This window comes from Diadema setosum, chromosome 3 (genome assembly GCF_964275005.1).
Source record: "Diadema setosum chromosome 3, eeDiaSeto1, whole genome shotgun sequence".
Taxonomy (NCBI): domain Eukaryota; kingdom Metazoa; phylum Echinodermata; class Echinoidea; order Diadematoida; family Diadematidae; genus Diadema; species Diadema setosum.
Window position 1 is genome coordinate 3,357,609 of NC_092687.1, and position 125,463 is coordinate 3,483,071.

Here is a 125,463-nt window from a genome sequence, read left to right on the forward strand (position 1 = left end):
TTGTTTTTGTTTTTGTTTTTGTTTTTTTTTTTGGCTTGAATGGTTTTGGCTGTGGATAGGGTAAGAAGGCCGGGCTCAGATTTAAATGGTTACCCCAAATGGTAACAACTGTGGCAATGGCTTCTCTTCTTTCCTTTTCGAGCTTCTTGTGGCAAGATTGTTTGTTTGTTTGTTTGTTTTTGTACAATTTTAGCCTTCAACTGCTGTCTTCCCAACAGCTGTGAACGCTCAATGTCACGCTTTTGGAGGGGGACATCACGCACGTTATTCACATGGTATTCGGTGTCCTCGTTGACAGGTTCCTAAACCCCAGTAACTCAGGCTACCTTTCCCCGAGAATTGTTCTTGTTCGTTAATCTTAATGCTTCGAAGGTATGAGTGTTGATTGTAGATAATCGTTAATGTTAGGTGCTCGAAAATTTTCGACTTGTCAGCTATTGTGGTTTTCATTTCAATCAACTCCATTTCCTTCTGTCATTGCGATTGACTATCAAAATTTGCTAATTCCTTTTGTTCGCCATCACAAGCGGAATTACTAACAGAGAATTGAGAAATTTATCGCTTTGATAAATGCGCTGAGCATAGTTAACCTAGCAGCTATGTTGACCCGTCTGGGCTGTCTCGAAGTAATGCAACGAAACGGCAGAGGCAGGATGATGCACCTTTCTTAAAATAGAAGAAATGCAGCACATACATATACGCATACACATGTACATGGTGTAAGACCTATTGCTGGGCTAGTAACAATCATAGCTGGTCCGAAGAGTCTGAAGTCTCAGAACAACCTTTGGTTCTTCAAATTCATGAAATTCTTCCGTCGAGATACTTTCATTGCAACCGATTGACAATTTGCCCTACATCGACGTAAATAAGCACTGAATTGATCAGTGTTTTAGTAGTAGCCATGCTAAAAAAATCATGGGCGTACATACTCGAGCAAGATTCGAACCTACGACCTCCTGATCACCGGACACTGATCAATTCAGTGCCTATTTACGTCGATGTAGGGCAATTCGTCAATCAGTTGCAAACTTTGGTTCCTATGAAAAAAAGACAACGTGTCACACATGTGCACGAATGTCTAGGTTTATTGCAAGTGCTTAATACATTTTTGAAGGAATGGTAGCTCCTGGAGTTAAAGCGTGCCTAACGTTGGTGTATTGGATAGCAATAAGTTACACCCATACAACGCGTATGCGTAACCAAATTTCTATGGGAAATTTCTTCAAGCTCACCTCATTCCTAACATGTCGTACAGTACAGGAACTCAGACAGCGTAGATGTAAACTGGATTGAAGAATACTTGCTGATGGAGCTTCGCGCACTTTAAGAAGCGGGATCTGGAGTTCGTAATGAGAAATAATTGTTGCATCTCGTAAAATTACAAAAATATCTTTTTTTTTCATGCTAATTCATTGACATAAAGCAAATATATACACTCAGTAAGAAAAAAGTAAGTTCCCCCTAACATTTTTTAATATATCTTAAAAAGTGTTTTACGGATTTTCATAATTCAAACGGGAATGGATAGGAAATTTAATTACTCATAACATGAATTGCATATCATTGGCACCAGATATCATTATTGGTGTTAAACAACGCATTTTATGTCAAAATGCATTGGGGAAAAAGTTGCACTTTAGGCTATATGAAGCATATTGTATACATTTCCTATGTAAGTTAGAAAATGACCTTTTTAAATTGTGTAATTCTCAGGAATTTCTTCAGGTACAATGTGCTTCCTATTTAACAGATGTTATGCATACTTTTTAAACAATAGCCTTTTCAATATGAAAATGTTGGGAGAAGTCATGTGATTTGTAATTCTAATTTGGGTTGATCACATTAATGTGCCTATGGCCATTTTGCATCCTGCGCTCAAGTTGTAGATCAGTTTGTTGAGGGAAATGGCATAGAACGTATGGAGTAGCCTACAAGATTCCCTGACTGTGATCCAGTAGAGAATCTTTGGAATATCATTAAGCGGAAAGCAAGCAGGGATGTGAAATGACACTTTACTGCAATAATTTCAGCGCATCTTGCAGAGAGCATGGGCCAACATCGAGCAGCGCCAAGTACAAACTTCAGTTAACAGTATGAGGACGAGATGCCGGCTGGTCATTGAAGCGAATGGTGGACATATCAATCATCACATACTTGACTGTATGCTCATGAAAAGAAAGAGATAGAAAAATATGCAATAAACCATGCTTAAATGTTCAGAATCATGATTGTTTGATTATTTGTGTAAAAGTCACTGCAAATCACTAAAATGCAACTTTTGTTTCCATGCATTTTGACATAAAATGCATTTTTTTCACACCAATAATATCTGGTTGCAATGATTTGCCACTTATGTTATGAGTAATAAAATTCATATTATAATAAATCCTTATATTACGTTGACATGATAATTCTCAAACAACTTCAGAATTTGTCTTCATACCATTTTAGAGACAACAATAAATAAAACACATGACACTTCATTTGTGTTTCAATGAAGCGCGGAGAGCTTTACCACCGACTGACAACTGACGTTAAACCCTCGCGGCGCGTAAGTTTCAAGTTTTAAGTTTCAAGTTTATTTCATATTTCCACTTTGTCAGTGATGGGATTACAAAATGATCGACAACAAAACAAAAGTACAAAATATATACAACCATATCTTATGTTTGAAAAAAACAACAACAAACAAACATTAAACACAAATATAAATGGTCATTATCATCTGAGGATATCACAAATCAATGTCAGAAATATGATGGGGCCTACATAAAAACAATGAGTAAGAAGGATTTTCCAATAATGTTGCTATTCCTTAAGAATGATGTAAATTTTGGGCTGAAACCTGATAATTATATAAATATGTGACCGTGCACCTCAAAACGAACAGAAAGTCGCACACACTGATTTTGCGTGAGGACTGAAAATAAGGGAAATGGGTCAACCTAGCCGAACTTGACTTTTTCATATTTTCTGAAAGAGCGGGTCTTCTTTTACATTATGCTAAAAATTGGTATCATAAAACGGACAGGAAAGTGTGTTTTTTTAGCAGTTTATCTCGAATATTTTTGGTAGAATAGTGGGATTAGGTGTGTCTTTAGAATCCCTTTTTCATTTTTGAAAAACCTTGTCCCTACTCTTCACTTTCAACTCTAATAACTATTGAAAGGATAGTGCTACTGCTTTGAAAGTTGGCATAGTGGGGGGCGCAAGGGATTTTTGGTTCAAATTTTTCCAAAAGCACCAAAATTTGGCACACATGTAGCCCAAACCATACTATTTCGATTTTTGATGGGCGCCAAGAAGGGTGCCCTCTGGAGCGGCCATATTGGCAAAATCCAATATGGCCGCCATATCGGTTTAAAGGTCACTTGCATTTGAAAACATAGAAGGGTTACAATCATTTGAAAAGTTAGGTTAAGAGGTTTTCTGGGTCAAGGAATTCGAATCTGAAGTTGTTTTCATGGTCTGAAGTGAATATTTCCTTATAAGGTCACCTTAAGGTCATATAGGGGTCAAGCCATTGTATTCATAAGTTTATAAAAAAAAAAAATGGCTTGCCCGTGGTCAATATTCCAGGAATGCCAGCCTTAGTAATAGAATTGCAGTTGTCGACGGCTGAAAAAAGGCATATTTCTTGTGAAGGGCGCCCTCCAGGGCGGCATATTTGCAAAATCCAATATGGCTGCCACCTACGTTTAAAGGCTAGTATAACAATTAAAAACCTTTAAAGTGTAACAATAATTTGAAAAAGTCAGCTCTAGAGATTTTATAGGTGAAGGAATTCGATTCTGAAGTTATTTTTATGGTCTAATGTCAACTTTTCCTTACAAGGTCTCCCTAAAGGTCATTTGGGGTCAAACCATGGCTTGCCTGTAGTTAATATAGGATGAATGCCAGCCCTGCTAATAGAATTGCAGTTGTTGAGGGCTGTGAGAAAGGGAGAGGTGGGCTTTCTCACGAGTAACATCATATCTGCTTTCGTGTTAAGATTTCAATCACGAGGTATGCACACATGAATTATAATAAGAACCCCTGTCTGAGAGTAATTAGGTTTAAGGGATGTGACTCAGATTCTTATTTCACAATTAAATTTGAAGACTTAGTAACCCTTCAATTTCATTTTTAATGATTACTTACGGTATTTGTTTTTTCTGTATCATTTCAATTGTGGCCTGTTATAATATGGCTACACAAGCTTTATAGTAAGGTTCTGTCCAAAGCTATGAAATATCATAGTTCATGTCACAATCATTCCATTAATCCTTTTTACATTACAGGCGCTAAGAAGAAATGTCCTCACCGACTGGTCATATTTGGGGAATTCAATACATTTGCATTTGCTTTAATGACAGCCAAAAGAGCTAGTTTGAATTATGGGTAATGCCCTTTCAAAGAGTTTTCAAGATTTGATAAGTGGGTTATTATTTTCATCTTCATCTGCAAGGAATGCAATAAAAACATACATATATAAGAAATAGGATCCTATTGCTACCTAATATATTAATAGTTTAGCAATAAGGGGGGCGGGGCCTACTCTCTATTACCAGCGTCCTTGACGTTGCCACTAAAAATAAAAGTGTTTTTATTTCTCTCTTGCAGTTCAGGGATCCTCAATCACAATGGATATTTATAATTCAGATTTAAATTCAATGGAGTAATAATTATGAAGATCACTCCTAATCTGGATGAAAAAAGAAAAAAAAATCTGTCGTGTTTAAGAGAGATTTTAGTACATCAGGTTGGCATCAATTTGCTATTTTCGATCTTGTGTAAGAAAGTTCGACTCTAACGTCCTTATAGGAAATTTTATGTGCCTCCACAGCTAAATATGCCGTTCAGAGAACATGACGGTCCTGGTAACGCCATTTAGGGAACAAGCATACTTCACAGGTGCTACAGTGACACCATTAACAGGGTACCCATTAGATATGCTATAGTTCAACTTTCATGACACCTTCTAGATCCTATTAAGATTCTATCCAAAGTGCTTGGACGCAAATTAGTATGATATCACAAGACTTTATAAGTTGGTATCTCGTTGGTCTGAAGACTATAGGTTGCAACTCTACTCTCCTCAACATCTCTACGACGCATCTATAGAGACGAGCCCAATCTCCGGGATTCGCAGGAGAATCGAAAATTTTCGATTTTTGCAGAAACTATTTCCGTCTTCCAGCTTGTCTCCGAGACGTCTATGTGAAGTCTCCATCACTGTGGCTGTGTCGTGGGGACTAAATTTATCTGCAACATCTTCGAGATGTCCCGCATCTTGTGGAGACCGTAATAACATCATGGCGACGAAAGGGGGAAGTCGCTGAGAAAAGACGTCTCTGATAGTCCCTGCGACTGCAAAAGCCGTGCCAACATCCCCGTGACTTCCAAGCAAATAAGTTGTCCCTTTGTTTGAAGACGTCTTGGACGTCGCCCTGGAAATCGCGTTAATTGTGACAGCGAAAATAATTTCTTCGAGACGCTGGCATTGCGACAATGTCTCCTCCCGTCAGATAGGCCCTCAATCCCCTCCCTCCCCCCACTTTCAGTTTGCAGCAATATCAAACTGCTGACCATGGCTCGTCTGACAACTGCTCTACATTGTGCATTTTCACCTTCATTCATTCATTCATTCATTTCATTTTTTTTTCCATTTTCATGTTTTCCACCTCCAAATGCATGCCTTGAAACAGCTGTGGTGCAGAAGAATGAAATTTGGTACTGAAGCATTGCGGAGAGTGGCTGATAGTACTAGTAATTGCCAAGTACCTGTGCCATCTTTCGTCCAGCTCCACTCCCTGAAGTCAGGGATCACATCATGACCCATGCTGTCATGATTCCAGTAGAAACTCACTTGCAGCAGCACTCATCTTCAAAATGGTGATACAGCGCCGCTTGAGCAGATAGGGTGGTTTCTGATGATCTGCTCCCACGTTATGACGAGATGATGCCTACCCTCGTTGACGCTGGCTGCCCCATAAACCTTGTTGCTCATCAGTCCTTGCTGGACATGAGCACGAATCAGTAGTTCATGTGTCAGTGAGCATTGGTTTGCTGACCCATACTACTTAGGCATTTTGCATGCCACATCAAAGCAAGTCTGAAGTAATGTCGCACCCTGTCAGTGCCTGATGTTGTGCTCTGGAAGAGAGGTATGCTGTACAGGAAAGAGCTGAAAAGGTCTTTATCTTTTCAATACCACGACCATGACGACCCACCGGTAACTCAGATCAAAGGGATTAAAAAAAAAAAAAAAGCACTCTACCGAAAATGTGATGGTATGCTCATCCGTGCGATTGTATACTGTTTTCAGAAAATGCTTTCAGAACACATTATGTCATCCTTTGTGAGGATATCTTTGCGTAGATCGCATCTAAGTTGTTGGAAAGCTGAAAGATTGTGAGATCACAATTCCTGTTGGATATTTCCGTCTCGAATCAGGTGCTCAGGACGAGTTGTCCGTCCCATTTATTCTTGGATATCTGTGCGCTGATAAATGAGGGCAGTTCTTTATTTTTCGATCTTAATTTTCAGGAAGACACTACGCTCTTCCAATCATAACTTGAGATTTGAGTGGTGCCATCACCATCTCTTGTCAGAGGACTGCACAGTGTTGCTGGGCAAAAATGTAAAGATTATTTTCTTCAGGATCAGTATCCCATACAACATTAATAGATGTTCAGTTTCCCTAGTCTTTTGCGCTTTCAGTAAAGAAACGGTTCCGTTTGATAAAAAGAGAATAACCTTCAGCTGAATTGTCATCACCTACTCTGATGAGATACTGCCATTAAAGGACTTTAATGATCGAATTTAGTTAACTGCCACTAGAATGCTGGTCTGACCTGGATTGAGGAGCTCGATTCCTTGGAAGCTTCGGCCATTGCTTCCTTCACTGAAGAAGCAGACGCTGTCTTGTCAAGGGAGAGCAGGCGTAAACCAATTTCAGCAGGAGGAAAATCATATCGCTTGCCAGCTGGAAAGTTATGTAATTGACCATGAAAGGTGACGAGGTGGGTCAGTCGGTAGCGTATGGCTTGCGGTCCAAATAAGACCTGTGTTCCGGCGCGGGTTTGAATCCCACTTATCTCAAGTCTAGCTGAGCAATGGTGTGTGTAGTAGAGGAACAACACTTTGCACCTCATCACTTGGATATATAAAGTGGAAGTCCCTTGTGTGAAAGAATCACAAACCCAGACACATGAATAGATCCCGAATCGGCATTTCGTTATCGGAAAACTCAAGGTGCATAAATCGGTAAAGTGGTCCACCCCAAGTACATACAACTGACCAGCTAGTTGTATACGGGCTATCCAGCTATCTCGTCAGAAGGAAAAACGAAGACAAAATAAGATTAGGCGTGTTATTACCCCGGTTACCATTGCACCCTGATTCGGCACCTTGGAATAGGGTGGCGGCCGTATTTAAGCATGTATATATATATATATATATATATATATATATATATATATATATATAAACAACGAAAGGAAAAACTGACCAGAAACAATTGATGAATAGTAAAAACTTTGACCAAAGAAAATGAGAAAAGAAAACGAAACCAATGGAAGCCCGTTTTCTGTGCTCAAAGATCTCAATATATATATATATATATATATAGTTGAAAGAAATTGGACTGAGGCGGGACGTTGCTCTCGATCTTAGTCTCCCTTTTATTTGTCAAGCTTTCGGTCCGTCATTGGGCCTTCGTCAGGACCTACCAACAGAACGATTATTATATGAATAACCTGATGTGTCATATAATATATAATGCAATTTCACATATTACCAATCTTCTCAATCCTTTCCTTTATATACACAAATCAATCATTCAATTCAATACAAATATCCACTCTAACCTCCAGTCATCATCAGAATAACATCATATGTCCAAAAAATATATAAATATTTGCATTATATATTATATGACACATCAGGTTATTCATATAATAATCGTTCTGTTGGTAGGTCCTGACGAAGGCCCAATGACGGGCCGAAAGCTTGACAAATAAAAGGGAGACTAAGATCGAGAGCAACGTCCCGCCTCAGTCCAATTTCTTTCAACTATATGCATCCAACAATGCGGCACCGCTTACGTTCGGGACCCAGGGAACTATTTCTCACATTATATATATATATATATATATATATATATATATATATATATTTCATTTATTTGTCACAATCATAATTGATATGTATGGGAATGGAATCACTCTTGGCCCTAACTGGCCATTAAAGGAGTATGGAAGAGGTGACAAATGGGACAAAATATGGGTACCAGTGAATTGCAGTTTAATGCTCACAGACACCATTTGGAAAAATGTACAAAATGCCTGATTTGACCCTTATTTGACCTTGACAGTGACCTTGAGAGGTGAGAGTGACCTTGAATTGCTGAAATGATATTTAGAATCACATTCTCTTACCCCGTAAAATCTTTCACATGGGATTCATAACATTAATCAACTTTTTCAATTTGTAACTGCAGTTGACCTTTAACCCGGATGACGGCCACATTGGATTTCAACAATATGGCGGCCCCAAGGGTTTTTAGTCTTGGCGCCCATCAAATATCGAAAGAGTATGGTACAAGGGACCTATGAGCCAAATTTGGTGCTTTTGGAAGAATTTGAACCAAACAGCCCATTTTGAGCCCTTAGGCCCCCAACTAGCATTAATTATGGACAGAATGTGTTGATGAGGCATGCTTAATTTCAGTTTAATCTGATAATCTCTTCATTGTTGTTACTCTGGTGGTTTACTTCCTGTTTTTTTTTGTCCCATTCATCGCACAGCCAGCACGGTTTGGTAAAGATTAAGCGCTTGAATAGACACTGTATTTCAGAGCCTCTTTTCTCAGTTCACACTTTTCCTGAGTTTGTGCTTTCTTTCCAATATTTAGATAGGTTAGCAGAGTCCATTTGATTTGAGTTATACATCATTTTAAAGCTTAAAGTCTGCTCTTTCAGAATATGGTCTTAACTAAAAATTCATGTCTGTCGACTTTTTGTTTGTTTTGAGGTGCAGGGTCACATATATATATATATGTATATAATGACGGAGGGATGACTCGCAGACGTTGCACTAATGCTGACTATGGCCTTTTTATTCTCCAAGCTTTCGACTGTGTAACCAGCCTTTTTCAACGGCTTTTAAGGCGTTGGGATATGCTTGCTGTGTGTGGTGTTGTGTTTGAGGGATGTCTTATATATATATATATATATATATATATATATATATATATAATATTGATGATGAGATGAGGTTAGATTTGAATGAATTGAATGACTGACTTGTGTATTGTATTATAAAGGTCATAATTCAGAAGATTGGTATTACATGAAATTGCATTCATATCATGACACATCAGGTTATTCATATAATAACTATTCTGTTGGTATATTCTGAGGAAGGCCTGATGACTGGCCGAAAGATTGATTGAAAAGGGACACTCAAGATCGAGAGCAACGTCCGCCTCAGTCTAATTTCTTTCAGTATGGTACTCACAATAAGGCACCGCGCACGTTTGGGAAGGGAACTCGCACTCTATATACATAATAATTAGAAAATGTTCTTTTAGCTACATTTAGAATATACTATTGAAACCATGATGTTGTCTAATCTCATCAATTTGTGGAAAAACTTACACCACGACCTTTTTGCACTATTTCCATGCACTTTCACTCCTTGGTTAGATCACTATGTTATGATTTTTTTTTTTCGGGGTTGGAAGGGCATTGAAGTTTTCATTTTAATCACAATTAGAAACTGCCAAAAAAGGAAAAGAAGAAAGGAAAAACTGCTGTTTATAATAATGCTGAGGGTTACAAAATAATATCCTCTGCCATAATACCAAAGTGTAGGTTAAGATTCCAAAGGTGTGGCATAGGTAGAGAATTATTCTCGGAATAGGCCAATGACGCAGCAGCAGAAATGCCGGATCTAACTGGGTGTTGTATTGATTCATACGTGGCAGAAACATAGGAGGATAAAGAATTTTTCTAGATATTTTGACAAGAATAACCGAGAATTGAGAAGAATAATTCATCATTTTTATTCCAAAGAAAATTCGCTGATCATTGTGTAAGAATTGTATTTTGAAGCCATACAAGGTCTAGTGAACATACTTTTGTTTTGATTGATATGATTTATTTGAGTTTTGATACTTTTGAAAAGATGAGATTTCAATGGCAACGAAAAGTCCTCACATTCATCTCATTCGCATTATATGATCGACATCCATACTACATATCATTAAATATTATATATGAAAACATTACAAACTCACATTCTACCTTTTCAGTGTCCAACTTTGAAAGGATCGTTTGCTTGATCACTACACCGTTTGTGCGTTTGCTTTATTTTGCAGTCGTATATGGCATCCAGTGGATTTTTCTTTTCGTGGTAATGATATAAAGCAACAAACAAACAAACAAACAAAAAACGCACACACAAACCAGAGTAGAATATTCAACAACGACGCACATATAATAACCCACCCTTGCTCCTGATGCTGATGGGGTAAAGGTGATAACAAATTTGCCTGTTAAGCTGCCATCCGTCAATGTCCAAGTTTGACGGTTTGGAGTACAGAAACTCTCGGCGTAGGTCTGTACGGCAGCATCCGGAATGCCGGGTCCTTGAACCTGTCTCAGTGATGGGAGCTTGGGAGAAAAACAGACGGGTGAAAAATGTGAAATACTTTGGTGAGATTATTCTATAGAGTATGGAAAGAATAATATATTTTGATTAAAGAATAATATTTGCATGATATTAGAAATCTAAAGGGGTGGCATAAGAAATACGTAAATGTAAGTTTTAACTTTTAATGCACTTCTATCGAAATATAACTTTTTTGTACCATAAAGCTTTGATACCGTTGAGAGGCATGAGCTTTCATGCCAACAAAACAAAACAAAACAAAACGAAACGAAACATAAGGGAAAAACCAGGTTAAAAAAAGTTATCACTTCGTAATAATCAAATTATGTGATTATCATACCAGTCAAATTGAAAATGAAGAGGATATTCCCTTCATTGCAAAGGACATTAGCAAAAGCAATAAAACAAACAAACAAACAAACTAACAAACAGCCAAAACGAAAACAAAAAACACACACACACGCAGAACACACACAAAAACGATATACCATAACCCCTTGTGCTGCCGCAGAGAGGGCGGAAAGGAACTCGTCTGCCATGCTGACATCCTCTAGCTCTAGACTCTGAAGGTTGGGCATGGTGCAGATACTCTTGACATAGTCCCGTGATAAAGCAGCCGAGATGTCAGGTTTCCTAGTGTGATTAATATATTCCAGCTGTAATAGCAGAAACGCGAGATAGTTACGAGAAGTTCAATTTATTTGTTGTTGATAAATAGTTGTACAATGCATACACTGTAAGTGACTGTTGCATCTTACTATAAAATGAACAATGAAAAGGCATCTCTTCCACGAAAACAATAAACACTGTTGGTCAGAGAGATGGAATAAATATTTTGACAGTTTAAAGGTAAGCAATAGAGTGCTTGAACGACTACATAACGTTTCCCCTGTACAGAGGTGATGCCACAACTTAAAAAACATGTGTATTACGTAATGATTTATTTTGTTGCTGACTATAAGGGTCAAAGCAGGTGAGATTCTTTCCCTTTCCAGATGTAACGCTGTTTTTAAAGAGGCTGTTTTTTCTTAAATCTTTCACTTAATATTTGCAATAAAAATTGTGCTGAGTTCAGTAGTTCAGTGCTTCATCGGATCCTGTACTGCACTAGAGAGTGGTGGAACAAAATGGTGGCTACATCCAGAGTGATGTCGACGATGTCCTCGAGATCGACATCACAGACTACAGTTTGTAAGGTGCTGAAACGCCAAGGTCAGGCATGGAATGTGTGGCCATGGAAGCCCTGCGAGCATATAATCTTAATCACGTGACTAGATGGTTGTCAACAGTTGAATCTCTGCAGAAGAAATTGGAAAATGCCGTTGACATCATGGTCAACAGTCAATCGGAGATTGATCCAACATGGTTACCAAGCACGACGGTTGACTAAAAGAAGGTGCCTGGCTGTTCGCAACAGATTTGCTCGCTTTTGCTGAAAGAGGGAGCACAGATTGCTTCATCCTGGACACTGGCGACATGCTATCTTCAAGGACGAAAGCCACTGTACACCCTTGACCAAACAAGGCGTGATAGAACCTTAGGGGAGAAACTTCGTGGTGACGGCGTAAACGAGATGGCGGTTCACCGATGATATAGACCGGCATCCATTACGGTGGAAAATCGTCAATAGTGGCTTTGAACGGAAACGCCAACACCATCGTGTACTGTGCTATCTTGGAGTATCGCTGCCTTCTACATGCGAGACCAATGTATGGACACAATTTCTGACTGTAAGGGGGATGGTGTGGGATTGAGATACCGTCTCCAATACGAGGGTGATTTTTGCATTTTCGGACTTGAGATCAGGGGGGTGTTTCATCAATGTTTCTCGGCGCTGACAACTTGAATCACCTAGTAACAGTCAGCGACCAGAGCATCTCAGCCAATCAAAACCAAGGATTTTGCTGAAATTTGTCAGCGCCGAAAAGCGGTGAAAAGCGTTGATGAAACACCCCCCTGAGGACCGATTCATTAAACTTTTTGTCAGTGATTTACGCTGACAACTGTTAAAAGCTACTGAAATTCTTGCGTTTGATTGGCTGATAGCAAATTTGTCGGTGAAAACCTCCGACGAACTCGTTGATGAAACGCCCCGCTGGTGCACCCTTTTGTGGTTACACATTGTGTTTTCTGTTAAAACAAAAAGCTAGGAGAAATATATATTCAGGATAGTGTTGGTGGGGATGTGGGAGGGGAATACTCCCATACGATGGAGATTTTGTCAATTTCAAACTTGAAATTCAGAGATCTATAGTGTACTCTTTGATGAGATATTTGATATTTGTTTCTATCATGGACTGTAAAAAAAAAGAAGAAAAAATATTTATGGAAATATGCGGGGGAGGAGTGGGAGGTGAAACACCCTCCCACACAAAAGAGATTTTGTATTTTCAGGCCTGAAAATCTATGGTATGGATCACACTGTTGATGAAATATTAAATTTTCTTTTTCAAAGTGTAAGTAGAACAAGAGACCCGGGGGTCTCGCGCTCACCTGAGTATCGCAAGTTCACCTTAATTCCATGCATTCTGGCAGACTTTTACCCGAGAACATTGAAAGCTTGTGGTGGGGTAGCTTTGAGAGCTGGTGGTATGGTGTCAATTTGCCTTTTCCATAACACTGATAAAAATACCTGAAAGGTACACTGTACTTAATAGAATGTTGGCCCATGCAGTTTTGAAGAAAAAGACTTAAATGACCTATCACTTCCTTTTATAGAGAACAATATTATTAAATATTCCTTAATTTTTGAGACGCGTTTTTTTTTTTTTTTTTTTTTTTTTTTTGGGGGGGGGGCACTGCAATGAATAAACTTAGGCACAACAGAAAAACTGTGTTAGGGAGATATCTTCGTCGCGACGATATGAGACAAAAGATCGTCGCCAATCGTCCCCGACGATCCAAATTTTGGGCCTCATGTGCTCATTACTGCGCTCTTTTTGGCTCATTATAAATATCAACAAAAGATGGTTCCGACGAGTCGGAACGAAGTCGTCTCTTTTCATCGCGACTAATCAATTAAGGAGGTCTTTTGTCGATCGGCGAAGCGTTTCAGTGATTGTTCAAACGTCGCACATCGTCCCTGACGACTGCGTATTCAACTTGACTAACCGTTTTGTAAAGGTTTTGGTGATGGTTTCGCGTCGCTCATCGTCCCGACGATTGACCATTGAATTTAAATCACCGTTCCGTGGCGAGTTTGTTAATCCATAATTGTTCAAACGTCGCACTTATCGTCCCGACGATTGTCCATTCAACTTGAATCACTGGTCAGAGACGCGTTTAGTAATTGTTAAAGCGTCGCGCATCGTCCCTATTCTTGCCCATTGAACTTAAATCACCGTTTGGTATGAGTTTGAAACGTCGCACATCGTCCCGACGATTGCTCATTCAATAATAGAAACTGCTCGATGCTGAGGTGTTTAATTTTTTTTTCTAACATCGCGAGTGGTCCCGACGATTGCCCATTGAATTGAAATTGTCGTTCAATGATTGCCACCAGGGTAATTCATCTTCTATGAAGCCTTGTTCTTATGTTTGCCATACCTGTCTGTAAACAATACAAAAACATCGTAACGAGATCCGATGGCTGTCAGACTCCCGAAATTCTTGAATGAATCATGAAAAAAAAAGTGATGAACGTACATTATTATCTTTCCACAAGTCCAGAGCTTGAAAGAAAACATCCGGCATTTATTTTATCATCGTACGGAGTTGAATATCATTGTTATTTATTTCCGAACGTCAAAGCAAATTTCCGACACTTATATTAACATCTTTCAGAGCTGAATGTTATTGCTATTTACTTTCGAACGCATAAGCAAATATCCGGCATTTAGATCATCGTACGGAGTTGTATATCATTAGTAGTCATTTCCGAACGTCAAAGCAAAGATGCGATATTTATTTAATCACCGTACGGAGTCAAATATTACTGTTATTCATTTCAGAACGCAAAATCGAATTTTTGACATTAATTTTAGCACCGTACGGAGCTGAATCTTACCGTTATTCAAATCCAAAAGTATAAGCATCCTTGGTATAAGAAAACATCCGACATTTATTTTAGTACCGTACGGAGTCGAATATAACCGTTATTCATTTCCAAAAATAAAAACAACATCTGACATTTGTTTTAGCATCTTATACGGAGTCGACTGTTACCGCTGTCCATTTCCAAAAGTAAAGGCAAACATCCGACTTTTTTTGGTGGCCCGACGTGCGTTTTTGGTGGCCCCGGTCCACCGAGCCACCGTTAGTGTCGAGCCCTGGTGTATACCTCACTAACCTCAGCTTGTTGGGGAAACTTATACTGCCATACGAGGGGAGATGCTTTCATCTCTTCTAGAGAGCTTCCCTATATGAGCGAATGAAAATCTTTGTTTGGCATTTTCATTTCTATACTCCATAATCATTCGTTGTTTCCAAACATTTTCATGATGTCGGTATTTCAATATCATAATATTTTTCTGAATGTAATCCATTTTCATGCCTTGACCAAAGTCAGTAAGTCCACAAGTACGGTAATCGCTACGTTTCGCGCAGTGCTATATGTGCCGAAGTGCGAAACACGTGGTTATCAAGTTCAATGAAACGCGCCGTCGATGCGTGCTTCTTGTTTGGTTTCGTAGTAGCTCCATGGTTACGGCAAAGACAATAAACGGAGGAGGCACTCCGTATAGTGTTTTTCGTTTACAGTAAACAGTTTACATTCGATACAAATAAATTAATAGTCACGTCTTTTACTGTATGATGATCGCCAAGTCGGGAAGAAGTATCTAGAGGAACTTCTCAGTTGATATGTCCGTGATGTTCATTCTAATTTTCACACGCAGTGGTACGCAGATTTTATGAGTGTGATGCCCCAGTCACACAGTGCTTTACGATGGATTACGTCCGCCGCTTATAGATACGAATGAGTGGACGCAGGGGGACGCAGCGTGGACGCAGGCATCCGCAGGGACGTATGTAGACGTAACTGTCCGTAACTCATCCGTAAAGAAACGCAAAATGACGTCGCCGAACCTGCGAAATTTTGAAATGTTCAAAATTTCGCAGAGGGACGCCACGGACGCAAACTTACGCAAGTAACCGTAACCAATCGTAACTATCCGTAACTGAACGTAGCTACCCGTAGCTTGGACGCAGACCATCCGCAAAAAAATTTACCTTCCGTCCGTTTGCGTTCGCTTACGTCCACCGTAAGTATCCGAAATTAACCGCAAGTTAACGTATCACAACAGTTTCCTCCGCTTACGGATATTTACGGACAGCTACGGATGTTGCGGACAATTACGTCCTTCGACGTTTTCCGTTTTCCACTCGCATGGGAACACAGAGACTCGTGGGAAGGCACACTACTCCTGTTGCCAAGCTGCAGCGCCTTTACCTGAAGGAATACTACAACACAGTCGGAGCGGTGGAGAGGCAGAACTGCATGGTCAAATTATGAAATTTCTCCCACATACTGGTCATTTCAGTGGCACCCATGTACCATGTATACTCATGACATCGGTTGACTCTTGGTGCTGAACTTTTTTTCTTGTACTCTTCGAATGTATATTTTTCGAAAAAAGCAATATTTTGGGTAGGGGATGGGGTGATAGCATTTTATTCACTTTTCTGGCCGGGGAAGGTGTGGGACAGGGGCAACTATATAAAATGAGAACGAATTTAGTATTTCTCTGTAGTCTTACCCATGCACTTTACGCTCCATCGAATGTGTATTACATTTTTTTTTTGATAATAATAATAATAATAATAATAATAATAATAATAATAATAATAATAATAAAGGATATTTATATTGCGCAGCTACTATGATAATATACTTTACTGCGCATTACAAAATGACATGCATAAAAAAAAAACAGAAAATACATTACTTCAAGAGATGACTTGATATTGTATTTGGGTGTGGGAGGGGTGTTTGAAAGTTTTGATATCTTTTTTTTTCTGTAAATTTAATAGGCATTGCTTTATCATAAATATCTCCTTAACATAACCCAGTAAGTCATGAATATCGCTGAACAACGACAGCGTAACCACAGTTTGTCTATTCCATGACTGCAAGTAATATTTTCTCACTCTAATGTTTAACTTTTCGATCTATATTGTATTTTATTTGTGGTATAGTGAGGTTTTTATGTGACCCTGCACCACAAAACACACAAAAAGTCGCCACACATGAAATTTTAGTTGAGAGCATATTCTGAAAGAGCAGACTTTAAAGGACAAGTTCACCTTCATAAACATAAGGATTGAGAGAATGCAGCAATATTAGTAGAACACATCAGTGAAAGTTTGAGGAAAATTGGACAATCGATGCAAAAGTTATGAATTTTTAAAATTTTTGTGTTGCAGCCGCTGGGTGAGGAGACTACTACAGCTTGTAATGTCATATGCGTACAACCGTATAAAGAAAATGTAAAGAAAATTCAACATATTTTCACTTTTTTTTTGCATAATAAAAGAGCACTTGACTTGCCGCTTTCTAAAGGCAGGGGGAATAATACTACCCATAACATATGTCGGTAACGAGTCAAGGGAATGTGTACTTTTTTCAAAAGATGATATTTTTTGAAATTCTCTTTATATTGTCCTTATATTGTTGTACGCATGTGACATTACACACTGCAGTAGTCTTCTCATCCAGCGGTTACTGCACAAAAACTTCAAAAATTCATAACTTTTGAACGGATTGTCCGATTTTCCTCAAACTTTCAATGATGTGTTCTACTAATATTGCTACATTCTCTCAATCCTTGTGTTTATGAAGGTGAACTTGTCCTTTAAGCTTTAAAATGATGTATTACTCAAATCAAATGTGGAAAGAATGCACACACTCAGAAAAAGTGTAAATTGAGAAAAGAGGCTCTGAAGTACAGTGTCTATTCAAGCGCTTAATCTTTATCAAGCCGTGCTGGTTGTGCGATGAATGGGACAAAAAACAGGATGGAAACCACCGGAGTAACAACAATGAGGGGATTATCAGATTAAACTGAAATTAATAATAATAATAATAATAATAATAATAATAATAATAATAATAATAATGATAATAATGATAATAATAATGATGATAATGATAATAATAATAATAATGATAATATTAATAATAATAATAATAAAGCCTTATTTACCCATGGAAGCCAGGTCAAGATCGGCTCGGTTGACCCATTTCACTTATTTTCAATCCTCAAACAAAATCAGTGTGTGCGACTTTTTATTCGTTTTGTGATGCACGGTCACAATATATTCTTTACATTTATGACGTTTATTCATATTTGAGTTGCACAAAAGAATTCAAACTTCAAGTTCAAAATTTCATAAATCTTTTAATATTGTAAAGCAAATTAAAGGATTACGATTTTTTTTTTCACAACTTGTACGTAATAAAATTTCAGTTTTCCCCAGTGTATATTAAGACAGTCCAAAATGATTATTGTAGTCCGGTTTGGGCAAATTCCTCCAAATCTTACCTTTCGCAATTACAAATACTGCAAAACTAGATCACTTCGTATTGTTATGAATTTTGATTATATGCATCCTTCTGATAATTTGTATGATACATTTAAAATTAGATCGGCTACATGTAAGATGGGCTCAACAACTAGCATGAACAATGTACCGTTCATTACATGAATTATACCCTCCCTATTTAAATCAAATGTTTTGTTTTCGACAGACTGCTTATAGCACAAGGTCCGGCCCATCCAAATTGAAACTCATTCAACCGAAGACCAACTATAGTAGACGGTCCCTATCTTATCGAGGGGCCAAACTTTGGAATGAGCTTAATTATCCCTCTTCAACAATTGTATCAATTGAAGCATTCAAACGTTTCGTAAATCACAGCCCCGACATACCCATTTTTGCAGGATAATGAGTCAACGCAATTAGTAGATTATTTGAGATTGTACGAGAACGATTTTCTCACCCATTCCCCACCCCCATTCCCCGATTTTTGATGTTGATTATATCATATTGTTTCTAATTTCTTTGTATGTAGGGGTTTTTCCCCCTTAGTTAAATTGTATAGCTCATGCCATTCTGGCTTGTTATGTAATTTTAGTTGTATATGATTGATTGATTTGTTGTTTGTACTGATGGCATGTTTTGTATTTTGGTTGGACCCCTGTGAAAACCAGCTTTTAGCTGACCAGGGAATCCATCCCATGAGTGGAGAATGAATGAATAAAATAAATAAATGAATAAAATAAAATGTGATAACCTTGCTGTCATAATACACTAACTTAATAGCAGGAATCGTAACAGAAAACCAAATTGTCCATAATTATTATCTGTAACAATCTGTAACTATCCGTAACTATCAGAGAATATCCTCAACTCTCCGCAAGTGTTCAGAACTATTATGTGCCAATTCGTAAGAATATCCGCAAGTGGACGCATGTATTCGCATCTGGTCGTATCTGTCCGTATCGCCCGCATTTTTTGCCCGCATGAATTGTACAAATTTCTGGTGACGGCAAAGGATCCGCGGGGGTCCGCGGAAAAAATGACTTTTTTGGACGTAACGCCGGACGCAGAGCATTATGTGACTGGGGCTTGAGATCGAAAGAAGTTTCAATATACGTTGCCATGATATTATGTAGGCCTACTGTTGTGTAATTGGGTAGGTATAGCTCTTACACTATAAACTTCAGCTTGTTGCAGCGGCATCTAGGAAAGCGATATTTTCTTCGGCATTCGGGACCTATTTTATATTATCATTTTTTTTTGACACGTGATTCGATTGTAAGTATGAAGCGACGAATAACCCCTTTGTTTTGTTTTAGTGTTAACATTAATGTGTAATACACCAATACTGTTCAACGTGTGGTTTTTTCTACTGTTAAAGAAGCCAAGATAAGGCGACATTTTAATAGAATTATGCCGTTCGGTCGGTTTACAGACTGCTTATAACCTGAAATAGTTGCAGTGCGCGCATTTTTTTCGCAGAAATTTACACTAGAAAGGTTGTCAGTTTTTTTTTTCTTCTGCCATTATTTCCTCTGATATGATTTGTCGTGGCCATTAAGTTAGTTTCAACCTAAAAGATACGTGTCACGTAGGTCTATTGGTTGTCAGCACGCATTTATCTGACTTGTTGTGCGGTTAAGTCTGTTGTTGTTGTTGTTGTTGTTGTTTTCTATCATTCATGGGAGGGGGCAAACAAGAGTGAGAAATGAGGGAGAGGTGAAATCAGAACAAGGAAACATCTGTTCATTTAGCTGTCACTTATGCCAGCAGTAGTAATTGTCATCACCATTGCTATTCAGATCAGTTTTAGTCATATCCTATAACATTCAATACACGACTATCATCATCATGACATGGGAGAGAGAGAGAGAGAGAGAGAGAGGAAAAAAAAACCGCCACCCGTTCAAGGGCGTATACAAAGCAAACGAATCGCAAAGTAGATCAACCGGGGGGGGGGGGGGAGCGTTTCATCAACGAGTTCGTCGGAGGTTTTCACCGACAAATTTGCTATCAGCCAATCAGACGCAAGGATTTCAGTAGCTTTTAACAGTTGTCAGTGTAAATCACTGACAAAAAGTTTCATGAAACGGTCCCCAGGAAGGTGGATTCATGGTACAATATTCCGTATGGCATACCAGCAATACAAACAGACACGTTACTGCAAAATAAATGATAGAACACAGCAAGCGACCAGGCTAGAATCAAACCTCCTTTTGTAGGAAAGTCCAACAAAAGTCTTACAACATACCTGTAATAGGGGGTTCACACGTACACAAATTAGCATGTTACAGAACTCAATTTTTGTTACCCTTTAGCAAACTCCAGTCTTTTGCACATGTGGACACACACACACACACACACACACACACACAACAGAAAATTAGTGCGAACCAGTAGCGCGATGCATAACCTCAGAAATCTTGCTGATATTTCTGAATGAGCGCGGTATTTGCCCCGGCAGTACTTGAACGGTCGGGTTTAGAAACTTGATTGAGTTCTTTTATTCCCATCATTAACAACAGCGTGCTCTCCACCCCACTGTGAGGCACAAGAACAATAGTTTCATCGATTGGCAATTAGCGGGTTATTTTCTGTACGTGTGAACGGTTGCAAAAAAAAAAAAAAAAAAAAAAAACACTCAAGTTTCCGAGGGTGGCTGGAGCGTCTGAACCAAAAAGTGTACAATCCTCGCGTGTACGCTCTTTTGTCTGAGAAGTTGGAAAAAAAAAAAAAAAACTCGAGTATTGGAGCATGTTCAACAACGCGCTATTTTGCACATGTGAAGGCGGGTATTGATATATCAGACTCAGCATGGGGGGGGGGGGGCTGATGAAATTTCTCATTTATAAACCATTTTCATATACGGATTAATGAACCTATAGGTAGGCCTATATAAATTTTTGTGTTTCAGAATAAGGAACCTTCGTAAAATAAACATTTCATAAACATAGACATGCCTTAAAGACATGATATCAACAGATATAACTCCCCGCGGCATACCTAAAGGTAAGTTTATTCAGGGAAAAGAGAATGCGTGATGCAAACTTTCAAGAAAAAAAATACTGATGAGTATGTATATATTGACGATGTTCTCTTAGTTTTGAAATGACAAAACGAAATGAAACATGAAAAATACATACATTTCAAGTTCAAACAGCATAAAATTTTAGTATATAAATAATACCAAAGTTTTCCGAAATAGCGGTCAATTCAATGTGTACAACTAAGTCATCGGACATTTCTGAGTTCAAGTTACAGACAGGCTTCAATTTTCGTGAAACTTCAATTCTTTGAAATATTGGGGTTTTTTTTTTTTGTGTGTGTGTGTGCTGCTTTTTGACAGCGTCGGTCCATACCATATTCAATTCAACATAAATTCTGCGTGCCCGTAGAATGCCTGAAGGTTAGCTTATACAGCAACAACGATGGTAATAATGATAATAAAATTAATAATGATAATGATAGTAATGATATTGATAATGATTATAAATATACGGTTTCACGGCCAATTTCGCGCCTCTTTCAGTCCAATTCCTTATTGCTGCATTCAAGTTAGCAAAATCTAGCCAGATGACATGTTGGCTATTTCAATTGAATTAAATTTCATTCAAATCAATGTTGGAACATTCATATTACCGTAAAACTCATTCTTATTGACACTTTTTGAACTAAAATTCATACGAAAAACACAATTTCCCAAATCGTTTATTCAATTTAGAATGATATAGTTCATTGATAACGTATATGCTGCGCTAGTTCACTCGCATTTATTTTGGGCATTCAATTTAACAAGGTACTGCCGTCAATTTAGCAGACATGTTTATGCGTTTGTTTGTTTTTTTTTTTCATTCATGTTTATCATTGGGTATTCATTGAGTCGTGGTCGAGATAATTGGGAAACGATCGTACAGAGATCTAGTTTGGTCGGGTCGGATTTTCGTCAACCTATCAGTTCCCGTTCATCCCTATCCTTACTCGACTGCCGCAGCGACAGGACGGGTCCCCGATCAACTCGATCAAAGTTCGATCTGTTTATACGAACATCTCGACTACTGCATGCATGAACTATTGACGGCAGCCATGCGTTTCCAAATCATGCTGAGGCAAAATACGTCATACGCTCATTTGCACATAGGACAGCCCACTCTGCGTTGCACATATTCGAAAGCGCTTTCAAGGGACAACGGACTGATGGACGCGGACGTTCCAGGTTAAGTAATTGCGATTCCCCTTCCCCCTTTTGTCCTTCATGGCTTTGCTACAGATTATTTAATTTGTGTATAGGAACCTTATTTTTTTTTTCTTCTGGATGATCACTTACTTATTTTTTTGGATGAACAAACCTTTCCTAATTTTCGAATCAATGAACAAAAAAAAAAAAAATCAGACTGTGCACATTATCTCATAACGAAATCTGAAACCTTCGGAATAATGGCAAAAATATTTAGACTAACAAGCAATTTTTTTTTTTTTCATTTTCGAATTCACAGACTTCTAGCTATGAAGAATAAATGTGGTCAGTATTAACTATCCTCGGATTAATTATCTGCATTCCCTTTGATGAATTACGAACATTCATAATAACGAACATCTCCCAACCTTTACTCCTTGGTCTGAGGACTACTTTGTCTGACTACTACATTGGCTGCGTTTGTCCTTGCAGACAAACTGGAAAGGCACAGTATTCTTCGTTGAAAATGAGATGAAATTAAACACATACAACACTAGGTACCATTGCTCTTGGCGCTGATTCAGCGAGGGCGATAAAAAAATCTTCTGCCATCCCGACGTCCTTCAGCTCCAGAGTCTGAAGGCTTCGCATGGAACAGATACTCTTGGCGTAGGCCCGTGAAGCTGTAGCTGATATGGGAGGTCCTCCAGTGTGACTAATTGATGTCAGCTATGAAACACAGTAGGAGAGTGAAAGAAAATTCCGAACTGCAATTGTCAGACTATGAGCAGGGTTAGTATGACTTGTCATTCTTCTTAACACCCCCAAAGTCTCACAATATGCGATGAGAACTAAAGGTTGACAAATCATGAGCTTTCACCAACACTCTTCTTCCTGAACCATCTGTATAGCGTCATGGTCAGGTTTGAATGATTTTGGGAAATAAAAACAAAACAAGGGAAAACTTGATTCTGAGTCAATAATTAACATCTCTCACTTTTATTCATTCAAATCGAAGCAAATAATCAATGAATAAGCTTGTTAGTAAGACAAAATTAAATATACGAAAAATAGCTGAATACGTTAGTCATGCTAGTCTGAATAATTTCTCTATAAACTTATGGTCATGCATCATGCCCTTATTTCTTTCGCATATCGCATCATCACGGTTATTAGAGTGTCGTGCGAACGTGACCCCATCTGCCCAGACATATCCACCTTTCTGTCCTATTCTATATTACTCTTGATTATTTCTTTCTTTAATTTCGTCCTTGTCTGTTAATATTATAGATAAGTTGGAAGAATATTGTACTCGTCTTAAAAGAAAACAAGGCAAATTAAGACACCCTTGAACTTGACGTTGAATCGGCGAAGGCGACCCAAAAATCATCTGCTATGCTGACATTCTGTAGTTCCAGAGTCTGCAGATGTAGCATGTTACATATACTCTTGGCGTAGTCCTGTGATGCAGAAGATGAGATGTCAGGTCCTCGAGTGTGACTAAGCGATTCCAGCTATGGAGCACAGCAGGAGAGTGAAGGAAACACCCGAAATACTATCGTCAGACTATGAATATGGTTTCAATGACTTCTCATTCTTTTTAACCCCCACACAAAAAAGTAATAAAATAAACGGATACACATGCAGTAAGGAATCTGTCTATAAGCTATCTCTGATACTATTCTTCCTAAAACCATCCGTAACATCAAAGACAGGATTCAGTAATTAAAAAGGGAACGTTTGAAGTGAACTCATCACTCAACGTTTCAGTGTGTATTTCATTTAAATTGAAGAAGAAGAAATATGGTAATGGCATAAATAAGCTTGTTTTGATGAATGATACTAGAATACATGAAAGATCGAATAATACGACTATGACAGTCTGAATGATTTTACTAAAAATGAACTTTAAAGGCCGTGACATCACCCTCCTTTCGCTATCACTATAGTGGGTAGAGAAAAATGGTACCCCACAAATAATTTGAAACATACCTTTTTATCCTATTGGATTTAATTTCATTCATTCCTTTCTTGGATCACTGCCTTGCCTGTCTATTGCAGGCAAATTTTATATGCATACATTTTGTTCAAAGGAAGCGCGATTAAGCAAAGACAAAATAAGATACCCTTGCTTTTGATGCTGATGCGGCCAAGGCGAAAAAGAACATGTCGGTCACGCGGACATCTTGTAGATCCAGAGTCTGAAGGCTGCGCATGTCACAAATGCTCTCGGCGTAGGCGCGTGAAGCAGAATCTGAGATGCAGGATCCCCCAGTGTGACTAATTGATTGCAGCTATGAAGCACAGTAGAATGGTGAAATTGACACAAAATGCCATGGTCAGACTCCAATAAAGGATTGGAGAAATTCCTTCTTTTCATCACAGAACATTATTTAAATTGAATGAGAAAGTCAGGTCCATATTATTTAGATATCTTAGAACAGTGATGGCACGAAATGACCATGCAAGGCCGTGTTATCATTGCCACAATTGATCTGCGTTATTTGATCGTTAACTATATCAATGTGTCCTGAAACGCAAAGAAAAAAAAAATGTGCTGCTTAGATATATCTTCAGTTCCATTACTGCCTCGTTAATTTGTTTGTTCTGTTATTTTTCCGCAGTCAAATTGAACATGTATTTTTTTTATCAAATGGGAAAAATCAAATTTACAGAGTAACCCAGCAGAACAGTAACACCACTCTAAGCATTGTTCTGCCAGCACTTAAGGCCCAAAGGGGGTGATTCTTAAATCAGCTCATCAACGATATCAGTAAAGAAAGAAAGCAAAACTGGTACATTGTACCAAGATCCTGTTGAGGTGGAAGGAGAACGGTGAAAAAACAAAAAAAAAAAACGAAAAAAAAAAACCTGAATAACACTTAGACCTAGGCAAACTAATCGCTAACAACAAACGATGATATTCAAGCATCAGGTAGTGCTGTACTCAGATACCATCATTGCGATTCCTGTATAGAGTACTGATTAGATTTCTTTCAGCGGAGGGTTTATGACCTAACAAAGGCCTCTATATTGGGAAAGGGCAATTTTCAACATGCATACGTTTGGGTGGAAATCACTGATCTCTATGGAAGACCAAGATCATCGGTGGAAAGTACCTGCTTAGCGGAGGTTCACGCTCTCCGAGTGATTTTCTAGTATGACTATGATTTGAAGGCAAAACATATGAATGTGTGCAGAACAGATTCATACTATCATTTTGTCTTGAAGTGTACTGACTAAAGACTACTGTTCTTTTATTATAGGTAACGTTATCATACATTGTAGCTTCCGTTCTAGAGAAATCAAAAAAAAATATCCCACTATCAAAACAATATAACCCTTGAGGTAAATATTGTACAAGATACCTTTACTCTTGTTGCTGATGCTCTGAGGGTGGAAAAGAAAAAATCTGTCAGGCTGACATGGCGAAGTTCCAATACCCTAAGGTTTGGCATGGTGCAGGCCATCTCAACTAGGGCCATTGATGCAATGCCCCAACTTGCAGATCCCTCTGTTGTTGCTATGGATAGCTAGGCAGCAGTATAGCAGGGCGTAAAAACAAAGGAAAAGCTGAGTCATGAATATGGAATGAAAATAACATCACTTTTTATCACTGAATACTCCAAGCCCCAAGTTATCCCAAAATAGGAATGACAATTTCGTATATTGACTTCAAAGCTTTCCAAACAGACAATTTAACTTCATCACAGGAGCATCATCCTGCACTTTAGAAATGAAAATGGGACTTTTATATTCCATCAAATTTTGAGGAAACAGACATTTGAGGATAGCAAAGTCACCCGAGTTACATAACCTCGAATGGCGTTGTGTCAAGAGGGGTTACACTTACAAATGCATTAGCAAATGTATTTTTTTATTTTGTTAGACTTATTTAAATGCTTACGTAATAATTGGATCATCACGCCGACTGTCCTATCAGTCAAAACCTTCACCTTAATTTTTCAGGGATTTCAAGTGTTACCGTGGCAACGGACGTTTATGTCAACACGTGACCTTGAACGACTATGATTTCGACTGCAGTTGAATGGGTAACTCTAAATATATAAATTTAGTCATTTTTGTAAGATTTCATGCTAGTTAGGGAGAATTATGTGACCGTGCACCACAAAACGAACAAAAAGTCGCACCCCTTGATTTCACGTGAGGACTCAAGAAAGGTGAAACGGGTCAACCAATTTTAAGTTTTTCATCTTTTCTGAAAAAACTTTTCTTCTTTTACATTATTCTTGAGTTTGAGATCATGAAATGATTGGGAAAGTGCATTTTCAGTAGTTTTTCTACAACCCTTTTTTGTAGAGTAGTGAGATCAGGTATATCTTAGAGGCCCCTTTTCATTTCTTGATAACCCTTTGCTCTTCACTTTCAAGTGTGATAACTTTCGAAAGGATAACACTACTGCTTTGAAAGCTGGCATTAATCATGTACAGAGCAGGTGCGGCGCTAGGGTGCAATTAACTCGCCAAAAGCTTATGACCTCGAAGCCTCAGTTGCAAAAAGTAGACAGCTTGTGAGCGTAAAACCGCTGGGGAAGTGTTGCAGGACAATCGCAATATCTCACCTCAAAGCCATCAAATGATTAAATCTATACAGCAAACTGAAGAAGAAACTATTCTCTAACTCGTAATGTTAGTTATTTGGGGTTTTATTGAGGATAAACGTGTGAAAATAATGTCGAAACTTAGCTTCCAAAACAGAAAATTTGGTCTCAAAACAAGTGTTATTTTCTCACATTTTCCTTCATTGCACAAAAATGAAACTTCGGTATATGACTTATGGTAGTATATCCATGCTGCTCTCCAAATATCTTTTCTGTATCATTTGGCGCACAGCTATGTCTGGAAAAAATCGAGATCACTGTCACTTGTGACCCACGTAAAATCCATGGCGTAAGGAATACGCAGTCCGATGTATTGGATTTTGTGCTGCTTGAAACAGTTGAAGCACAAAGCAGGGTTCCTCTCTTGCTTACTCACCACCCTGCTGACCGAAAATCGACCTCTGTCGCATTGCGCCGAGCCTGACACCGCTGATTGGCTAAGCGTGCACTCACCAGTAGAAAACGCATGCGCAGGAGGATGATCTAGTTGTGCATGTCCAGTATCTTCTCTGAAAGTTGGTTGTCTTTTTGCTCTTATTTTCACCTAACTACTAATTGCACAAACACGAGACTTCGCAGGTAGTGAGTCTGGTGTATACAGACTAGTAATATGTTGATCAAATGCATATTCATGCAGGCGCAGACTTGTGTCGGGAAAAAATCGTAACCCTTTCCCACAGTCGACTCAAGCAGAAAAATACACATATCTCGAAAGATACATCAGCGTTTTCGCCCAAAAATCATATGAAGGATGATATATTCATATTTGATATATGTGTGAAGTTTCAAGGGATTTGGTGGTAAAATAAGGGAGATACGAGGAGGTGAACTTTCGAGATTTTTTGTCCTTCCCTCCGCACAGCGCTTCGATGACCGTTAAGAATTCAAAAGCTTTGGCCTCTTATCAGTGAGTTAATTGCACCGTAGCACCGGGGCTGAGAGTGTTTTAATAGAGCATGCCCAATTTCAATTCAATCTGATAATCCCTTCATTGATGTTGCTCCAGTGGTTTACATCCTGCTTTTTGTCCCATTCATCGCACAGCTAGCACGGTTTGGTAAAAGATTAAACGCTTGAATAGACAGATAGACCCTGTACATAGAGCCTCTTTTCTCGGTTTGCACTTTTCCAGAGTAAGCGCTTTATTTCCAATATTTAGATAGGTTAGGAGTGTCCATTTGAATTGAGTTATACATCAATTTAAAGCTTAGAGTCTGCCCTTTTAGAATCTGTCCTTAACTAAAAATCCATGTCTGTCGACTTTCTGTTTCTTTTGTGGTGCACCCTGCACCTCAAAACAAACAAAAAGTCGCCAGACATGAATTTTTAGTTAAGACCATATCTAACATATTACTACAGCAAATGGGGAAATCGCCACAGAAATCCTAGAAATTAAATTGAAAATAAATGAGCAATTCAATATATATTATATATATATATATATATATATATATATATATATATATAATACACATATGAAGAGTTTGTTTGCAAAACCGATAAGTCCATATTTGCCAAATGGATATATTTGCGATTAAAGGTCAAGAAAAATACAGAAAATAATAAGAACATTTTTGCTTCTTTTGACCATAACTTTAAAAATGTACCTTTTTATATAGTGACCAATATATCATTTGAAAGGTATAATTTTTTACTTTATGACAGAGATTATACTTCAAAATTTTCAAAAATGGACTTCTCGGTTTTTGCGAACAAACTCTTCATATGTATATTACCGTGCATCACAAAACGCACAAAAAGTCGCACACACTGATTTTGCTTGACCACTGAAAATAAGTGACATGGGTCAACCTAGCCGACCTTGACCTTTTCATATTTTCTCAAGAGCAAGTCTTCTTTTACATTATGCTATTAATCTGGGATCATAAAGCGGGCAGGAAAGTGTTTTTTTTTTTTTAGCAGTTTATCTCGCATGCCGTCAATCCCTCGTTTGAGGCGAGACCCCACTTCCACAAAGCTGATGGGGTGCTATACCTCGCTAAAGATTTTTCGTTTGGGAGTTGGGAGTCGAAGTATTTGTCTATTGCAAATTAACTTTCTGCTTAGGCGTGACAAACCTGGAGGCCAAGCCAGGGTTTAATGACTCCAGCAGCTGTCCTATTAGGTAAGAGCATGATAAGGATATCTGCCTGTGGCAGACCATTCAAAGTGAACTCAATTTTCTCTATCCTTTCTAAAGTTTTCAATTCTATATTCTATTGAGAAATTCTATGGTCATCCATTTTACATTTCGAACGAAAAAAATTGACCCGTAAATAACGAAAATGCAGGAATAAGAAGGAGAGCATTGCCAGTTTGCCGGTGCTGACAATGTGTAATGCACACGTACACACACGTACACACACACGCACCATGGAGCTATATAGCCCATTCCAAAACCAAAACAATCTCCTCCTCTCGCGGTGCCCCCCCCCCCCTGTGGCGCTGTGGCGATGACTGATGCTTAGATTAGGCCAGGGTCAAGAAACAGGTGTTTTATATCTTTGGTTTTTAAGTCATTGATTGCCAAGATATACAGAATGTGTTAATAAAGCATACTTAATTTCAGTTTAATCTGAGAATCTCTTCATTGTTGTTACTCGGGTGGTTTACTTCCTGTCTTTTGTCCCATTCATCGCACAGCCAGCACGGTTTGGTAAAGGTTAAGAGCTTGAGTAGACACTGTACTTCAGAGCCTCTTTTCTCAGTTCACACTTTCCCTGAGTTTGTGCTTTTTTCCAATATTTAGATAGGTTAGGAGAGTCCATTTGATTTGAGTTATACATCATTTTAAAGCTTAAAGTCTGCTCTTTCAGAATATGGTCTAAACTAATATTCATGTCTGGCGACTTTTTGCGTGCTTTGTGGTGCAGGGTCACATATATATACAACTTTAGTTAATTTCATTACATTTTGTTATATCATTGAAAATATTTGTATCTAAGAAAACAATTGCTATGGAAACGTCCGAAGACATGAGAAAAACAAAATAAACTTCTATTGCAATCAACCATTGATTCCAAATCCAAGCCATTGATCTTAAATCTTTTTATATGTCAGTTTTTCTTTCATTTCAGTTTGATATATTTGGAAATATGCATATTGTTCGTTTGTTTTTTACACACACAAAAAGGATGAATCCTTCCTTACACGCAACGGAATAAGGCATTCATGTTCTAAAGAGCTCAATATTCATTAATGTTTGTGTGTTTGTCTACATACACATATTTGGGGATAGCCTAACATAGAGCAAAATGAGAATTAAAGTCCAGCGGCAAAGTCAGATAATTGTTTAAGTTAGCATAAAAGCACTAAATCTGGCACCGGCCGCACACGTGAAGATTTTAAGCATATTTTACGCTAAAAGAAGTCCCAAACCTTTCCCCTCAAGAATTATTGTGCAGTAACGTACGTAATTTTTAAGTTCAATCAAGTGAACACATTCAAGAATTTCCAGAGCAGGGACAAAATGGTGTGATTTCAACACTGAATAGTCAATAATTTCAGCGTTTTCACTTGACTTTTTACTTTTGACCTCTGGCCCGTAACCTTAAACATTTTCAAGAGAATCATTGTCAGGAAGTACATGGATATGTTAAAGTTTCAAAAAGACATCCTGAGCCATTTCCGAGATATGGAGAAAAATTGAAGAGAACAATTATAATAATAATTATGTAACATAATCGATTCCAATCCACAGAACGCATTAATGCATTTTCACTTGACCTTTCAATATCGATGTCATGATATTTCAAGCAATTTCAGAGATATCGGAAAATAGTGAATTCTTTAGAATTTGACCTTTGAACTTGAGCGTGTGGGAAAAAAAAAACACTATGCTAGGCCGAAAACAATGAGTCTGGCGACACTTCGAGGCGGAGGCTTAAAAAACATACTATGACAATTGTCTCACTCGTCTGAAAGACATTATGGTGTGACATTGGGGAAATACAACTGTAAGAAAGAAAATGGAAATACCCTTTCTCTTCTTCCTGGCTCCAATGAAGACGAATAAGCACGAAACACTGAGGGTCCGATAGATACCTTCTCAAGAGTTCGAAAATGTGGCATTGTGTAGACGATCTTGATGTATGCCTGCAATGCATCGGCTGACATGACAGAGCCTCCATGGTGTTTTAAAGACTGAAGCTTTGCATTATCATAGAATGGGTAAAACATACGAAAACTATTATAGAACGAATAAGCATTGCCATTAAACAGTATAACATACTGTATATTTACATATTAACCCGTTCCTTACGGGAACCTGGTTCCCGTGGGAGCAACTGATATATGGGAACCTGGTTTACCAGGTTCCCAAAATGAAGACAAGGGTGCCTGCTTCAGTGGCCTAAATTCATGTTTCTTTGTGTTAAAATGCTCAGAAAAGTGGGTTTGATAAAAAAGAAAAGAGTTTATCCTATCAGGATTTGTTCTCCTGCTGTTTAAAAAAGGGGGGTTTTACAGTATTATGTACCTTTTCCTGATTTAGTTTTGTGCTTGTTGTGCTGTAAACTCGTACGAACATGTACATAATGATCAAGGCTGAGATCAGTTAGAAATGCGGGTTCGCTGACCCCAGTCACCTCATTCAGGTACCTGGTTTTGTGTAGAACAAAAGATTCTGAGAGCTCATCAGCACACGCTCTATTCATACCTCGCACCCGATCGATATTTCCATTACACGGGCACATGTAGTTGACCGTAGAAAGGGGGACACAATGAACCGCTTGACTGCCTTCACACAGCTGGATTACCAACCCTGTGTGCCTCTCTGTCGACGGGCGAATAGAATCTCGTTTGGGGGCATTAAAGGCACTCAGAGAATTGCGGAAGGAACGGGATAAGTGATGATAAATATTTTGCCGATGAATTTACATTAACAAAAATCGAAATACTCCGTCGAAATATAACTGGAACTACTATCGACAAAGGGCATATATGCATGCGACATCATGATATAATTTTCATGTTTGTGATATGAAATCTCAATACCAGATTATCATTTTCTTTTCTTTTTTACAGGCATAATGCCAAGAAATGAAGTAAAGGAAAAGTTAAGCTCTTTCATATTTTCATATTCTTTCAAATTAGACAAGCATTGGTGGTTCACAATCAGAAAACATATTTTGAAATGAAATACCCTTGCATCTGATGCTGATGAGGACAGGGCGAAAACGAAACTGTCTGTCATGATGACAGAGTTCAGCTCCAGAGACTGAAGGTTTGGCATGGCACAGATGCTCTTGCCATAGTCATATGACGCTGTATCCGAAAGGCCAGGTCCTCCATGGTGTATTATTGACTGGAGCTTTGCAGGACCGCAGGAAGATGAAAAATTATATGTTAAGCTTTGGTAAGACTAGGGCGTTTTGAGAGGAATAACTCATTGTCTTTACTGTTTTGCAAAGATTCGCAGTTGACGTTAGTAGCATCATTAAAGGACAGCATGTAAACCATTACTGCACAAAAAATACTGGAAAATACAGCAAATTTAAGAGAGTCCCTTAGTCACACAGTCACCCGAATATTTGCTTTAAGAATACAGGTTGTTTGTAATTGTAGCATACGTTTCAGAACTGTAATTCAGATGACAGGTTGCTATGTAACCTGGACTAGCAGAAATATCTGAAAACGTTTAACATATTTTTCTGTCGTATAAAATTGCAGCAAATCTGGCGACAGAGTTGCAAGAAAATTAGCTTTAAGAAAACAGACCGCATTGTATTCAACAAAAAAAGAAAGATATATATACAGAAAAAATATAATGTAATGGATACGTGGTTACTTAAATTAGATCACAAATACCTTGATTACGCAAATCAAACTGTGAAAATACATCTTTGTAAAACCCCTTCTTTGTAACACAATTTTGAAATTGTGAATAACTGCAGAAAATGTACATACAACTTTTAACACAGTCAGAAAATTTGAACCCAGCCCAGATATTTTAGATTTCTATGTGTTTAATCTGTTTTCACTGGTTTTCATGTTTTGGATTATCAGGATGTATGCTCTTATTGGTCATATGTGGGATATATTAAGTCCCAATCAGAATCAACTGGTGTCAACTTTTCCAGTTGATTAATGATACAGGACAACCAACTGTTTACATACACACATATACACACAGATACACACACACGCATACCCGCACCCATCCACACTAACCCCCCCCCCCCCACACGCAAACAAACACACAAGAACACATTAAAAATCACATACATTTAGTCTGTAAAAGTACATTTTTTTTAACAGTCTAATACCGTACGTTGACATGATTGATGCGCTCAAACTGATTGCGTCATGTCAACTTCATACCAAACTAACTATTTTGGCTCTTAATCCAACCAGTCTTTTTCAGAAATCCTTACGTTCGGCAGGATATAAGCCTAAAATATGTCTCTAATAGGCAAAACAAAAGAAATCTAAGAGATTCAATTAAGATGATATTTAAAAAACCGAAGTTGGGTAAAATAACGTCAGTTTCTGCATTAAAATTAAGTCCAGAGCGACGTTGGTAAACGAAAGTCTGTAAAAAAACCCTTCTTATTTAATATGTGCAATAATCAAGATTAAATGTAAACTTTTTTAAAATCAAATCGACATGCATGAACGGAAGTTTGGTGAAATAAAATATAGTCACGTTTTAGGAATTTTATATGTCATTGAATTTAAGATACCGTTGTAGAATGCAGGAATCTGTATGAATACACTAAGTTAAAAAATTTAAACTGTAAAATTACATTGAAACTATATAAAGTAATCCTTTTTTCCTTCAAATTACAAGTTTCTGATGTATCTCAGTTCACAACTAAAAATGAAGTATTTTATGCGCTTTGTGTAAAAAGCAAATCATAATTTTTGTATTTAGTTCAAGCAGATTAAATATGTATATATTTTTTCCTGTACAGTTTTTACAGGAAAAAAAAAATACATTGTATAAACGGAATTTTGTTAAGTTCCTTCTTAATAATCGTGTGCAATTTCCAATAAACGTAAATATTTACTTAATCAAGACGACGTACGGATATTGCAAATTTTACAGTGTTATAGAATATTCCTCCCATTAAAATCTATTCATCGTCTCCTCACTCAGGTGGTCATGCGCGTTAAAAGTTAGGGCTTGGTCAGAGGATTCACTTTGATATTGGACAAATCTGTAATACATCACTGCTTCTTCCCATACCAAGCATACGCTATGGTAGGTACAAAAATGATTACAACGTTTTTGTGCAGTTGACTGTATGTGGTCCATTAATTTATTTTGTTAATGAACTACGTACATGCATAGTTAGATTATGATTCAAACCTCTATGTTCTACGTAATATTGAAATTTGTCAGATATCTTTGAATTGTTACAATACTTATTTTTGTTTTTGTTTTTTCATTTTAAATAATATTATGACTTATTTCAGCACATTTTTTTTTCTATCAGACTTTTCCATCACTAGAATCCTAACATGGACCCTAAGAGAAGTAAAGTGCTGCAGGAAGTACGCCTTTTGTGGTATTTTCAGCATCAGAAAGTTGCTTAATATAGTCCTGTCCGTGCAGGTGCTGAAATTGCGGACATTCTTCACCACGGTTCCTCTTTCTTTATTTTATTTTATTATTATTATTTTTATTATTATTATTATTTTTGGGGGGAATTTCGCTAGCTTGCCTTCCAAAAACATGTCATACGGGAGCAATTTTGCTGGCCTTCCTTCCAAAACTCTAGATGGTGGGGGGGGGGGGGGGGTATTTTTGTGGCTTCCCTTCCACAAACCATTTCCATCCTTAAAGGACAAGTTCACCTTCATTAACATTATAAGGATTGAGAGAATGCAGCAATATTAGTAGAACACATCAGTGAAAGTTTGATGAAAATTGGACAATCGATGCAAAAGTTATGAATTGTTAAAACTTTTGTGTTGGAACCGCTGGATGAGGAGACTACTAAGGCTCGTGATGTCATATGAGTACAACAGTATAAAGAAAATGTAAAGAACATTCAACATATTTTAACTTTTTTCCGCATAATAAAAGAGCACTTGACTTGCCTCTTTCTAAAGGCAATGGGAATAATATTACCCATAACATATGTCAGTAACGAGTCAAGGGAATGTGTACTTTTTTTTTTTTAAAGATGAAATTTTGTGACATTCTCTTTATATTTTCCTTATATTGTTGTACGCATGTGACATCATACACTGCATTAGTCTTCTCATCCAGCGGTGACTGCAAAAAAAAAAAAAAAAAATTCAAAAATTCATACCTTTTGAACGGATTGTCTGATTTTCCTCAGATGTGTTCTACTAATATTGCTACATTCACTCAATCCTTATGTTAATGAAGGTGAACTTGTCCTTTAAAGGGAGTATCTCTAGGAATCTTGAACAAGCATTTGCGTATGGTTAGCCGCCTGGGGGAGGGGTTGTTTAGTATTATAAAAGAATAGAACCTCTTAGGTGGATGACTCCATTTGTGAAAATTAGATGAGATGAGCCTACGTACCCTTGCTCTTGACGCTGATTCGGCGAGATTGACAAAAAAATCTTCCTCTATCCCGACGTCCTTTAGCTCCAGAGTCTGAAGGCTTTTCATGGAACAGATACTCTTGGCGTAGTCCCGTGAAGCTCTAGCTGATACCATGGATATTGGAGGTCTTCCAATGTGACTAATTGATGCCAGCTACGCAGTACGGAAGGTTGGAAATTAACGAGAAAGTGCTCTAGATTGAGAAGAAAAAAATTACTCACTTTTCCCACCCCTCAAAAAAGAAAAGGAAATTAACATCGTTTTTTTTTTTTTCAGGTTGACAAAAAATCTCAATAATACTCGTATTCCTATAAGCATATGAGGAGTTTGTTCGCAAAAACCGATAAGTCCATTTTTGAAGATTTTGAAGTACGGTATCTTTCATAAAGTACAAAATAATTCCTTTTAAATGATATACATGTATTGGTCACTACATATAAAGGTAAATTTTTGAAGTTATGGTCAAAAGAAGCAAAATTGTTCTTATTATTCTCGTCATTTTTCTTGACCTTTAATCGCAAATATCTCCATTTGAAAAAAATGGACTTATCGGTTTTAGCGAACAAACTCTGCATTTTGAACATGATGGTTATGTATCTTTAATTAGGAGAAAAACGACTAGACTTAATAAATTCGACTATATTTTCAAATAAAGAAGTAAAATATCATAAAGGTAATACAATGGTAAAACGCATAGTCTCCTTTCCTCAATACCATTATCTGGATTGGTACCGATGTCACTAATTTTCGAAAAACATCAATAATAACAACTTTCACTTTTCAGATTGGAACAACATTTTTACTCCTTGGTATGACTCCTTGGATGCATTTTTTTTTTCGTAATCGCAGATGAAGCGGAAATGAATTTTCTACATTTTCTTAAAAAAAAAAGATGATTTGGATATCAATTGTACTCTGCTTTGAATGGAAACGATATTACGAAAATACGAAATAATATACCTTTGCTGTTGATGCTGATGCGGCGAGGGCGACATAAAACTCTTCCGCCATGCTCACACTTTGTAGCTCAAGAGTCTGAAGGTTTGGCATCATACAGATACTTTTGGCGTAGGCCTTTGAAGCTGAAGCTGAGAGGGGAGGTCCTCTAGTGTGACTGAGCGATTGCAGCTATGCCGTTGAGAAGAGTAGGAGGTTGAAAACGACATGAAATGCCATATTGAGACTATGTAGTGGGAAGAATAATAACCCCATTCTTCTCAACCTCCAAGAGCCCATTCCTCCACCCAAAACCAAACAAACAAACAAACCCAAAACCATGCACTACTGATAGGGATTCCGTCGGCTTGACATCTAAAGCTTCCTGTATTATGCTCCTTCCTCAACCCATTTGTAGCCTCATAATATGTTTCAATCATTTTGAAAGGAAATGAAAAATAAATTTGATGACAGGCTCCTTACATACCGTTACGTAGTATAAATAATAATATAGACTGAGAACAAATATGCAAATAAACGTGTTTCTCTGAAAGGTATAAGGATATGCGAAAATGGTTGAATACGATTTCTGATATTAGTCGGAATAATGATAATGAAACACCGAAAGGCCATGGCACCATTTCTTCAATTCATTCGCATGGTTATCATTCACTCTTTTATTGGATTACTTCCTCGTCTGTTTCATAAAGTAGACAAGGTGGGCGTGAAGTTTACTCTTTCGTTAAAAGGACGTGAAATTAATCATGGATAAAATAAGATACCCTGGCTCCTAAGGCTGAATCGGCGAGGACGATGAAAAAATCGCCTGTTATACTGACATCCACTAGTTCCAGAGTCTGAAGGTTTGGCATGGTACAGATACTCTTTGCGTAGGCGCGTGAAGCCGAAGCTGAGAGGGGAGGTCCTCCAGTGTGACTGATTGATTCCAGCTATGAAGCACAGTAGAATGGTAAAAATAATTCGAAATATCATAGTGAGACCTCGTAATATACGTGTAATCATTAATTAGTTTCATCCCAAAATATTTTGAATTGTAAAGATGTGAATGAGGAAGTCAGGCCCACCGCATCTATTTGCGCTTCTACGTCTTGGACTGGGACTTGAAACGTCAGTTTAAGGCAATACACATGGGCAGCAACCGTCCATTCGATCATTCCCAAAATCCAGAACGTCTTTTCCCTCTATTTTCACGTCGTCCTCAATCTGTGACGGCGGCTTTTTCACCACTCTTACTTTCCCGTTTTTTTTTTCCGCCTGGCTTCAGTCACTGGCTTCATCCACCCTTATTCTGGAAGAGTGCAGCGTGGGAAAGTTGAATATTTAGAGAAGTACACTAAATCCTAATCTTTAAACGTGAAAATAAAATTATTTTGTCCTCCTGCAGAATAATCCTAGAATGCCAGCACTTAGGTGACGCATCGCAAACAGGCGATGTTTGCAAAGTCCCAGGAACACAATTTCGTGCTGCAACAAGAACTTTTGGCATTTCTCCCTAGTCGCTACGACAAAAAAGTAGAATAAGTAGATAAGAATGCATTCATCATTATGTGCCACATGGAATATTGTCACCTTTATATCGTTTTGTCTTTCTTCCAAAATTCATTCAGTCTGCGAGGGGGGCGGGGGGGGGGGAAGTGCCTGCCAAATGTCTGTCTGCTTAACTGCAGGTTGACTTTATGTTCTTGTGACTGGCAGTTACATAGGCCTGCTGAATAACGTTCACACCGTGAACATGTTTACGGTAAATAGAAAAGTGTTCTAACTGGCCAGACGCAATGAGTGGACCGCAACCATTAGGCATCGCTCGAGAACGAGAACGGCTTCTTTGTCCATACAATCGGAATTTAATTCATTTTGGAACATTCACATTACCTCTAACCTCATTGTAAATAACATTTTTTCAACTGAAATTCATAAGACAAGCACCCTTTCACTATCCGTTCAATCATAAATTTATAACAATATAGCCACGTCTTCACGAATATGCTGCGCTCGTTCATTCAAATTGATTTTTGGGTATCCAATTTAACATGTTGTGCAGTCAATTTAGCATATATGTTTGTTTTTTAGGTCTTTCCTTATTTTCTTTTATCATGATTTTTGTTTTGTAAGCATCATAGCACTCCAAAATGTTCGTATTCGTTTCAGAGACTTTGGCAACCTTTTTTTTTTTTCAATGTGCTTACTGAGTCCGAGGAAGCACGTAGCCACATGTTATCTGGCCGTTATGAACGCTTTATTCCGAGTGGTTGACAAGTTCTAGGAAGTCCAGTTTATGAACCTCATTTTTTTATTTTTTTTCTCTGTCTTCTACAGATATACTTTTGTATCTATTGTGCTGTCATGACTATAAGAAGATAAGTTAATCTGCTGTACTGGTACAAGTAGGCCTACAATGACATGTACGAAAGAGAAGGGGCGTTTAATATATAACAACCAACTCGAGTTATACAATGTAGAAAGTATGATACTTTTACTGCTTAACAGTATATGGATGAAACAAAAAGTCACATAGAAAGACACGTTGAAATGTTCTCATCTTAAAAAAAAAAATATTGAGTACCAGTTTTACGAATACATTCGATAGCCACATGTACAAATTTGAACGCACAAGTTACAATTTTGAAAGACAGACTGTGCGATAGCAAGGGTTTTTCTGAAAATTGAATGAACCTTTCTATCAAACCAAAAAAAAAAAAATTAATCTTTTCATCTAAATGATATCATGATATGTTGGGGGAGGGGTACTTTATGGCTACTGTACCGGACCCAGTACAGGATAAAATGACTGGTTTTTGTGATTTGGTCATCTGTTTTGCGTACTATACAGAAATATGCTTCCTTTGCAAATCGCTTTGGTGTTAGGGTTAGGTTTGGTATCTCTGTCAAGTACTTTTCCCATTGCAAAATAAATTAGCACATTTGTATTTTCAGCTAAGTAGAGTCATATGGGAGGGGACTATTCTGGGCTACTGTGTAGGGTACTTGATAGATATTATGAAGTACAGTACAGGTCAAGTGTCACGCACTGACACGTCTTCAGTACATGCACGTGTCACGCACTGACACGTCTTCAGTACATGCTGCGCCTGCGCAGTACGAAATAAAGACAGCTTCGGAAAGGTACTTTTTGGTGTGCACATGTGTTATTTTGTACCTATCTCTTACCTCAGTATCAACGCGTGCATAACAGTACCTACTGTAGCGTAGCCTATATGTGACCGTGCACCTCAAAACGAACATAAAGTCGCACACACTGATTTTGCGTGAGAACTGAAAATAAGTGAAATGGGTCAACCTAGCCGAACTTGACTTTTTCATATTTTCTGAAAGAGCGGGTCTTCTTTTACATTATGCTAAAATTTGGTATCACAAAACGGGCAGGAAAGTGTTTTTTTAGCAGTTTATCTCGAACATTTTTGGTAGAATAGTGTGATTAGGTGTGTCTTTAGAATCCCTTTTTCATTTCTGAAAAACCTTGTCCACACTCTTCACTTTCAACTCTAATAACTTTTGAAAGGATAGTGCTACTGCTTTGAAAGTTGGCATTAATTATGGACAGAATGTGCTAATGAGGCATGCTTAATTTCATTTTAATCTGATAATCTCTTCATTGTTGTAACTCTGGTAGTTTACTTCCTGTTTTTTGTCCCATTCATCGCACAGCCAGCACGGTTTGGTGAAGATTAAGCGCTTGAATAGACACTGTACTTCAGAGCCTCTTTTCTCAGTTCACACTTTTCCTGAGTTTGTGCTTTCTTTCCAATATTTAGATAGGTTACGAGAGTCCATTTGATTTGAGTTATATATCACTTGAAAGCTTAAATTCTGCTCTTTCAGAATATGGTCTTAACTAAAAATTCATGTCTGGCGACTTTTTGTTTGTTTTGAGGCGCAGAGTCACATATGACGTGTATCTATTCTAAAATGTAACTTCCTATATATTCTTAAGACAGATACGAAAAAATGGCCTTTCATTTTGCGAAAAAAAAGTTAATTTACTTGCTATGCTTCCATAAAAAAACAGGCATTTGATATCCATATACTGTTAGCCGTCACACGCGAAATACTGCAATTAGAACTAAACTGAAAACATGAATTTAGAACTAGCTCATCAATGAAACCTTTTTTTAATTTAAATTTCTTTGAACACCAGATTGCATTAGATATTATGGCTGTTTAGCAGTATTCTATTGCTCTCTTCTTCTGGAATAAGCTAATAAAAAAAAAAGAGTATGTGGAAGCCATTTTGACAAAGAGCTGCCATAGCCCTTGGGGACGATGTTTAAATGGATGCTCAATATCTTCATTTCAAATTTAAATTCAAGCCTGAGTTCATTTGAATGTCTTTTGTCAATTTGCACAAGAAATTGAATTGTCTTCTTCTGGCATTATCATATTTTCAAGAAATAAATAGCAACTATAGTGGCCATTTGGAAAATTGTGGCCATGGTCGTGGATGGTGCCATTTGTAATGACCTCATATATTATTTTCTTTTGAATATGACTTTCAACAAATGTACAAATTTTATTGATTTTATCTCTGAAATTAGCAATTCTTTAAAAAAAAGAAGGAAAAAAAGAAGCGGACATCCATAGTGGTAAGCATGGCCCTTGAGGGCGCGTTCTAAGAAGACCTTATACTTAAATTTATTTGTGAGCATAATTTTCAACTTGTTTACAAAGTCTTATTGACCTTTCCTTCTGACATCAGCAAATTTTTGCAAAAGAAAAAAAAGGAGGGGGCATCCATGGCCGCTGTTTTGAAACTTGGCTGCTATGGCTGTTGAGGGTGCACTTTTGGATGACCTATTATCAAATTCAGTTTGAATGTAATTTTCCACCTTTGTGGAAATTCTGATTGATGTCTGCAACACTTTACAAAAAAAAAAAAAAAAACATTCATGGTGGCCATTTTGAAAAATCGCTGGAATGGCCATTGAGGGGGCAATTTGCAATGGCCCAATAAGTTTACTTTTGAATGTAATTTCCAAACTGTTTGCAAAATCTCGTTGGCTTTCCCTTTTGATTTTAGTAAATCTTTTCGAAAATACAGCATTTATGGCGGCCATTTTGAAAAAATGGCTGTCATGACCGTTAAGGGCGCAATTTCCGATAACCTTATATCGAGATTTATTTTAAATGTCATTTCCCATTTTTTTTTCCTTTTGAAATTAGCATTTTTTTTAAATGAAAAAGTGGCACTTATGGTGCCCATTAAAACAAATGGCTGCCTGCCAAAGACAACGAGAGCGCAATTTTCAATTGCCCAATATCTGGATTTATTTTGGATCTAATTTCCCGCTTGTTTGAAAAAAAAAATGGCTTTCCCTTCTGAAATTTGTAATTATTAACAAAAAACGCATTTAAGGCGGCCATTTTGCAAAAAATGGCTACCATGGCCGTTGAGGGCGCAATTTCCGATGGCCCAATATCTAGATTTATTTTGAATGTAATTAACATTTATTGGCAAAATCTTATTAATTTTTCCCTTCTGAAATTTGCAAAATCATCGAAAAAGTGGCACATTAGACAGCCATCTAGAAAAATGGGTGTCATGGACGTTGAGGGCGCAATTAACAATGGCCAAATATCTAAATTCATTTTGAATGTAATTTTCCACTTGCTTGCAAAATCTTACTGGCTTTCCCTTCTGAAACTAGCAAATTTTTCGAAAAAATGACATTTATGGTGGCCATTTTGAAAAAAAATGGCTGCCATGGCCGTTGAGGGCGCTATTTCCGATGGCCCGTTTTCTAGATTTAATTTGAATGTAATTTTCCATTTGTAATCAAAATCTTATTGACTTTTCTCTCCTAAAATTTGCAAATTTTACGAAAACATGGCATTTATTGCAACCATTTTGAAAAATGGCTGCCATGGACGTTGAGGGCGCTATTTACGATGGCCCAATATCTGAATTTAATCTGATTGTGATTGTCAACCTGTGTGCGAAATTTGGTGCTTTTATCACAAAATGCACAATTGTTCGGCTATGCCGCTCCACTAAACGGAAAAAAGCAGTAACTGACATTTTTACGAATTTTACTTTTTGCAAAAATGAATAGTTTACCCATTGCTCTTTAATGTGAATAGGTAAGTTTTGCACACAAAAAATTGAAAGTGACCAAATATGCAATTTTTCACTTTTGCAAAAAACAATAACTGTATCCAGTTGATTCAGCTTTGCTAGTTTCCCCACGGAAAAAAGCAGTAACTAACAAAACCTACGGAAGAAAGCAGTAACTAACAATTTAGTCTACTCATTCACACTCTGTAGTCCTTCCTGTATATTTTTTCCTAATACCTTAAAAAAAAAATTCTATCAATTTTTAAAGCAATATAAACAGCAGTTTCATGACTCTGCCCGCAGGGAATCATAATAATGACAAGTTGTAGAAAATGTTTCTTTCTGGAGACTAGCAAAGCTGGCAGACTGAGCGCGCTCAGAGTGCAGAATACTCGTGCTGCATGCGCATAAATTTTGCAGCACTACTGTACGCTTACATTCCTAGAAGTGACAAGACCTATTCTAGGTCTAACGTTAGGTCCTAGATCTTATAGATCTAGACTAACCAGAAAGTAGAAGAACTTTATAAGCTGGTGGTGGTAACAATTCTCCTCACTATGGTCATGTGACATGTGCAGTTACTGCTTTTTTTCCATGGGGAAAACAGCAGATAACATGTAAAAAATAACGGAAACATAATTTTTTCCCTAGGTATTGCTAGACAACTAGGTATAGTGCATAATAATACCACAAAATTATTTTTGCATGTTTCTGTGTTTTTAAAGAATCTGCAAAAAAACACAAAATAGCATTTATCTCAGCTCAGCAGATATGCAGTTACTACTTTCCCTCGTGGGGGCCAGGTATACAGACCTTGTGTTTATACCAAATCAAACTTGTGTACATTCCAATGAAGTCTCACCTAACTAATATTTTGCATGATTTTCGTTTTTATATACTTTATCATGATATATGTAAGAAATATGAAAATGAAATGAAAATAGCTGGCATTGCTGTTTTCATGATAGGTATACCCAAAGGAACGATATCCACCAACTTTTGTCCGTGACCTCCTTCGCCTGAATAAATACATTTTTTGGGGCCCGTTTTTGAGGCCCCTAAATTTCAGTACACGATGTGACTTGCCAGCAATTTATTTTATTGACTTTTGGCCACATCCTAATGCATAGAAATTTATTAATGCAATCATTAATTTATTTAAATAGGTGAACAAGGTAGTCATCTTTAAGTGAGTACTGTTACAAATATCAAATATTGCAAATAAAGTCACATATTACGACAAAAAAAATGTGAATGAATATGTGGAAACATAAAAATACGATATCTGCAAAGACGAAAGATTAGAGCAGTAAGAAACTATCAAAGGCAAGGTCGAATATTAAAATCTAAACCTTTGTCTCGAAAACTTTAATAGACAAATTAGATAAGTAAATCTAAACTCAGCTCTTTATCATGACGACGTGCAAATGACAGTTAATATACATTTGTTTCTGCTGTTTACTGTATCACTTTGGTTCTTACTGCTAGATGTTTTGTGCAATTTCTTGTTAGAAACCTGAAGGTTGTTGAACCGGGAACAAGCAAAATTGGAAAAATGTACGTTTTTGCGTGTTCTGTTCTAGTTATGGAAATGAACAATTGGCAGGAGAGAATATATGGTTTCCTGTGGGACTTGATGCCTAGTAGCCATCGGGCATCAATAAGAGGGAGCTAATCCATTTAGGACTTTATCTTTATACGGAAATGCAGTACTGATATTTGATGCATTCTTTTACACTTTCTTAATAATACTAAATTTTTCAAATAAGTTGGCTGGTTGTTTGCATCATAAAATGCATCAGTTAAGCTTGGAAATTAATGTTTCCACATTACTTATTTCCATTATAAATGCAAATTGGATGGCTTTGATTATACAGCCTCAATACATCCTCCAATATTTCACTTTTTCCCTTTTTCTTCACAAATGTTTCTATCGAGCTGCTTATTTGTCTGGGATGAGATAGTTAAGGGGTTTTATTTCATTTCATATAAATTTCCACGAAATATGGAAATGAAGGATTATTAGCATAGATACAGGGCGTCCTTTTGATATAAAAATCCATTTGCCCAAGGGAGGGGGGGGGGGTATTGTACTACAAAACGCAGCGATCATGTAATATAAGTGCCATTTCAATCGAATAGAGAAAAACAAAATTTGTTTGTGATAATAGCATTCTCACATAGACAGGTAAATTGCTGAAGAAACTGAAGAAACATATCACACGTTTTAATTGTTCTTTTTTATTTACAGCTTCTATCTCAAATACATCAAATTGACATAATGGGTACAGTTATAGAAATTCAAATTCAAATTCTTCAAATACAGCATGAGATACCTGTATCTTTGATGCTGATGAGTTAACAGCGGAAAAGAAACCATCTGTGAGGTTAACGCCGTGGAGTTCCAACACTCGAAGGTTTGGCGTTTTGAAGATCATCTCAGTGAAGGCCATTGATGCTTCACCCCAATCTGCAGATCCTTTTGTTGTAGTTACTGATAGCTAAACAGCATCACAATTATCATTGTGTAAAAAAAAAAAAAAAAAATCAAAAACTAGGAAAACAATTTCATAGAACGAAATTATCGCTTTTCTCTTATACACAATTAACCGAACGTAAAAAAAGTGACCTGAAGAGTAACATATAGTGACATAAAAGCTCTCAAAAATAAAATGCACCTTCATCATTTAAATATCTTCATTTTTAGTGAAAATGCATATTTGGAAAACGAATTGTAGAATTTGGTGCACTGTTCTTGTAATTGCAATTTTGTCAGCTATCTGCCAACGACATAGATAAACGATACTTTTATATAGAATATATATGTGACCTTGCACCGCAAACCAAACAAAAAGTCGCACCCCTTGATTTTAAGTGAGGACTCAAAAAAGATGAAGTGGTTCAACCAAGTCAATCTTGAGTTTTTCATATTTTTCTGAAAGAGCTATCCTTCTTGTACATTACTCTTCAGTTTGGTATCTTAACATGAATGGGAAAGTGTGTTTTTAGCAGTTTTTCTATAATACTTTTCTGGGAAGAATAGAATGAGCAGGACTGGTGTGACTTAGAGGCCGCTTTTCATGTGTTCAAATTCTTTGCACACTCTTGACTTTCAAGTCTAATAACTTTTGAAAGGATGACGCTACTGCTTTAAAAGTTAGCATTAGTCATGGGCAGAATGTGTGAATAGAACATGCCTAGTTTCAGTTTAATCTGATAATCCCTTCATTGTTGCTGCTCCAGTGAATTACATCCTGTGTTTTGTCCCTTTCATGGCAAAGCTAGCACAGCCAGGTGAAGATTAAGCGCTTGAATAGACCGTGTACTTCAGAGCCTCTTTTCTCAGTTCACACTTTTCCAGAGTGTGTGCTTTCTTTCCAGTATTTAGGTAGGTTAGCGGAGTATATTTGAATTGATTTATACATTATTTTAAAGCTTAGAGTCTGCCCTAGCATCTGCCCTTAACTAAAAATCCATGTCTGGCGAATTTGTTGTTGTTGTTGTTGTGTGGTGCAGGGTCACATACACGAAACGAAAAGTTACTTTCCAAAAGGTTCTAAGTCTACTTTTAATAGTGAGTTTTTTTTTTTTTTTTCACATGGTTCTTTGTGTTTTCATGCAAGGATTTTGTGGCCCTTAAAAGTACCCCATCACAAGATAAAGAAACTGTGCCTTTGAAAGGTCGACATGTCTTGGTTGGCTTGTTATGATGAAGTAGTCATCACAATCCTTGCACAGCTACATGCAGCACCAACTCTATGAAGCCCATTTTCTACCATCCCCTGTTCCATTTCCCTTGTTCAGCGTGTGGACATTATCTCATTCTCTCTTTTTTCTTTTTTTCCTTCCATTCTTTTCATCTATTATGGCAAGTTGTGTCATGTTGTTGTGTGTCTCCTGTTTTGTCCCCTTCTGTCGTATATCATATTTGAGACAAATTTTTGAAAATAAGTAATTCATATGTTTTATGAGTGGTTCACAATATAGAAGCTTTGCTTTTTAGTGGACCTCTCAATTCCTTTTTTTTTTTAATGAAGCATGACTTTGCATCATATTTTGCCAGTATGCGCTCTTATGTTTATCGGTATCATGTTTCTGTTTATGATGTAATTCCTGATTTATCTTGTGTTATGTTTTGTTGGAAAAAACGAAGAATAAAATAAATGAGTTAAATTGAATATAATTGAATTATTAATTAATATATTAGTTCATTTTGATGACTTAGTACTTTGGGGAACAAAACTTTTACCACGATTATTTACAGCAAATAAATGTTGCTTCAGTTATTATTTTCGTCAATTTGTGTATATTTCTTGAATGATTTGTTCTCTCTATGAATTCTCACTTTTCCTCCATCTCTCCAAGGAAACTATATGCACAATATTGCCATTTTACAGTCAAATATCAAGTAATAGTAGTATTTGGGTAGCCTGCAAAAGCTAAATAGACAGAATTATCCAGCCTGGATTGACTCTTGGATGAAAGTGCGGTCAAGCGAATGCACGGGTTTTTGATTTGATCCTGCTGGATTTATATACCACCCTTTGAAACAAGAGAGAACATGATTTCTCGCCTTTTTGAACAAAACTCATTGTCGTTGCCTGATTTCGCCATTTTCTCAAAAGAATTTCATTGTTTTGAAGAGTTTATAGTGTGGGATCGCTAAAAATGAATACAATTCTGTCAACATGTCCATCTGATGGAAAATAGCTTTTGCACCTTTTGGAAAGAAACTTTTCATATGTGACATGACATATGCTCCGCCTACAATTGCTCCGAAAATTGCGACAAATGCTCCCCGACAAATCCTCCGCGACATTTGTTCCACCGAAAATTGCTCCTCCGACATATGCTCCGCCGACAATTGCCCCGCCGCCATTTTCTTCGAAGATACATCTGATCCATCGACAATTACTCCGCCCACATTTTCTTAGAACATACGAAATATGCTCCGCCGCCAAGTGCACTAAATCTGCTGACGATTGAATTCTCAGGTTTATTTAATATCATAATGTTTAAAGAGTTTGTTCGCAAAAACCGATATGTCCATTTTTGAAGATTTTGAAGTACGGTCTCTGTCATAAAGTACAAAATAATACCTTTTTAAATGATATATTGGTCACTACATATAAAGGTACATTTTTGAAGTTATGGTCAAAAGAAGCAAACATTTTCTTATTATTCTCTTTATTTTTCTTGACCTTTAATCGCAAATATCTCCATTTGGCAAATATGGACTTATCGGTTTTTGCGAACAAACTCTTCGTTTGTTTATCATAAATTAAGTGTGAAACTAAGATTGGCTGGCGACATCTAGATATCATCCAAAAAATATCTGTTACACAATTGTTGTTTCATTCCGTGGTCAACAATTTAAAAGAGATGTAATTGGGTGCAGTCCAGTAAGTCGAACGTTTAACTGATAATTATAGTATCCGAAAATTATATGATAACCATAGTTACTGGTTTAATTAATTATCAAGTCAAAGGCACGACAGGGTTGTTAAATTCGATTCCGAGATTTAGAATTTCGTTCCGTCTATAATTCTATCCAATCTGAAATTCTACTGTTATGAAGAGACGGTGATTGGAATATAATGGGCGTAAGAAATTCTTCTTTTTAAAGTTATATTTATCTACATGACTCACTAGAAATTGTTCCGCATGAGTAGCAGTATTTTGCTACAGCTTGATTTTGCATTGTTAACCAAATTCCCAAGAATTGCTTGCATTAGCCATTTTGCTGCAGCTCACATACAGAGAGAGTTTATGAAGGGGTCGCTCTTATTAGCCCAAGAGCATTAGGTCAAAAAAGGCCTAAACCTGGGCATTTTTGGTAACCAGATGATTTTTTTTTTTTCAGGATAGGTCCAAAAAAATGTCTAGAATAACATACTAAAAGTCTTCATAAATCCTCTTTGAGCGTTTTCCGCAATCCACGATGGCGTCCAAAATGGCCGCAATTTCCAGAAATTCTTATAACTTTTCAACCACAGAACCAAAGTACAAAAGTTAAATGTCTAAATATATGTTTTGAAGCATGAAGAACTCAATAAACCACATAAAATCAAGAATTTTTGATGCACGCAAGTACGATAATCCACATGGCGTCCAAAATGGACGCCATATTTGGAAATTCTTATAACTTTCCAGCCGGGTAATCCAAATACAAAATTTTAAAGTCTAAATATATGTTTTGTAGGATGAAGAACCCAATAGAATACATATTAAGAGATGTTGACGGACACAAGTACCGTAATCCAAGATGGTATCCAAAATGGCCGCCATTTTCTGAAATAGGCCTATTTATAGATTTTCAACTAGGCAACCCAATACAACATTTAAGTGTCTATGTTTCGACACATAAAGAACTCAATGAAATACATATCAAGAGATGTTGACGAACGCATGTCCCGATTAAACCGCTCGAGCTCTTCGCAAAATGACAGGCACTTTTTCCAAGTTTGCGTGTTATTGTGCAGGAACAATGCATTTCTCACTGCATGGATGAGATCTGTCAATGGAAGTGGTTAACTCATCAGGGCAGCCTGCACTACTGCAGATTTGTGTTTTATGGTTACTTCTAACGTTTTATGGTTCATAACCTTTAACATGGCCGTGTTGTCGATATTTGGTCCTTCCCATTAAGGCGAAACCATTATCTATTTTACTATCTTCATATCCAAGACATGGTTTGCCACTGGGAGCAATGTGTTGAATATGAACAGAGAAAAATGAATTGTGTGGGTTGGCCTCTGTGGGAGCGACCAAGTTTTCGGACAATAGGCTATATTAAAGGTTATGGACCGTAAAATGTTAGGGAAAAAACCTAAACACAAAACCTAAACACAAACCTGCATTCGTAAAGGCTGGCCTATTTAGCAACATTCATTGACAGATCTCATCCATGCAAAGAGACATGTATTGTTCCTTCACAATAACACGCAAACTTGGAAAAAGTACAATTTGTCATTGTTGTCTTTAAAGTCCATGTGCTCGGTCATGCATGACAATTGTCAACATAATTAGGTATCAATGGAAAGAAGGAGAATTCTTCTTTCCTTACAACTAACATTGTGCTCTTCATAACTGACAATTAAGAAATGACAGCCCTCCAAATTTGGATTTTTTTTTTGATACGCTCTGTATCAAAAAGTGCAAGTAGAATAAAGAATAAAGACTAGTATATCCAAGGCAATGAGCTAGTAGAGGATGTAGGGGGGGGGGATCCCTTTCGACTGGAGGGAGTTTTGCATTTCTATGATCATTAACCGCCCTAGTGCACGTTTGGTGTTATCTTGATTGTCCATCCTCAAAGAGTAGATGAATTATAATCTCAGTATCCCCATCGCCTCCAACTTCAGGGAGCTTTCATACCTGAATTGAAATGAAAATAATTGTATAATTTACACACATTTTTTAATGGAACATTTGGGAATTGTTAATCAAAGGGGTGTTTGATTTATACTGGGGAAGTGAGCGGTGGAAGGGTTTTGTAGGAAGGGCAAATTCCCCTTACTTTTGCATTTTGTAAGTGAAAGATCTAGCGCACACTTTTTGATGACATATATTCGGAAATTTGTTAATCTCAAAAGTGTATAAAGTCTATGGAAAGGGGCCGAGCGAGGGATGTTTTGATTTTTTTATGATTGCAATTCAATGACAAAGTGCACATACTTTAGGATGAATATTTGGAAAATAATGATTGTACAGGCCACCCCATTCCAAAAAGGGGAGTGGGATGCATCCAAGCGAACCTATACCCGTGCTGTGCACATTTAAGGGAAAGATTCCACTGGACTTCTGAGTTGTTGAATCTCGAACATTATGTTGAATATCTCTGTCTCTTTAATAAACAAACGGCGGCCAGTTTGGGCAACATTTGGTTTTCGCCAAGAACTCATGTGGTTTTATTTGTACTTACGTGCTTCATGATCACTGAATAAGTATTTTGTTTGGTTCCTTATGTCTCAAAATATATATTTATACATTTAAGTGCGCATCGTGGTTAGCTAGTTGCAGGGTTACGGGAAAAATAGGAAATGGCAGCTATTTTGGACACCATTTTAGATTTCAGAAAGTGCTTAAGTGCTTTATTTGCGTTTCAAAATCTCGTAAAAAGTGTTATATTTGGTTCCCTGTGACTCAAAACGTATATTTCAACACTCCAAGTGTGTAAAGTTGAAATCTACTTGCAAAATTATGAGTGAAAAAAAAAATCAGGAAATGGCGGTCATTTTGGACGCCATCTTGGATAACGGCACTTGCGTGCTTCAACAACTCTTAATATGTGTTTTCTAGGCCCCGTTGCATAAAACCTTAACCGGAGTTTTTTTCATGGTTAAACCCAGAAACTCTGGTTAAGAATTTTTAATCAGAGTTTTTCTATTGCATAAAGCTTAACCATAGTTTTTTCTCAGCTTAATGTTCAAGAAACTCAGGTTATTTAACCTTAGCTGTCTGACCAAAGATTAAATCTAAATTTCTCTGGTTAGCCCCACTTAGACTCAGAGCTACCAAGGCTGCCATTCTGGAAACAATTTTCCTGGGAAGATTTCGGTGCAGGAGTCGGAAACGCAGTACTAGATCTACGCCTAACAGTTAGATCTAGTTCTCTATTTATAATTTAGTTCTACAGGCCTAGGATAGTATCACCTTTATCAATATAGGCCTACTAATCGATCTAGCGTTAGATCCAGCTAGGTTCTTACTTCCTAGACTAGTTAGAATCTACTCATTAGACACTTTAGTTTTAGACGTATACAGTTAACAGTTAACAGTTAGAACTAGATCTAACGTTAGACTCTAGAACAATCTAGTTCTAAATTCTAGAAGGCCTGACTTTAGAGCCCTAGATTCGTGAATGAAGGTAGCACCAAAGAGGTAGATTCAATAGTATTAACGTTATTAGAGGTAGACCTAGGCCTACTGCAAGTAAATGCAACATAACCGTTGGGTACAAACTGCGACCAGCCCAAACGAAGCTAACGTTACAGTATCTGTGTGAAGGAGCGCCCCGGTTAGATGTAGCCGAACAGTTGAGTTAGATCTAGCCTACATACAGGTATACTTACTGTGCCTGTAGATGTGTAGGGTGTTTGCACTTTTCAATTCAATTCAATTCAATTCATTTCACATCTTTCAAAAAAAAAACAATGATAGACATACATGTATGTATAAAATGTACAGAACAGAACACAGAAATATACACAAAACAAGGCATAAACAGTACAAGGACAGTTACAGTGAAGTATAAACACAGTAAAACAGTAAGAACTGCAGCAGATGTGTGGGAATGACAAAAGGCCATTGGCCTGTGGCGATGTCAAAGGTCAAACCCTTGATGGACTGCATCTTACAAATTTGCATTTTCAAAATTGTGCTTAAATCATAGAACATATAGGAGACAAAAAGAAAGACAGTAGAGAACAATATTGGCAAGAATAAGATAGAGAGAAGTAATGACAAGATTTAAATACATGTACTAAACTCAAAAGACAAATACAAACAAGCTAATGAGCTCCAACAACAATAACAAACAATACATGAACAAACAACAGGCAATCAATAAAACTTAAAGATACCTCATAATATATTGCATATCATTTTTTCGTATCCATGTCGATAGCTCAGCTTCCATAATGTCGTATTGCACCAGAATCACAGATAAATCCCTATAACTCATAACTTATTTCCGAAAACAGATTGGCTATCGGGAAGCTTGTAGCAGGCTCACTAGCGGACATACCGCTACTCGTACTAACTGCATGTTACATGTTTGTGTGGCAGCGACAGCATACAGCGCGATACTGTCATGTACTACAGTACATTGTACATTTAAACAGCGCGTAGCGGTGATTGCTAGCTGTGCGCGGAGCGTAAAACTGAGAAAATCACTAGCACTTCCGCATTTTATCCTCGTCCAAGTTTATTTGAATAAAAGAAAGCCGAAATACCGTAACCTTAGTTTTTTTTTTTTTTTTTTTTTTTTTTTTTAGCCAGAGAAATTAACTAACCATGAAACTCAGGTAGGCACCCGCCTCTAACCCGAGTTTTTCTCAGGTTATTTATGCAACAGGGCCCTAGAGCTCATCATCCTTCAAAACATATATATAGACATTTAAATTTTGTATTTGGGTTACCTGGCTGAAAAGTTATAAGAATTTCAGAAAATGACGGCCATTTTGGACGCCATCTTGGATTACGGTACTTGCCTGCATCAACATCTGTTAATATGTGTTCTATTGAGTTCTTCATGCTTAAAAACATATATTTAGACATTCAAATTTTGTATTTGGGTTCTCTGGATGAGAAGTTATAAGAATATCTGGATATGGCGGCCATTTTGGACGCCATCTTTGATTGCGCAAAATGCTCAAAGAGGATTTGTGAGGACTTTTAGTATGTTATTCTAGAAATTTTTTCTGGACCTACCCTGAAAAAATCAGCTTGTTACCAAAAATGTCCAGGTTAAAAATAATGCTCTTCGACTATATTGTTTATATTCTCTTTAGAACTAGAAGAACGCGCATCCGCATGAGGTGCTTTCTTTGGTTTGATTCATTCGAATCTCTCCATCCCGTCCCGAGTCTGGCTCTACGTATCTCTTGAAAATTTTTACCAATTTAGTGTTCACTATCAATAATTTTCTTCTTACTAGTCACTATGAACATTGTGCATCCGGTGACTCGACATTTGCTCCTGCGACAATTGCTCCGGTCTTATTTTTTTCCCCCAAGGACTTCTGGTTAGGGTTAGGGCAAAGTTAAGTAGATGAAGGCGTTCTGAGCCAGCAAAATTCTATAAAAAGAAATGGCAAGTGGACTTCATTTAATCCCCTTGTTGGATAGGGTAAGTTTTTGAATGGATTTACAAAATATATATTTGGAAAATTAATTTTCTTATAGTTATACATAGATTGTCTTAGATTAAAGAAATATAAAACTTTAATTTTACATATTTTGTGTTCAGAAAGTAACGGGTCAGTATGAGACAAAAATGCAGTGTGACATATGATACGGAGTGACTTATTTTGTAATAGAAGTAATTTATCTGAGAGTGCTTGGATGTATTTCCCCACGCGAGAATACCATAATCTAAATGAGGCAATATTAGGGATGAATGTAATGTTAGCAGGGACGCTGAAGAAAAACAACATTCATTTTACCAATTATACCAATATTTCGTGAAATAATTTTGCATATTAAACTATTAATATGAAATTTTCATGAAAGCTTATCATCGACTGTTTTTCCAAGGAATTTAACATGGGAAGCCTTATCCCGTGGAGTACTGTAAAAAGATTTTAACAGGTCTGGTGGAGTTTTGCTAAAAAGCATAGATATTGTTTTTTGAAGATATAGAGATAACGTATTTGCTTTTATTCATTGGGCGACATTTTCTAATTCAAAGTTTACTGTATTTACAAGAGTAAGAGTGTTATTATGTGAAAAAAAGGTAATCCGTAAAGAGAATAAAACGAGCATCTGATGACCTACACTACGGTGATGATTGACAAGGAAAGTGAAAGTTTGCCTCCCCATGGTGTTGAAGGAACTTTAACCTCTTTGGCGACAAAATCAACAACCTCAGATAGCAATGAAAGAACAAATACATTACAGGGAAGAGTATTAACAATATAGCAATATATATATATTTTTTTTAGCAATATTATATTTTTTTCGCACTTTAAGCAAAGTTATACATGTACTTCATTTCCATCACTTCTGCTTCTTTTTTACTACAATGTATAATTACGATAAGGTTCTCAATTGTTGTACATTCTTTTGATACATAATGTTTTGTTTACCTTATTCTTTGTTGAAAAAAGAAGTGTGACTTATATGTTTTGTCGAAAAAATGAAATAAACTTTGAATTGAATTGAATTAGCAGAAGTGTGTCACTGTTGGAATATCTGCTTTGATAGTCTTAGTCATAGTTTGTGGATCAGAAACCGACGAGATATTACCAATTTTTCAACTCCAATTACAAAAAGAGACATTGCAGATGATGGAAATACCTTGAAATATCTAGGGTATGTTGCACATCAAATCGCAATTGCTGAACTTTTCGAAGAAACGATCTACGAAGAACCTGATATAACGCTCTCTTATCTTGCAACTGTTGTCATGCGGTGAGTTGGCTCAGTCGGTAGCGCGTCTGCCTCACGATCACGCGGCCCGGGTTCGAACCCGAGTCTGGACTGAGCAATGTTGTGTGTAAGCATACCGTCCCCTCTAACAAGAGGCAAAACACTCTGTCCCTCGGATAGGACATAAAATGGAGGTCCCGTGTATGAGAGAGTCACAACTCATGCACGTAAAATATCCCGTTTCATTCATCCATCGCAAAGAGCATGGTGTCTAACCCGGTGAAGTGGTCCCACCTCACATCCAACTGGACCCCATGGAAGAAGAGCTTAACGTAGTTGAATATGGGCCATCCAGCAATCTTCTCAGATGGAAATGAAAAATGCGTGCTATTCACACTTACGACACCGATCTTCATTTCGCTTCATCATCGATGTATTACTGCTCTGATGGGAACGTCAGGGTCACTTGATAGGAGGATAGTTGTTTAGCATTTGTTAGTTACAACCATTTAAAGAGACATATTGCATCCTGTTCATGAGGTAGCTACTGAACCACTCCAAGGCCATCCTACGCATCTCTTAATGATGTAATTTATTAAGTAAAATATCATGATTAATGGTGTCGAAGTCCTTGGAGAAGTCAAGGAACAAACCTATCAGATGAGAAGACTTGTCGATAGCATGTGCAACTTCTTCTGTGTTTCGTTTCTTTTTTTCTTTTTTCTTTTTTATAAAACTCAGTAATGCATGCGTAGTGCTATGTTTTTCCCCTAAATCGAAACTGCGAATTTGAAAATAGACTGAATTTGAAAACAGTATATATATATATATATATATATATATATATCTATATATATATGTATATATGTTTATATATATTTGAGAAATTTATTTTTTCAAGAATTTTGGACACTGCAAATAAGAAAGAAATTGATCGGTAATTATTTACATCTAATATGTCATTTTTTCTGAACTATTAAAAAAGAGATGTCCTTTACTATTTTCATACTTTCGGGGATGATGTCATTAAAAAGGGATAAATCAAATATCCGCAATTCATGATATTATCCCTTTCGGATGAAAATTACTGCTGTCATCGTGTCCAGCACTTTTTTTTTAAACTAAGATAAGAAACAATGTCGATTATCTCTTGATTATATGTTGGACTAGAAACATTGAGCTAAAATTTCGTGGACCTAGAAATTCGGATGAATTTTTTGTTGAGGGAGGAATATCACTTGTAGGAATTCCCCCCCCCCAAAAAAAAAAAAAAAAAAAAAAAACAAGGAAGGAAAAAGGGGTTATTTAGGATATCACAGATTTCAGGAAAATCTTCAATAATGTCATAATCAAATCTAATTTCTTAAAGGTTTTTCCTCCCGATTTCATCAGATTTGCATTCGATTTACCGATGCCGTTAATCAAGCTCGAGTGAACTTCAAATGATCATCGAAAACATCGTTCAGTAGGCCAACTACTTCAATTTGATTTCATCAACATTCTTTTTAATGATTATATCACATGATATTGTAAAAATCGGCATTCAAATTTGCACGAGAAACGCATTCAAATTCACAACAGCACCACTGGATTGAACGTTCAGGATTTTAAATTCGTGAAATTGAAAACATTTACAACATTTTGGGCAGTGCTTTTCGTCACTGCTTATGATTTTTGTTGCAACTCCTTTGTTTGAACAAATCATGCAAACTTAATGTCCTTTGAAACGGGACCTTAAATTACATTAACCTCTCTCATTCCTCGAAAAATCGTCATCTGAAAACAAACAAACAAACAAAAACTTTCATACGAATATATAACGCCTCCAACTTTTGATACAAAATTTGGAAACGCTGAAGAATGTGCAGCTGCTGCTGTTGGGCTTCTATTGAGGAGATTCGGTGTTGGATGAACAGCAACTTCCTGAAGGTTAACGACAAGAAAACAGAGTATCTAATGCTCTCTTCTCCATAATTATGTGAGTAGTAGTACCACTGGTGCTCCAGTTCTAGCGGGTGAATAAGCTATATCTCTCAACAACAAGGCTAGAAACCTGTGAGTAGTCTTTGACAGAACAACGGGCGTGGAGAAACACACATCAAATGTTTGTCAGTCAGCATACTACCAACTCCGCCGGGTTGCTGAGATCAGACACTGCCTTACAGGTGTGCTGCAGAAAGGTGCTGCAGAAAGTATCATTCATGCTCTTATATCATCTAGAATGGATTTGTGCAACCATCTCCTTGCTGGCCTGCCATTATCATTAATCAAACGCCACCAGGTTGTATAGAATACTACTGCACCTGCACGCCTTCTAACAGGCACCAGGAAGTTTGACCATATCTCACCAGTGCTTCGGAAGCTTCATTGGCTGCCTGTGCAACGCAGAGTGCAGTACAAGATCTTACTACTAACTGATGAGGCTGTTCATAACTTGTCTCCTGGATACGTGTCTGCACTTATCAATGTACGTCGACGACGACCAGGACTACGTTGTCCTGGACTGACTCCCCATGTTCCCAATGATACCCGCCTAAAAAAATGTATGGAGATAAAGGCCTCTCTTCTGTCGCGCCACGTCTGTGGAACTCTCTACCCGTCCCACTTTGGAATTGCATCAGCCACAATAAAACACGGAGCCGGAGAATTTGTGGAGAAGTTTCTGTAGGAAGCAGACACAAACTAAATGAAGTTGGCCGATGCGGTATCTATTGAAAATTATTTCTCAACATGCAATGTTGGAAATATTGAAATTAAACACAAGTGACGCGGAGTTTGGTATTGTAATCTTTTGTCAATATTGTATGCAGGAGCTCGCAGAAGGCCGCGTCATTTGTAGTCTGCAACTTTATCTGTATGAAAACGATGCACACGATTCGTTAATTTTAATCGTGTTGCCGTTAGAACTATGCTTAGGCCTAGAACTACTTTGTATTCGACTAGCCCCAGATCTAGACATAGTTACTAGTTCTATAGTTAGAACGAATCTGAAACAATGAGGTATATAAAACAATTATTAACTGCTTATATAAACCATTATTAACTGATCTATATTTCGGATGGGCGTCCGTCACGAAACTATTGAGTTCGCCTCTGCACAAAGTTTCATCCAGAACCTCTCCAGCCTGGTATATTTGTATACTGTCTCACTTACATTATAAGGTGCCAGTGGGAAATATTAATGTAAGAAAGAAAATGACAGTACCTCTTCTCGTCCTGTCTCAAATGAAGAAGGATCAGCACGAAACACTGAGGGTCCAATAGACACCCTCTGAATAGTCTGAAAACATGGCATTGTGTAGATGCTTTTGACACATGCCCGCAGTGTTTCTGCCGACATGACAGATCCTCCAGAGTGTTGGAATACCTGAAGCTGTGCAGAATCACGGAATGGTTGAAATAACATGAGATGAGATGATGTGGCAAGAATATGGATTGATATAAAACACACATATAAAATTATTTTACCTACAGTAGATTTGAACACGATACGTATATACACATTGACAAATGACGACCTGAATATGAGAATTACCCAAGTCCAGTTTTTGGTCAAATTCAGTTTGACATGGGAAATTGTAGCTTATGCATGGGCTCATCTTATGTATAAATGTGACCCTGCACCTCAAAACAAACAAAAATTCGCCAGACATGAATTTTTAGTTAAGACCATATTCTGAAAGAGCAGACTTTAAGCTTTAAAATGATGTATAACTCAAATCAAATGGACTCGCCTAACCTATCTGAATATTGGAAAGAAAGCACAAACTCAGGAAAAGTGTGAACTGAGAAAAGAGGCTCTGAAGTACAGTGTGCATTCAAGCGCTTAATTTTTACCAAACCGTGCTGGCTGTGCGATGAACGGGACAAAAACCAGGAAGTAAACCACCAGAGTAACAACAATGAAGGGATTATCAGATTAAACTGATATTAAGTATGCATCATTAACACATTCTGTCCATAATTAAAGCTAACTTTCAAAGCAGTGGCACTATCCTTTCAAAAGTTATTACAGTTGAAAGTGAAGAGTGTGGACAAGGTTTTTCAGAAATGAAAAAGGGATTCTAAAGACACACCTAATCACACTATTCTGCCAAAAATGTTCGAGATAAACTGCTAAAAAACGCACTTTCCTGCCCGCTTTATGATACCAAATTTTAGTATACGTAGAAGAAGACCCGCTCTTTCAGAAAATATGAAAAAGTCAAGTTCGGCTAGGTTGACCCATTTCACTTATTTTCAGTCCTCGCGCAAAATAAGTGTGTGCGACTTTATGTTTGTTTTGAGGTGCACGGTCACAAATGATATATGTTAATCCCTCCCCCCCCCCCCCAAGTGCCTGAAATGAATTAGTGAAATCTTATATGAATGTAAGAATGACCCAAGTCCAGGACTTGGGTCATTCTTACGTTCATATTATAGCTCCCCCTTTCATCGCTTCTCTCATCTCATATAGCAGCCTATTATTCATATGTGACCCTGCACCACAAAACAAACAAAAAGTCGCCAGACATGGATTTTTAGTTGCAAGCATATTGTGAAAGAGCACACTTCAAGCTTTAAAATGATGTATAACTCAAATCAAATGGACTCGTCTAACCTATCTAAATATTGGAAAGAAAGCACACACTCCGGAAAAATGTGAACTGAGAAAAAAGGCTCTCAATGACATGGTCTATTCAAGCGTTTAATTTTCACCAAGCCGTGCTACCTGTGCAATCAATGGGACAAAAACAGATTTGAAACCACCGGTTTAACCAAAATGAAGTGATTATCAGATTAAGCTGAAATTGGGCATGTTCTATTTACACATTCTGTCTGTAATAAATGCCAACTTTCAAAGCAGTAGTATCATCCTTTCTAAAGTTATTAGAGTTGAAAGTGAAGAGTGTGTTCATGTTTTTGTTTTTGTTTTTGTTTTTTTTTAAGAAACGAAAGGGGGACGCTAAAGACACGACTAATCAAACTGTTTTTTTAAGTGTTCAAGATTAACTGCTAAAAACAAACTTTCCTGTTCATTTTACGATCCCAAATTTTAGTATAATGTAGAAGAAAACTTGCTCTTTCAGAAAATATATAAAAGTCAAGATTGACCAAGTTGGCCCTTTTCAGCAATTTTTTACCTCACACAAATGCAGTGCGTGCGACTTTTTGTTCGTTTTGTGGTGCACGGTCACATAATAGATTCAAAGAACGACCCAAGTCCATCACACAAAATGGCCTCTTCACAATTAATGCAAATGTTAATTGTTATAGTAATATAAGTTCTAATTTGTATACACAATGTTGCCTTCCCATCACAGTTACACAGAATATTATTGGACAAATGAAAAAGAAATTGAAGGTATTTATGTTTTTGTTTTTTTTTTAGTTTACTCGAAATGGCCTTCCATGGACTTAGGTCGTTTTTTTTTTTTTTTTATTCAGATACTAAAATAATTCAAATGGAGAAGATTTATTTCTGTGTCCAAATTCATTTCAAAGTCACAAACTCCATCGGATAAACCATATTAGGAGTTGCGTTGCTTTAGCAATAACCAGAAACGAAACAATACATCATAGCAAAAAATAAACAATTTACGATTGGGGTCTACACCTACACGACATATGATGTTTTGATTGATTTTTGTTTGCTTATGTTAGAAAAGTAATGAAGGAAAGAAAATATCTTAATTATTATATCATCACCTCAATACATCTGCATTACACTATCATCAATATCATCAATGTGTCATGCATAAAATCTAAAGAACAAGATTTTCATCGGAGTACTTTTTTTATATTGAACACAAATTGGACGCATTTTTAAGGCTCCCTTTTATGGATATCCGAACAAAAATAGGTTGAAATGAAATACCCTTGCATCTAATGCTGATGAGGCGAAGGCAACAAAAAAGCTGTCTGTCATGATGACAGAGTTCAGCTCCAGAGACTGAAGGTTTGGCATGGCACAGATGCTCTTGCCATAGTCATGTGACGCTGCATCCGAAAGGCTAGGTCCTCCATGGTGTATTATTGATTGGAGCTTTGCAGGAACGTAGGAAGATGAAAAGTTATATGAAAAACTTTGGTAAGACTAGGGCGTTTTAAGAAGAATAACTTATTCTCTTTACTGTTGTCCAGTTTATGTTAACATGATAGTACAAGGTTGGTGTGTAAACCTTCCAAAATATACTTGTTCGTAGTCATCTAACTACTTTGGGCAAAGAAAGAAGTAATTTTGGCAAACTCGTCTTTCCCTCATCCTCTTCACATTCAAGTCTTAACTCTTAAAGCGGAGTTGTGAAAATATTTAACTTGTTTTTCTGCCTTTGTGGAATTATAATACCACATAAACTATAAGTGAGATACAACATTGACTGCATATTTTTGTTTTCGTCTTATCAGAGACATTAGACATGCAGCATTGTATTCCTTGTAGCTGTAAAGTCTGAAGGTATGGCATGGTACATAATACTCTTGGCGTAGGCTTCTGATGCAGCAGCCGAAACGTCAGGACCTCAAGTGTGACTTACCAATTTCAGCTTTGCAGCACAGTACGAATTTGAAAAGTTAAGTTAAATGGTGTGGGGAGGCTATGTTTTAAGAGGAAATAATAACTTATTCTTCCCTAGACCCAGCCCCCTTAACCCTAACTGCACTGGGGGGGGGGGGGGCGCCTCGGAGCCCCCCCCCCCCCCTCCCCTCGACATTTCGCACGATTACTCTGCAACACGCAATGCTCTCGCCGCGATGCTCCATGAATTTTTTCTTTTGAGTTTCCCGCACAGTTTGACACCAAATTTGTGACGCCCGGGGGTACGGTTCTGAAGTTACATGACTTTTTCTACATGCACGTGAGGCTAAAAAATGTGATTTTGTGTACAAAGTCAATGCAAATTGAGTTTTTTCACATGGTTCATATAAACATGCTTATTTTTACTCTCAATGGCTAAAATTAGTTTGTTTTAGGAGTATTAGGCTTCAAAAAGTGTTTGTGACAAATTTTGTTACAAAAAACAACAAAAACAAAAGGTCGAAAAAACAAAGAAATACATAAGAAATTCATGAAACAGTAAAATAAATAAAAAATTGATTTGGATACCGATTTTTTTTTTTCAATTACATTTGCTAAGAATGCCACAAAGAATAATTATACCAAAAATGAGCACTTTTGGAGCTTTATTTACTGATTTAGATGAAAGATTCTGATTTCTCGCATAAATTATCATAATTAATCAAAATAAAATAAAAGAAGACTATTTTCTAAAATTTAAAAACACGATCTTGTAGATTACATCGCACACTACCATTGTGCAAAGTTCCGCGGCGATCGCGCAATCCACGGTCGAGATCTTAGGGGAGGGGGGCCCTTGAAGCCCCCCCCCCCCCAGTCTTTTAAGCTACCAAAATAGCCCAGTCTTTTTAGGGTTAAAAAGGCCAAAAGCAACAACAAAATGTGAACATACATCATGCTACCAAGATGGATATTCAATTTGTGAAGTCTTACTTAGAAGCCTTCACATATTAAATATTCTTCTTCTTAAAATCATTCTTAGAGCAATATGTGACCCTGCACCAAAAACAAAACAAAACAAAACAAAACAAAACATAAAGTCGCCAGACATGAATTTTTAGTTAAGAGCATATTCTGGAAGAGCAAACTTTAAGCTTTAAAATGATGTATAACTCAAATCACATGGACTCTCCTAACCTATCTAAATATTGGAAAGAAAGCACACACTTCAGAAAAGTGTGTACTGAGAAAAGAGGCTCTAAAGCACAGGGTCTATTCAAGCGTTTAATCTTCACCATTTCGTGCTACCTGTGCAATCAATAGGACGAAAAACAGGATGAAAACCACCGGTTTAACCACAATGAAGGGATTATTAGATTAAGCTGAAATTACGCATGTTCTATTAACATATTCTGTCTATATTAAATGCCAACTTTCAAAGCAGTGGCATCATCCTTTCTAAAGCTATTAGAGTTGAAAGTGAAGAGTGTGTACAGGGTTTTTTTTTTTAAGCAATAAAGGAGGAACTCTAAAGACACACCTAATCACACTATTAAAAAAGGTGTTCTAGATAAACTGCTAAAAACACAATTCGCTGTTCATTTTGTGATACCAAATGTTAGCATAATGTAGGAGAATACTTGAAGAGTTTTTTTGCAAAAACCGATAAGTCCATATTTGTCAAATGGAGATATTTGCGATTAAAGGTCAAGAAAAATAAAGGGAATATTTGAAAATGTTTGCTTCTTTTGACCATAACTTCAAAAATGTACCTTTGTATCAGTGTAGTGACCAATATATCATTCAAAAGGTATCATTTTGTACTTTATGTACTTCAAAATGTTAAAAAATGGACTTATCGGTTTTTGCAAACAAACTCTTCACTTGCTCTTTCAGAAAATATAAAAAAGTCAAGATTGACCAAATTGACCCTTTTCAACTATTTTCAGTCGTCACACAAATTCAGTGCGTGCGACTTTTTGTTCATTTTGTGATGCATGGTCACATATAAACCTGTCCCTACAAAATGGAATGCTTGCTTCTCGGACTAATTACCCAAACTGTAATTGTGATAATCATTCAAAATAAAAAGACAATTCAATACATAAGAATATTCAAAGGTAATAGAGTACATTAATTATGGAAGGATACGGATTATTCAATGAAATGAAAATCCCATGACATTATATATTTTTTCGCTTCATGCGCATGACCTTCAGTAATATTAGTGTATATCGATGTGATGGTTCCTATCCCTTAGAGAAACCTTCTTTGGTTTTAGGGTGAAAGCTCGGTTGTCTAATGGACACGACGCCTGCCTATCAATCGTGAGGTCGTTGGTACGAATAGCATCCGAGAATGTTTGCTCAAGATTTTAGTCATGACTTTCCTCTAAAACGCTGATCAATATTTGTACTTTTTTATGGCGATGAAGGACAACTAGTCAATAAGTTGCAGAAACATATTGACCCTTTTGAACTACTTTGATATTACGTTCATGTTGTATGACTACCTTGTATGTTCCTTTCTCACAGATAAACTGGATATGAACGTTACTCTTCGTTAAAACGAAATGAACCTTAATAAAAAAAATACCCTTGCTTCTGATGCTGATGCGGCGAGGGCGGAAAAGAACTCGTCTGCTATCTTGACATCATGTAGCTCCAGAGTCTTAAGGTTTGGCAAGGTGCAGATACACGTGGCGTAGGCTTGTGATGCATCAGCCGAGATGTCAGGTCCTCCAGTGTGACTTAGCAATTTCAGCTATGCAGCACAGTAGAAAGTTGAAAAATAATTTGAAATGCATGTTGGGAGACTATGTTGTGGGAGAAAAAATAAATCATTTTCCCCTCAACCCAGCCCCCCCCCCCACACACACTTAAAAAACACAACAAAAGCAACAACGACAGTATATGCATATACATATTGCGACGAGAAGAAGAGTATCCACTATGTGAGGGCTTACTAGGAATCCTTCACATATTAAATACTCTTGTTCTTAAAACCGTTCTAGAGCAGTATAGTCCCATTCCTACAAAATGGAAAGCTTGGTTCTCGGGATCATTACCCAAACTGTCAATGTGGTAATCATTCAAATCAAAAGACAATTCAGCACATATGAATATTCAAAGGTGATAAGATACAGGAATAATGGATGGATCCTAATTACTACGGTATCAGGAATGTATGCCCGAATTTAAATGAGAATCCCATGAAAAAAAAAAAAAAAAATATGAAGAGCTTGCTTCCAAAGGCGCTAAATCCAATTTTTATCGAACTCCATCTTTCGCATGACTCGAACAGATCTGTCTCATGTGCATGTGAGGCACTAAAAATTTTATCAAAATTGCTTCAGGAAATATGAAAAAAATCAAACATGAAATTCACGCTTTCAACCAAAAGGCGCTAAATCCAGTTTTTTATTTCAACCAAAAGGCGCTATATCCAATTTCTCTATTCCGGTCTCTGATTGGTCAAAGCACGCCAGCTAGGGGTGCCCTGACCAATGAGAACATGCAACACGTACTATTACATGCAACAATACTGCACTACATAGTTCAATGGCAATCCTTCACTCGACGAACCAGGGCATAATGGACTGCTTGGAGGGGGAAAAAGAAGGAAAAAGGAAGGGGAAAAGAGGGGAAGAAGGGGGAAGGGAGGGGAAAAAAACAACAACAAGGATTTCCAGAAAATATATTGAAAAATACTTAGTTTTCTGTATATAATCATTCAATTTTGGGATCTTTGACCTTTGTAATAGTCAGGTCAACTTGATACTTACAAATGCTGACTAGACTTGCACCCTAGAGTGAGAAAAAATGGCAACATAATTCAGGATCCTACTTCAGAGCTTTTAAATCTTAACTAATATTACGGCATCTTCCACGCAAAAAACAAGTTTGTTTTTGTGGAAAACAAATGAACATCTACACACACATAACTCGGGATGACAATTTAGACAAACACAAAGCGATGTATCGTCCTCGCCCACATATTACACTCTGTATTTAAAATGTTTTTTTTTTATGTATTTGTTCTAGAGTTTTACTTCTGACCTTTTACGTTGTTCAGTTTAACCAAGTACTTGCCAGGTATCTATTTTTAGCAGATATACCCATGTTTGAGTTTTGTAGACTTATAGCACAAAGTTGTGGAAATTCGTTATTGAGAGCAAACAATATAATATGACACTAAATCAGAAAGAGTTCATTGATCATTTGACCTTTGCCTTCCTAGATTGTCTACCAATATTCAAACTTGAACAGAGTCTTCAGGTGATGTGCATGTGGTGTTATAGTGTGGCTATCATAGCTCTCAATATGGAAAGTTATTGAGAGCACACCACACTGTGTCCTGTATTGTTTCAAGTGCTTAATAAGTTAAGTTCACTGACCATTAATTCCATTAATTTGACCTCTGCATTTGTTGGACTTTACTCATATACGACCTTGACTGGCATTTTTCAGTTATTTAGACTATTTTGTGAGTTTGGTGGTCATAGCTCAAATCTGAAAGAAAAATATTGATGAGTACACCTCAATAATAATAATAATAATGATATGATATTGATAACAATAATAATAATTTGACAAATTTGTATAGTGCACCTACTATGTAAATACATGTATACTCTACTGTGTTGTGATGTAACAGAGCTCCTGATATTGTTACTCATTAGACACACAAAAAACAAATAGCAAATTAATCAAAGGCTTCTGGTAAAAGGTAAGTCTTCAACAAAGATTTGAACACAGCAAGTGACGGGGCCTTCCTCATTTACTCAGGTACATATCATCTAGTATATGAATATAAGAACGACCCAAGTCCAATTTTTGGCCAAATTGAGTTTGACATGGGAAATTGTAGCTTATGCATGGACTCATCTTGTGTATAAATGATAAATCCTAATCACCCCCGGAAGTGCCTGAAATAAATGAGTTAAATCTTATATGAATGTAAACATGAAGGACTTGGGTTGTTCTTACATTCATATTATAGCGCCCTCTCTCGTCCTTCTCTCATCTCTATAGCAGAATATCATGTATATGAATCAAAGAACGACCCAAGTCCATATGAATCAAAGAACGACCCAAGTCCATCACACAAAATGGCCTCTCCACAATTAATGTAAATGTTAATTGTCATAATGATATATGTTCTAAATTGTATATACAATGTTGCCTTCCCATCACAGTTAAATAGAATATTATTAGACAAATAAAAAAAAAATATGAAGTTTTTTAAAGTTTACTTGAAATGGTCATCCATGGACTTGGGTCGTTCTTACATTCATATACTCAATTCATTCCAAAGTTATGGAGCAGGACAGCTAAAGGCACAATCCCCCAAAGTTACTTTATTTTTGAAGTGAGGTAGCTTTAGAAGCAAGTTACAACTTCTGTGTAATTCGTAAATTATGTGAATATGAATATGATTTTATTAATATAAATTCTGATAAACAACCAGGTGCTTGACTATGCAGTACTTTATAAATAACAAAATCTTAAATGCAATTATCTGCCTTACTGGCAACCCATGTAACTTCAATACTGTGAGAACTGTGCCTATGAGGAAAAATTCTTCAACCATCTGACATTTGAACTTGTTCGACGTTCACAACCACATTTTGAACTTGATTGGTATCTTTAGGTCATGCAACTGTGATGAGTTTGGTAGTGAAAGCTAAGATCTGTAGAAAGTTATAAAATATGCATCAATATTATGAGAATAGTGGTTATCAGGGCTAGTTCACTGACACATTGACCTTTGACCTTGTTAGACATCACTCATATTTGAACTTGATTGGCATATTTAGGTATTCTGCTGTTGTGTGAGATGATGGTAATACCTCAAAGTTGTGGAAAATTGGAGGAGGATTGAGTGGTAGAAGGCTTAATGGTGCAACACTTCTTCTAGAAAAGGGCCTACCTTAGCTGGGTAGGCCCTTTTCAGGGCCAAACACATAGTCTTGAAAATATATGTGGTGCACCGTTAAGCCTTCTACCATCCAATGTTTTACCGCCACAAAAACATTCAAAGATTCCATGGAAAGAGTACATCAAATTGTTGATGCCACCACTGACAGAAAAGTGATGTTTATCCCTCGTTTTTGATATATGGGAGAGACCAAAACTTTACAATCAACATAATTATACACATGAACTTACTTGTAAAACATATAAAATGAAAATAAAAGAGAGGAAAACAAATTCACACCTTCATGTAACATGGTCTGAACCAAAAGGTTCATATTCTCTTTATTCAAATGTATGATCTTCATTAAAAATGAATTTGGCAAGATTCATCAAGAAGTTACATGGCATTTTGCGCACACACAATGAATACCTGGTGTGTTTCCAGATGCAACTGTCAAGTACACCATGCTTTGGCTACATATGCTGTCACAGAAAATCACTCATTTCCTGTGGCATATATCACATACATATTTAACTGGAAGTGTTTCCTAAATGAGCTGGGTAAGTATGTAATGCCTCTATCAATTATCATAATAAGTCACCAAAATCATTCAACATATTATACATTGTTATTTGGTACACTGACAATACAGCTGTATATGCTGGACATATTTCCTGAGGCAACTGGCAAATATGCAACTACAGGTACAAAGAATTGGTAGCCTAAACACTTTCATGATATAATCATAAAACATTATGAAAACTGACACATATATGTCTTAAAGGGATGGCTAGTAACTGATCAGTGGGAATGCTGGGGGATGTTTGTTCCAATCCTTGTGGGATTCATTCAAGTGTACATTATATAGATCTATTGTTGTGTGAAATTATTTGCTCCAGAATGGTCTCGTATTCAAGTAATGCTTCCAGGTCAGCATGACTGTGCAGTGACGGAGTCGTCGTTAACGATCACCGGTCATTGTACAGGCATGCTGACCTGAAAAAAAAAAAAAAAAAAAAAAAAAACTGAACTGCACATTACTTGAATATGAGACCATTCTGAAGCAAATAATTTTCACACACATATGATATACTCTAAAATGAATCCCACAAGGATTGGAACAATCACCCCCCCCCCAGCATTTCCACTGATTCCTAGTGATCAGTTACTAGCCACCCCCTTTAAAAAGTTTCATGATAAGTTCATAATGTGACATTCGATTATTTTCCCTTGACCTTTCACCCCATGGCCAAAATCTTTCCTTACAGAATCATTGGGCAGTGAGTTATGTGTATTCTTGTGCCTAGACTTGTTATTGATCGCCAGGGAATAGAGAAAAAAGAGTAATCAAATATAATAGAATTTTAGCCTCTGAATCTGACCTTTCTCCCTTGACCTTTCACTTAATGTCGCCCAAATCCCAAAGAATGCTGCCAGGCAGTACATGCATATCCACTAAATATCATGATGATATCTTGAGCCATTTCTGAGATATGAGAAAAATAGAAATTTAGCATTTTCATTTGACTTTTGACCTCTGATCCCATAGCCCAGAATTTTACCGGAGCAACTTTATCAGGTAATAAGTATACAGAAAAATTGTAAGAAATTGACCATGACCATTGACCTTGAAGATGTGCAACCTAAATTTGAGAGGCGCAACTTCTACACACCGTTTGTGCCAAGTTTCATTTGGATACCTCAAATGGTTCTTAAAGGGAACCAACCTCAAAGAGAATTGTGGACTGAGTAAATGATTATTCCCTTGTTTTCTGAAAGCGGTTAGTCAAGAGCCCTTTCATTATGCTGGAAAAGTGATTTTTTTTTGTGGAATTTCTTTCATATCTTTTAAATTGTTGTCCACACATACGTCATAACCTCTAGCCTCCTTATCCAGCGGTTCCAACACCAAAACTTTAAAAATTCAAAAAATTTGCATAGCTCGTCCAATTTTCCTCAAACTTTCACTAATGTGTTCTACTAATGTTGCTGCTATCACTCAAATCACATTGCTCTTTGGGTTGGGTTCTCTTTAACCCTATTTTAACTGGGCTATTTGAGACCAAGTTTTTACGGGGGGGGGGTCAATTTGACCCCCCCCCCTTCAGATCTCGGCCGCTGATCGCGCGATCGCCGCAAAATTTTGCCTGAACATAGAGCCGGATGTCAACTACAAGATTACATGGCATACAATAGAAGAATTTTGATTTTCTGTTTTTAGTAAATTAATTATGCAAATTTATGCATGAAATCATATTTTCACGTTTAACTCCATTAAAAAGACTGAAGGATTGCTAGACTTTTGTGTCTCAGTTTCTCAAGACACATCAAACAATTTTCTTGTACAAACATAGCACAATCAACATCAGTTTCTTTTGTTTTTTATTGCTTTGTTAATTTGTTATGTATTTCACTGTTTTTTCGACCTTTTGTTTTCTATTTTTTTTTCTTTGTCAAAATTTGTTGCAGGCACTTTTTCAAACTTGTCCTCATTAGAATTAATTGATTTCAATGGTTAAAAGTTGAATTAACCTAATTTATATCAATTTAACCAAAAAACACAATTTAGATTGGATTTACACACGATATCACGAATTTGAGCTGTTTTGGGGTTAAAGGGATAGTACAGTATTGGTGGATATGAGAATTGGGCTTTTAACTTTTTGCGAGATACCAAGAAAACACGTATGATATTGTACAGAGTATACCATTTTAAGACGAATTCAAAGTTTATTTGATGAAAATTGGGTTTGGAATGACTGAAACATCCAAAAACAAGGTAAAACAAAGCAATCGTAATAAAGTGTGGGTCCCACACTTTATTAGAATCGCTCTTTTTTGGATATCTCAGCCATTTCAAAACTAATTTTCATCAAATAAACGTTGAGTTCCACATAGAATTACATGCTTTCATATTTCATTATAAGAAGTTTCTCATTATCTCACTGAAAAATGTTAGAAACCTGAAATTAGGTCTCAACCAAAACTATACGACCCCTTTAACATGCACATATATGCAAAACATTACGTAACTTCAGAACGGTGTACCCGGACGTCAAAAATTTGGTCTGAAAATATGCAAAGCTTCAATGAAACGACGTGGCAAAATCTTCGCGCGTTGCGGAATCGTGGCGCGAAATGTGGGGGGGGGGGGTCAATTTGACCCCCCCCCACCAATCAAAATAGGGTTAAGTTATGCTGTCCACAAAACTGATTACGGACTGATGGAAGGAGGGATGGACAACCCCAAAACAATATGTCTCTGGTTACAATTCGTGGTGGAGGCATGATAAAAAACAAAACAACAACAAAATGATTACAATATTTTTATCAACCAAATTTACCAAAAATATGCCTTTTGTGCAGTTTTTTAAAGTGTTTTTTTCAGGAAATGCTGACATTATGCATACATCAGAATAAGTTTTTTTTTTCTATAAAAAACAAAAACAAAAACACCTAACTTTACAGCTTTGTATACTGAATTGCAAGGGGGGGGGGCTGGGAGAGCTCTGCTCTCTTGAAGACATCTGCAAATATTCATTACAGACAAATAACCCAACCAAATTAAAGTGTTAAGGATATATCAGTCCTTACATTCTGAGTGAAATTATGTGACCTTTTCACACACTAGACCATGTACCGTATTTTTGAGTTGGCATGATGTCCTGATGGAAAAACCCATGTCTTTGCTGGTAATGAATATTATTGCTTAAAATTATGATAAAAGTTTAGTACCTTTAAAGATATCATGAGCCATTGTCAACTTTCACAAGGTTTCATTTTCTCAGGTTAATGATATTAATCATGAAAGATTACTGCCAGTTCATGCAAGTGTGCTAAAACAAGTTTGAACAGACAACCCAAAACATTTTAAGATGAGGGTATCATGACAACAAGTCACTGTCATATAAGATGTAGTTATGCAAATATTCTGTGATACACAACTCACATTTCAGCCTTCCTAATCCAAGGGTGGGGGTGGGGCTTATTTGTCCCCCTCATCAGATCTTGACCTCCAATCGCCCGACCATGGGGAAAATAGGGGAGAGGGTTGTTTGGGCTCCATCGATCAAACTATCGCGGCGAAAATTGCCAGGCATGTTGCCTATAGCATAATCTCCAAGCATGAAGAGGTATTTTTTCCAAAACATTTTGTTTTCTAGTAATTATGCTCATTACGCTAGTTACATACAATAATTCTTTGTATCGAGATTGTCATTGGTAACTCAAAGTGGCTCTTGGTGTCCATGTATCGTCCACCAAATGCAGCAGCTGATACATGGGAAGCTTTGCAAGAATGCATTGACAATGTCCAAAGAGTATCATCAGATTTCTCAGGTATCCTACTTGTTGGTGACCTTAATGTGGATTTGCTGAATCGACACTCACCTGATTCCACTCGTCTGCTGTCCATACTTAACACATTGGATGCTTCTCAACTCGTTAGTTCTATTACTCGGCCTTCACGCGACGATCCTATGTCTGGAACGTTGATTGATCATCTCTTTACCAACCGCCCTGATGTCTTTCTGCAAGCAGATGTATATCCAAATCCGGTTCCGAGTGACCATCATGGTGTCTTCTTTGAAATAAAGTCTACAAAGATGTTTTCGACTAATCCTGTAATTCGTGAGTTCATGCTTTTCAACAAAGGGGACTTTTCTCATCTAAATCGCCTACTGCAGCTCGTCCCATGGAGTCTATATCTGGACCCTGATGACACCAATGCATCCTGGGAAGGATTTTTAGACATCTTTGACGCCGCTGTTAGGGATGCAATTCCCAGAACCAAGAAACGCTCTACCAGATTCAGACCTTGGATTACTAGAGAGATCAAACATATGATCAACAGGAAACGCAAGCTGTTCAGAAGAGCTAGGAGGACTGAGCTCTCGAGTGACTGGTCTGCGTTTCGTGCAATTCGCAACCAGGTGAAATACCACACCAGAGCGTCATATTGGCACTACGTCAACAATATGTTCTCTCTCCCTGACAACCGTAAACGGTTCTTTGCATTTGTCAGGGAAAGGAAAAGACACTCTCCTCCTCCGGTTCTTGTAGTTGACGACCATGTGATCAGGAACCCAGCTGATATTGCAAATGGGTATCTTGCCACTTTTCAAAGATACTTTACTGGAGGCCACGAGGTACCCGCTGAACCTCCAAAGTGCCAGTTTCCCATAAGTTCCATGGAATCACTTGACATATCTGTAGCGGATGTCTACCGGAAACTGCTCACTCTCAAAGCCAAAAAAGTTCCAGGGCCTGATAGGCTCTCGCCAGTCCTACTCAAGGAAACAGCTCCAGTATCAACTCATATTTTGCAGCGGATCTTCTCCATTTCTCTTTCGACTGGTTCTGTTCCAACATCCTGGAAGCGATCAAATATCATACCAGTGTTTAAGACAGGCAACAAATCTGACCCGTCCAACTATCGACCGGTTGCTCTTACCTCAATAGCTAGTAAGATCATGGAGTCTTTGGTGGCCAGAGCTATAGAGGACCATCTCGCTTTAAACTGTCCGATTACAACTGTCCAACACGGATTCAGGAGGGGGAAATCGTGTATTACCCAATTACTGCACTTGACGAACGACTGGCTTCACTCCTTGGAGGGCCCACATGCCTCACCTGTAGATGTTCTGTTCCTCGATTTTTCCCGTGCTTTTGACAAGATGCCTCACGATATTCTCTTACATAAGCTCTCCACTCAGTACAATATCACCGGAAAGCTCTGGCACTGGGCAAAAGATTTCCTCTGCGGACGTGAGCTGCGAGTTTTGTATAGAGGTGTCCATTCTGACTGGTCTCCTGTACCGTCCGGGATCCCCCAAGGAAGTGTTATTGGGCCCCTGTTTTTCAACATGTTCATTAACGATCTTCCTGCCATTGCTTCATCAAAAGTTGCCCTCTTCGCCGATGATACGGTGTTATATCGACCAATTCAATCTGCCAGGGATGTCGAGGATCTGCAACTTGACCTGAATGACGTGTCATGCTGGTGTACCCGCAACCGTATGGAAATCAATGTCAAGAAAACAAAAGTCATGCGAATCGCTGGAGCAAGGAAAACGAATGTTGCCTTACCTTCGTATTTCATACAGGGAGTCCCAATCGATGTTGCTTCTGAAGTTAAATATCTTGGTGTGGTGATCAATCATAGGTTGTCGTGGGAAAGCCATGTTAATTACATAATTTCTCGCGCCAATAGATTGTTGGGCCTGATTAATTCCATGTCTTCCGGCCTTACATCATCAGCCAGTTTTACCCTGTACAAATCGCTCGTTCTGCCAATCTTGGAGTATGGCTTACCTGCATGGATGCCCTACAATCGGAACTTGTGTGACCGACTTGAGGGCGTCCAACGCCGTGCAACCCGAATGATTCTGAAGCAGCGTAGACAACAAATGCCTTACTCTGAGCGTCTACGTACCTTAAACTGGTCCACATTGGAGTCCCGCCGCACATACCTCCTACTGAGCTTCATCGCCAAAGCCTTGCATCGTCTCATATTGTGTGACGACATCGTGTCTACTATTAAAGTTGTTACTCGACGCCCATATGATGTACGTTTCCAGCATCTGAAAGCTCGCACACAAAGACTTTCAAAGACAGCCATGCACCTTTTTCCCATTTTATGGGATCAGCTGCCCACGGACTTGCGCACAGATTTTGTGCTTGTGAACTTTCCAAACTGGCAACAAAGACTGAAATCACATGTCTCTTCCTTTGATTAGACTATAATATTTGTATATCCAAAGTATGTATTTTTTGTTTGTTTGTAAGGTATCAAATATGGCTCATGTTACCACATCGTGACTATACTATTTGCCTGTACAAAATTGATCTTTCGTCATTGTTACAAAATGTGTAGCCATGTTAACAGCATATTTTGAATGAAAATCATAATGTTATTGTGAATTTATTTAACTCCCTCAGCATTTGAGCAATTTCATTTAAATTTTGGCACATGTGACAGCTATGAAATATATCGTGTAGTTGTGCAAATTTCATTTTCCCCCATATTTTTTATCTTCATATCAAACATTGTGTTGCCATGGTAACAACATTCCTTAATGAAAATCATTGTTTATTCCAATACCTTACTCGGGTTATGAGCACTTGAATTGAGATAATACATGGCACACGTGACTACATGCTTTATTAGTGAGCAGAGTGTACATTTTGTCCAATGTTGAGCGGTACATTGCCATGGTATTCTCTTTTTTTTTCTCCAATAGAAAACATGCAGATGATCATTACTGGTTGAGCTGTCTCCATGGGTGTTGGGTAGGGGTGTTACTCACGTTGAGAGATAGTTTTAGTTATCTATGAATTTATTATTTTTCTCTCTATCTCTCGCTCTTTTTCTCTCTCTCTCTCTCTCTCTCTCTCGCAGTTTTGTTTTGATATCTGTCCAAATATAATGAAGTTAAAATGAAATGTTGTAAGGGAATATAGTTTACATGGAAATTTCAAATTCATACATTGTTCATTAACTGTATGCATTTTTACACGCAGTATAGGTTTTGATGCCGGTAGTCATTTAAGAGATGACATACATATATGCAATGTATCATTTTTTTTTTCTTAGTAGTATTTTATTTAGAAAATGACCTCTGATATCTGAATGGAATAAGAAAGATTGGTAGGTTCACATATCTCAAATTGACACTTACAAAGAAACAGTTGTTTTGTTTTTGTTTTTTATGTATGCCTGTTGATGAAATTTGTATTTTTTATATTGTAAACTGACTGTTTTGAGTGCACCAGGTGGGTTGGGGAGGATGGCCTGAGGGCCTAAGTCATTTAGTTGGCTCTTTCCAGACCCGGGCTACCCAACCTGGTGCCCCCTTACCTCTCCAATGTACAATTTTCTGATTTCGAAAAATGTATTTGTGATTGAAAGCCAAATAAAATAATAATAATAATAATAATAGTGTGTATCAGATTTTAAGCTCTAAACTTTTACATGAATTCTAAATGGGCAACTTTTTATTTTAACTTTCTATATAGTAAGTATTAACAAATATACTTGAAAAATTGCAGTGTCAAAATAAATCTTCAGCAAGAGGTACAGATTCTTCAACTGGGGGCACAGATTCTTCATCAGTGGGTTCATACTCTTCCTCAGGGGGCTGAGATACTGTGGCAGGGGGCCGTGTCTTTCCTGCATGACAAAACAAACAATGCACAATATTTTCACAGACACATATTTCAATATCTCTTGTGCATCACACACAGCTGACAAGTAGAAAAAAATACAACCTATTTTGTTCACTATTCTTAGACTTATACAATGCCATGTCTGGGAAATCATTGGTTATCAACATTACAATTCAGCATCATTCAAAGAATCTGGTCAACACTAATTCACATAGTTCTTAGAAGTACAGTTCAGTTTATCACTTGTATGATGAGCATGTGACCTTAGTTTAAAATGAATGATGCATCAATTGTCTTCCATAAGTCTTACGATAAATTTGTGTAGCTGTTAGAAAATACACATATGTTAACATTGTCCCACAATTCTACAAGCATTTCGAGCATGTATTCATTTACGATGGAGGAAATAAATCTGGAATTTGGATACGTTTCACTTAACTTTGTACATAATTTATCAGCCAATAGACAATCATCAATTATGATATTAACCATACATTGTTGAATGTCTTGGGAGAGGTGGCAAAGATTGTGTTGTTGCGTGCTGTTCAATGTCTTGAGTTAGCGTCTCTTCTACACCATACATTCTGCCACACATCTGGCAAGACACCTGTGCATGGTAGAGTCATGATGCTCTGCAAAGTCTTGAGCAGGTAATGGAAGCTAAATTTTGCTGAATAAATAGCTTAAATTAGCCTCAATCAATTAGATCAATTCAATAATAATATTATTCCAATTAATGTGAGAGAGGGACTAGACGAGAAACAAAGAACAACATAGGAGATACCAAACAAAAAATTAAATCTAGAGAAGAAACAAACAATGTACAAGGTATGCTGAAATGGAAGTTTGCTTTACACAGAACAGAACATCAATGTTAAACTGTATGTGAAAAGAACTGTGCTGAGAAACATAAGGTTGTAGACCTACTTGTCATACAGAGCTCAGAGAGAACTAGTAGAGGCTAGACTGTAAGACTTTGGGTGACAGATGACTGTCGGCCAGCTTACCATTCTCAACCTGACCCAAGTCAAATTTGAAGTGACAACAATTTGATTTTGTCACAGTAAGGGATCACCATTTGGCTAATTGTATATCTTCCTTTACCTAATCGTTCTTCCTATTTCTGTTAACATTTCCCTTGTTTCATCTTAACCATAATTCTCTTCACCAATGTTCTTCTCTCTGCTGCATTTCTGTTATTAGTGATAACATTTCCCTTTAACTACTGTTCTTAATCTGTTCGGTAGTTTCTCCAGCCAGGGTCCCAAACCCAGCTCTCCTCCCCTGTCGTTATTATAATGAGACAAAGGACAGAATGTAACATTCATCAATCAACCACACTTAATCTAGACTATTAGATTTCGGTGACGTATACATTCTCTATTAGTAACGATACTTGTCATATACCGGTACAGAGAGAACTGGTTGAGGCTAGAGTGTATGACTTGGTGCGCCATGCTAGATGACAATCAGCCAGCTCGTCACCCTTGTCCTGACCTCAGTCAAATTAGTAGTGACAATTTGTTGTTGTTACTGCCACATGACCAAAATTGGTAGACCCATTATCTGCTTTACTTCACCTACTCCAAAATTCCCTTTACAGTGACAGCATGCCATAAAAGCCTTGGCCATAGACACGCTGCATTTACATCACAACGCAGTGAACACTGCACTGGCACTGGTCTAACGGTCCCAGAACATAAGTAGGCCCTAATAACCACTGTTGGACCAGCAAATTTTGAGGGATTGTTAAATTTCTGGTCTGACATGACAGGTAAAGGCTAAATCGTGATATCGGTCCCCTCTCGTTCTGCATGTGTGTTCATTATATAGGGTATGAGCAAAGTCTACAAGAAAGAGGTCCCCGGCTTTGACAAAATGAATGGCAGTGATTGGAGTGGGGACCTAGTTCTCGATAATGCTCACGTAAAACAACAAGTACAACATTGTCAAGGCCAACTGAAAAACAAGACAAAACAAAAGTAGACCCCTGTGCTACAGAACAAGTTATGGGACCAGAATAGGGAAAATGCATGGCCATCGCATGCCCATGGGTTATTGTCATTGTAAAGTGTGCAGTGCCCTAGCTGTGTTACACGTACAGTTACCATGGTTACTCTAGATCTGGTAAACACGCAGCAGAAACATAGATCAAAATTTAGAGTTAGCTGGGGAATTGAATGAAATAAACTTCAATAATTATGCTTAGTTACGTAAAACTTGAAGCAACAAGTAAATTTTCGTACCCCAGATTAAACATTTTATCATCAACCTCGAAATGCAATGAGGACAAAACACAATCATATTTCAGTTTCAGTGAATATAACCACAGTAGATTAACTCGATGAAAGACGGAGTGGTTTAGACTCTACAATATCCGATTTGGGAAATAAATTAAGAAATGCAGAAACAAATTAAGAAATGCAGAGACAACCTGCTCGCTGTCATGTGACGTCCAGACATCAGCCAGGCCACGATAACTGTACCGTCTACTGGTAGGACCTACGCAAAACACGTAGCTGTGCACGACAATCAAAGCGTTGACGCGTGCTTGAGAAAGTAAACTCCAACATCAACATTTCCTCACACACACTCTATTATCACCCCGGTATTTCCCCATATAGTTAGTATTCTGAGAGCCTTACTCACCTTTTCCTCGAACTGGCATTCGCAAGAAAAGTAGAGCATCAATCATCAACATCAGACAGAGGTCCGACGGATCCACCTGTCTTACGGTGCACCACCGCTGGGAATCGCCGCCGCGCCGCCGGGCGACGCTCGGCGGCGAGGACCGATGAGAGTTCGGTCCAGGTTTCGAGTCGCGCGCGTGTTTGTTGCGCGAGAGCGACGATACGAGGACTGCATTGGGAATTGTAATTTACATGATTATGCAAATATAGTACTATGATGCAGCCATTCACGGGCGACGGATGTATCCGCATGCGCAGATAAGGCTTTGACACAGGGGCATAAGTTCGGAAACGTTAGGAAAGTGTGAGGAATGTTAGGAAAATGTTAGTAAAGTGTTAGGAAAGCTTTAGGAATGTTAGAAAAGTGTTAGGAAAGTGGGTGCCGTCCAATCACCTCAATCTGCTCGGGAAGAATTTCATGAATTTGAATAATTGAGCAGTATCCATTGCATGCCAAAAGAATCAGAACCACCATGATCACTTGGTGTCGGGCGAAAGCTCGGTGGTCTAGTGGAGATGACACCTGTCCGAAGATCAGAAGGTCATAGATTCAAATTCAATAGATTCAAAGGAGGAGCCCAAACAGCCCTCTCCCCTTTTTCCCCATGGTCGGGCGATTGGAGGTTTAGATTTGATGAGGGGGACAAATAAGCCCCACCCCCACCCTTGGATTAGGAAGGCTTAAATGTGCACAGAATATTTGCATATACATCTTATATGACAGTGACTTGTTGTCACGATACCCTCATCATAAAAGATTTTTGGATGTCCGTTCAAACTTGTTTTAGCACACTTGCATGAACTAGCAGCAATCTTTCATGATTAATATGATTAACCTGAGAAAATGAAGCCTTGTGAAAGTTGACAATGACTCTTGATATCTTTAAAGATACTAAACTTTTATTATAATTTTAAGCAATGTTTTATTATTCATAACCAGCAAACTCATGGGTTTTTCCATCAGGACAACATCATGCCAACTCAAAAATACGGTACATGGTCTAGTGTGTGAAAAGGTCACATAATTTCACTCAGAATGTACGGACTGATATATCCTTAACACTTTAATTTGGTTGGGTTATTTTTCTGAAATGAATATTTGCAGATGATTTCAAGAGAGCAGAGCTCTCCCAGTCCCCTTGCAATTCAGTATACAAAGCTGTAAGGTTGGGTGTTTTTGTTTTTGTTCTTATGCTAATGTATGCATAATGTCACCATTTGCTGAAAAAACACTTTAAAAAACTGCATAAAAGGCATATTTTTGGTAAATTTGATGAATAATTGTAATCATTTGTTTGTTTTTTTTTTTAATCGTGCCTCCACAACGAATTGTAACCAGAGACATATTGTTTTGGGGTTGTCCATCCATCCTTCCATTAGTCCGTAATCAATTTTGTGGACAGCATAACTTAACCCTATTTTAATTGGTTGGGAGGGGGGGGGGTCAAATTGACCCACCCTCCCGACATTTCGCGCCACGATTCCGCAACGTGTAAAGATTTTGCAGCATCATTTCATGACCTTTTTTATTAAAGTTTCTCGCATATTTTGAGACCAAATTTGTGACGTCCGGGTACACCGTTCTGAAGTTACGTAATGTTTTGCATATGCATGTCAACCCCAAATAGCTTAAATTCGTGATATTGTGTGTAAATCCAATGCAAATTGTGTTTTTGGTTAAATTGATATAAATTAGATTATTTCGACTTTTAACCATTGGAATCAATCAATTCTAATGAAGACAAGTTTGAAAAAGTGCCTGCAACAAATATTGACAAAGAAAAAAAATAGAAAACAAAAGGTCGAAAAAACAGTGAAATACATAAGAAATTAAAAAACAATAAAAACAAGAGAAACTGATGTTGATTGTGCTATTTTTTTTACAAGAAAATTGTTTGATATGTCTTTAGAAACTGAGACACAAAAATTTAGCAATCCCTCAGTCTTTTTAATGGAGATATAGGTGAAAATATGATTTCATGCATAAATTTGCATGATTAATTTACTAAAAATAGAAAATGAAAATTCTTCTATTGTATAATCATGTAATCTTGTAGTTGACATTCGGCTATATGTTCAGGCAAAATTTTTGCGGCGATCGCGCGATCATCGGTCGAGATTTGAAGGGGGTCAAACTGACACCCCCCCCCCCCCGTAAAAGCTTGGTCTCAAATAGCCCAGTTAAAATAGGGTTCAAGTTCAAGTTCAAGTTCATATTTATTCGTTTTTTCCACAATATACAAACATAAATCTCACTTTCTTAAGTGACAAAAACAATGCATACAATTGTACAGAGAAGACAACAATAATAGGAAAAAAAACTAACAGTAGTGATACATTGCAATAGTTGCTAAGATAACGAAAGTGAAATAGGGTTAAAGGGAACCCAACCCAAAGAGCAATGTGGATTGAGTGATATTAGCAACATTAGTAGAACACATTAGTGAAAGTTTGAGGAAAATTGGACGAGCTATGCAAATTTTTTTTGAATTTTTAAAGTTTTAGTGTTGGAACCGCTTGATAAGGAGGATAGAGTTTATGACGTATGTGTGGACAACAATTTAAAAGATATGAAAGAAATTCCACAAAAATTCACTTTTCCAGCATAATGAAAGGGCTCTTGACTAACCGCTTTCAGAAAACAAGGGAATACTCATTTACTCAGTCCACAATTCTCTTTGAGGTTGGTTCCCTTTAAGAACCATTTGAGGTATCCAAATGAAACTTGGCACAAACAGTGTGTATGAGAGAAGGAAGTACAAGTTGTGCCTCTCAAATTTAGGTTGCATCTGTTCAAGGTCAATGGTCATGGTCAATTTCTTACAATTTTTCTGTATACATATTACCTGATAAAGTTGCTCTGGTAACTGGGCTATGGGATCAGAGGTCAAAGGTCAAATGAAAATGCTAAAATTCTATTTTCCCATTTCTCAGAAATCGCTCAAGGTATCATCATGATATTTAATGGATATGCATGTACTGCCTGGCAGTTATTCGTTGGGATTTGGGCGACATTGAGTGAAAGGTCAAGGGAGAAAGGTAAGGTTCAGAGGCTGAAATTCTATTATATTTGATTACTCTTTTTCTCTATTCCCTGGAGATTAATAACAAGTCTAGGCACAAGAATACACATAACTCACTGCCCAATGATTCTGTAGGGAAAGATTTTGACCATGGGGTCAAAGGTCAAGGGAAAATGTTTAAATGTCACATTACGAACTTATTATGAAACTTTTTAAAGGGGGTGGCTAGTAACTGATCAGTGGGAATCAGTGGGAATGCTGGGGAATGATTGTTCCAATCCTTGTGGGATTCATTTTAGAGTATATCATATGTGTGTGAAAATTATTTGCTTCAGAATGGTCTCATATTCAAGTAATGTGCAGTTCAGTGTTTCCAGGTTAGCATGCCTGTACAATGAAAGGTGATCGTTAACGATCACCCGGTCACTGCACAGTCATGCTAACCTGGAAGCATTACTTGAATATGAGACCATTCTGGAGCAAATAATTTTCACACAACGATAGATCTATATAATGTACTCTTAAATGAATCCCACAAGGATTGGAACAATCATCCCCCAGCATTCCCACTGATCAGTTACTAGCCATCCCCTTTATTAAAGACATATATGTGTCAGCTTCCATAATGTTTTATGATTATATCATGAAAGTGTTAAGGCTACCGATTCTTTGTACACAGTTGCATACTTGCTAGTTGCCTCAGGAAATGCGTCCAGCATATACAGCTGTATTGCCAGTGTACCAAATAACAATGTATAATATGTTGAATGGTTTTGGTGACTTATCATGTTAATTGATAGAGGCATTACATACTTACCCAGCTCATTTAGGAAACACTTCCAGTTAGATATGATATGATACATGCCGCAGGAAATAAGTGACTTTCTGTGACAGCATTACCTATGTAGTGAAAACATGGTGTACTTGACAGTTGCATCTGGAAACACAACAGGTATTCATTGTCTGCGTGCAAAAATGCCATGTAACATCTTGATGAAACTTGCCAAATTCATTTTGATGAAGGTCACAGTTTTGAATAAAGAGAATATGAACTTTTTTGTTCAGATCATGTTAAATGAAGGTATAAATTTGTTTCCGTCTCGTTTATTTGCATTTCATGTGTTTTACGAGTAAGTTCATGTGTATAATCATGTTGATTGTAGTTTTGGTCTCTCCCATATATAAAAAACGAGGCATAAACATCACTTTTCTGTCAGTGGTGGCATCAACAATTTGATGTACTCTTTCCATGAAATCTCTGAAGGTTTTTGTGGCGGTAAAACATTGGATGGTAGAAGGCTTAACGGTGCACCACATATATTTTCAAGACTATGTGTTTGGCCCTGAAAAGGGCCTACCCAGCCCGGGTAGGCCCTTTTCTAGAAGAAGTGTTGCACCATTAAGCCTTCTACCACCAAATCTTCCTCCAATTTTCCACAACTTTGAGGTATTACCATAATCTCACACAACAGCAGCATACTTAAACATGCAATTTAAGTTCAAATATGAGTGATGTTTAACAAGGTCGAAGATCAATGTGTCGGTGAACTAGCCCTGATATGCACTATTCTCATAATATTGATGTATATTCTATAACTTTCTACAGATCTTAGCTTTAACTACCAAACTCATCACAGTTGCATGACCTAAAGATACCAATCAAGTTCAAAATGCGGTTGTCAACGTTGAACAAGTTCAAATGTCAGATGGTTGAAGAATTTTTCCTCATAGGCACAGTTCTGACATTATTGAAGTCACATGTGTTCCCAGTAAGGCAGATGATTACATTTAAGATTTTGTTATTTATAAAACACTGCATAGTCAAGCACCTGGTTGTTTATTAGAATTAATATTAATAAATCATATTCATATTCACATAATTTACGAAGTACACAGAAGTTGTAACTTGCTTCTAAAGCTACCTCACTTCAAAAATAAAGTAACTTTGGGGGATTGTGCCTTTAGCTGTGATGCTCCAATACTTTGGAATGAATTACCTGAGAAAATGAGGAAGGTCCCATCACTTGCTGTCTTCAAATCTTTGTTGGAGACTTACCCTTTTTCAGAAACCTTTGATTAATTTGTTATTTGCTGTTTGTGTGTCCAATGAGTAACAATGTCAGGAGCCCTGTTACATCACAGCACAGTCGAGTATACATGTATTTACATAGTAGGTGCGCTATACAAATTTGTCTTATTATTATTATATCATTATTATTATTATTGAGGTGTACTCATCAATATTTTTCTTTCAGATTTGAGCTATGACCACCAAGCTCACAAAATAGGTAGTCTAAATAACTGAAAAATGCCAGTCAAGGTCGTATATGAGTGAAGTCCAACAAATTCAGAGGTCAAATTAATGGAATTAATTGTCAGTGAACTTTACTTAATAGGCACTTGAAACAATATAAGAACACAGTGTGGAGTACTCTCAATAACTTTCCACATTGAGAGCTATGATAGCCACACTATAACACCACATGCACATCACCTGTTCAAGTTTGAATATTGGTAGACAATCTAGGAAGGTCAAAGGTCAAATGGTCAATGGACTTTCTCTGATTTAGTGTCATATTATATTGTTTGCTCTCAATAACGAATTTCCACAACTTTGAGCTATAGGTCTACAAAACTCAAAAATGGGTATATCTGCTAAAGACAGATGCCTGCCAAGTACTTGGTAAATTGAACAATGTAAAAGGTCAGAAGTGCAACTCTAGAACTAATACATTAAAAAAACATTTAATGACAGAGTGTAATATGTAGGCGAGGAGGATACATTGCTTTGTGTTTGTCTAAATTGTCATACGTGTGCATAGAATACACTGATGTTCATTTGTTTTCCACAAAAAAAAAACTTGTTTTTTTTTTGCGTGGAAGATGCAGTAATATTAAGATTTAAAAGCTCTGAAGTAGGATCCTTAATTGTGTTGCCATTTTCTCTCACTCTAGGGTGTAAGTCTAGTCAGCATTTGTAAGTATTAAATTGACCTGACTATTACAAACGTCAAAGGTCCCAATATTGAATGATTATAAACAGGAAACCAAGTATTTTTCAGTATATTTTCTAGAAATCCGTGTTTTTCTCTCCCCTCCCTTCCCCCTTCTTCCCCTCTTTTCCCCTTCCTTTTCCTTCTTTTTCCCCTTCATGCAGTCCATTTTGCCCTGGTTTCCCCGGGGCTAGTAATCCGGAGGTCTCGGGTTCGAATTCAGATTAAAACCACTTTTCTTTGCTCAAAGTTTTCACTATTTATTATTTGTTTCTGGTCAGTTTTCCCTTTCTTGTTTCCAATGTATACACATTTCAACACAAACCGTTGCGGCATCGAGAGGTAGATGATAGAATAAAGACTAAAGGATTGTAGCCGTGGAGCGAAGGGGGAGGGGGGGGGGGGGGTGATGTAAAACGCAGACGAAAACACCCATTACTTCAGGAAGTAGGTAAAATGACATTGCCTCAGTAAAGTCTTCCATTTAATTCTACACATAAAATCTTCACTCAGTTATTTTTTATTTCAATATTCTAGTGAAGACACCATTACCATCCACATTAATTTTGCAAGAGTATAGTACATGTATCATCTAAGGAGTGACGCCTATAGATATAAGAAAGGCAGTTATTTGTGTTTCGTGGGATGTATGAAACTATAACATTATGGACTGAAACATCTTCATAAGGACTTACCACAATCACAATTGAGTATATGAATATAAGAACGACCCAAGTCCATGGAAGATCATTTCGAGTAAACTAAAAAAAAAATCATATCTTTTTTATTTGTCCAATAATATTCTATTTAACTGTGATGGGAAGGCAACATTGTATATACAAATTAGAACATATATTATTATGAAAATTAACATTTACATTAATTGTGGAGAGGCCATTTTGTGTGGTGGACTTGGGTCGTTCTTTGATTCATATACATGATATTCTGCTATAGAGATGGGAGAAGGATGAGAGAGGGCGCTATTATATGAATGTAAGAATGACCCAAGTCCTTCATTCTTACATTAGTATGAGATTTAACTCATTCATTTCAGGCACTTCCGGGGGTAATTAGGATTTATCATTTACACACAAGATGAGTCCATGCATAAGCTACAATTTCCCATGTCAAACTAAATTTGGCCAAAAATTGGACTTGGATCGTTCTTATATTCATATACTCAATTGCTTTGTAGAATTGATGTGACATTTATGCAAGTTGTTGATTTATTGTGCTATGACTTTTACGGGATAATTATATTGAGACTATTCCAGTATACCATCGAACTAATCGATTTTCGTTTGAGTTCACCAAATAATCATTGCTTTATTATAACAGATTGAATTTCAGCAGAATATGACTTTTATCATTGAAAGTCTCAGTTTGTTCAACGACTTATTATTAATTTTTGTTTTTCGTTTCATGAATACAGAAAACAAATATATGCTCTTCAGTTCACTCTCACTTTGGCACATTGTGTTGTGCTGGAGGACGGACGTGCCGGAGCGGAGCTCCATCTTATGCTCTGATTTCAGCGCCTTTTCGCCTCACCAGAGAAACTTTTTCATATGCCTGGATTGCACTCATTGCGCTGATTCCGCGGATGTCTGGTATGTGTTGCGTAACTTGAGTGTTTGCGAGTTTTTCCGGGTTTTTTTTTTCTTCGTTCCTGGTCGTTTTCAATCTGTCGAAGAAGTATAATAAACTTAGCGTCCAACAATAACAAATATAAACAAAAATACGCTAAGTAGACGGGCAAATAGTCCTACGCAAGGATTTCAGCCTACTATGACGTCACTATAGATATTAACATTAGTATTAGTATCGCGTACCAGTCAACAATCCTCAGTGTGACGCTACCATTTTACAGTGCAGTCAACGCAGCTTTACTAAGGAACAAGGCGTATACGCTAGAAACATGCAACAAGTGCGCATCTTCAGCCAACAAACCTCGTTGTGACGTCATCCCCTACAGTCATCGCAGCTAACTTTCAGCAACGCACACAAAGCACCCGTAAGCAGCTAGATATGGGCCACTGAAGGAGCGTTCACGTCGCGGTCCCTGACAGGTGTTTTACACTTGCGAATCCTTCAAGCACACCACGCTATCAACAATTATCACACATCATTATCATGACTCAACTAGGCCTTAGAACTGTTGATGATGCCCAAGGTCGCAAGCATGGGCCCTTGTCAGGGCCGGCCTTGAGTATAATATCATCGAACATCGAAGGTCTAACTGGCGCCAAACAAGATCTTTTGGCAGATCTATGCACCAAGCATAGTTGTGATATCCTCTGTCTCCAAGAGACTCATCGCGGACCTTCACGGGTACGTCCTCGCATCTCGGGTATGACCCTCATTGCTGAGAGGCCACATGACCAGTATGGAAGTGCAGTATTCTTACGTAATGGGCTGTCTGCTGACAAGATATCTATTTCTGATACGGATAACACTGAAATCATTACCATCAACACCAAGGGAGTATCTGTCAGTTCGGTGTATAAACCTCCTTCCATCATATTTGACATTCCCCCTGATGTCACCAGCGGTCGCATCAATGTTGTCATCGGAGACTTTAACAGCCATCATGTCAATTGGGGTTATGCTGAAACTAATGAAGATGGTGAGCTAGTCGAGAGCTGGGCAGACTCCAACCAACTGTCTCTCATTCATGATGCCAAGCTCCCCCCTTCCTTCAACAGCTCACGATGGAGGCGGGGGTACAACCCAGATCTGATTTTCACATCCAGTATTGTTGCCAATCAGTGTGAGAAGATTGTTCTGGATCCCATTCCCCACACACAACATCGGCCAATAGGTCTCAAGATCACTGCAGTCATCTCTCCCCGTGCTGTTCCCTTCAGGCGACGTTTCAATCTCAAGAAAGCCGACTGGAAGGGCTTCTCTGATGACCTAGACTCTGCTATTCTAGATTTTCCCGCTACCCCTGACAATTATGATACTTTTGTAGAATCAGTTAAATCATCATCGCGCCATAACATTCCTCGTGGCTGCCGCACAAGGTACATCCAGGGCTTGACTGATGACTCTAAAGCATTATATGATGACTACATCTTGCGTTTTGAGGATGACCCTGTTAGTGATGACACCATTGAGCTTGGTGAAGCCTTAGCTAATTCCATCACTGAAGAAAGGCGGAAGAAATGGCAAGAGCTCATTGAAAGCACAGATATGACGCATAGTAGCAGGAAAGCCTGGAAGACCATCCGCATCCTAGGAAATGACTACACAAAGCCGCAGCCAAGGCCGCAATTCACCGCTGACCAGGTTGCCCACCAACTCCTCTTGAATAGCCGGGGAAATCCAAATCAACGTCCTCAGAGGGCTAAACTTCCCAGAGCTGCTAATGCATCCTCACAAGACGCCAAAAGTTTCACAAGGCCATTCACAATGAGTGAACTGGAATCTGCAATGAAGTCTATGAAAAACAACAAGGCTGCAGGTCTTGATGATGTCCTAGTGGAACAGATCAAACACTTCGGGCCAGGTGCACGCAGATGGCTTCTTGATATGGTCAACGAATGTGTTAAGTCCAACAAGATCCCAAAGATGTGGAGGAAAGCAAAAGTCATTGCTCTACTGAAACCTGGTAAAGACCCTGCCATCCCTAAGAGCTATAGGCCGATATCCCTACTCTGCCACGTGTACAAGCTGTTTGAACGCCTCCTCCTGAACCGCATAGCATTGTTCGTTGATGATCACCTTATCCCGGAGCAGGCGGGTTTCAGACCGGGAAAATCATGTACAGGACAACTACTGAACCTCACGCAGTACATCGAGGATGGTTTTGAGAACAGACAAATCACTGGTGCTGCCTTTGTCGATCTTTCTGCAGCATACGACACAGTCAATCACTGTATCCTTGCCAAGAAACTGTATGAGATGACCTCAGATGTTAGACTCACAAAGTTGATCTGCAACATGCTATCAAACCGCAGATTCTTCTTAGACCTCGGTGGTAGAAAGAGTAGATGGAGGACACAGAAGAACGGACTTCCTCAAGGGAGTGTGCTTGCCCCTTTGTTGTTTAACATCTACACAAACGATCAACCTACTCAACCAGACACTAGACGCTTCCTCTATGCTGATGACCTTTGCATTGCATCTCAAAAGGACACCTTCGAAGAAGTAGAGGACTCCCTCTCCAGTGCACTGGACTTACTCATTCCCTACTATGCCAACAACCATCTAAGAGCTAACCCAGACAAAACACAAATCAGTGTGTTTCATCTTAAGAATAGGGAAGCCAGCCGTCAACTACGGATTAGTTGGTATGGGAAACGCCTGCAACATGTATCCAAGCCAGTCTACCTGGGGGTGACACTTGACAGGTCCCTCACTTTCAAGGATCACATCATTAAGACCAAGGCAAAGGTGACATCAAGGAATAGTATCCTCCGAAAGCTCACTTATACGAAGTGGGGTGCTGATGCGAAGACGGTACGTACAACAGCACTGGCTTTATGCTACCCTACAGCTGAGTATGCGTCACCTGTCTGGAGTAGATCAGCTCATGCCACTAAGATTGACACTGTTCTAAACTCTTCATGTCGTGCTATTACTGGTTGCCTAAAGCCCACAAAGGTTGAAGACCTCTACCTACTGAGTGGGATTGCTCCTCCAAGCATCCGTAGGACCGTTTCATCCCAGAAGGAAAAGCTGAAGCAAGAAAATGACCCTCGCCACCCTCTCTTCAATCATGATCATTCAAGAAAGAGGCTAAAATCCAGGCGCAGCTTCATGCATTCTGTAAAGGCCCTGAACAAAAGCCCTGACAAGCAGCGTATACCATATACGCATACAGTGTCTACTACCGGCCCTAAGGAAACTACACCATCAGGTGCCAGTGAGGCATGGCCTTTCTGGTCTTGCTGCAATCGCCTAAGAAGTGCTGTCGGCCACTGCAAATCTAACCTAACAAAGTGGGGGTATAGTGAGAATGATGACACCACCTGCCTGTGTGGAGAGGAGCAGACTATGCAACATCTCCTGGTCTGTCCACTTCTACCAGAGCCTTGCACAAAGGAGGATCTGGCAGCTCTAACGCCCTGTGCCAGGCAGTGCATCCAACATTGGACTGGACGAATCTAACGTTCCATTCTGCGTAGTGACTCGAGAAGAAGAAGAAGAAGTTCACTCTCAGTTATTTTCCTGTGTGTGGGGGGGGGGGGGGGTGAATGCATTGTAAGATACCCTTGCTGCTGCTACTGATCCGGCGAGAGCGAGGTAGAAATCGTCTGTGATCCTGGCATCATTTTGCTCTAGATTCCGAAGGTTTGGCATGGTGCAGATGATTTCTGCCAAGGCTCTTGATCCAACAACCGAAATTATAGCGAATTCCATTGATAGCTCCAATGTAGCATCACAGGAGGTAAAAGCATACGTTTAAATAATTAATATTCAAATTCATGTAAATGCACTGTATGTCTTTTATCCCCACCCATTCACATATACCCACCTCAACAAAAAAGTTCATAATGTAGACACAAAAGTGGCAAAAGAAAATCATGAATTATCACTAAGGCGACTGGAACACTTTGACATAAATTATATACCTCGTAGAATAATGTTACGTTATATTTCTTTCATTGACTGTCCGTACAATGATTAATCACACAATATCATAATCTGATGTCACATATTACACTTTCAATCAAAATGAGTTGAATAATTTCTGTGACATATTTCCCCACTCTCCTGAAAGCAAAAGTGAAGTAATATTAGAGAAGCACAGAGAAAGAAGAAACAAACTTGAAATACCGATCCTTGTTCCACTCGGGAAGGAAAATAATAAGCCCGACAGTCTCCGATATATGCCCGTTCAAGAGACAGAAGATGTGACACTGCGCAGATTAATTGGACTACGGCCTGCCATGTGGCAGCCGAGGTGTCAGATCCTTCACGTTGACACAGTGATAGGAACTGTGCAGAACCGCCATGACCGAAGAGAGGACTATCCCAAGTCTAGTGCATAAAACGATATTATACACTACACATTTAATTCGCCATAGCAATTGGCATAATTTTGCTCTTTCCGAGCACTATTCTAGTCAACATCATCTATTTCACTACAAATCGAGATGAAATGAAACAGAACTTTGGCTAGTCATGCATTTAGTGTTTTTTTATAAAGAACTATATTGTATTAAATGTAATAAAATGTAGTAGTTATAAACATGGTGCACCTTAATACCGAAGCTAAGCATATACAACAATGGAGCTAAAAGCCCTACAAATACGTATTAGAACGAAATTCTATCAAAAACAAAAAACAAAAAACGATTAGAAAAGCAAAATAAATACCCTCCATCCTTCACTCTATATAATGGCCATGTAGCAACAAACTCGCAGTATAATAGATCTATAAGGACAGTTGGTTTTAATGTCTCACATTATTAACAAGAAAACTATTATTTTCAGTGTAATGAATGAAGGAAGGGGGTTTACATGTGGGATACACGAGACACGCATACAAACACATCTTATGTTCATACGCTAAATCCATGTCATTAGGCCTACAGTGCAAACAGATTCACTTTATATTTCCATTTAATATCCTCCATTTATGTTTATAATGTTCATTTCTTTATCACTCCAAGTATTTGTTGTGACAAAAAGCTTAGGAAGACAAACCTGATAAATATTGAAAGCTTCAACAAACCTATCATCCTGTGACTTTCTTTGAAATTGTTATTATGTCACACCCTTTTGACAAGGATGCATAAATAACTACCTCTTTCTCTATGATAATCCCTGTTATTGGCTTTGGTGCGTCATTACATAACCCAGATATTTTGGAGATGATTAAAGGAAAAACGAAACGCGTATTAAATCCAACTTTGGCGAAACAATCTTTACAGTTTGGAGAAGTCTATTCTTAAAAAAGTTAAAACGTCTGCGTATGACAGTAGAAGCATGGCCTAACATCTACCAAATACAAATCTGCCCACACCTCCCCCCTCAAAAAACAAAACAAAAAAAAACGCAATATTATACAGCTTCTGTGACTACGCATTACATATCGCTCTACAGGCTGTATGTATATCATATATATATATATATATATATATATATATATATATATATAATATTGCATTGTTGATGATATGAAAGAGGACATCATCCACAGAAAATGATTCAATATTGAAAGATAGTGATCACGAATTATGTGATCGTCACCAATATCAATATCAATATCAATACTGGATTACAGTGAAGGGATCTTGTAGGCCACTCCATACGTTCGATGCCATTTCCCTCAACAAACTGATCTACAACTTGAGCGCATGATGCAAAATGGCCATGGGCACATTAATGTGATCAACCCAAACTGGAATTTCAAATCACATGGCTTCTACCAACATTTTCATATTGAAAAGGCTATTATTTAATAAGTATGCATAACATCTGTTTAATAAGGAAGCACATTGTACCTGAATAAATTCCTGAGAATTACACAATTTAAAAAGGTCATTTGTTAACTTACATAGGAAATGTATACAATATGCTTCATATACCCTGAAGTGCAACTTTTTTTTCAGGTGCATTTTGACATAAAACGCATTTTTTACACCAATAATGATATCTGGTGGCAATGATATGTTATTCATGTTATGAGTAATGAAATTCCCTATCCATTCCGGTTTGAATTATGAAAATCTGTAAAACACTTTTTGAGATATATCCAAAAATGTTAGGGGGGGGGGACTTACTTTTTTTTTGCTGAGTGTATATACAAACATACACACACACACACACACACATCTAATGTACATGATATGTTATATATTATATATTTTTCTCTTAACACAACTATTGTCCTGTTACCACACTCTCGTGTAGCTAAGTCTGTAATTAGACGCAGTTATCGTTCTTCGCGAAACTCATGTATGCGCTCCTTTGGCCGCTGGATCACCGAATTCAATTTTGATGAGATATCACAACTAAATTCTCCGGAGGACATGGGCCAATATCTCAAAACCGTGCTCTCACAGTCTTACAGGAAACATTTTCCTCTTGTGATCTGCAAACGACCCCGTGCAAAAACCGATAAACCCTGGATAACTAATGGTCTAAAATCGCTCATCCAAAAGAGACAGCATGCCTATAACAGAGGAGACTCTGTCACATTTCGCTCTCTACGAAATCGCGTTTCACGTGATATCAAGAAACGGAAGGATGCCTTCTATGACTCAAAAGATCACTACCTTGAAAAGCTCTAATCCAGGAAAATGGCACCGCAGAATTCGATCTATGGCTGGTGTGATCACGAATCCAATCATTAGCTTTCCGGACGAGTTTGGTGAGAATTATTTCCAACGAGCTTCATTTGTCAACAATTTCTTTGCAGAGAAATGCAGAGATCTGCCTGAACTTGACACATCTTCATGTCCAACCTTTCTCCCTGCAAGACAACCACTTCCGCTTATTCCTCGGCTCGAAGTCTACAAGGAACTGAAACGACTCGATCAAACGAAAGCTGTCCACCCAGAATTCCCATGAGGTTAATTTGTGAATTCGCTTTCGAGATTTCGGCACCACTTACCAACATTTTCAATGCAGTCATCACTTCAGGGGTGTTTCCTCTTTGTTGGAAATCATCTGTCGTGACACCAATACCGAAGAAGTTACCGGTTTCTGGCTGCACCGATTTGAGACCAATATCGATTACACCTGTTCACAATGACTTAATTATTGATTTAGTCAAAACAAAAAAACACAGGACGAGGCTGGTTTCCGTTACTGTCTGCTTAAAAACAATACAATACATAAAGCAAAACAAACAACAAAAACATGTATGTACATGATTGTTTGCCACCCTTTGACGGCCACGACGTAGTGTGCTAGTGCCACTCAGTATTATTAGTGCTACAGCCGCTGAATAACTCTAGTAGAAGTATGTTTGCAACAGAACCGCAAACTACGACGTTTTGCGTTGTATTGAAGAAAGTAGGTCGATAGATCTAGCACATCCCGAGCTCAACGAAAATCTGCGTACGCGCGTACCGTAAAGATCCCGCACACTACGTGGATCTCTAAACCTAACGTTATAACAGTATTCGGGTATGGATATATACGTAGGCCCTACTACAGTAACTTACTGTCCAAGGTGAAGGTCGTGTATGCATTGTTTCAAGTCTTGTGTGTTTACGTGAAGGATTATGGAAACTGGTGATCGCGAGTCTACATGTCGAAATTCTAGACCTAGTAGACGCTCTTAGTCTGCAGTGTTTACGGTAAGTACAAACCACTCGCTGTAACGTTATTTAGGCCTAACGTTAGGTTAGGCCTATTCACTGGTTAGATCTTACTGTCTTACTCGGTGCTATATAATTAAACTCTTTATTTTCTTTATAGGCCTACTAAACTCTTAATTAGTATCTATTGGCGAACTAGCTCTACATATAGGCCTACGCAAGTCAGAAATCATTGGTTTCCTCGCATATTCTTTGGCAAGATATGCATTGGGCCATTGCACACAAACGCGGTTCCAGTTACTCGGTTTGATTGGCGGGCCGAGGCGCCGGGCGCGCAGGGTGGGATTGAGACTGCTGTCGAGGGTGTTTGCGTGCAGCAGTCGCGTAAGCAATGCATGCCGTTCTTGAATTTCATGCAAGGAAAAGACCATAACTAGATGAAAGAAACGTAACTAAATGTTAGAGAAAGTGAGCAGTTGACAGACGAACATTTGTGACAAGACCCCAGCTAGACTAGGAAAGTGTGACAGTCATCTTTTTTCTGTATATTGCCTTACAACCGAGTCTACCTAGACTGTCTCTACTTAAACTGAATATTTTATCAACTATAAAGTTACCATGAATTTGGAGCGGTTGAGAAATCTTGAAGTTGATTTGGAGGGAAGTTAAAGTGGATTTCAACTCTGGGTCTCTTGATAAAACGGACTTGAAGTTGATTTGGAAGTTAATCATAGATTAAGTGGACTTGGAGTTGATTTGAGAGGTTACCTTGACTTAGAGTTAATTTCATCTTTTGATAAAACGGAGCCCTGGAGAAAGTAAATCATTGCGCGACACTTTGCACAGTCGATTTCTCAAAGACATTTGACCGAGTGAATCACAACATCGTCATTCGCAAACTCATTGAGTATGGTGTTGATGAAGCTCTTCTCCGAATCATTTGCAGTTTCCTGAGTGATCGCACCCAGGCAGTAAGAATTGGCTCTGCTATCTCGAATATGAAAACCTTGTCCTGTGGCGTGCCGCAAGGAACCAAGATGGGACCCGTCCTGTTCTTAACGCTGGTCAATGACGCTTTATGTTACACCAATAATCGCTGGAAATAAGTTGATGATTTGAGCATCCTTCAAATCCGTCCGACCACAGCAGTTTCCCTTTTACAGAGAAATCTTGATGATCTTGCCGGTTGGTGTCTTGGAAACAATATTAAAATCAATGTGACAAAAAGCCATGCAATGACCATCAATTTCAGCAGACGTGAGATCCATCAAGTGCCCTTGGATATCAATGGTGTGCCCCTGGAGGAAACTGCGTGTCAGAAGATTCTCGGTGTTACCCTTCAGTCAAACCTTAAGTGGGACACGTAAGTCGCTGATATGATATCGAAGGCGGGGAGGAGACTCTTCATTCTTTGCCGTCTGCGTATAGGTGTTGTGTGAGCCGGGCTGACCTGATTACTACCTACATATCTTACATTCGTCCTCTTCGTGAGTACGCTTCACCTCTCTGGGCATCTTACATAACCAAAGGACAGGCTAATGCCTTGGAAAGAGTTCAGAAACGCGTCTATCGCATCATCCTAGGCAATGAGTACACCTCATATGAAAACGCTCTCAATGAATTACAAATCCCACGCTTAATGTCCCGGTATGAGCAGCTCCTCCTTTCTTTCGGACGTGGTCTTCTCCACCCCCCCCCCCCAACATAGAGACTTCTTGCCACCTTCACGGCATCATATCTCCACACGCCAACTTCGCAATTCTCACGCCCTGAACACTCTTCTTTGTAGAACTGAACGTTAACGTAGATCCACTATTCCGTCTGTAGTTCGCCTTCTCAATAAACAATAAGTTTTTATGATATTTAGTTTGTTATAATTGTTTTGTGTATGTTGTATGTACTCTCTAAAAAATTTCGAGTGAATAATTCACTCCTCGGAAGGAGTGAATAAAATTTCACTCAATTAAGAGTGACTTTCACTCGTTGTCGAGTGAATTTCACTCTTGTAACGAGTGAAATTTGTGTGAAACCCATTCGCCGAGTGAATTCCGAGTGAAAATTAAGCCGAGTGAATTCCGAGTGAATACATAATTAAATACATTTGGCTAGGTCAATAGAAATTGAGAATTCCCCTGTCATGTGTTTACTCTAAGCCAATCATCAGCCGCAATTTCCCCTGGCTTGGGCGCGGGCAGGTTTACCTGAAGAGCGACGCGTCGCCTATGCGTGGACTGTGACACTGTGTGCAATTGCGTGCTGTGTGCTAGCTGTGCGTGTATTATGCATAGGATCACAGATTTACGTGCGTGTAAGTGCAATCGTGAGAATCTGAGCCTGGATGTCGTGATGGACGGGAGAAAATGTCTGTCTTCAAATTGAGTGGGGCGGAGATATTATTCACATTTTTGAAGGTAAGCAAACCATAGATCGATCTAATTATACTCCTACGTAAACGACCATTTATGTAAGTTACCTTTAGGGTTCTATACGAATAACCCCGGGCCCGTACTGGCGCTCCTTCGAACAATTAATGTACAATGGTTTGTAAACAGTTAGCTATATGGGGCTGGTCATACCATAGAACACCTTACGAACAGCTAGAATCCGAGGCCGAAACTCAGCTGATGGTACACGCTAGGTGTTGGGATCTAATAATACGTTCAGTCTTTAGACAACACTTTAATTGTACACGTTGGGATCTAGGGCTTGGACTATTCAAAAAAAAAAAATGAGTGATGAATGAAACGTTGGTCGTTGACGTTAGTCATTGAATTGATATCGTAAGCATATCATCACACAGAGATTACTGTGGTCGAGTGTAGAGATCGAACTTATACTATAGGACCTAACTGTTACTAAGCTGTGCTAATTAAAGCAATACATTAGAAGCGCCTAGCGCCAGACACGTACTCTACATTGCTATTGTTGAGTTGACAGCCGAATCACTGACACTGGTCTGTTGCCAGATGAGATGGTGATCTCGATCAGTACGGTAATAAAGAATGGTGAAATTTGGTGATTTATGATTATTGTTCATTATATACACTGTATGTAGTAAAAAGGACTTTTATTTGCCGCTACATTTGAGCATCCAAACAGCTGGGAGAATACCACGTACACTAGCTCCCACGTCATGTGTCGTGATCATCTACTACTGTACTAGGTAAGAAGTATGATGCGTGTACTGTTCGTGTTAAGTGTTGGTCCACTGTGACATCACACTTCTAGCTGAAGATCAGCATGCTCACACATCATGGAGATCGATCCCCCTTGTAGCAGACGATGACTGGTACTATTTTCAACATTACTTTTTATGAAAGTTACAAGTGACCTTAGGTATTGAAATTTGGCAGAGATCATCATTGGGTCTTTAATTCTAACATTAAATATACTGATGTACTGGTAGCTAAAAAAGTAATTAGGCCTACTAGCTTTTGTATTGGTGCTCACTTAGTATTTGTGTGGACAAAACAACTGCATATTGTCTTGTGGAAATGAGTTCTAAATCCATTTCTGAACCTTGTGTTTTCATACTTTCCTCCAGATAAGGACGTAGACATGACAGCTCTTCGGGAGTGATGGTGATTTAAAGGAACTCGGTGTAGGGGTCATCATTTGGAGAACAAAGACAGATATTGATAGCTGTACAGTCTCTGTCACACGAAGAGGGTGCAGATTACCAGATTGCAAAGTACCAGATGTGGTCATACAACGACTGAGCCATTGAATTCAGGGTTGACGAATGCTGGAAACACCGGGCCAACATCAGCGAAGGAGCCTCTGAGATATGGACTTCCATTGCATTAACCCTGCTGTAAGCTATTCTGTTGTTTTCCACAATGATTAATGAAGGGAGACTAGTTTGAAATTGATTTATATTTATTTTACATTCTAGAGTCTTAGTAATTACATAAGAGGCTACATTAAGAGACTGAATGCTTGGTTGGTTTTATTTTGTTTGAAGAAATGATTTTCAAGATACTTCATGGAGCAGTTTTGGAGCTGTCCTTCCCTCTGACAATGAATGTCTTGACAGGTTAGTACTTGTATTTAAGAAAAATGTGTACCGTGTACTTGCCGTAGCGACAGAAGTGAAAACCATGTTATGGTCAGTCTTGAGTTGAGTAAGTAGAGCTGTTGCTTATGTCAAATATGTATGTTAAATGATTTTGCTCTTCAAGTTTATAATGTAAACTGGAGGAACCTACTATCCTCATGCCATTTGTATTATTCATAAAACCATTAAATTTTACTGATTTGCCCAGGAATTCAACACACACATCACTTCAAGGGGGAAGAGATACTTCAAAAGCTGAGGGAAGGAGTTCTGACTGTTCCGAGGAGACATCTGCACATCAAGATCATTGCAACATATTTGTTGTTGAAAATGGAAGCAGAAAACTGTACAGCGTAAGTTCAATTATTTAAAATATTATTATTATTCATATATTATTATCATAATTTGAAAATTAGTCTGGAATACCAGTTTCCCATTGTCATGTCTTGTACTACAATGATGTACATTTCCATCCAATATATAACCATGTAATTTGCCTGTTCATTTGTTTTTTGTTTTTGTTTTTGGTCTTCTCAAGTATAGAGAAAAGCAGACTAAAATTTGCCCCCCCCCCCCAAAAAAAAAAGGAAAGAAAGTAGAAGGGACCGGTAAGTATAACATTGTTAATGAAGTGATGGTTATAGATTTAAAAATAAAGACTGGTATACTTGTATGAAACATGTAAACAGAGTGTACGTACAAGACTCCATGCTGACTTATTTTCGTGGTAGCCCCATCGGGCCACATGTATATTGATTTGATAATAGTCCTAATACTTATGATTTAATCATCACAATGATTAATAAAAAAGTGAGAGTTGATGTGCCATGAAGTTCAATGGATAATCACATCTTGTATAGATTTTTCTACTAACTGTGCATATTCACACTTAACCTATCTGCATGAAATTTTCATATGTATTAACTGATATCTGGCTCAAGTAGCAATAAATGTACTTGAAACAGTGGTACTGAATAGCAATAGAAATTAATGCCAAGAAAAAAAAAACATAAGAATAGTTCAGCCCCTTAAAAGATTAAAATGAGGCCCACATTTTTGATGTTTGCGTCGTAGAATATGATTAACATTTTTCTTGCTTTCTTTTTAAATTCAGATACCAAGTAGTGAGCAAAGGATGTTGTAGCCAAGGCAGTTGCGATGCAGTACCCCACTTTGTGAGACACCACACAAGGTGCAAAAGGACATGTAAGTTTATACTCGTAAGTTTATGTGATCTACAACTTTTTTTAGCCCTCTTTAGCAGAAAGATTAAGTGACATACATGGTATCTTATTCATCTAGCTTGCAAAAACTTCAACATTTTCAACTTTTCTCAAGAGCTAGTGGACAGAATTAAGCAACCAAACGAGGAGTTGATCATCCTTGTTTAGTTAGGGGGCAAGGACCCAAAGTTTTTCAGATTATGGGCATGACACCCCCCCCCCCCGAAAAAAAAAGAATGGCCTTTACAGGGAAATTGCATCTATTTCTTAATTAACTCATTGTGCAAATATACAGGCAATGTGGGGATTGTGATGTACCTTCTCATAGATGTCTAATAAAGTTGTGTGCAGATTGGCCTGATTCCATGACTTGGGTTCGATGAACGTTAACTTCAACGTATGTAACTTAAGTTCCAACATGCCAGTTGCGCCGTTCATTTATAATAAACCTATTCTCGTTTTCTTCCATAAGAATGCCACTACATGTAGTTCGACTGCTATCAGATCTTCATCAGTTATAGTCAACTCTGTGCCAAAGTCAAATTTGTTGAGACTCAAGAAAAAGCTTTGACTTACAATGCATTTTTATATTTCAGGAGTATACCTGCATGGCAAGGATCATGGATTCATTGAGTATCGTTTGAAGACCTTGAGGAGCTATGACACCACACATCACCTCAGGCAAAGAGAGAGAGAGAGAGAGAGTAGTTGCAGCTCCCACCAAGCCCCTGACCGAGCACTATTCCAACGTTAGATTAGAAGCCCAATGAGAAGAGACAGCTACCATCGGTGTATAGGTCTAAATACCCTTGCTTTTTCCTCTTTTGAGATACAGCATATGCTCCTCTGACGTTGGAACTTACATTCTTGTTGACGAGTCAGCCTCATCAGGCTTAGCGGTAGTTTAGCATGAAGCTGTTACCAGGATGTACTGCAGCACTTCAACATTAAAAGTAGAACAGGGCTCGCCGATGAAAAGAGTTTGTTGCATAGAATGTGTGATTGTTAATGTTTTAAATTGTTGATTGTTGTATATACTAATAACTGAAAATAGTTTTGACTTATATAGTCTAAAAAATCTCCTCTTCATGGCCACATGTTAATCAATACATTCATCTGTGAGGTGTTCCAAGCATATCAAAGAATGTTTGGCCACACACAGCTTGGCATTCCGCATGATACGAATCTGGCTGCGCTCATGATTAAGCACCCCCTTCTCTCCAGGCAATTCTGACTTGCTTTAATAAAACCTTTTTATGGTCTAATATTCAAGAGAGAAAACTGTTGACAGACACTCGTGTGTAATTTTCTTTCTTTCCCTCATTTTTTTTTTTGGGGGGGGAATGCTAGTACAAATAGCAGCTAAATAGTAGAATCTTCCAATGGTCATCCATGCTCTTGGGATGAAGATCATGTCTCCATGGTGTGATTAAGTTACCACATACCTTTGTCACCCCTTTGATTAGCATTGATGCAGTACAATATGCATGTGCTCAAATTTATTGCATCCATCTTCTTTGGAGTAGGGGGAAAAATCTTTCTAAAAAATAAAGCAAAATTGATGGGAATCATTGATCCCTAGGGTTACGGGACCCAGAGTTATTTTGTACATTTTCACCTCTATGTAATTGATGTACTGTCCTTTGAAAAACTTGTGGGTAGAAGCTCAATTGGTTCAACTTCTTTTTCCACGAAACATCTGCAGCCCATCATTGATAAATCCACGGCATTAGAGTAGATGGAGTTAAATAGATTAGTTCACTAATGTGCCAAGTCAAACTTATGGATAATTCTTCCCTTGATCTCGTAACAAATTATTAAGATAACCTGCAACTGACAATCATATTTTGATATAGAGTGTTAGCAGTGATGTCACAATTTCCCACCATAAGGCTGCGTTCACATAAAAGTATACTATTTGGGGTATTTGGGGCTCGTTTTCGAGGGCACACGAATAGCTTGAATCGAACGATAGGATTTCCTAACACCGGTTCACATAAGAGGGCACTATTTGAATGTACCGAATAGCATAGAATAGTATAGCAAAGTGGGAAATGAGCTTGTTCGATTTTCTTGCAGCGTATACCGTCTCTCGTTTGTGAAATAATGACAATTTTGGTCTGGATTTGCCCTTTAGCAAAAATAAGCATGTAGACTGACATTCTGATGCAGTTAAGAAATTGTTAATAAGATTTGCTGGGATGTAGGAGGAAGAAATCCTCACTGCATGGGATGGCGAGTTGACGGTGTGGGTGATGCTTTACTGGGTGCCCGAATAGCGGATAGCGAATACCGTATACTTATGTGAACGCAGCCTAATGAAGTCAATTGCCTAAACCGACTAGAAATCAAGACTGCATACAAAAGCTGAAGCAATGTTTACTTCAGGGAAACCTAAGGCAAAAGAACACCTTTGTTAGAGAGGCATGCATGAATGAATATTGATCGCCTTTGCTATGGAAGCCACCATTATGGTGGCCAACATGACGTCCCATGAAATCACTCTATAAGAATCAATTTGCATGCATTAGTTGTTGCTACATCTGGCAAAACTCGGAAGGATTACAAGTGTTCAATATTGTACAATGATGCCTTATTTAGGTGAAGAAGATCAATGATATGATACATGTTGTGTCAACTGTATTGATTGCAATTCTTTTTCCATAAATAGTAGGCCCGGTTTGGGGGGGGGGGGGGGCTACGAGCCCTCCTTCCCTTTGACATTCCATGCCAAATTTCATGAAGGCATGATTATTTTGGGGGGTTATTGATTGTAATCAATAACATAAATATTTTCATGCTGGACGTGTTGCTGACAAATGTCATTGAAAAGGCAATGAAAATAAGTAAGAAACAAAGAAATACATGAGTAAATAGAAAAAAATAGATACTTCAGAATTTTTTGATGGCACAGTTTTTTCTCTTTCATTTGCTATGGACACTAGAAAGAATATTTACACAAAAAACAAAAAATGTGCCTTTTTGGAACTTTATTTATGGCAAATGGTCTGATTTCATGCTCAAATTAGCATAATTTAACCAAGTGACTTTTTTTGTTGTTGTTGAAAATTAACATTACCGTTTTATAGATTATGTCACAGGCAATTTGTGTGTGGATTTTGTAATGATCGCACGGTTGATGGCCGAGGTCTGGGGGGTTCCAGGGAGGCCCCCCTCTGGCTCTGTCATCTACATAAATACCCCACATAAAGCCTACTTAAAGTCAAGACCGTGCTTCTCTGATCGAGTATGTTTAGGTATTTGTACAATGTACTTGTAGAGCATCACTGTGTTACATGACAGAGGATCCAAACTTGATTAACCATGCAGTATTGAAAATTTCTGTATTTTTGTCAATTTTCGAAGCAATCACAATTCCTATTACACATGTGTAATTGTTTTTGTATTATGATATAGATAATGGTGACTATACTTTGCAAGTCTTTTGTAGCTTATCATTCAACATGCAATAATTATATTCACTTGTAGTCGAAAATTAAACATGTTCAGGAAGGGTACTTGTAAAATTTTTCACTTTTGCACAAACTTTATGAATTTGGCATATTTTCGGGGAAATGTGTGATGTTAATATTTGAAGAGTTTGTTCGCAAAAAACGATATGTCCATTTTTGAAGATTTTGAAGTACGGTCTCTGTCATAGAGTACAAAATAATACCTTTTAAATTATATATTGGTCACTACATATAAAGGTACATTTTTGAAGTTAAAGAAGCAAACATTTTCTTATTATTCTCTTTATTTTTCTTGACCTTTAATCGCAAATATCTCCATTTGGCACATATGGACTTAGCAGTTTTTGCAAACAAACTCTACATTTGTAGAGCTTTGGGAATGACAGCTTGAATAGCATATTTACAGGGACCTTGTGATGATTATGGTGACAGCTGTTCTTAAATGATAAAAATATGTATAAATATCATTGGCCACATAATTCATGGAAAACCAGATACTCAGCACATGAAGACTGTTTGTAATGGTGTACTGCTCTGCAGTTGAAGTTTAGATATTTCAAAAGGTATATTCCTTTTTTTTTAATTTCAGGTGATCCAGTTGACATCACACATTTATTTAATATAGAGAATCAGCTCATAAAAAAAAAAACATAACATGCGTAGCATTTAGTACATTATCTTCTTATATCCCCCTCAATGCTACTTAAAGAAAGAATAAATTAATAAGAAAGAATGAAACAACAGCCATTTGGATTACTAGCTTATATTTATTCAGTTTCACGTATTGATCCAGCTCGGGTAGGAATCACTTTCAAAACTGGAACACAAAGTTGGCAATGCACTGGGCTACCAATGGTGGATCGTTGGCTTCTAAATACATGCATTAATATTAACAAATATCTATTATATTATGAACGTTGCTTGCTGTTTTTGTTTGTATTAGTTTGATTGGTATTCATTATTCCAAAAATGACTCCAGACCACCTAGATTATTCCCAAATTCATCACCATATTGTCACTTTTTCTTCCAGGGTTGAATAACTAGTGCACTGAGTGCTGTGATCAATGATGATAGAGATGTGTGCTCATGTAGAGTGTAATTCCGTTTGGGATTGAAAAAAGATTGAAAAAGGATTGAAAAAAGAGTGAAAAAGGAGTGAAAAACCTCCGGAGTTAAAGAAGAGTGAATACAATAGCAGTGAATTGAGAGTGAGAAAGGAGTGAAAAACGACTGACAAAAGAGTGAAATACGTCAGGAGTGAATTTAGAGTGAGAAAGGAGTGAACATACCACCAAAAACATTTCCGTCTTTTTTCACTCTCTTTTGGAGTGAAATTTCTGTTCACTCGAAATTCACTCCACTTCTAGTGATCCTTGACGTCACTACAAGGGGAGTGAAAATCGAGTGAAAATTCACTCTTTCTTTTTTAGAGAGTAATAGTTGAGGGAATGGTTATTCCCCATCTTTCTTCACACATGTTTGCTCTACTCCCTATGGTTTTTGTTTTTTTTTTTCTCAAAGTCCTTTCTTTCCTTAACCACAAAACTAGTAACTGATTTATGAAAATGTTATTTTTTTTTTTGGTCTATAAAAGCCTTTTAGGCTTAACTTCTTGTTTTTTCTACCCTTTTCATCGGACTGCATTTTAGGTGCATATCTCTTACTCTTCATGACTTATGAGATACATTGAAATGTTGGTACATCCAAGTAAATGTGCATATATATGAAAGTGCAATTTTGAATTTATTGTATGATCACATGTTTATAAATTTAGTTAAAAGAATTTTCGTAATTGTTTTCTATCTATATGTGAAAGTTGCAAGGCTGGAAGTTCCCAATTTTCTTCCACACATGTTTGTTGTGCATGTACTCCCTATTTTTTTTTCTCTCTTTTCCCTCAAAATCAGAATAACTGATTTATGAAAAGGACATTTTTGTTTGTCCAGAAGCCTTTCAGGTTTTACTTCTCCCTTTTACCCTTATTATCAGACTGCATTTTAATGTACATCTTTTGTACTTTTTATGACGTATATGGTACACAGTCATCTTGGTATAAACAAGCATAATTATATGATATAACAGGATATATGAACGTGCAATTTTGAATCTATTGTATAATCATAATTCATAAATTGTTGAAGGTGTTTTTGTAATACGTTGAAAGTTATGAAGTCTGATTGTAATATAGTGTATTTGATGTTTGTTTATGTAACATAAATTTTGATTTGATATTAAAACCAGTGATATTCATACTAACCTAACAAGGCACAGTGAATCCTTTCATTGTTCCCCTGTTCGTACAGTTTTAACCCTCAAGACAATTACATCGACCGGCCCTTCTTTCTGGAATGGGTTAGATTTGGTTCGGTTGCAATCAAGTTCTTTAAGTTCCTTTAAGCAAAATCTCAAAGCCAATTTTCTAAAATCCTATGTTTAATTATTTTGCCGTAATCATTTGAAAATGTCTGCATACTCAAATGATGCCTCGCTCGGATGACTTCAGTAGTTTGATCAACTTGCTACTTTTCTTAGCATTTATACCATAGGTTTAATCAAAAACATCATACTATACTTTGTACATTCCGTAAACTTTATAATATTCTCGATATCTTGTATTTTTCCATGTTACGTCACTTTTGACATTGATATACTGTACTAAGAGCCTATGTTATATTTTTGGAACCCACATCCTACAAGCTTTGCTTTTTAGTGGGTTCCTCATATTACACGTCAATTATACGTCCTTATACATTTGTGCAATTTTGGTTCAAACTGAACATTGTGTTGAAAACATTTCTTTTTCAAAATCAAATGGAATATAAAATTTGAATGAAATGTGGAATATGGAACATGAATAAAAAAAATATAGTAAAATGCAAATGTAATATTTGATGAAATACAAATATATCATAATGGTTGGTGTTTTTGGTGCTCAATAATTTCATTTCATTTCATAGTAGTTTTAGCTGTTTGTTTGGTAAAAAATTTTCGAACTGCTGTGCAATAACGTCTAATTTTTTTCTATACTCCTGCATATATATTTTTGTTGTTGTTGCTGAGATTAAGGGTTTTAATAAATATTCATAATCCAGTGTTGAAAAGAAAAGTGATTGTATTGATTACGTTTTTTTTTCCTCTGTACTGTACTATGTATGTTTTTTGTTGATTTAGATCGATAAATGTATGATTTAATGTATAATTTTCCATTATGTTCATTGTAAGCACCTTATTATTTTGTGAGGTACTGTGATTTTTGTCGATATACACTGTACATGTACTCTGTAAACTGAATGTACTTCAGCCTCTGGGCTGCCAATTTCAGGAACAATAAACCTCATCAATTTCAATTTAATTTCAACCCTTGCCGGCACCGAGAGGTAGATCATGAAATGAAGACTTATGGATTTTTGCTGTGGAGTGAAGAGGAGGGGGATGATGTAAAACACAGATGAAAACACCCATCACTTCAGTAATTAGATAAGATGACATTACCTGAATAAAGTCTTCCATTTGAGTTTACACATAAAATCTTCACTATTTTTTGCTATCCAAATTTGTAAGAGTGGTACATGTATCACCTAAGGAGTGACACCTAAAAGTATATAGGATTATGCCAGCATCTCCTATTCAATTTTCAGTAGACATTTATATTGGATCATTGTTTTCTGTACTACGGAAACCCAACCCATGTATTCCTTCATGTTATTAAAAAAAATCGGTTTCTGTTCGAATGATTACAATCCATTTGTATTAAAGAAAACTTTGTAATTCCATTCATTTTCGATTCTATTCAAAACGGTCAACATGAATCTCTCCTCTATGGCCCACTATACGATATTACACTGGAATATAACAAATGCAAAGAAGATACCCTTGCTTCTGATGCTGATGTCTTGAGGGCAGGAAAGAAACCGTCAGCTATGTTGACTTCCTGTAGATCCAGAGTCTTAAGGTTTGGCATGGTGCAGATACTCTTGGCGTAGGCCTCTGATGCAACAGCAGAAATGTCAAGTCCTCCAGAGTGTGTGATAGATTCCAGCTGTGCAGTACCGAAAGAGGGTGAGAAATAACATAAAATACTAATGGAAGACTATCCTGTCAGTGTGAATATAATACCTCCATGTTTTCATCCCTTTTCCTCCCTCCCACACAAACAAATACGAACAACACATAAACAAAGAGTACATAATCGAATAAGGATCCCGACCGATTGGCATGGAGGCTTGTAACAATTTTCAATCTGAAGACATAATGTAACATTGTGGTCACATAACTGTAAGTTTGAACAAAGCAACAACCTACACCACAAGTAAAACAATCCATGAATTCAGACTCTTAATATTTGGCATGTAACAGGTGCTTTTCTTTTTAACACAAACCTTGGCGGCACCAAGAGGTAGATCATGGAATGTGGACTTATGGATTTGAGCTGTGGAGCGAAGGGGGGGGGGGGTGATTTGAAACACAGATGAAAAAAAACCCGTTTCTTCAGGCAGAAGATAGAAATTGCATCGCCTCAATAAAGGACCTTCAACGTGTCAGATTGATTCCAGCTATTGTAGAATTTAAGGTAATATCATACAGGTATTGATGATGATTACGATTTCATAATATGCTCATAGCATCTGAGATACCCCTATAAATTTATATAGGCCTACATACACATATCACGTATAGATATGCTTATATATATATTTTTTCTCTTAACCAAACCCTTGCCGGCATCGAGAGGTAGATCATGAAATAAAGACTTATAGATTATAGCTGTGGAGTGAACAGGAGGGGGATGATGTAAAACATAGATTAAAGCACCCATCACTTCAATAAGTAGATACGATGACATTGCCTGAATAAAGTTTTCCATTTAATTTCACACATAAAATCTTCACTAATTTTTCTATCCTATTAAAGAAACCACTACCATCCACATTTGTAAGAGTGGTACATGTATCACCTAAGGAGTGACACCTAAAAGTATATAGGATTATGCCAGCATCTCCTATTCAATTTTCAGTAGACATTTATATTGGATCATTGATTTCTGTACTACGGAAACCCAATCCATGTATTCCTTCATGTTATAAAAAAAAAAAAAAATCGGTTTCTGTTCGAATGATTACAATCCATCTGTATTAAAGAAAACTTTGTAATTCCATTCATTTTCGATTCTATTCAAAACGGTCAACATGAATCTCTCCTCTATGGCCCACTATACGATATTACACTGGAATATAACAAATGCAATGAAGATACCCTTGCTTGTGATGCTGATGTCTTGAGGGCAAGAAAGAAACTGTCAGCTATGTTGACTTCCTGTAGCTCCAGAGTCTTAAGGTTTGGCATGGTGCAGATACTCTTGGCGTAGGCCTCTGATGCAGCAGCAGAAATTTCAAGTCCTCCAAAGTGTGAGATAGATTCCAGCTGTGCAGTACAGAAAGAGGATGAGAAATAACTTAAAATACTGAGGGAAGACTATCCTGTCAGTGTGAATATAATACCTCCATGTTTACATCCCTTTTCCTCCCTCCCACACAAACAAATACGACCAACCCATAGACAAAGAGTACATATTATCGAATAAGGATCCCGACCGATTGGCATGGAGGCTTGTAACAATTTTCATTCTGAAGACATAATGTAACATTATGGTCACATAACTGTAAGTTTGAACAAAGCAACAACCTACACCACAAGTAAAACAATCCATGAATTCAGATTCTTAATGTTTGGCATGGAACAGGTGCTCTTTTTTTTAACGCAAATCTTGGCGGCACCAAGAGGTAGATCATGGAATGTGGACTTATGGATTTGAGCTGTGGAGCGAAGGGGGGGGGGGGGGTGATTTGAAACACAGATGAAAAAACCCATCTCTTCAGGCAGAAAATAAGATAGCATCGCCTCAATAAAGGTCCTTCAACGTGTCAGATTGATTCCAGCTATTGTAGAATTTAAGGTAATATCATACAGGTATTGATGATGATTACGATTTCATATGCTCATAAAAGCTGAGATACCCCTATTATATTTATATACATATACATATGATGTATAGATATGTTTATATATATATATATATATATATGAAATTATATATATATATATATGTATATATATATATATATACGTCTCTTAACACAATTTTTTTCCTCTCTCTCTTAACCCAACCCTTTCCGGCACGGAATAAAGACTTATAGATTGTAGCTGTGGAGTGAAGAGGAGGGGGATGATGTAAAACACAGATGAAAACACCCATCACTTCAATAAGTAGATACGATGACATTGCCTCAAAAAAGTTTTCCATTTATTTTTACACATAAAATCTTCACTAATTTTGTTCTATCCTATTAAAGAAACCACTACCATCCACATTTGTACTATTAGTACATGTATCATAGGGAGTGACACCTAAAGGTATGTAGGATTATGGGGTTATGCCAGCATCTCCTATTCGATTTTCAGTAGACATTAATATTGGAATCATCTTGGATCATCAATCCTCGTCATATTGGAATCTTGGTCATATTGGAATCTTTGAATCAAGATTGGACGAGGAAAATCTGGCAAGGCTCGCACCAAGGCCAAGTCTCGATCATCAGGCGCCGGCCTGCAGTTCCTCGTCGGCCGAGTTCATCGCTTCCTCCGTAAAGGCAATACGCTTCCTTCCTTCGCTTCCTTCCTTCCTTCCTTCGCCTTCCTTCGTTTCCTTCGTAAAGGCAATACGCTTCCTTCGTAAGGTCAGCTTGTTGTTGTTGGTGGTGGTGTTTATTGGACGAGGATTGGTGATCCTCTTGGAATCTTGGTCATATTGGAATCTTGATCATATTGGAATCTTGGTCATATATGCAATGTATCGGCATTGGAAAACAATTGTAAACTGTTTTTTTTTTTTTTCGAATGATTTTCAATGCTTTCGATACGCGGACAACATTTGAGTTCGGCTTTAAGATTTCTGTGTATCCCAAAATAACTTTGTACAACATAGTTTTCTTCTTCAGTTTGGGAAGGAGAAGTTTCTTTCTCCGAGTGTTTGAACGCCACAGGGTGACGCCCTTTTTTAGGGCAGTATTGTGAATGGTAAAAAAAAAAACAACAAAAACAAACAAACAAGTGGGTTTGACAGTTTTTGTTTTTGTTTTTTATTTACGTTGGGGGGGGGGGTTGTTCCGGGAAACCTTGGGGAATCCGGTTCAGTAGCCGCAATATGACCTTAGAGTATGTGATGAATGTATGTGTATTAATTTTTATTTATTTTGTTCAGAGTTTCTTCTTTGGAATCTATAAGTGTTTGTCTCCTAGCTTCAGGACTTCTTTTTATTCAGATAGAATTTATGCTCATGTGCACTTCTCTGTTTACACGGTATCAAAGGTAACCCTTTTCCCCGAGGGTCCACTGCACCCCTCAAAGGTGATGTACATTTTTTGTGGGTGTATTCGTATATATGTCAAAGCTTATAGAACTTCCTTTGTTACGCTCTCCTGTGCTCTCTCCTCGGCGCCTGGGGGGTGGGAAGTTGAGACGTTTATTGTGCGCGTCCCGAGCGTAAATCCATTTCTGTCCAGTTGGTACGAATTGTGCGTTGCTTTCCTTTTGGACGTCGTCGGCGCATCAGTGTCAAAGCGCTTTAAAAAGGGTATGGTGTTATGGAAAACTGGGTGGTTTGATAGCATCCCTTGGATTGAGCTATTGTGTAATCTTTATCCTGCGGTTTTTGATATGCACAAGTTTGATTTTTTATGAAAAAGTGGGTCACAACGGTAGTTCATATTCCCTCTCGCTAATTCCTGATCACATTAGCGTGATAATAAGGTTGTATTTGAAAGTGATTATATGCCATTATGGAAGGGCTTTTTTAGGGACACAAAGCTGACTTTTATATCTTTGAATTTTAAAGGTATACGGTCTTATTTCAACAGAATTAAAGTGTTCTCATGGTGTAAAGATAAACAGGCAGATGCTATATTTTTGCAGGAGACGTATAGTCTTGAAGACAACGTTATTGAATGGACAAAACAATGGGGAGGAAAGGCAATATTTTCACACGGATCTTCACATAGCTGCGGGGTGATGATTTTGTTTAAAGATGTTAGATGTGGATATTATTGATAAGTATGTTACGGAAAATGGAAGATGGATATTGTTACGGGTGAAGATAGAAAGCAATGAATATTTACTTTGTAATATTTATGCGCCAACAGGCGACAAACACACAGATCAGAGACTTTATTTTGAGCAATTACTTGAACGTTTGACGTCATTTGATGATATTAGTTCTTTGGCTGTTATAATGGGGGGAGATTTTTATACACTCTTGAATAGGTATATGGATAGGGATGGAGGTAACCCGACAGCGTGTAATGTTATTCAAGAGGTGATTTTCAAAATACAACATGATTTTGATTTAGTAGATATTTGGCGATTAAGAAACCCCCTTGTTAGAAGGTATACATGGAGGCAGTCCCACACTTTAATACAAAGGAGATTAGATATTTGGATGATTTCGGATGTTCTTCAAAGTTATGTTAAGGAAACTGATATTATTCCTGGGGCTGGCACTGATCACTTTGCAATTATTCTAAAGATTGGGAATAAAACAAGGAAATGTTTTAATGTCACAAATTGGAAGTTCAATAATAGTCTTTGTGATGATGAGCAATTCTGTACTGAGATGTCCCGAAGTATAGATGTTTGGATTAATGAATCATTAGAGTTTGAAGATTTGAGAGTACGATGGGACTTTGTGAAGTATAAAATTCGTTGTTTTTCTCGCAAATATAGTATTGAAAAAGCAAAGAAGATGAGGGAGGAGAGACAGATGTTAGAGAGACGATTATATAATTTACAGAAGTTGATAGAAGAGCAAGGAGATCAATTCCTTCAAGAATATGAAAAAGTCAAATGTGATTATGAGGCGCATTTGGATCACATTACACATGGTATTATAGTGAGGTCTAGAGCAAATTGGGTTGAATATGGAGAAAAAAATAGTATTTATTTTCTTAATCTGGAAGAGGTGAATAAGATGTATACATGTATTAACGTGTTGAAGAAAGGAGAAGATTTCTTTTGGATGATAGTGATGCTATTAGTAAATATATCAGATATTATTATTCTGAGTTGTATAAGGAGCCCGAAAGGAACACTTTCACAGACTGTCCCTTTTTAAAGTCTGATGGTAGTCCATCACTGTCATCAGCAGAACGAGATATATGTGATGCAGATCTGACTTTGAGAGAATTCACTGCGGCTCTGAAAATGATGGCTAAAAATAAATCCCCCGGAAATGATGGTCTGACGGTAGAATTTTATGTTAAATTTTGGGATAAACTCGAAGGAATTATGAATTACAGTTTTATGTCTGGTAAATTATGTTCGTCGCAACGACAAGGAATGATAACGTTGATAGCTAAGAAAGGCAAAGATAAATTATCTATTGAGAATTACCATTCGATTACTTTATTAAACGTTGATTACAAGATATGTTCGAAGGTGTTAGCGATGAGGTTAAAGAAGGTTTTACCTAATATCATTAATTCGGACCAGGTAGCCTTCATCAAAGATAGGTATAAAGGTGAAGCGGTTCGCACCGTTTCAGATGTTTTTCAGAGACACTCTTTTATTCTAGATTGAAAAGTATTTGTGGTTTTATTGTAAGCCTTGATTTTTAAAAAGCTTTCGATTCCCTCAATCATCAATAGTTATTTGAAGTGTTAAAATTCTTTAAATTTGGAGAACAATTTTGTAGATTTGTGCGTGTGTTTTATAATGATATAGAAAGTTGTGTTTTGAATAATAATAGGTCAACAGGGTATTTTAGGATTGGGAGGGGTGTCCGCAAAGGTGATCCTTTGTCACCTTATATGTTCATTTTAGCCATAGAGACACTTGCACTTCATATTAGATATAGCCCAGAAATTATGGGAATAAAGTTAAGTGTACAGGAGGAAATAAAACTTTCTATGTATGCTGATAATATCACAGTTCTTTTTTTAAACAAATGATCAATGTTTTCTTAATATTGCAAAGATTTTAGATGATTTTGCTATCTGTTCGTCTTTATCAATTAATTATGATAAGACAAAAGTGATGCGAATCGGTCCATCGGTGTTTACTACTGCACCTAAGACGGACGTGCAACAATATAGGAATGCAGAATTTGTATCTGCTCTCACTGTTTTAGGAATAGATATTTGGTATTCTTTTCACGACCGGAAGGCACAATTACAACAAATTTTGATGAATATTAAATCACAACTGCATAGGTGGAGATTTAGAAATTTATCCCTCTACGGGAAAATTCAGATTGTTAAGACTTATGCTTTATCTCAGTTGCTATATATCGCAAGTATAGTTTCAGTGCCAGATTCTTTTATACATGACGTGGATAAAGTTATTTATGAATTTATTTGGAGAGGCCCAGATAGAATAAGGCGCAATGTTTTAGTAAAAGATTATGAGGAGGGAGGTTTGAAAATGTGCTGTTTAAAGTCAATGATGCAAGCTGAAAAAATAAAATGGGTGCAGAGGTTATTTGGGTCATGTTCAAAAGGATGGAAATCCATTTGTTTGAATTTGCTAGCATCTGTAGGAGGAGAATTTTTGTTCTTCTGCAACTTTGATGTTTCAAAGTTAAAGATTAATGTTTCACGGTGGTTTTTAGAGGTATTAGAAACGTAGGTCCCTCCTTCAGAACAGAGAATTAAGCATACCCAATCAAATAATCTGGAATAATAAATACATTTTGTTTCACGGGAAGTCTATGTTTAATACACATATAGCAGAGAAAGGTTTTTTGAAGGTAACAGATATGTTAGATGAATGCGGCCGACCTCTGCGTTGGAAGGATTGTAAGGGTAAAGGTTTACAGTTTACTTAGTTTTTCACTCTTCTTGATTGCTTCAAGAAGATGCCAAGTGAATGGAGGCTTTCTTTTTTTTTCTTCGTCAAAATTATCACCCCTTTATTAAACCCCTGAGTATTATTCCTTTAATTTTGATTAAGGGTAGATGGTTGGAATTACATAACGTAACAACAAAGCATTTATATGATATATATCTGCATTTGAATAACCCTGGAAAATCTAGTGTTTTTGATCGTTTTGATGTTATGTATGACATTGGATTTGAAGATGTTCAATCTCTTTTCTAATTACCTGCCAGTTTGACAATTGATACAAAATTGTGTGGCGCTCCGACAAAATGAGTCATAAGTCGCACGGGGAGTTTTCCCGTAATGAGCCGAAAATGAGGTGGAAGCACTGCTCGGGTCGATATTCTTTTTATGACGGATTTTGATTCCGTGATGTTTTATCTATTTGTACAGAAAATTTCAGCGTGTAAAAAGGAGTACAAGTGTCCCAAATCGCAGTTTTTCTGAGACAATTGTGATGCGCTCCGTCGGAATGAGTCAAAAGTCGCAAAAAATGAAATCGTAGTTATGCCTGTATGTGAATTTTACAGACACTGAGCTTTACACTGATATGTAATACAACTCATTTCGACATCCCTATAGATCATAAAAACGAATATTAACTACGCTTATGATGTCAGTCCATTTTCTAAATAACGGAGAAAATCGCTCTCAAAGTTCAGGCTATGTTCAAGCTCACAACCTGTTTCTTTCACGGGACGAAACAATACAACAGTCCTGCTTAGCGACGGCGTTTACGCTCCATCGCACGCACTACCGTATAAGGCAATAGCTTGGGTGTGTAAGATAATTAACCAATCGCAGGACAGGTCTATCATTAACGATTCTGACCAATACGGCAGCCCGAATGTAAACTTCGGTGCGTTTGTGTCCGTGCCGCTGCCGCCGCAGGAATGAGACGGTATGCGTTGTGTGTCGGCTGCGGTGTAGTTTGCCGCAAGTTTTTAACTCACAAACAATAGGAAACAGTTGAAAGAAAAAACGGCACGCAATGCGTATTACGGAAGCGTCTTTTAGCGAGGGCGTTGATCGCTTCCATTCTCCTCCTATGTTATTGTCAATAGAAACTAAAGAGGATACGTTTAATTCCTAAATAGAACCTGAGAACCCATTGTAGGCGGGGGTTCAAAAGACAGCATCGGTAGAGAAAGTCAATGAAGTTAATTAACGATAGTCGTCTTTTGAGATCGTGTTCTTTGCGTGTACTAAAAACCCTCAAATTACGCACATGGTCGTAATGTTGCAGAGCATCAAAGACTGCTTTCGCATCTGTTCTGCTGCAGCTGTATACAGCCGTAATAACATTCTGAATTCCCGCCATATTAGGCACATTTTCTTTATAGGCGTACACACAGTAATTATCGCCTATCACGCTTGCCAATGCTGAACATACTATACATATCAGAAGCTAATGTCGATGTAGGCTTGACAGCTTCACGTTGGGTTTATATGATTGTATCATAAATATACTTCTTATTCTCAGTCACTTTTGTAATACCATAGCATATAAAGAACCATTCACTTGTATAGCTCAAACTTAATTTTTTTTTAACATCACATTTACAGTTACAATCTTTCTGCATTTGAGATGTTGAGTATAGATAATTATATTGAGAAATATTCGGAATTAATATTTAGGCCTTCCTCACTTCGTTTTGTATTCACAAACCAAATCAAAATAGATGATTGCTTGATTACTTTCGGGTAAAGGAACCACCGGAAAAGGAAAAGCATTTAATTTTCTTGTTAACGAACCTAAGCTAATAGCGAGCAATATTTCATTTTGTGATTAACGAACCTTCAGAATAATCCCCTCCCCCCCCCCAAAAAAAAAAGCATTTCAGTGCCATGCGTTGTCAATAGTGATAAAAGGCCCGTTTTTATTTCGTAATGTGTCTCAGTATTCCTGTGCTTATTTTTAAGGATGTACCTCTCTTTATGATTGCGATTGATGTTCAACTATTTCTTTCTCGCAAGCTTGAAAAGGAAGAAGCTAAAATTCAGGCAAGGAGACGAGTTTTCTTCCATGAGATACAATTATTAAGACATATTCCCGAAAGTTGTGTGATTGCTTATGTGCCAAAGAATTGTTTCCATTACATGTATCAGGCACAATACAAAACGGTTGAAATCTGCTGAAAGTCGAACTTCGTTGTTGTTGTTGTTGTTGCTGTTGTTTTTTTTTTATTTCATTTCCATTTCAAGCGGGGAGAGACTAGAAACTAGTTTGTCTATACTGGCAGGAGACATTAGTTTTCCAGTACATACCCCGCATTTAAACAGTCGCTATATGTTTGTGGTCAGAATCAGATAATGGACACGTGATATATTATAAAAATGAAAATACAAAACAACGAACACGCCATATGTACAAACATTATGAACTTAAATGAATTATACTTACCTGTAATATTCTGCATGAAAAACAAGCACGCCAATTAGATAATTTAAAAGAATTAATAGAACACACAGCGATATGATGCATGGCAGATCAAATCAAGTTCAATTGGTGAGAAAGCTAAATGAAGTTAAGAAATTGACTTCTTTTCGTTTCTCTTTCAATTTATGAAAATAAAATTACATTGTGTATCTATTGAAGCGGATTGTCTCTGTTGCGAACGATCGCCATATATAGCATTGTTAGTCTTCTGAAGCCGAATCCCTAAATACTTTAATTTTTGCTTGATAATTGTAATAGCCCTTATAACTTTATAAAGGACTCGCAAATTCAAAGTTTCAAACCGTATACTAAAACATTACATTGTACACGGTGTATTTAAAAAAAAAAAACAAAACATTTTGAATGCACAGAAACGCACAGAAACGTAACCAAACGTTACCAAATACAGTGGAATGCATTGTACGGCGTGGTACTATCATTAGAAGGATATCCCATTCCTTTTTACTTTTATTTTCTTGAAGCAGTAGTCAAACCATGTGTCATTTTCGTAACGACATCACTTAGGAATTAGAATGTATGAAGATAATCGTTACTCATTTATTTTGCGCTATTATTAGAGCATTTACACTTTCCAACTTTTATTGACAGTATTATGTTACTGTGTGGTTACGATTGCGAATGTTGGTTATGAATTCAAAAGACTGGTTCATTAATCGAACTATAGAGGTAATAGCTGTTTTGAAAGTAGTTCGGTACAAGTTCAAAACGCAATCGAAGTCATCGTCATAGGGGGAACTGAAAGCTCTAGAAAACTTGTTTAGGCCAGTAAAGATTGCCGTATGCAATTTTTGTAGAAAGTTTTGACTTAGGCCATCTTTTGAGTATTTTGAGAAATTAAATAAAAAAATATTTGTTTTGATTATGTCAAGAATTAGTTTGAACTATAAGAATATAAAGGCGCGATTACCCCCAAAAATGTCGTAGTTCGATTAGACATGATGGGTAAAATGAATTCATGACTTGTTGACTAATCCTTACTGAATTGATGATCACTTCTGTAAACCATCAGTTAAGTCTCGTAGATGATACCTCTGTAATCGTAGTCAAAATTCTTTTGGGAGATGAGACGAAAACCAACAAACAAAATGTCATGTATCATCGCTCGAGTTTCCAACATTTGGCGTCACCCGACCAACAATAAGTGACGAATCAAATGGAACATTATATTGTGGGATAGCAGACTGTGTTACCATTTTTAAATGTTGCGAGCAATTGTTTAAAAAAAGAAAGAGAAAGTGAGGCAAAGTTCAAGAAATTAGAAAAAGCACGTAAATGCAGGCGATCACGATTACAATGGGCCATGCGGATGTATATGATTTCCTAATGTACATGTCTGATTTCTGTAAACTATATTATATTTAAATCTAAGTTCCCTTCCCTCCTTGATAAAAGTTGTGTTGGGTTTTCGCTAAGGGCATGTAATAGGAAACGCTATAAAAATGACAACAAATAACCGCCTACTATACATCAAGAGATGACCTATACATACATGAAACACAAAAAATCTGTACGTTCTGATATAATGCAACTGCTTGTTGTTGTTGTTGTTGTTTTTTTTTTAATTACCATGGTCTTTCTTGGGGGAGAGATGAAGAAAAAGAGTAGAGTGTATCATTGTCAAATCCGGATGATTCCGATAAGTGTGTATTCCCGCCCTTTCTATACAGGTAAACGATTTATGCTTGGTATGCTATTATAAAAGCCTGAAGAAAAGAAGAATTGATTCCGCGATCACTTTTAACCTTTCATAAAATTCACGTTTTACGATAGTAATGATAGCCTGTAGGAGAAAAAGTAAGTTAGCGTCCCTGACTGTGGTTCTGAACACAAAAGGGGACTGAGAAATTCTTTTACAAATTAGCAGACATAATGCCGATCCTCCAACACTGTTGCTCCATTACGTCACTGATTCTGTTATCAATGGCGAAGAAAGAATACTGGTTGCGTGATTATCCACCCCGTGATAGCAGGAAGTTTACCTGTCATTGTTCAAGGCTTCGTTGATGCGGGGTTTACTCGGATACAAGGCGTGAACAGTGTCGTCCGAGTTCTTTCATTCGGAATTCCTCAGAATACACATTTCAATTGGCAATTAGCGCTGCTACTTCGCAAAGCTGTTAGCCAAATTCTTTGCAAACTTGACCTCCCACATGTCAGCTACACGCAATACACGACAAACAGCTATCATTACAAACATTCTGATTAAAAAACAAAAAACAAAATGAAGAAGCACACTTTTGAGTAGCGACACAGCTTTCTGTCACTTTCTCAAATAGGTCCTACTTCTAAAAAATACACAGAAGACAAGAGTCATAATATATGACTAAGTTAAGTTAAGCTAAGTTAAGCTAAGTTATATGACAAGAGTCATAATATCCTCCAAAGGGAACACGAGCTATTTGGGCATTTATAATGTTTGTCTTCCGATTTCTCTCCATGCCGTCGCGGCCCAAACCATCATAAGAAAATAGGGCAATAAGTTTTATTAACCAGGGAAATAATATTACGCATTACCCAGGGAAATAATATTACGCATTACATACATCTGGCTAATTATCACACGAATTGTCGATTTTATAAAAACGAGAATTGCCAACTTAGGCCCTACTATATCTCCAAAGATGAATTTTAAACAGCAAGTCACATACCAGGGAACGAAAGTTATGATTATTTGAATAAATTCATTAATGAGGCCAATAACCGTTGTAAAAGTACACACACGCATAAAGAGGTTCCAAGTTCGATATGTGATCATGTTTTAGCTCATTGATAAAGAATGATAAATTTTGCGTGATCTTTCGGTGGCATTGATTTTTTTTTTTTCAGCGCGATTTGTGCGTCACATCAATCACCACTTCATGAAATGTGGTGCATGTATCAAACGAAACTCGCTGGTCATGCAATCGATAGCCTTGGTCAGCTATCGACCAAGCATATAATAATTTGTGACCCGCTACAACAAAATGGTCCTAAAGTCGCGCACGGTCGAAGCCGTGAAAATAGTGTTTGAAGTTAGAGCATCAAAATTGGTCAAAACTTTCGATTTTCTGAATTTGACATATTATTACAGTCTGACATGTCTTCTATCATCTGTCGAAATTTTGAAGCAAAATGACGAAAGGAAAGACCAAAAAATAGAGTTTTTCTGGGCCATGTTTTTTTGGCGTTTCAACGAAGCAGAAACTGGTTCGAACATTTGGATTGAGCGCCACACATAGGCTCCGCCCCTAACAACGACCAGAGTGATCTCATTGGTCAGTTTGCTGCTTGCCGCTAACCGAAGCGTGAAGCTCGCACACTGCCCAGTCGACTGGTGCGTGCGGGCGAGTTGCGCTATGCCTAGCCGCTTCTCCTGACATCCTGGTCGCTGATTGGTCGGTGAGGAGACCGCCGACGCTGTGTTTGAATGAGCATTTCGGTGGTTGCTAGGGCTTAACTTCTATTGTTCGGAGGTGAATACTGACTTGCGTGTCTCTTGATTGTGATTGCGTCGCAAGGAGAACTTTTAGGGCGCTTTTCTCGAAACAGTGATTTCTAAGACGTCTTGACATGCTCTCTTTTAAACATCGATATCTCCGCAGACGATTATTTTTATAAGACGTGTTATATATCAATTTAAAGCATAAAGATTAGGAAATTGTGTCATGCAATTTTCAAATAATCGACCTCGCCCGACTTTAGGGGTTACGCCATTTCCTGACCCACTTCATCTGACACACTCTTTCTGACACACTTTTTTTGCCATTCATTTTGTACACGGGGCAGTTTTCATGAGACGGCCTCTGTTATTGGCAACTGTGCTAATGAATATTCATCAGCCTTGCGATAATTTTTTCATAATGAGTCACTCGGTCTGATTCTGTGTCTGTGATTGGCTTTTAGCTATTGACTTACGCGTGATATCGATCTCCTCAAGTAAGGGGGTCCATGACGATATCTGATTACCAGTGTGCGTGTGTGTGTTGAATTGCGTTTTAGTGCCAGTGAGTGTGGCATGACTTCTGCAGGTTTCCTGTCCATTTCTCTCTCTTTTTCTCTCTTTTGCTTTCGTATCATCTTATCTCTGTTATTCTTAGAGTACAATCGTACTACCACAAGTGTTTTCCCCCATTTTTTGAAGTGATTATCTCGTTTGCAACAATTTAGAGGTGAGTTTTTGTTCGAGTGTTTGTTGAGTTTTTTGATTGAACACGATGTAGATTATCTACGTGTGTGCGAGAACATTCATGGTACCCACTCGTTTGTTTCCGTGTGCATTTTTACCGTACAGTGTCTTCATCGTTCGTCTTCCAAGCAGCGAGTTTTCACCCTAGTTTTCCTCAACGTAGTTTCTTACCTCAATTTTTTTTTTTTTTTTTTTTGCGGTGCAAGATGTTCAGTGTATTTTTTCTACGGTAAAATGCCATCGTTGATGATCTCCGTGTATTCATTACTAGTTTTCCACCTCCGTTTCATTTTGTGTACAACTAACATTGATCTAAAGTCTAACGTACTTAGCTACAAAGTCTGCGATGTCTGTATGCTGATGTGTTTTTGTGAGCTGGGAGTGACTATGGTGGGAATGATATTCAGGGTTTTGCTGTGGTTGAGATGATAGTGATGATGATCATAATGATTCTGGTGATGATATACGAACCCTTTTGATGATGCAATTTATTTCGTGTGACCATGACGTTGATCATTGATGATGGCGAGAACGACACGAGTAGCCTAGCCTAGGCCAAGGACGAGAGTGACACTGTCCACGGGGGCTGTTGCTCGCTCATGCACAGGAGTGGTCTAGACCTAGAGACTTGCATTTAATCAGTTTTTTTTTTTTTTTTTTAACCTTTTGGTTGTTCACTTGGGTTAGTGCTCCAAAAATTCGTTTCTCTAAAGAAACTCAACCAAAAGCTTGACAATAAGGTTGCCTCAGGGCTATTCTTTAGTAAATATTAGATCTAAATGGCGATGCTAATTTAGTTTTCATTTTAAGAACTCGATTATATCCCATTTTCTTTGCTCATTTTTCAAATGATAAATTATTTAGAACTGTAAATTTACTTAAATTCTGATGTACTGCATTCACCATTGTAAAAATCAATAAAAAAGAGCCCGCTGAGCAGGTGTTTCATTCTATCCTTTTCATTTCCTTCCTATCGTGTTGGTTTCCTTCCTGTCACTTCCTTCTTTGGCCCTGGACGGAAGAAAAAAAAAATCCCATCTTGCCATGTAAAGACAGAACACATACCATCATGAAATATTATGACATTAGAATAGTTTTAAAAGATTATGTAAGTCATCAAAATTCTTGTGTGTGAAAATAGATAATAAATAAAAGGTGATTTCTTACAAAGCAGTTCTGTCAAATGTCCAACAGCCTCAGAACAGCTTCGATAATGAAGCTAGTGAAATCTCAAAACTATCGTGGCAACAAGTGATATTGATAGGAAATTCTGACAAAAACTGTCACAACATTTGATGTTTAAATTTGTCTAGTTTTATTGGATTAGGTCATGAAACTATAAATGCCACCGATAAAATCACAATCGCTCTCAATTTGAACAGAGGCAGTAGGGTAGGAATGACTCAGCAAACAGCTGATTATTTATGCGTCGTATCCATGGGCACTTCGGGGTAACTGGGAGAAGACGTACGAAGTTTAGACTTGAGTCAAGAACTATTATTTATTATCAATTTTTTATTCAAAACATTTTTTTTCTTTGGATTTCAAAAAAAAGGTCAAAATATTTCATATTACGCTTCTTAAATGTATTATGAATATAAATATGAAGAATTTTTATCGTGATTTCATGAAGAATTAGAATTATTATGAATATATAAATACTAGACGGGCTGAACAATGAAGTCTAATTTTGCCCCAAGAATTTGCAGCCCACCGTACGTGCTGGTGGTGCATTCCTAGCGTTCTTGCCGCACTCTCCCAGCCACGTGCAAGCATGCATGCAACAGTCACCAACAGTCACATAGAGTACATGTTTAGCTACTTCACCGATCTCACTCCTGATCTCTTGCAAAGAAAACCTTTACAAGTGTAGAAAATTCTCTCGAAACTAAGCCAGACATGAATTTGGAACATACATTACAGTGTCAAGACTTTTTCAGTGGACTTTGTTTTCGCTATTTGTCTGTTTAGCTCTCGAATGTACGACTTCTTACGTCCGATTTGTTTTTTACCTCACCACGTGGTACTGTTTTTTCAGCCCCATGCTTCCTCCATATGCACACATGTTGTAAACACACACAAGCCACCGGCACCGCGATCGAAGTTTGAGCGATAGCGATAACATGTGTGGAGCAGACATGCGGATTTCAGCACAGATGAGTAGTTGAACGTATCACGATTGTAAAACAAATATTTTTCTATGTCTCTGCCAATTTGAATTAGGTTATCTAATCATAGATGGATTACGATTTTATTCTAAAATAGATTAGCTATGGCAAGAATTTGCTTACATGAGAGTTATTTAATAACATTGCAAAATAAAACCCCCGTCATTGAATGGAATGTTCCAGAGCTATCTGGGGGGGGGGGGGGGTTGGGAGCATGAATACCCTTCGCGTGTAGATCGCGCAGTAGGGAAGATCGCGCCCAAGTTCACTGCCGACTTACTAGGCAGGCACGAAGATTACTAGTACACAGAGGCCCGTACGTACGTGGATGGGTTAAGCAGCTGAAAAAAAAAAAAAGGTACTGGAAGCCCACGTAGTAGCAAGGCCTACACGTGGATGAGGTTAGAAATTGCCGCGCGCCTCCAGCTCACCAGCTCCTGGCCGCCTCTTATTGGCCGGCCTTGAGCGCGACATTCGACAAGCCATACCATAGTCTTGAATATTCATTAGCACAGTAGCCAATAACAGACGCCGTCTCATGAAAACTGCCCCGTGTACAAAGTGAATGGCAAAAAAAGTGTGTCAGAAAGAGTGTGTCAGATAAAGTGGGTCAGGAAATGGCGTAACCCCGACTTTAGGATCATTTTGTTGTAGCGGGTCACATTTAGTTGGACCAGCATATAATTATTTAGTTGGTTTATACTATTTTGAGGAAATAGATATTAGATTGATTTTTCTGAGGCCTCGGAAGTCTACTCTTGATTGTAAACTGCGTGAATTTCAATATAAAATGTTGTATGGTTTAATATATACAAAAGCTAAGTTATTTTCTTTTGGTTTTGTAGGAGATAATCAATGTACATTTTGTCATTCTGAGGTTGAGACTTATGAACATTTGTTTTTTCATTGTAGGAAAGTCAATCAGATTTGGAAATTGTGTACCACAATGGCCGCAAGCGAGTAACACGTCACTTTATCATCTCTCCCGAATTTCACTTAGATATTAATCTTTGGATACTGTTTTCGACATCTCCTGCTGTACTAAAACATCATAATGAGTACCCAGACAAGGAAGGTGCCGCCAAGGAAGGTAAAACAAGACAGGAAATGTGATTCTGGGGTGGAAAACCGTGGCGCCACTCTCCCTTCTCCGAAAAATTCTACGCTGCCACCAAGAACACGGCCTTCCGCAGCTCAACCCGCCAGCCCACCCCGGGTAAAGCACCACCTCGAGACCACTTCAACAGCAGCGGCCGCAGCACCCGTGCCATCCGATACCCACGACATGCCCGACATGTCAAGAGATCTCCATGACAAAAGGGATGACGTAACTTCACCTGAAGGAATTGCCCGCTACTTCCACGAAGCAACAGAAAAGTTCGAACGGATGATAAAGAAAGCGGTGGATTCCTTGATTGAAAACATCAAACAGGTGGAGACTCATCTGGGACAGGCTATCGAGTTTGAAAGCAGGAGAGTAACGGCGGTCGAGAACAGGAATCTGCAGCTGGAGAAAAGAATGGGCGAGCTGGAAAGAGAGGTCAGTGCGCTGCGATCAGAAGTGGAGAGGCACAACTCAGCCATCAACAAGAGTGAAAGGTTCTCGCGGAGGAACAACATTCGCATCGTGGGTATACCCGAGTCCACCAATGCCGACGAGGATTGCACAGCTCTCGTCGAGAAAATCACGAAGGAGAAGTTTGGCCTTGACATCAAGGTAGAGAGAGCGCACCGCGATGGAAAAGCCTCAAAGGATCGACCCAGACACATCCTCTTCAAAACCCTGTCATACCGTGAGAAAGTCGACATCATGAAGAATCAGCGCCTGAAGCTCGCGAAGGAAGCGTACTTCATGACAGACGATCTCACGCTGACGATCTGGCTGAGAAGAGGAAATGGTCCACAGCCGTTCAGGAGCTGTACAAGAAAGGTGTGAAGCTTCGCTTCTTTGCCGGGAAATGGAGGAACCGAACTGGAGTCCCGCACAATTTCCTTTCCTCCAGTTAGGTCACTACAGTTTCCTGCGTGCATGTACTATAAATAATGCTTCTCAATATCTCTTGTTTAATTCATTACGTCACAACCATGTTTCTTTATGTCTATTTCTCTTTTTCTCCGATCATCCTCCTCTCTGCCTTTCTTTCTCTGACGACCTCTAAGTCTGCAACACGGCAAATATGAATATCCATGTGTACTTATGTAATCCATATCATGCTGTGTACAGGCTTACCAATATAAATAGAATATTTCCAAAGATATTTTGACTTTATATGTATGTACAGGGAGAGTTGATGTAGCAATGATCTTTACTGTGAAATCTCACCTGTGCGATGTGGCCACTACTCTTGACAGTACTTCGTAAACAATTTACACTCTGTATGACTTGCTATTTTCCTTCCTTCTCTTCTTGTCTGCTTTCGGCAACTTTTAAACAAATGCTGATGGTAACGTTATGGTCTATATGTTGTCCTCCTTTGAAATATGGATGACTTTAATCCTTGTTTACATAAAAATGTCCAGTGTCGATATTATTTGCCTGATGAGTTCAATTTAGAATTTATCAATAATGAGCATTCTTTCAGTTTATTACATGTCAATGCCCGCAGTCTGTTAAGAAATTATGAAAATATGCGATTATTATTGTCTACGATAAATATGCAATTCTCCGCTATTGGCATCACAGAAACATGGCTTAACGACAAATCTCCCCCTTTATATAACATTGATGGGTATTCTGTTGTCCGTTCTGATAGAAAATGCGGAAGGGGAGGTGGAGTCGCCCTGTTCCTATCACACATATTATCGTATACAGAAAGGCCTGATTTGACATACAATGGAAATGAATTTGATTGCACATGTGTTGAAATCAATATGTATAATAGAAAAAAACATAATACTTTGTGTAATATACAGGCCCCCTCATACAGATAGTAATTCATTTTTAGATAATTTTGATGTTTTATTAGAGCTGATCAATCAAGAAAACAAAGATGTATATATTATGGGTGACTTTAACATTGATCTTTTGAAAGAGGAGCACATTCTTAGAAATTGATTTTGCAATATCTTGCAAGCAAATTTTTGTAATATCACAATTGATAAGCCTTCGAGAATTACTGTCAATTCATCAACGTTGATCGATAATATTTTTACGAATATTGACACAGATTATTCGAAATCTGGTCTTTTGTATAGTGATATCTCTGACCATTTACATATATTTTTCATTTGTGGTGACACACAGAATTCTTATGTTAAGCAGAAAGAACGTAAAAAGAAGCGGAAATTCACACTAGAAAATATATCATTACTCAACGATGATTTAATCACGGAAACGTGGGGTGATGTATTAATTTCTGCAGACCCAAACATTGCTTATGACACCTTTTGGAATATATTCCTTTCTTATTTTAACAAACATATCCCCACAATTGCAAAGAAAAACAATAAAAAGATAAAAAATCCATGGATAACGAAGGGAATTTTTCGTTCCATTAAAAAAAGAAATGTTTTATATAAAAACAGTTTACGGCATCCTGATAATGATAATGTTAATCGATATAGATTATACAGAAATAAACTTACACAGATTATCAGGCTTTCCCGCAGAATGTATTATACGGAAGCTTTTGAAAATGCTACTAGAAATATGTCAGCCACTTGGAAGGTTATTAACGACGTCATCGGTAAGCAAAAGAAGGTGTCAACATCTCAAATTACGAATAATGGACAAACGTTTTGTGATCCTAAAGATGTAGCATGTTGTTTTAATGAGTACTTTGTTAATGTAGGTCCTAGTCAAGCTTCTAAGATTGATCATACACAGACAGATTTCTCGCAGTACTTGGGCACGTCAAACGATAATTCATTATTTTTCAAACCAACAGATTTTAATGAGATCCTT

At 37.7% G+C, this 125,463-nt stretch overlaps 1 protein-coding gene and 1 long non-coding RNA gene across 2 annotated transcripts; one reads left to right on the forward strand and one right to left on the reverse strand.

The window, feature by feature from the left end:
- Positions 1–6,821: 6,821 nt before the first annotated feature.
- LOC140226671 (uncharacterized) lies at positions 6,822–108,469 on the reverse strand. The gene is made up of 17 exons (XM_072307110.1): positions 108,443–108,469; positions 107,092–107,259; positions 105,710–105,877; positions 63,668–63,835; positions 60,434–60,601; positions 37,176–37,343; positions 36,418–36,585; positions 35,434–35,610; positions 32,077–32,244; positions 31,014–31,082; positions 25,681–25,782; positions 24,439–24,606; positions 23,716–23,826; positions 22,874–23,041; positions 11,148–11,315; positions 10,497–10,661; positions 6,822–6,908 (listed from the first exon to the last, which is right to left on the reverse strand). The coding sequence occupies exons 1-17, from the start codon at positions 108,467–108,469 to the stop codon at positions 6,822–6,824; spliced, it is 2,418 nt and encodes an 805-aa protein (XP_072163211.1).
- LOC140226492 (uncharacterized) lies at positions 96,805–98,386 on the forward strand. The gene is made up of 3 exons (XR_011900966.1): positions 96,805–96,898; positions 97,350–97,494; positions 98,256–98,386. It is a non-coding gene; the product is annotated as an uncharacterized lncRNA (long non-coding RNA).
- Positions 108,470–125,463: the final 16,994 nt, after the last annotated feature.

Excerpts from the sequence above, each read along its gene's own strand:
- LOC140226671 (XM_072307110.1), bottom strand. The coding sequence starts at position 108,469 with ATGAACTCGGCCGACGAGGAACTGCAG. Across the intron at positions 31,083-32,076 it reads CATCAGCATCAGATGCAAGG|CTTCAGTCTTTAAAACACCA; the intron begins GTATTTCATTTC and ends GATAATGCAAAG. Across the intron at positions 11,316-22,873 it reads AATCAGCGCCAAGAGCAATG|CTGGAATATATTAATCACAC; the intron begins GTACCTAGTGTT and ends CTGCTATTACAG.